Here is a 105,834-nt window from a genome sequence, read left to right on the forward strand (position 1 = left end):
CCACTATTGCCACCAGCTGTTCTTAAACCTTTGGTGTAAGAAACTGATTAGCAATCAAAACCGCCTTCACCAAACAAGGACATTCCACCAAAGAAGCAGATCACATCTTGGAACAGGCGACCTAAATACCCTGAGAGAACCTGCTTCTGTACAGAAATAACCCCCGCCCTGCAGACCGCGCACCCCTAGCCATCTCCTACCCCCCCACACACACTGGAACCCACACAGGGGTATCATCAAACAACTACAACCCATACTCGATGGGGACCCCATTCTGAAAGAAATATTTCCTGAACCCCCTCTTCTGGCCTTCAAACAACTCCCCAATCTCTCCAAGTCTCATCATCCAAAGCAAGCTCCCCACAGGGACAAAGCCCTGGCTGGGATGATTTAGCTGGGAATTGGTCCTGCTTTGAGCAGGGGGTTGGACTAGATGACCTCTTGAGGTCCCTTCCAACTCTGATATTCTATGATTCTATGATTCTATGATTCACAGACCAGGACACACCAACTCAAAGCAGCACCAGACCCTGCCAGAACAATAGATGCAAAACCTGCAGCCATATCTTCATTGCTACAATGATCAACACCCCCCACAAAACACCTTTCAAGATCCATGGGACTGTCCTGCAGATGCCCATCACAACACGTGCTGTATGTCATCCAGTGCACTAAGTGCCCAATAACCACTATGTGGGTGAAAGCAGACAATCACTGCGCTCTCGAATGAACTCACCCAGGGAAATGATCAAAGACAAAAACAACCTGTCGCCTGCGGGCGAACACTTTTCACCAAGCGATCACTCCGTATCTGACCTCTCAGTCCTCATCCTGCACAACACTTTCCAAAGACGAGCCTGGGAGCTTAAATTCATTACTCTGCTAGACACTCAAAATCACGGCCTGACCAGAGACACTGGATTTCTGGCTCATTACCACAATCTGTAACCCACTAACCCCATCTTTTTGTCCTATGACTACAGGAGTTTTAATGGACCACTTCACCTTGAATGATCCCTTAGGATATATGCTAACTATTTATGCTAAACTATCTGTTTGATCTTGCATTTAGCTGCGACACTCCGAGGACCTTTCCTAGACATGACCAAGAGCTCCGTGTGGCTTGAAAGCTTGATTCTCTCACCAACAGAAGTTGGTCCAACAAAAGATACACAGGTGCCAACTCTGTAGGTGCTCTGTGGCTGGAGCACCCATGGGGGAAAAATGGTGGGTGCTCAGCACCCACCAGCAGCCCCCCATCAGAAACTCCCCCTCACTCCCTGCACCTCCCGCCCACCACAATCAGCTGTTTCGCGGCATGCAGGAGGCTGGGAGGGAGTGGGGAGGAGCGAGGACGCGGCACCGTCAGGGGAGGGGGCGGAACAGGGTGGGAAGAGGCAGAGCAGGGTCAGGAAGAGGTGGGTGGGGTTGGGGCCTTGGGGGAAGGAGTGGAGTGGGGGCGGGGCCTGGGGCAGAGCCAGGGGTCGAGTGCCCTCCCAGCACATTGGGAAATCGGCGCCTGTGAAAAGAGATGACCTCCCCCACCTTGTCTCTCAGGTTAGCAACAGACAGCCGGAACTGGCCAAAGGTCCTTCTGGCCTAGAAGATGCTAATGGAAACAATTTGAAGAACAACTCCATCCCCACCAAACCTGGGGGAGGGGGAAATCAGCTGCCAAACTCAAAGCAGGTCCCCTGGAAACAAACAGCAGCTCCTCCCCTGTCCCTCGTCCCCCCGGGCACGGCGATGAGGCCTTGCATGAAGGGACTGAAAGCAGTTTTGCAGTGGCAAAGGCTGGGGGGGAGCAGCTGAGGTTTGTTTGCTGCAGAAGGTTAACATTAGTGCTCTCATTTTTGTGTGTGGTAGTATATTACACGCACACTCTGCCTGTCATATTTCCAAGCCAGATCAGGCTGCGTGTCTGGAAAGCATTATCCGAATGGCATTATGCATTAGACATTAATGAAGAGAACATGTGAGCTCTGCTCTCCAGCGCGGAGACTTCAAAAACGGAGCTGGGTTTGCATTAAAACCTACCTCAGTTCCCTCCTCGTTCTCCGCGGCTTGAGTGACAGGTCGGTAAATATTTGCTGAACTGGTTCATCCGGAGTTCTCTCTGGAAATGAAAATAAACCCAGGGAGAGGGACAGTGTTGGGGAGATGGGTTAGGAACATCAGAATGGCTCTCACGTCCGAGACACATACAGCCTGGTGCTTTCGATTATGGGACTGGGAATCAGGACTCCTGGGTTCGCTGTCTTGGCATGTGACCTCAGCCAAGTCACTCCGTCTCACTGTATCTGGCTTTCCCTGTCTCTATCATGGGGATAATAGCACGTCCTACCTCTCAGGAGTGCAGGGAGCTCTCAGATGGAAGCTGCTATAAAAACGCAGGGGGGTTGGTATTTAACTTGGTGTCCTACCTCTGACTTCAGCCAGGGCTTTTTTCCCCTTCCAGAATGAAGTACAAAGCCCCTCTCCATGTCCCTGCTCAAAAAGACAGCTGGACAATAATGCAACACTTCTCCCACAGGGGAGAAGAACATTTCCTTCCTGATCCCAGCTAGTTCTTAGTTTATGTCCTGAAACATGGGCCAATGGCCCTTGTAATGTTTTCCCTAAGCCAGTTACTACAGCTACTGTTCCTTATTCACATGTCAAATCCTCTTCTGAGTCTTAATAAAATATCTGCCTCATTAATGTCCTGCAGTGGTGAGTTCCACGGGTTTATTATACTGATGTGGCAGGTGTCAGTAGATGGCGCTGTTACTCAGTTTTTTCTTAGTGGGTTTTCTTCTCATAGAATCATAGAACTGGAAGGGACCTCAAGAGGTCATCTAGTCCAGTCCCGTGCACTCAAGGCAGGACTAAGTATTATCTAGACCATCCCTGACAGGGGGTTGTCTAACCTGCTCTTAAAAATCCCCAATGATGGAGATTCCACAACCTCCCTAGGCAATTTATTCCAGTGCTTAACCACCCTGACAGTTATGAAGTTTTTCCTAATGTCCAACCTAGACCTCCCTTGCTGCAGTTTAAGCCCATTGCTTCTTGTCCTATCCTCAGAGGTTAAGAAGAACAATTTTTCTCCCTCCTCCTTGTAACAACCTTTTATGTACTTGAAAACTGTTATCATGTCCCCTCTCAGTCTTCTCTTCTCCAGACTAAACAAACCCAATTTTTTTCAATCTTCCCTCATAGGTCATGTTTTCTAGACCTTTCATCATTTTTGTTGCTCTTCTCTGGACTTTCTCCAATTTTCCACATCTTTCCTGACATGTGGCGCCCAGAACTGGACACAATACTCCAGTTGAGGCCTATTCAGCGCGGAGTAGAGCGGAAGAATTACTTCTCGTGTCTTGCTTAAAACACTCCTGCCAATACATCCCAGAATGATGTTTGGGTTTTTTTGCAACGGTGTTACACTGTTGACTCATATTTAGCTTGTGATTAGCATGACCCCCAGATCCCTTTCCGCTGTACTCCTTCCTAGGCAGTCATTGCCCATTTTGTGTGTGTGCAACTGATTGTTCCTTCCTAAGTGGAGGACTTTGCATTTGTCCTTATTGAATTTCATCCTATTTACTTCAGACCATTTCTCTAGTTTGTCCAGATCATTTTGAATTTTAATCCTATCCTCCAAATGTTCTCGTGTCCTTTCCCACTATCATATGATATGGCCCTGTCTGTAGCCTGGCAAGATCTTCCACGTTGCATGGTTCCTCCAGGAGCTCGGTCAACCAACAACATCACATAATCATAGAAATACCAGGCTGGAAGGGACACTGAGAAGTTATCAAGTCCAGCCCTCTGCACTGTGGCAGGACCAAGTAAACCTGGACCAGCCCTGATAGGTGCTTGTCCAACTTGTTTTTAAAACACTTCCAATGATGGAGACACTCCACAACCTGCTTTGGAAGCCTATTCCAGAGCTTAAAAACCTTTAGAGCTAGAAAGTTTGTCCTAAATGTCCCTTGCTGCAGATTAAGCCCATTACTTCTTATCCTACCTTCAAAGGATTGGAGAATAACTGATCACCGCCCTCTTTATAACCACCCTTAATATATTAACATAACATACAAGACAACAACTTAACTCTAAGATAAAGCTACGGCACCATCTATTGGTGGAGGTGCTGTCTACACTGATCATTACCACAATGTCAGAAGGGACCATTGTGATTCTCTAGTCAGACCTCCTGTCCAACACAGGCCATAGGACTTCCCTGAATTAATCCCTGTTTGAACTGGTGTAGAAGTGGTCAAAGCCTGGACCCTGGGATGTTCAGAGAACTTTCTACGGTTTTGATTGGACTTTCTCTGCCTCGTGCTGATTGGCAGTTTGATCCAGTCCTTCCCCTCCCTCCGTCTCTTCACCGCAGCTTCACTCTCCCCCCAAAAACTGTGCTTCTAACTTGGAGTTGGCTGCCATCCCACAGTTCACTCTGCTCGTGTGTTCAACCCCATCCCCACCTGTCCTGTCTATTTAGATGGTAAATATTTATACCTTGTATGGAAGCCCCCTTCTCACCCCGATCTCCTGACACCTCTATCTCAGCAGGGCCTTCAGGAGCAGATGAGGAGAGCAGAAGTGAATGAGATCCAAGATCAGGGGGTTGCACCTTCATACCCATGAGTTACCCCAGCCCAGGTCTCGAGGGATGGAATTTGCCCTTCCTGCCAATCTGGGTCTGTGGGACAGGGAAAATTCTCACTTCATTGCTTTGTATTGTGGTGGCACTGGCTGCTCCAACCGAGATCAGGGCCTATTGTGCATGGGGCTGTATGTGCACATTGAGAGAGGCCCAAAGATCTAAATAGACTTGACAGATGCAGAGTGGGAGGGAAAATTCAGAGAGAGGAAGTGACTTGCCCAAGATCACCACCTGAGCTGGATGAGAACCCATGGGTCCTGAGTCCCAGCCCAGTGCCTGACCCACCACACCACGCTGCTTCCCCTTAAATGGGCTGGGCACCCTGTTACATTGACCACCTTTTTGACAGACATTCCTATGGTGCTCAGGCCACAATAGCCACCATGGGAAATGGAAGCTCACGGCCCTACTTGGAGTGGGTAAATACGTGTCCACGTCCCATTCAACTGGGGACCAAGAGTGCACCGCAAGCCATCGGCAGAGCCAGTAACCATCCTTCCTCCACCATTCGCAGCCCGGCAGCCACTTGTGAATCGATTGGAAACGTATCCCTCTTCGCTCAGCTGCATTGAACTGAACTAGGATTCTGACCAGCACAAGGCCTTCGGGGCAGCCAATGCCCGGGGGCAGATTAGAGACTGAAAAGACTAGCAACACAGAGACAGCACCTCATCTCTGGGGCAAAACCACCCCGCTGGCAAGAGCTCCTTACCGAGCGAAGGAGCAGATTGTGCGGCAGTGCCGGTGCGAGGTGCCGCTGGGCTACTGCTGTTTCCAGGGTAGAATTGCTGTGTTATGTTGCCGCAGAATGACTGACGTGAAGGGCTGGTGTTTCTCCACCCAGCTGGGCTCCATTCCTAGCCAGGCCCCAGACTCGCTTGGGCAAGTCACTTAAACGACATTGTGCCTCAGTTTCCCCCACCCCCGGGTAAAATGAGGATAACAAGACTGGGAGCTGTACAGTTTTCAGTATTCAGAGTGCTATATAAATTGTAAGGCTCATTTATCTCCAGACCATCTCCCTAGCTATCCGTCTGGAACCACATTCATTATTCCCATTAATTATCGTTACTGTTGCAGCAGCGTCTAAGAGCTGCACTCATGGAGCAGGACCCCCTGAGGCTCGGCGCTGTACAAACGTAACCCAGAAGCCGGGCCCTGCCCCAAAGACAATCTGCAGCGTGAGAGACGGGTCCTCATTTATCTAATCTACCCCTCATATAAGATTCCACTCACTGTAGCGTGTAGCCATGAGATACAGCTGAGATGGGCACAGAAGGATAAGTAACCATCCTGCGCTTGCCAGCCAGATCCCAGGATGGAAAAAGCAGGGTCATCATTTATCTTTCTGTGACTGCAGGCAGGTGACCCCCCTTGTACCTGCCCAGGAGCAGCTGTCCCCACACAGGTTTGGGAAGGGCCATCCTAGGGTTTTTAACTCATTGATTGCCAATTTAAATGAACAGGGCTCACCACAAGCCTGCTTGCTCAGGAACAAATGCTTGCGGAGAGCTCGTACCAACAGGTCAGCAAACTACCCTTACCTGGCGATCTGTTAAGGAAGGAGGGACCCGTGGTTCCAGCCCTAGCTTGGAGATCGAAGTTCAATTCTCTGCTCTGCCACAGATCGTTGGGCAAGTCTCTCAGGCTCAGATCCCCAAAGGAATTGATTCCCAAGGGAGTTAGGTGCCTGAAAAATCTCTGAGTGCACTCCAAGCCTCTGTACATTGCTTGACCCGCAGCCTGTTCCCTGTACTCCAGCCCCACACCCCACCACGTGGCCTTGTCACTGATCACAGGCTCATGCAGGTCACTCGAGCTGTTCCACACTCCCTTTCTCCAGCTGCTCTTCAATGCAAAAAGATCATCTCAGCCCTCAGGGCCGGCTCCAGCTTTTTTGCCGCCCCAAACGGCGAAGAAAAAGAAAAAAAAAAACCGATTGAGCTGCTGCCGAAGTGCCGCCGAAGAAGAAGAAGGGGAGTGAAGGACCCGCCGCCCAAGACCCAGACGTGCCGCCCCAATAACGGGCGGAGTGCCACCCCTTTCTATGGGCCGCCCCAGGCACCTGCCTCCTTCGCTGGTGCCAGGAACCGGCCCTGTCAGCCCTGCTCAACCAGAATCCGGGTCCAGCTGGAGTCAGAACACCCAGGCTGCTCCAGGCAATCCAGAGAGAGCCCAGAGAACCCTTAACTGACGGGTCTGTGGGGCCTGGTCCCAGTGTGGAGCAAAGATCTGCCCATGTGGATCCAACAGTTTAAGCCCCAGTTTAACCCTTCCCCTGCAGCAGCGGAAACGCGGACACATGGTCTCAATCTGTGGATCCAACTGCTTTGCCCCAGCCTCAGTAGCACTAAACTGCCCTAAAGAGGCAGCCAGGATCCCCCGCCGACGGAGGACTCCTTGGATAGCCACCTCCTTCTCCACTTTGTGTAGCGGGAGTAGAGGCTGCAGGAAGAGGCCGGACAGTGCACAGTCCTTGGCCAGCAGCACAGTGATCCGTCTGAGATTGCTGCGGTCCCATATAGACCACTGTGCGGGTTATGCCCCAAAACCCTGTAGGCGGCTCTAAATTACACCAGGCAGGCCCCAGCCAATCCAGAACTGACCGAGTACAGAGGTGGCTTCAAGTCACCTCCCCTGACCAGCTCTACTCAGCTAGCCCAAGAATTGCATCCAAGAGTTTAGTCAGGTTAAGAAGGATTAGAATTGTATTAGTCATGTCAATTTCACGCTACACGCACAGACTGACCAAAAAAACCTTCCATTGATAATAAATCAAAATGTACAGATAGGCAAAGTAAGAAAAATGCTGCTTGAAAACTTGCTAGACTCCAAATGCAGTGATTTACGACTCGTAAGCCAGGCTTGTTACAAATGGACTAGCAAAGAGAGAGTCATTGTTGATTTAAAGAGATTTACTTGGACTACTTGCACATGTGCTGTTTACTGTTACCTGAACTTGGTCCAGCTAGTAAGCTTAGGGAGGACTAATGACCCACCAGAGATTGGCAGAAAGCAGCACGTTTATTATATTGATAGCTAAGCTCAAAAGAAGGGGAGGGGGCAAACTCACCCTCGCATACTCACGCTCCCAGGACAGGCACGGCACTGGATGTCAGGATCCTTCAAGGTAAGTGTCCCACAGTGCAGTGATGGATGGGGCGATGAAGGGAAGTCTTCCTGAGGCACAATAAAATGCAACGCGGCGAATCACTGGCCAGGCGGTCCGGGCGAAGGGCCTTCATGGGAGGTCCAAGCTTGTGAGTGCACTGCCGAGCACATGGCCCCTTCCTCTTTTAAGGGCCTGCTCCTCATGGCCTGCGACTAGAGATGACTTGGCCACGTCTGGTTGGGCACACTCCACCTCGGGCAGTGTCCATGCAGTGGGTGTGTGATCGCTGCCTAATCAGAGTGCCAGACACCTTGTCTACCTGGGAGCTCTTCTGATCTTCCAGCTGTTCAACCAGCCCATTCATCCCACAAGCATTCCAGGGGGGAGCGGGAGGGGGAAAGCCACTTCACAGCTATTCGAAGAGGGTGAGGAGACAAAAAGGGGGGGAGTGTAACAGACCTTTTGAACATACAGGTTATACAGAGCATAGTCATACTTTTAGCCAGGATGAGTAAGGAATGGTGTCCCTAGCCTCTGTTTGTCAGAGATGGATGGCAGGAGAGAGATCACTTGATCATTGCCTGTTAGGTTCACTCCCTCTGGGGCACCCGGCATTGGCCACTGTTGGCAGACGGGATACTGGGATAGACGGACCTTTGATCTGACCCAGTACGGCCGTTCTTATGTTCTTATACAGAGCATACAGGTCACTGCTGCTCCTACACCATTTACCATTGGTGTTTTAACGGTTCACAAAGCTTTAACTTTTTGAATCTCAACCTCAACTCTCATTAAGTTATTGTCTCCCCTCCCCCCATTAATTTCCGGCAACTGTGAAAATGTAAATAGCTCAAAAAGGCTGAAAAACAAACCTCAATATGATCCATCAAAATGATACAAAACTAAAAATCAAATTCTGCCGAGACGAAGTTTAGCACTAGGGCGCTAACCAAGAAGTGAAACTAACAAGACCGAGACATTGAAACTGACTTTTGGCCCTGCCCTTTATGAGTCAGGCCCTTGGAAATCATGAGACTGGCTTAAAAATCATAAGATTTGGAAGATAATCAATGGGGGGGGAAGAGTCTTTTTATCTGCCCCCCAGTGCTGGAGCCTTCGAGGTTCATGTTTCCAAGCTTTTCTCTGCCCCCTGGAGAGCTAGAGACGTACTTTCTTTCTGAAAACAAAAGGGAAGGGTAAGGCAAAGTGACCCGAAGAACCGGCTGTAGCAGGAGCCGAGCGAACTGGACATTTATTACAATTCTTTTGGTTTCTTAGCAATCTCGGGCGCGATTAGCAAGGCAAAGAAGGCGAGAACTGTGTCTGAGACATTGGCTCATCGCCTTGACAGCTGCCCTCCAATGGCGCTTTCAAACATGAGGCTCCTTTTAGGCAGAACATTATCCCCTGCGCTCGCTGCGGCCGTCGCGTCACTCCTGGGCAAGGAGAAATGGAGGTGGCTAAATGCCATGAGACTGAGCTGAGCAGGGCTGAGTTATTGCTCCTTGTGTCGCTGTCACAGAGGTTTAGGCTCCGGGGCTTTGAGAGCCGGGGAGATACAAGGCCCTGCTTTGCTGTGTCTCGGCTCTGCCAGTTGCACACATGGATGTGGTGTAGCTATTAAGGCAGTTCATGTCGCAGCAAGGCTCTTTGACAATATCATGCACACTGAGTGCTGCTCGGGTGTCTTCGCTCAAGCTCACTTACTCCGCTTCAGCCTTCATGTTATTCTGAGCGATCAGCCGGAGCAGAAGGGATGGTCAGACAGGGGGAGGGAGGAAGGGAGGATTTTCCAACAGACCAGGCCTGTGCAAAGCCTGGGCACTTTTCATTTGTCCTTAGTTCGCCTTGAATGCTGGGGCTGTATGAAAGGATCAGAGCGAAACTCAGAGGAACTCCCCAAGAAATTCAGTTCCCTGAGAGCGGCCGGCCCGGCACAGCGAGGCCCCGCCACCCGGCTCCCCGGCGGCCGGCCCGGCACAGCGAGGCCCCGCCACCCGGCTCCCTGGCAGCCGGCCCGGCACAGAGAGCCCCCGCCACCCAGCCTGGGACAGCGATCCCTGCCACCCAGCTCCCCAGCCACCCAGCCCGGCACAGAGAGCCCCAGCCACCCAGCTCCCCGCCACCCAGCCCGGCACAGAGAGCCCCCGCCCCCCGGCTCCCCGGCGGCCGGCCCGGCACAGCGAGGCCCCGCCACCCGGCTCCCCGGCGGCCGGCCCGGCACAGCGAGTCTCAATAACTAGGCTGTCTAAAGAGGAAGAACAGTGTCAAGCAGTGGAGCAATGGGGCTGCTCTTGCTCTGGCCAAGAGTCCCAGCCTGCCCCTCACATCCATCCAGGTGCCCACGGTCCCCGGGTGTCGCTCCCTGATCCCCTCTCTCCACCAGGTCCCCACGATCGTCTGTCCCGGAATTCACCCTAGAGCCTTCTGTACAGGTTGCGGAAGGAAATGCCTTAGAGCAGAGGTGGGCAAACTACGGCCCGCGGGCCACATCTGGCCCCTGAGCTCCTGGCCCGGGAGGCTAGTCCCCGGCCCCTCCCCTGGTGTCCCCCCTCCCCTGCAGCCTCAGCTCGCTCTGCCGCTGGTACAAGGCTCTGGGCAGTGGGGCTGTGAGCTCCTGGGGCAGCGCAGCTGCAAAGCCCGGCCTGACCCGGTCTCTGTGCTGTGCCGTGCGTGGCTGACTCCAGCCGGGCGACGCGGCTGCCTGTCCTGGTGCGGCCGTGCCGCCAGCCACCAGTGCTCCAGGCAGCATGGTAAGGGGGCAGGGAGCAGTGGGGGTTGGATAGAGGGCAGGGGAGTTCGGGGATGGTCAGGGGCCTGGGGTGTGGATAGGGGTGGGGGCGTTCAGAGGGTGAGGAACAGGGGGGTTGAATGGGTGCGGGGGTTCGAGAGGCGGTCAGGGAGAAGGGGTGGCTGGATAGGGCAGCGGTGCGGGGGCAGTCAGGAAGGAGAGGAGGGGCTGGATGGGGTGGTGGGGGCAGTTAGGGGCAGGGCATCTGGGGCGGTCAGGGGACAGAGAGTGGGGGCGGGTGTGGATGGGGCAGAGGTCCCAGGGGCAAGAAGCAGGGGGGTCGGCTAGGGGGCAGGGGCCGGGCCACGTCTGGCTGTTTGGGGAGGCACAGCCTCCCCTAACCGACCCTCCATACAATTTCTGAAACCCGATGCGGCCCTCAGGCCAAAAAGTTTGCCTGCCCCTGCCTTAGCGGCTGGCCCTAAATACTCTGGGGTTCAAAGCCCCTCCCTGCCTGTGAGTGGACAACAGAGGATGGATCGCACAGTAATAGCCCCGTTCTGTTCATTCCCCGTGAAGCACCTGTCATTGGCCACTGTCAGAAACGGATTTTTAGTTTTTTACTCAAATGAAAAGAATAAACAAAAAACCCCAGAACATTTTGACCAAAAGGAACATTTTTTTTACAAAAACGCTCATGCTGGTTAAAAAGCCATTTTTCATTGGGAAAAAAAAAATCTTTTGACCGTGTGTAATTTATATATCCAGCAGCACCCTGGCTACGTGTGTCCAGTCTCCCTCTAGTGGACCATTCACCACAGGATAACACCCTACTATTGCCAGAAGCTAATGGAGTTACTCCCTTAGCTCAGGTGATACAAAGAGGTACATTGGTGTTAGAGATCCCGGGGGATCCCCTCTGGTGGGCATTATTATATGTATGTGTTTGTCAGGGACTCCGATAACCCCAACAATGGGCAGGGTATTGTTATGACAGGTGTCATCAGGTGGTGCTGTTACACACAATCTTCCAGATTATTTTTCTTAGCATGCAAGCAAGTTTTGACACCTGGGAAGACATGCTGTGCAGTTGTTAGTTTGGGGTATATAAATGTCTACATTGTGGCAGTTTGGGGAGAGAGGGAGCTGTGTGAGCAGAAGGAGCATTTGCTACCTGCTGTGGGCTCTGATTAGAGTAAGTTCTCGAGGCAGAGCTGTTCCTGGAGAAATAGATGTTGGGCTGAGATTCCCAGGAGAAGGGATTGGCCTGCATGCTGTTTGACCGGCTCTGTTCCAGGACTAGGGTGTGTATAAATAAAGCAAGGGACGCTTAGAACATACCCAGACTCCACCTCACTGATTTCTCCTCTGCTGGGAAGTTGAGCTGAAAGGCCCTGGACATCTGCTACTGCTCCAGCAACCCTGCTGTGAGAACAGGACACTGGCATCAGTAGAAAGGGCAACAATATAAATACCTAGACAAATGGGCCCCACCTGTTTAGCATATGCCTAGTGTAACCCTTGCTTCCAGCTGCCAAAAGCCCATTCCAAATCCTTGTCTACACTCAGAGTGGCTGCTCTGATTTCCATTTACACTAGGCTGATTTGGGTTTCATTTAAGTCGAGTGGAATCAGGTTTAAGCTAATCTGAATTGAGCTGCTTTTAACCCCAAATCAGAGCAGCCCCACAGGGCTTGCATGGGAATGAAACCGGATTGAAAACCTCCCACCTTTAAACGGTTGCAATTCCTGGTCAGGCTCCAGAGAATCCTCCCCCCGCCCTCCAAAGAGTTTGCCAGGGTGCCTTGCTTTTAAAGGGTCGATAAAGCCGGTGGGTCCTGTTTGGGGTGTAGGGATTGGGAACAGCTCTGTGCTCCCTGGAAAGGGCTGGCCTGAGAGGAATGAAGCTAAGATGCCTCCTTTCTCTTTCTGTCTCGCTCTGATTCTCTTGCTCTGTGTCTCCCCCCGCACCCCTTCCTCTCTCGCCTCTCCATTCCTTTGTTCCCGCCGAGGAGCAGGCCATGTCTGTCTCTGGCACTGTTACAGGCCTTCAGGAGTGCAGCGGCTTGAGCAATAACAAGGTGCAGGTGTAATCAATCTGCCAAGGACAAGAAAGCTTTTAGCCCTGGAAATCTCACTTGCAGACACATTAGCCGGGCTGACGGCCTCCTGGAGGTGGATTAGGTTTCAGCTCGGTCGTTTGCATTTCAGGAGCTGAGCGCTTGCCCAGTTGTAAGACTTTATTACATGGAAAATGCTTTAACCCCCATCCACGCGCTTAGGCAAGGAGGGGAGGTCTCGGGGGCTTTAAACAAGGGACAGGAGGGGGATTTTCCTGCTCGGAGAAAGTATGAATTTTCTGAATAAACCACCTTCTGCTCAGCCTCTGTAATGGTGCCAGATCCCACAGCGAGCTGGGAGAGAGCCTGTCCAGCAGGATCGTGCTGTTTCCACAGGAAAAGTTAGCCCCAGAAAGGTTCCTTGTGATGTGAGGAGAAGCCAGCTTAGAAAGTGACCGAGGGCTCTGTCCTGGGGGGAAACTGAGGCTACACAACTCCCAACAGACTGGCTTCCCCACATCTGGTCAGGGCCCCATTCAGAACATGCTGCACATAGACAGTCAGCTAGCGAGAGATCAGACAGCAGAGATGGGACTAGAACACAGGTTTTCTGCCTCAAGGCCCTTGGCCTGCTCCCAAGGGGGCACCTTGCCCTTCCTAGCTAGAGTCTTGGCCAGTGTTATCCTTGTCCTCCATCCCTTCGGTGTTGCACTAACTGCTTGTGTCTCTTCAGCCCAGGGCCTGTCTTTCAGCCCAATGGGCCCCCCATCTTGGTTGGGGCCCTCTAGGAGCGACTGTGATACAAATATCAAATAATAGCAACATGGGCTGCCTCCCATCTCAAGATCTCCCAGCCTTTATGTACCATGGCCAGTCTTTTCCATCTACTAAGACCTTGCGATAGGACAGTGGGATAGAATGGACTCCTGTGGTCACACCCTGCACACTACTGTAATAATTGTTGTACCAGGCATGTCTTGTAAGTTATCATAGAATCATAGAATATCAGGGTTGGAAGGGACCTCAGGAGGTCATCTAGTCCAACCCCCTGCTCAAAGCAGGACCAACCCCAACTAAATCATCCCAGCCAGGGCTTTGTCAAGCCTGACCTTAAAAACCTCTAAGGAAGGAGATTCCACCACTTCCCTAGGGAACCCATTCCAGTGCTTCACCACCCTCCTAGTGAAATAGTGTTTCCTAATATCCAACCAAACCTCCCCCACTGCAACTTGAGACCATTACTCCTTGTTCTGTCATCTGCTACCACTGAGAACAGTCTAGATTCATTCGTCTAGTTATCATTGGCAAACTCATAATTTGCTGGTCAGCATCATCCTGATAAAATGCGTGTGGCAACACTGCATGTAAATCAGTAAGATGTCCCTGTCTGGTGTTATTAACACATGTTCCAAACCCCACCGCCCTGCCCAAACTGAGGTCAGCAAACAGGTCCCTGCACAAAGGAACGTGTGCTCTGCTTCTTTTGCATTTAAGCAGCAAACAGAGTGGTCAAGCAGGAAGGGGAACAATGAAAGCTCAAACGTGAGAAAAGTCTGCAGGGAACATCCTTCTCCATAGACTCTTTGTCTCCTAGTGCCCAGCTGGAAATGTCTTTCAAGAGAGGGGCTGAAACTATGAAAAGGAGAGACAAAAACCCCAAGGTGTGTACGTGTGTACACACACCCACACACACACACCATCGCATTCACTGCACCTGAAGTGACAAAGCAGGAACTCATTGGACTCTAGGAGATCGCTCAGCTGCTGAGGGCATGTGGGGGGAAACGTTGCTTGAATCTGATATTGTTTGTTAAGTTCGGTATTGGTAACCGTCTTATCGTTATTTGTCTTGTAACCATTTCTGAGGTTTATGCCTCATTACGTGTATTCACTTAAAATCCATCTCGTTATAGTTAAGAAACTTGTTTTATCTAATCCAGTGTGTTTAAACTGGTGTGTCTGAATTACTATTTGAGCTAAAGAGCTGGCATATTATTCCCTGTAAGCAATGATAGATTTAAAATGTTCTGTCCTGTCCAGGAGAGGGCTGGGCAGTACAGGGCACACATTTCTGGGGGAAATCTGGGACTGGGCAGGTGCTGGGGTCACTCTGCAGTATAACCCAGGTTGCTGAGAGCCAGCGTGTAACCCCAGTGTGGCTGGCAGTTACACAGACACCCAGGTTGTGGTTTGCAGGCTGCTTGGTTGTTCCGTGTGAGGAGAGATGAATAAGACTGGGACTTTTCAGCTTGGAAAAGAGACAACTCAGGGGAGATATGATTGAGGTCTATAAAATCATGAGTGGTGTAGAGAAAGTAGATAAGGACGTGTTGTTTACTACTGCTCATAACACAAGAACTAGGGGTCACCCAATGAAATTAATAGGCAGCAGGTTTAAAACAAACAAAAGGAAGTATTTCTTCACACAGCACACAGTCAACCTGTGGAACTCCTTGCTGGAAGATGAAGTAAAGGCCAAGACCATAACAGGGTTCAAAAAAGAACTAGGTAAATTCATGGAGGATAGGACCATTAATGGCTATTAGCCAGGATGGGCAGGGATGTTGTCCCTAGCCTCTATTTGGCAGAAGCTGGGAATGGGCGACAGGGGATGGATCACTTGATGATGACCTGTTCTGTTCAATCCCTCTGGGGCACCTGGCACTGGCTACTGTCGGCAGACAGGACACTGGGCTGGATGGACCTTTGGTCTGACCCAGTCTGGCCGTTCTTATGTTATGTGAGTGGCCCAGGTGGGAGCCACGTCAGCGAGGCATGGGAAGGCAGCCAAGGCTGCAGGACAGGGCTGACACAGCTGCTCGTTTATCTGGATTATACCCTGGTGTGTCAGATGGGTCTTGGGTGCTCTGGGTGACAGGAGGTTGGGGATCTCCTGGGGAAAAGGTGACCATGTGGCAAACCCCCCACCCCGGTACTGGCCTTTCTTGTGGGATGCTCCACCTGGGATGCCAAAACCTGGACTCCCCCCTCCCCCATTAGAGGTGGGTCAGGGTTGCAGGGTGGCATGAGGAAATCTGGCTCTGATACTACCTGTGACCAAGGAGGGAGCGTGTATCCCAGCACCAGGCTTGTCACAAGCCCTGAATTCCCTCCCGGCACCCCCGATGTGTATCTCTTTCCCAGCCCTGGGACCCCTAGAAAGTATTTCCCCTTTCCCTCTGCTTGCTCATATTCCCCGCACAGCAAGCGCCAGCGAAGGCAAACGTGTCTGAAACAGCATTTATTTTGCCAGCGGAGGAGGAGAGATGGATTTCAGCCTGGGTCAGGCACCTCCTTCGAAGCAGAATGTTTAGCCTTCAAATTCTTACGGTAAGTGTTATACCCCCTGGATTCCTCAGCCTTCGGGCCTCTCTCATCCCCAGCCCCCTCCCAGCTCTGGACCCAACCAACCACAGAGTTCCTCTCCGACTGCAGTGCGCTCGCTTCTGGGGTTATTTCTTTTAAAGGGACCCTGTCAAGATAAAAACCATATAACTCAAGAACAGCTGGACGGATTTCACTCCCAATAATTGCCCCTTGGACTGAGACCAAACAGGCAAATTCCACCACAAAAGGAGAATGTGTGAGGGGGCCATAAGAGAGCAGAGACAAGAAATCTGTATAGACAGAGGCCCGAGAAACTATATTAGATTAATAGTCCATTTTCTAGCCTATGTTATTAACAGCTCTTTAGATTATTAGTAACGATTACAGTAGCTTCTAGCCCCAACCCCGACTGGATTTTCAGTGTGCTTGGTGCTGCACAGACAGAGGGGGGTGAGTCCCTGCCCCAAAGAGCTTACAACTGAAATAGACAAGAGAGGCACAGGAAACACTCTCACCCCCTTTTACAGATGAGGAACGGAGACACAGAGTTTAAGTGACTTGTCCAAGGTCCCACAGGAAGTCTGTGGCAAAGTGAGGCCTTGACCCTGGGTCTGCTGGAGCCCAGCTCAGTGCCTTAACCACAAAAGAATGAATCAATGGACAATGTTGCAATTTCTGCTGTTCGTTTTCAGTCATTCATAGATTTAAGGCTAGAAGGTTCCATTCTGATCGCCCAGCCTGACCGCCTGCATGACCCAGGCCAGAGACTCAACGAATGTGTCTTTGAGAACGAGTGCTTTGCGTTCCACTCAGCTTTCCCCGTGAAACGAATAGAGCTGCTTGGGGAAGTGTCTTATTTTCTGCAAAAAGGGTTAAAGACAAACACGTGTTTTTCATTTTTAATCCAGAACAACATGGCAGAATTTTTAAAGGTGTTTGTTAAACTCGACCTCCCCCTCCTCTCCAAAAAAAATCAAAACATGTTTCTGACCATAGAAAAACAGAAAATATTTTGGGGGTTGGGGTTCGAAAATCAAACACTTCTGGCGTTCCACGAGTGAAAAGCTTTCAGGTTTGCAAAGTTGGACGAAACCCCAGTAAATCACCCCCGAAATGAAACTGTTCGTGACGATTTCCACTGTGTCAAAAAGCCATTTGGGATCGAGAGGGTTTCGTCGACAGTTTTTGCGACTGTCTCTTGAAAAGAATGAGAAAGCCAGTCCCGTCGGCATCTGTGCCTCGTTCGAGTCGTTTTCAGCTTTCGAGGGTGAGCGTGTCCGGGGTTGGAGCGGGGGTAGGGGGCAGTCTGGCGACGGAGGGTGTCCCTTCCGTTAGCGCTGCAGATCTGAGGAGGGGGAGGAGAGTTGCAATGTTCATTGGGCTAGGTCAGAATGAAGGCATGTTGGCAGGCTCCTGTGCTGTGGGGGGTGGGGGGAGCAGTTACGTTTACTCTGTGACTAGCTACGGGAGTTCAGTCTCCGGGGGAAAGGCCAAGAAGTGGATTTCAGAAGACGAGGCATATGGATCAAGGAGGAGGAGAGTCCGGTAATTAGGGTGCTAGCCTGGCACTTGGTAGGCCTGGGTAAAATTCCCACCTCTGCCACAGACTCCCTGTGTGACCCTGGGCTTGCTGGAAGATTCTCAGCACCTTGAAGTCTTTAAACCATGACTTGAGGACTTCAGTAGCTCAGACATAGGTCAGGGGTTTGTTACAGGAGTGGGTGGGTGAGATTCTGTGGCCTGCGTTGTGCAGGAGGTCAGACTAGATGATCATAATGGTCCCTTCTGACCTTAAAGTCTATGAGTCTATGGTTCTATGACTTTGCCCCCGATCCTCAAAGGTATTGAAATCAATGGGAGTTAGGCACCTAAGTACATTTGAGGGTCTGTGCCTCAGTTCCCCGTCTGTACAATGGGGATCCTCGCACTACCCTGCCTCCCAGGGGAGATTATGAAGCTAAATCCACTAAAGATTGTGAGGTGCTCAGGGCAATGAGGGCCAGATAAGTCCCTGAGACCAATGAAGTGGTACCCCCGTGACCCTTTGTACCCGTCCAGCACTGATGCCTATTTCAGGTGGCTTCAGCTTCGGCCTAGGTCCCCCCCTTCCTCGGACACACGTGCCTCCACTTGACAGCGGGCACTTTCGGAGAGTCCACCGCGTTGTTGCCCAGTGACACCCTTCGTCTTGGAGCGACACTTGCAACTACCTGTGGACTTTAGACCGTATTCCTTCAGCTGCGAGCAGGCTGGACCCAGGAGAGTCGTGCCGGAGGCGCCGTTTGTGCAGGAAAGGCTCGGAGCGGGGGAGCGGTTCGAGTGTAGACACACTGAAAGGGCAGCGCTGAAGCTAGCAGCGCTGGGGGCAGCGTGTTGATGTCAAATTGGTCACTCGCCTGAAGAACCGGCTTAGCAATAACCTCCCAGCAGAATCATAGAAATCACAGAATCGTAGGATTGGAAGGGACCTCGAGAGGTCATCAGGTCCAGCCCCCTGCATGGAGACAGGACTAGGTATTATCTAGACCATCCCGGACACCCCTGCCCACGCCCGTTGCGTTGCGAGTGCCCAGCACTTCTGAAAATCAAGCCCTAAGCATGTCAAGTTATGGCTCCAAAACTTGAACAGGTCAGATTAGCGACACCTTTCAAAACCTGGGCCCAGGTGACGGTGTAAGAGCCACCCTCAGAACTCAGCAGTCCTGCCTCGTGGCCCTGGGCTCAGATCACATCACTTTGCCTTCGCGCGAGGAGGGAAAAACCATAACACACAATGCAGCAATGGCCGAAGTGCGAAATGCCCTTTTTGGTTCCGTTTTCACCAAACAGCTCAGCGGCGATCGGACGACCACCGTAGTGAACATCCGTGTAACCGGGGTAGGATCGGAGGCTAAAATAGGGAAAGAACAAGTTAAGAATTACGCAGACAAGTCTACACTGCTCAGGGGCCAGGCCCCACCTGTCCCTTCAGCTAATGAACCAACGAGCTTGGCGACGCTTGGTCGGCTCGGCGGCCTCCCAGAGACAGGGATCTGCCCAGCTGCCAGCGCGAGTCGCCTGCCACCCGCAGAGCGGTTCCTCACAGCTGAGTGTGTCAGGCCCCAGCCATGGGCAAGCTCTGCCTATGGGCAGCTCTCGCAAGGCATTGCAAGCTTGGCCTGCCCCTCCCGCCCCCCACTATCCCAGTCCTGGGCTCCCCGCTGCAGATGCCCCTCAATCCATCCCACAACCCTCCTGCTACAAACACTGCTGCTGTCCTGGAGCCAGGAGAGCTGCCGTCACTTCTGCCCAGGCCTCAAGCGGAAGAGGCTCAAGAACCACTTTTTCTGGGCTGTCGGGATGGGTAGGTTTTGTCTAGGGATCTACCCACTTCCCGTCTCCTCAGCACCCACAGTGGGCAGCAGGGCCAGGCAGTGGTGTGCCGTGGGGCCCCTAAAGCTCATGGGGTCTATGCACTGACGGAAAGCTACGGCCTCTCCTGTCGCCTGCAGGTTCGGAGATACAGGCCCATTCCAGAGACGCGCCGGTGATGAAAAGCCTTTTGCAATAAGGAGGAAGAAGCAGGGTGGAATTATCCTTCCTGCCTGTGCTGGGCTTGGGATCAGCGCACCAGGGGCCCTGATTTCTCAGCACAACCTTCCCCCAGAGAGTCGCGATTAAGCACACCCTCCGCTCGCTCCAAAGCCGTACTGCGGGCAAACCTCCCAGGGTTCCTCTGCTGAGCGCATGGGAGGGCTCCCATCCATTTGCCTGCCAAGAAAAATATTTACCCACGGTCAGAGCTCTCCAGGCTGTGCTACCCTTCCCAGCCCCTGCGGGGGTGTGGGTGTGTGTGTGTGGAGGGGAGATAACATTCCTACAGCTTCATTGTGAGTTTCAGCTTTGAAAAGCTCAAAACAAAAGTTTCAGAGCCACCGAGTTCCAGCTGGTTTTGTGTGGAACCCCTGCCGCACCCCAGATGAGCTTGGGACTCCCTGGATAGGTAAGAAAGATGTGCAGTGACACGGCTTTAAATAGCAAAGCACGTTTAGGGGAAGGAACATCGAATCGTAGGAATGACCTTGAGAGGTCATCTAGTCCAGGGGCTCTCAACCTTTCCAGACGACTGTCCCCCTTTCCGGAGGCTGATTTGTCTTGTGTAGCCCCAAGTTTCACCTCACTTAACAACGACTTGCTCACAAAACCAGACATAAAAATACCAAAGTGTCCCAGCCACTCTAGTACTGAAATATTGCTGACTTTCTCATTGTTACCATCTAGTTATGAAATAAATCAATTGGAATATAAATATTGTACTTACATTTCAGTGTATCGTATATAAAGGAGTATAAACAAGACATTGTATGAAATTTTACTTTGTACTGACTTCACTAGTGCTTCTGATGTAGCCTGTTGTAAAACTAGGCAAATCTCTAGATGAGTTGATGTACCTACCCCCTGGACGAGCTCTGCCTGCCCCCAGAGGTACGCGTACCTCTTGTTGAGAACCACTGATTTAGTCCAGTTCAGTCTTCTCATGGCAGGACTAAGTATTATCTAGACCATCCCTGACAAGGGTTTGTCTAAGCTGTTCTTAAAAAATCTCCAATGATGGAGATTCCACAACCTCCCCAGACAATTTATTCCAGTGCTTAACCACCCTGACAGTTAGGAAGTTTTTCCTAATGTCCAACATAAACCTCCCTTGCTGCAATTTAAGCCCATTGCTGCTGGTCTTATCCTCAGAGGTTAAGTAGAACAATTTTTCTCCCTCCTCCTTGTAACAACCTTTTCTGTACATCTTTCTGTCTATAGTCACATCATTAGAGTCCCGGAGCCCGGGGCAGAGATTTGGATGCTATGGGGAAGCTGGCTGCTTGGCAATATTTGTGGGAGTGTGTGTTGGGTGGGAGTCTGCACACCCATGCGGGCGCTTGGGTATGTTCATACACGTGAGAGGGGTGCTGCGTGTAGAGATGTGAAGGTCCGGGGAAAAAACCTGCAGACTTGTGGGGAAAAAAACTATTTTTTTCCGTGTTTTTTCCAAGGCCCCCAAAAATTGGAAATTTGGGGGGAAACTGAAAAGCAACTCCTCTGTGAACTATTTTCTCTCCAAATGAGCAATGAAAGAGGAAGAAAAGAAGGAAAAGCTTCAGCGAGGCTAGCATTTCCAAGAATACATTTGTAAGTGTTCAGTTATCCGCCTCTACCCCGATATAACGCTGTCCTCGGGAGCCAAAAAATCTTACCGCGTTATGGGTGAAACCGCGTGATATTGAACTTGCTTTGATCCGCCGGAGTGCACAGCCCCGCCCCCCCCGAGCACTGCTTTACCGCGTTATATCCGAATTCGTGTTATATCGGGTCGCGTTATTAGAGGTGTATTATACTGGTTCATGGCTTCCCTTTGCCAGAAGCTGGGAATGGGCGACCGGATGGATCACTTGATGATTCCCTGTTCTGTTCATTCCCTCTGGGGCACCTGGCATTGGCCACTGTCAGCAGACAGGAGACTGGGCTAGATGGACCTTTGGTCTGACCTGGTACGGCCGTTCTTATGTTATGCAGGAGGGCTAGTTTTGACTGCAGTTACAGCACGTACTCTCTATATGATGACAAAGCACTGTTAAAGAGTCTGGTGTTATTGCTACTCAAAAGTCTGGATATATACCTGAATTCACTGTTGGTCCTTAATAGTGTGCTCTGTTAACCACATTATTCGGACGTTGATTTTCCGCGCTTTTTCTCTAGAAACATGAGTTTCTTCTGTAGCTGCCTGAGAAAGTCCGCTCAGGTCTATTTACACCCTATTTCTGAGCCCAAAGGATATAAACATCCATGTTGTTTACAGCAATCGCGAGGCTTTCGAATTTTAACCTTTAATATTTTTTTCCTATTTGCCAGCAGGCAAAAAAGAGAAAGGCACCAAAGTACCTTAGTGTGCAGCTGCAGCCCTGTCCCTTATTATTCAAATCAACACTACAGAATGTATCCAGGTTTATTCCATAAATGTACCCCCCCGCCCCACTCCCCCCTCCTTCCTGGGTTACCGGGGAGCAGGCAACACTCACCTGTGTGTCCAGGCACCTGACGTCGTCGGCAGTGACGGAGATCCAGAGTATCCCAGTGGCGATGTTGGATAGGTGGGAATCCTCTGGCCACCCCTCTGCCGCAGTCCCTTAACTTTTATAAAGGAAATGCCTCCACCTGGCTGGGCCCTGTGCACTGGGAGGAATAAACCTGAGCTGATCTGTACTATGGGTCTAAATCAAAAGTACCAATTAGAACCAATATACAGCCCATGTCCTCTTGGCTGAGCATTCACAGACCTTGACTTAACTTAGAAAAACACGAGAGCAATGAAAATGTCACAGCCACTTTGAATCAGTAGCGGGCACTTCAATAAATGATTGCTCTCTTTAAATATATCAGAGGGATAAATACCAGGGAGGGGGAGGAATTATTTCAGCTCAGTACTAATGTGGACACCAGAACGAACGGATATAAACTGGCCGTGGGGAAGTTTAGGCTTGAAATTAGACGAAGGTTTCTGACCGTCAGAGGGGTGAAATATTGGAACAGCCTTCCGAGGGAAACGGTGGGGGCGAAGGACCTGTCTGGCTTTAAGATTGAGCTAGATAAGTTTATGGAGGGGATGGTTTGATGGGATAACGTGATTTTAGTCAAAGGAACAGTGTGCCATCGCTGGTAAATAGTATCAATGGCCAATGAAGGTCTGGCTGGAGAATCTTGCCCGCATGCTCGGGGTTTTACTGATCGCCATATTTGGGGTCGGGAAGGAATTTTCCTCCAGGGTAGATTGGCAGAGGCCCTGGAGGTTTTTCGCCTTCCTCCGCAGCACGGGGCGGGGGTCGCTAGCTGGAGGATTCTCTGCTACTTGAAGTCTCTAAACCACAGGATTTGGGGACTTCAACAGCAGAGTCAAGGGAAAGGGGTTGGGACGGCTTTGTGGCCTGCATCATGCAGGAGGTCAGACTAGATGATCATAATGGTCCCTTCTGACCTTAGAGTCTATGAGTCTATGAGTAAATCAGCCCGTAAAGGCAGTTCACAGCAGTAAATGAAACTTCACCAAGGTCCCTTTACACTGTCACCAGCGTCTCTGGAGTTACACCTGAGGACAAGGGAGCGAACAACCAGCCCCAAACAAGCCATCTCTTCCTTCGGCGAGCCACAAGCCAGCCCCACTCCTCTGGCCACCACCAGAAACAGGGCCGGCTCCAGGCACCAGCCCAGCAAGCAGGTGCTTGGGGCGGCCAAGGGGAAGGGGCGGCACGTCGGGCTCTTCGGGGCAATTTGGCGGCGGGTCCCTCGGTCCCTCTTGGAGGGAAGGACCTGCCGCCGAATTGCCGCCGAAGAAGAAAATGGCACGGTGGAGCTGCCGCCGAAGTGCCGCCGATTGCGATCGCGGCTTTTTTTTTTTTTTTTCCCGCTGCTTGGGGCGGCAAAAACCCTGGAGCCGGTCCTGACCAGAAAGCAGCTTGGTAATCATTGGTAGCCTGGCCTGCCTTTCTCTCCGCGAGTTCGGACAGACCATAGCCACGACGCAGGCTTTGTTGGGCTTCTCCCCTGGAGCTGGAGAACCAAGGGTCAGTCTAGGGTGACCAGATGTCCCGATTTTATAGGGACAGTCCCGATTTTTGGGGTTTTTTCTTATATAGGCTCCTATTACCCCCCACCCCCGTCCCAATTTTTCACACTTGCTGTCTGGTCACCCTAGGTCAGTCCTCCCCAAACCACCTCCTACTGAGCTGGGCCTCCCCCCGTTTGAACCCTTCCTCCAATCCCAACATGCCTTGCAGCTGCAGCAGGGCGGGATGGCTCCAGCCCACAGTCCCTTCCTGTCTAGTGCGGGGTTCGTACAGCCTGGCCCAGCTCTTTATAGCCGCTTTACGGGATGTAGCGCTCTCCACTGCCAGTATAACTGTATCTGTATCTGTATGGGGAGGGTGGGTGGCTGCTTTAACTAGAGCAGGATAGCGAAAGCAGCAAATCTTTTCAGAGTAGACAAGGCCAGAGGTAAACAGCAGGGCTGGCCAGGAAGCAAGAATTCTGGGGATCCCTACACTGATCACTGAGCTATTAGTCATTGTGACAATGCGGTTCTGGCGGAACCCAACTGAGAGTGCCAACTCAGGACAAATTGCTAAAACAGGGCAGTTACAGCCCAAGGCTGGGGTTTTTCCACCTCTAAGGCCAACCAAACCAGCCAGACTAAGACTTCAGTCTCATCCCACTGGCTAACCGCAAGTCTCACAAGCAATCTCCTTAGACACTCCAGTTTCCCATTATTACCACCAGTGCCACTCGTTATGGGGACAAATGGTTATGAAAACCAATACCCCAGTAAAAGAAAAAGGTTCTCCTGATCCCAAAGGACCAAGCCCCAGACCCAGGTCAATATACAAATCAGATCTTACCCACAAATCACGCTGCTGCCAATCCTTTAGAATCTAAAATCTAAAGGTTTATTCATGAAAGGAAAAGATAGAGATGAGAGTTAGGATTGGTTAAGTGGAATCAATTACATACAGTAATGGCAAAGTTCTTGGTTCAGGCTTGCAGCGGCGATGGAATAAACTGCAGGTTCAAATCAAGTCTCTGGAATACATCCCCAGCCGGGATGGGTCCTCAGTCCTTTGTTCAGAGCTTCAGTTTGTAGCAAAGTCCCTCCAGAGGTAAGAAGCAGGATTGAAAACCAGATGGAGATGAGGCATCAGCCTTATATAGTCTTTTCCAGGTGTAAGAACACCTCTTTGTTCTTACTGTGGAAAATTACAGCAAGATGGAGCCTGGAGTCACATGGGCCAGTCCCTGCATACTTTGCTGAGTTACAAGGCGTATCTGCCTTCTCTCAATGGGTCCATTGTATAGCTGATGGTCCTTAATGGGCCATCAAGCAGGCTAGGCAGAGCTAATCTCAGCTTGTCTGGGATGTCACCCAGAAGCATAGCAGAAGTTTGAAATACAGACAGTATAGAGCCAATATTCATAACTTCGACTACAAAACTGATACACACATATAGACAGCATAATCATAACCAGTAAACCATAACCTTGTCCTAGACACCCCATTTGACCCCCTTTATACAAGATTTGGGTGCCACTACAGGACCTTGGTTGCAACAATGATCTATACGGTCCCAGTTTATGTCAATAACATCACAGTCATTTTCACCTGCTGGCGCTGCTGCCCCTTGTATAAACAATTACCCATCTCCACTGGGCAAGGGAAAGAGAATCAGAGCAAGCACAGATTTGAACCTGGGTCCCCACAGTCCCTGAGCATGCCCTAGCCACCAGACTATTGGCCATTCTTCAGTAACCTGTTCTCCCTCGCTGGCGTCGACCAGAGACTTCAGCCTGGACCTGAGAAACAAAGTTTCATCCAAACCGCTGGGTTTCCACACAAAGTGCCAGTTTTGACGAATCGTTTTTTTCCAATGAAAAGACATTCTGCCGAAAAATTCCCGACCAGCCAGAGCAAACTGGGCCCAGTCTCTCCCGATTAGACTGCGAGCGCTTTGGGGCGGAGACTGTCTTTTTGTCCTGGGTTTGTACCTAGTAACTAATAATGGCCTCTAATCGTTTCCAGCGCTGCTCTGGAAACCGCCTTTATTTCTCCGCTGGCCTTTGAGACAGGGTGGCTGGAAGGGGACACTGCATCCCAGGTGAAGGCATCTGAGTGGCCTCCACACAGTGTCATTGTTATTATTCTCCTTCGCTGTAAGTGATCAGGGCCTCCGGATTTGTGTCCCGCCCCAGAGGAGCCAGGTTTCTAAGCTAAGAGTTATTCTCCCTTCAGCAGAGAATTCCCATGGAGGGAGGGGCCCAGGTGCATTTCTGCCATGCAGGATGGAAGCTCTGGCTGATTCTTGCTCTTCTCCAGCACAGATCCCCTCCCCTGAATTCCTGAGACGCTCTCCGGGCCCCTTATCGCCGCGGAATGCAAACCATTCCAAAGTCCTCCCAGGAATCAGCAGAAAGCAGCCCTTGCCCAACCACATCTCCCCACTGCTCTGATTGCAGCACTAGACTGGGAATTTCCACTAGCCGTGGCATCTTCTCCTAAAGGGCTGCACGAATCCTCCTGCATGAACTGACACGGCACCTCCCGGCCGTTCACCATACTGGCACCCCGCTGCTTACCGCCGTACTGGGCCACTTTCTCTCTGGCTTCCCCGAACCCCAGCTTCCCAGACCCCAGCGTAGGCAGCGTGCTGCTGGCCACCTTCGACGAAACACAGACACACCGACTCCACCAGGAGCTAATCCAGCCCAGGCCTCCCCCCACAGCATCGCTGGAGCCAGTCTCTTTCTCCTCCAGTCCCTGCGGTTCCATGACTCACGGTGGGATCTTAGCCAAGCCAGTGGTAGAACTGGGGTTGTCACTCGGGGCTACCAGCTCCCTGCTCCAGCCATTGCACCAGCACCACAGCCGCCCACCTTTCCCTGGGACATCTCTAAAGACCTGCCACCAGATGTTGCTCAGACCCAGAATCCAAAGCCCACTGGACAACAGAGAGTCTGCAGCGCATAAAAAAACCATGCACAAATATTCATAGGCAACATCACACAGCAGCACATGTTTAATGACGGGGCTAGAAATGGCATCACGGTTTGTTTGTTGGTTTCATCTCAGTGTCTGGTATTTTCCAAGCACTGCAAGTGCGTTACCCCGGTGTAACTAATGACCCTGTTATACCTTCCTCTGCAGCATCGTGTGTGGGGCACTGTCCGAGATGGGCTACTGGAGTAGATGGCCCGTGGGTGTGAGCCAGTCTGACAAAGCCTGCGTTGCCGGCTTGCATGAATTTATCACCAGTCTCGCGGTATTTGGTGGGTTTTTTTTTCCTTAAAGCCCCAGCTCCTGGAATCAGGAGAGTTCAATGAAAGCTGAGATTGCCCCGTAAAAGACAAAATAATTTCCTAGCCCGGCCAGTTGTGGAGCAAAGGTGGAAAACGTGATCCAAGTGCCCTGAAGGCTCAGAAACCTGAAGGTAAATAAAGAGACCCCCAAACTCTCATTTTTTAAACCTCGTGATTTTAAGCCAGTCTTCTGACTTGTGGGGTGGGGAACTGACTCATGATTTTGAGCACTTGGGGTTAGCAACGTTGCTATCCTCATTTTACAGATGGAGAAACAGGCGCACGAGGAAGCAAAGTGAGTTACCCAGGGCTACTTAGCAAGTCAGAGGCAGAGGAAGGACCAGCACTCAGGCCTCCCAGATCCAAGCGTGGTGTTCTAGGCACCAGTCCCGCTCCCCATGCAGAGCTGTGCTTGCAGGATCTGCACCAGGAAACCCAACGCCTGGGTTGAGGCCCAGCAGCCCAAGACGAATGGGAGCTTTGCTCCTGGGATTTAGGCCCTTGATGGAATTCACGCCGCCTTGAATCACAGCGGCCAGTCGCTCCATTGTGGTGCAGCGGGTGTGGTCCCCCATGTCATGTACATTCACTAGTTTCCCTTTCCCCAGAACTTCATTTTGCAGATGGAAAAGTCCCCTCTGGAACGTGCCCAGAAGGGTCTAGGAAGAAAACCGGGTGCTGCTGCCGCCTGGAGGCCACCCAGGCGAGACTGCTAGCAATTCCTGCTACTGTTCTCTGTTCTTTCCTTGTGACATAGTCCCACCCAACCCCGTATTGCCCAACAGGTGCTGTCCGCAACTGAGTGGCGGGCGGTCTGGCCCAGGGGTTAACCGGGCTTCAGTCAGAAGGCACAGCGGAGGGTCAGGGCTGGGGGCCAGAGGTCAGGAAGGAGCTGGGGGCTGGAGCAGGTGCAGGCTGACGCTGGATAGAGCAAGCGCAAGGCTAGAGATGGTGGAGGCAGCGACAGGCCCGGGCCCAGCTGCGGGCTAGAGAGCATTGAGCAGCCACTGAACTGCTGCTGCTACTGACCTTAAGTATCGACCCGCTGACTCCTTCAGCCCATCAGGCGGTGCTGTCAAGCAGACAGCTTCTCTCGGGGCCAGCTGTGCTCGTCGAGGTGCCCGGAGTCTGAAGCCCCTGACAGGCGTGTGGGCTGCAGGACATGGCGGTGTGGGTCTGGGGCAGCTGGAGCCTCCAGGCTCGTCGCCACGATCACGAACAGCCTCTTGATGATTAAACGGCACAGCCAGGTAACTGACCGTACTTGCGGTTCGATATTAAGAATGTTCAAGAGACTCAAATAACCACGATCGGTGACATCGCCGCCCCTTCCCAGGCAGTGCAGTCTCCCCGCGTCTTTCCTTCACCTGACCCAGGTGTGCTTCCCAAATGCCCCCTTAAACTAGCCACCTGGCATTTACAAAGCACCGTTCACGTCACTTTCAACGTAACTAGTCGGCTTGTGCCAGCTTTGTCTTCGGTGCCTCCCTCTCCTTTCCCATCTTTTGCCTGAATATTAACTTCCAAATGTTAAGGGCAGGAAGGGGTGCTGCGGCCAACCCAGGGGAAATCTTTATCAGCTCACGTCTTGACAGGTAAAGAGGAGCTGATCACAGAACTAAAAATGAACGGTAGCTTAGGTACAAGTGGTCATGACTTGATCCCATTTATAATGTGCAAGCAGAACAAAGTCCAGACCAGTAATATAGAGATGACTCACGTAATTATAGACCTGTTGGCCTGATGTCGATCCTGGGCAGGATAATGGAGTGACTGCTACAGGAGTTGATCAATAAAGAATTAAATGAGGGTAAGGGTATGCCTACACTACAAAATTAGGTCAAATTTATAGAAGTCAATTTTTTTAGGAAGCAATTTTATACAGTCGATTGTGTGTGTCCCCACTAAGTGCATTAAGTCAGCGGAGTGTGTCCACAGTACCGAGTCTAGCGTCGACTTTCGGAGTGCTGCATTGTGGGTAGCTATCCCACAGTTCCTGCAGTCTCTGCCGCCCATTGGAATTCTGGGTTGAGCTCCCACTGCCTGATGGGGCAAAAACATTGTTGCGGGTGGTTTGGGGTACATGTCGTCAGTAGCCCCTCCCTCCATGAGAGCAGCAGCAGACAATCGTTTCGCGCCTTTTTTCCGCGCAGACGCCATACCACGGCAAGCGTGCAGCCCGCTCAACTCAGCCGCCACTGTTGTGTCCTGGGTGCTGCTGGCAGCAGACGGTGCAGTAGGGCTGCAAACCATCGTCACAGTTCCGCTGCCACTCTGCTCTCCTGCAGACGCCATATCACAGCAAGCATGGAGCCCGCTCAGATCACCACACCAGTTATGAGCACTGTAAACACCTCGTGCATTATCCTGCAGTATAAGCAGCAACGGAACCTGCAAAAACAGGCGAGAAGGCGATGGCAGCGTGGTGACGAGAGTGATGAGGACATGGACACAGACTTCTCTCAAAGCACAGGCCCTGGCAATTTGGACATCATGGCAGTAATGGGGCAGGTTCATGCCGTGGAACGCTGATTCTGGGCCCAGGAAACAAGCACAGACTGGTGGGACCGCATAGTGTTTCATATCTGGGATGATTCCCAGTGGCTGCGAAACTTTCGCATGCGTCAGGGCACTTCCATGGAATTTTGTGACTTGCTTTCCCCTGGTCTGAAGCGCAAGAATACCAAGATGAGAGCAGCCCTCAGAGTTCACAAGCAAGTGGCAATAGCCCTCTGGAAGCTTGCAATGCCAGACAGCTAGCTGTCAGTCGGGAATCAATTTGGAGTGGGCAAATCTACTGTGGGGGGCTGCTGGGATCCAAGTAGCCAATGCAATCACTGAGCTGCTGCTACCAAATGTAGTGACTCTGGGAAATGTGCAGGTCATAGTGGATGGCTTTTCTGCAATGGGATTCCCTAACTGTGGTGGGGCAATAGATGGATCGAATATCCCTATCTTGGCACCGGAGCACCAAGGCAGCAAGTACATAAACTGAAAGGGGTACTTTTCAAAGGTGCTGCAAGCATTGGTGGATCACGAGGGACGTTTCACCAACATCAACATGGGATAGCTGGGAAAGGTACATGACACTCGCATCTTCAGGAACTCTGGTCTGTTTCAAAAGCTGCAGGAAGGAACTTTCTTCCCAGACCAGAAAATAACTGTTGGGGATGTTGAAATGTCTATAGTTATCCTTGGGGACCCAGCCTACCCCTTAATGCCATGGCTCATGAAGCCGTACACAGGCAGCCTGGACAGTAGTCAGGAGCTGTTCAACTATAGGCTGAGCAAGTGCCGAATGGTGGTGGAATGTGCCTTTGGACATTTAAAAGTGCGCTGGTGCAGTTTACTGACTCGGTTAGAGCTCAGCTAAACCAATATTTCCATCATTATTACTGCTTGCTGTGTGCTCCACAATATCTGTGAGAGTAAGGGGGAGATGTTTATGGCGGGGTGGGAGGTTGAGGTAAATCGCCTGGCTGCTGATTATGCACAGCCAGAAACCAGGGCGATTAGAAGAGCACAGCAGGGTGCACTGCACTTCAGAGAAGCTTTGAAAACCAGTTTCATGACTGGCCAGGCTACGGTGTGAAAGGTCTGTTTTTTCTCCTTGATGAAAACCTGCCCCCTTGCTTCACTCTACTTTCCTGTAAGCCAACTGCCCTCCCCTCCCCCCTTCGATCACCGCTTGCAGAGGCAATAAAGTCATTGTTGTTTCAAATTCATGCATTCTTTATTAATTAGTCACAGAAATAGGGGGATAACTGCCAAGGTAGCCCGGGACGGGTGGTGGAGTAGGGAAGCACCGGGTAGGGTGGTGGAGGAAGGGAGGAGGGAAGGAAGGCCACACTGCACTTCAAAACTTATTGAATGCCAGCCTTCTGTTGCTTGGGCAGTCCTCTAGGGTGGAGTGGTTGGGTGCTCAGAGACACTCCCCCCTGCGTTCTTGGGCGTCTGGGTGAGGAGGCTATGGAACTTGGGGAGGAGGGCGGTTGGTTACACAGAGGCTGCAGTGGTGATCTGTGATCCTGCTGCCTTTCCTGCACCTCAACCATAACCCAGAGCATATCAGTTTGATCCTCCATTAGCCTCAGCATTGCATCCTGCCTCCTCTCATCATGCTGCCGCCACCACTCCTCTTGCTCCCGCCACCTGTCATCTCATGCGTCCCTCCTGTCCTCTCATTCATTTTGTGCTTTCCTGGACTCTGACATTGTTTGCCTCCAGGCATTCTGCTGGGCTTTTTCAGTGCGGGAGGACTGCATGAGCTCAGAGAACATTTCATCGCAAGTGTGTTTTTTTCACCTTCTTATCTGTGCTAGCCTCTGGGACAGAGATGCTAGTGGTAGCGTTGAAACATTTGCAGCTGCGGGAGGAAAAAAAGGGAGAGTTGGGTTGGCCATTTAAAAGGAGGGGCTGCGGTTTTGGGTTAACATGCAGCACAAACCCAACTAACCTCCCCCACCCCAAATTCTCTGGGATGATCACTTCACTCCTCCCCCCACCGCATGGCTAACAGCAGGGATGATTTCTTTTCAGCCACAGGCACACAGCCCAGCAGGAACAGCCACCTCTGAATGTCCCCTTAATAAAATTCCCCTATTTCAACCAGGAGACCATGAATGATATCTCTCCTGAGGATAACAGAGAGAGATAAAGAATGGATGTTGCTTGACTGCATTCCAGTAGCTTTACTGGCCATGAATACATGCCAAGTCTTCAGGGAAAATTAATCATTAAACACACTTGCTTTTAAACCATGTATTATATTTACAAAGGTACATTCACCAGATGGACCTTCTCCGCCTTCAAGGAATATAGCTCCTGTCAGACTAATTTGATATTTTTTTGGATGTGATTACACGTTTGGTTGATAAAGGTAATAGTGTTCATCACAGGCACCGGCTTCCTCCTTTCCCTGGGGGGACTCAACACCCGCTCAGCCACACCCCACTCCACTGCTTCCCTCAAGCCACACCCACGCCCCGCCTCTTCCCACCCCTGTTCCACCCCAGGCCCCGCCCCACCCCTGCCTCTTGCCTCCCAGTTCCGCCCCCTCCCCCAAGTGCACCCCATCTCCACTCCTCCCCCTCCCTCCCAGTGCCTACTGCACGCCACAGAACAGCTGATCGCAGTGGACCGGAGGCACTGGTGGGGAGCAGGGAAACTGGCTGCTGGTGGGTGCTAAGCACCCGCTAAAATGGTGTTCGCATCATATACTTAGAGTTCTGTACGGTGTTTGACTTGGCACCGCCTGACATTTTGATTAAAAAACTAGACCAATATAAAGTTAACATGGCCCACATGAAGTGGATTAAAAGCTAGTCTCAGAATGTTACTGTAAATGGGGAATCGTCATTTCGTGGGTGTGCTTCCAGTGGAGTCCCTCAGGGATCACTTCTTGGCCCTTTGCTATTTAACATTTTTATCAAGGACCTGGAAAAAAAATATAAAATCATCACTGACAGACAGGACCCTCTGTTGCTTATCACTGACAGAGTTTGCAGATGACACAAAAACTGGGGGAGCGGTAAATAAATAAGAGGACCGGTCACTGATTTCGAGTGATCTGGATCGCTTGGTAAATTGGCATTTCAATATAACTAAATGTAAATGTCTACATCTGGGAACGACGACTGACGGCCTCACTTACAGGATGCGGGGCTCGAACCTGGGGAGCAGGGACTGAAAGAGCTTTGGAGGTCCTGGCAGATAATGAGCTGAACATGAGCTGACACTGTGGCCGAAAGAGCTAATGCGATCCCTGGATAGAGAAACAGGAATCTCCAACAGGAACAGAGAGGTACGTTCCCTCTATAGTTGGCACTGGTGTGACCACTGCTGGAATCCTGCATCCAGTCCTGGTGCCCACAATTCAAGAAGGACGTGGATAAATTGGAGAGAGTATTCGAAACCATCCCTTCTAGTGATAGACTCAAAGAGCTCAGTCCATTTTGCTCAACAAAAAAGAAGGTTAAGGGGTGACTTGATCCAGGGCCGGCTCTAGGCACCAGCCTAGCAAGCAGGTGCCTGGGGCGGCAAACGGGAAAGGGCGGCTTCCCGGGCGGTGTTAGAGCGGCACGCCGGCGGCAGCTCCTCCGGGGTTCCCTCTTCGCTCTTCGGCGTCGGCTTTCTTTTCCCTTCGCTGCCTGGGGCGGCAAAAAAGGTAGAGCCAGCCCTGACTTAATCACAGCCAAGCCATGTAACCCTTCTGCCAAGTGGATTCAGTGGCTGGGTTCAATATCTCGGGGCTCCTTTTCAACAGTACAACACAGAACCAGCTCGAGCTCCCACCCTGTAACCTGGGAAATTTACACACCACCCCTGGGTGCCTCTGAGAGGCAACACTTCCCCTCTCGCAAGCACAGAGCCTGAGTGTAGAAAAGAAACTTTCAATGAAAGGAGGGAAGTCAGCCGACATTACTTAGGGAAATGCCACAAGCAGGATTTATAAATATAAACTGGGAGCAGGACGCACACCCCAGAGTGCGTGGGGCAGAGCCTTCTGCCTCCGGTTCTTCAGTTCTACAACCAACTTGTTCCTTTTCTGTGCCCCTCCCTGCTCCCGCTCCACACCCCACTCACAGTGGGTGTCCTGGGTCAGTATGGACCCAGGGTTCAGAGGTGCAGCTGTGTGAGTTCCCCTCCTGCCCGGAGGAGGGAAAGAGGGAGGCACCACTTGTTCCGCCATCCGAGTACTTGCTTTGCCTTCCCCGCCCTGCTGACCAGCCGCTGTGCTGCACGCGGTCACCTCCTGTTGCCACCTGCTTCTCCACTGTGACCTCTGTGGGTCCGTTTCTTGCGGTCCCCCCAGCTCTCAGCGATTGTCAGCTCTTAGTGGGGGAACCTCTTTGCTGAAGCAGGCTGGGAGGAAAGGCCGTCCCACAACAGGTGATTTCAGCTCTAGTGAGCACTTAGCAAAACAAAAGACTCCTAATAGAGTCTTAATTAGCTCTGCCTTTGAACAGTGGGGAGGAGAAGGTTAAACGGTGCCTAGGACTCTTAGGTAGAGCCCACACCTGCTGGCAGGGGCACCTGTCCCCACCCCCTCTTACCCTTCACAGGGGTCTGGCATCCTAGCCCCCTACTCTGCAAATTCATTTCAGTTGAGGGCGGCCCCCTCCAGCAGGACCGGCTAAGTGCCGTTCTGCTCCCCTTTATTCATACAATAAGGGTAACAACATGTCGCTTCCCCAGAGTCACTTTCCCAGTTTCATCTGGTGGCTGCTGGCTTTCCTTTGGCGGTTCCGGTTATAAAGGTGCTGTCCTCGCTGAGCCGATTGTCACGCACCGTGGTGGGCTCAGGGCTGGTGGAAGCCCCCAGAACCTGGTCAGATTGTTCACAGAAGAGGCAGGTAGAAGGGGAATTCCCGGAGGTGCGGTTACTCATTCTGTCTGTGCAGTAGTCGGTTTCAAGCCACTTGATTCGCTCTCTGCACTGATGGGCGGTCCGGTGGATTCCCAACGCCGCAAGCTCCTGCAAGATTTCTTTGTACCCACAATCACTTCTTGCACTCTTACTGGAGTCAAATGTCTTGCTTGTCTCTGTTAGGATAGAGATATTCAGGCCTGTCTGCAAAGGCCTATACTTTAAGAATTTAGGTGTATTCTTATCCCTTAGCGAGTTATAGAGGTATAAAAGAGAGAATCAAAATCACTGTCTGTCTGTGTAAGGGACAGTCTGAGGCCTGGTTCTTAGGTTAAGGCCTTCGGCTAAGCAGCAGAGGCAGCCATAAACTGGGAAGCGAACGGTCACATCCTCACATCCCAAATCCGTCACGTGGAAATAAGGTGCTATTGGGCTGTTAGGAATACAATCCTGTCCTGATATTCCCATCACCTCCAGAGAAAGGGAAGAGCCTAGAAGATGTAAAAGGAAACTTAGTTTGATTGGATCCTGTCTGGCAAGAACTCACTTATCAATAGCTGGGATGCAAAATCCTCATTTCTGTATTGTTCTATTACTGTAGTCTCCACTTCCCTATTGTTTGTCTGTATAATCTCTGTCTGGTTCTGGGATTGTTTCTGTCTGCTGTATACTTAATTTTGTTGGGTGTTAACCAATTAAGGTGGTGGGATATAATTGGTTAAATAACCGTGTTACAATGTGTACAGGATTGGTTAGTTACATTTCAGTAAAATGATTGGTTAAGGTATAGCTAAGCAGAACTCAAGTTTTACTATAGAGTCTGCAGTCAATCAGGAAGTAAAGGGGGAATGGGAACAGGGAATGGGGTGGGGGAATTGGAATCATATTTTGCTAAGGGGGGGATGGGAACAGGGAATGGGAACAGGGACACAGGCAAAGCTCTGTGGTGTCAGAGCGGGGAAGGGGGACACTGAGGATGGAAACTGGAATCATGCTTGCTGGACGTTCACCCCAATAAACATCGAATTGTTTGTGCCTTTGGACTTCGGGTCTTGTTGCTCTCTGTTCATGCGAGAAGGACCAGGGAAGTGAGAGGGTGAAAGAATAAGCCCCCTAACAGTCTCGCACTCCGATTTACCAGAATTTGGCTGTGTTCCTATGGCCAGGTAGCAGTGCATTAGGATCGGGTATCTGTCTGTCCGTAGGTATAGCTGGCAAAGGAAACTGATCCGTGGATTTTCAGGTGAGCATGGAAAGGAAGAGTTAAATGCACAGCAGCTGTATTTGAACCAAGTAGGCTTGCTTCTGGACTGGTTCCTGGGAATCAAATGGCAAGTTTTGGGGTAGAAGGGCTCAGATCCACAGGCCCAGAGGACTGTGGGACATAGGAGGACTTTCTGGACACGAGCAGGCTTGAGCTGCATTCACACTGCAAAATGACAGGGCTTGGACCCAAGTCTTGATGGTCCTTGGTCCCACCAGAACTTGGGCTTGGACCCAGCCCTCCGGGTGGATCCTAGGATCCGGGTCCTGAGGGCTTGCAGACCTGATTCAGAAAGATTCATGCATAGATGCTCTGGGGGGTTAGGCTCAAATCTGAGCCCAGGTTTACAATACGGGGTAGAGACACCCGCAGGACTGCTAGACTCCCCGGCACGCGTTCTGCAAGTCCTCAGAGGCCCAGCTGGAGCAGGGAGTGGCTAGGGCAGCCCTGAGAGACCCAGCTCCAGGGGGGCTGTGGGAGCTGGCCGGCTCCTTGCCAGGGAGCTGCTAAGTGAAATTGACGTTATTCTTCTGAATCGGGACAAAAGCAAATAAGAAAATACTGGAACTTCAGGTGACCAACTCCTTGCGTTTCAGCCAGCTCTCTTCCCGAGCTGCTCAGTAGAGATTGGCATTTGGCTGCAGCCTGGCTGTAGTTTGTGGTTCAGGACTGAGAGCCCCTGGAGAATGAAGATTACGAACAGGGATCAAGTTCCGATCCAGCCGCCCTGAAATCTTGCAAGCCAATCACGCGAGACTGCAGCTCAACTGAGACCGTCCTCCCCCTCTGGCACTGGATGTTGTGCAAACCCAGCGTAAGGAACAGCCCCTGCCCCAGAAAGATCACAGTCTAAACAGACACAGAGCGGGCGGGGAACCACAGGCAGAGACAAATTAAGAGATTTATGCAAGGTCACCGAGCAGATCAAACTAACAGAACCAAAAATGGAACTTGGGTGCTCTGAATGCCAAGCCCGGGCACCGCCCACTAGACCACACTGCCATCCTAAAGTCAGGGACAGCATCGCTCCTGGCCTCTGCAGTCCTGGGACGCAGCTTCATTTAGTATTGCTTAATAAATGAATAGCCTAACTCTGGATTTTCAGCTTCTCCTTTCCACGCTGGCTCAGCACTCCTGGCCCGTGAAGTCTGCTGACTCCGATTTGATTCACACCCGACGCCAAGCAGTGGAGCTGCTCAGGACATTGTAAGTTACTTGCTACCCGTTTGGGGATTGACAAGGGGGATTTCCCAGACACGCGCCCCATTCGCACTGGATTTAGAAGTGAAGTGGAGCCATAGAGTCCAGTAGTATGTGGACTTCCTAGGGAATCCCGCAGGAGAAGTTAATGCCAATTCCCCTACTCCAGGTATGCGAAAACCCAGCCTATTGAAGCTACGCTCTGAGGGGATGGTCATTGTCTGCCCATCACCTGTTACCAAAGGCCAAGACCAAAGACCTGAGCTGTATGAAGAAACAGCTGATCTGCCCAGTCTCTCCCCTGGGTCCGGACCCAAGTCGGATGAATGGGGAAAACCCAGGTGTAGGTTTGGAAGGACTAATACCTGCTATAGCCCTAGGCTGCGTTTGGGGGTGACCTTGGGGGAGCTTTCTGGCATGCGTGTGGGTTCTTTTATCGTTTCAATATGCTTTCTCTGAGATGCTTTTCTCTTAAGAATGAATGGGCTTGCTTAGAAGCCGTTGGGTTGTGGGCGATACGCTGAGCATAAACCTCAAAGAGAAAGCAAAGCACAGGCGGCAGTCTGGCTTGCTGGGGATATCATGGCATAAGGCAGGGAGGTGTGCTGCTTTAAAATCCCCTGGCAGGAGGGAGGGAGACGCGGGGCTCCATCCAAGAGAGGTACCGGCTGGGAACCAGAAGCCGGAAGTGGGTGCCCTTGGTGAACCATGGAGGGGGAATACAGGTGCATCAAAGAGCAAGGAGAAACAACTGCCCCCGACCATGGGAGAGAGACAGCACTGTACTATGGAGTGACCTGCTACCCCCCAGGAAAGACCATAGACCCAGGGAATCAGCCCCCGCCCCTCCCACCAAAGCATCTGACCCTGTGCTGGGCATGTCATGCTCATCTCTGACAGAGCCCACCATGCCGAATCATACCATAGAGTTAGAAGGGACTGCAAGGGTCATCTAGTCTAACCCCCATGTCTAATTTGCCCTGCCAAAAAGTCTCCTTGCATTGCAGTGACTAGGTGTATATTGAGCACTCTTCCCTTAGCCCGGAGTTAGTGCTTAGTATTTTCCTGGTGCTGCAGTCATGCCGAGAGATGGGACAGCAATCCCGAAGTGATGTGCAAGGGGTTATGTATAACTGCATCTAAGTGCGTATGATGGAATCTAAGGAGAGGTACGTGGGTGTAATGCAGCCACAACAGTGTCTAGGGGCCACTGACAGAGATGAGGGATGGTCCAGTGGCTAGGGGAGATTTCCTGTGTGACCTTGGGCAAGTCACTTACCTGCTCTGTGCCTCAGTTTCCCCCCTGTACAATGGGAGGAATAGCACTGCCCTACCTCCCAGGGGGGTTGTAAGGATAAATCCACTGAAGTGCGTGGTGGTCAGACAGTGATGAGGTTCGTTAGGAAGAACAATAAATTTGGCATGTGCCACATGGCCAGTTCATACGCCACCCCTCTAGCCTGGCGGCTGGAACTGCCTCTGCTCACTCTCCTCTGGGCACAGAGAGGCCAGTCTGGAGCCATGCAAGCCCTGCTGTGGCCAAGAGGAGGTTGGGCGCCTGCCAGGGCCGTCACACTGGTACTTCCCCCAGTACCATCCCGATCCCTGCATTCAAAATATTGCTAAATGTGCAAAGGGTGAAAGGAGCAAAACAGCTGACGGCATCAGCGACTTCCCCAAACCAGAGTCATTACAAACCCACCAAGGGGAAGTGACACGCTCTCCTGGATTCTTCTCCAGCCCTGGGATTAAATCGCTCTCCTGGAGTCAGCGTGGGCAGACGCCGTCTCCTAGGTCTGGGGCTCTGGTCCTCTGGCTGGGGATTTCCTAAGGGAGCAGCTCTCTCCTGGGGACCATTCCATGAGAAGGTAACATTTCCTGCTTCTCCAGGCCATGCCTGAGACCCCTGGCTGGGGGGGGATGTAGCGACCTGAGTGGCAAAGGCAGGGGACATACCTGGGTCTCGGGGCTGGATGCCTGGATAAAGGGGGTTTAAAATGCGACGTGGCCATCTTGCACAGGTTGGATGCCGACTGCTGCCGGGGTAGATACATAGATTCCAGGACACTACGGATCCCGTCCAGAGCTGAGCGGAGGGGATGGCGCCGGCTCAGGTTTGGATCTGCTGGTGCAGAACTCAACCAAGATGTGATTTCCACCTCCCTCCCAAGCCAGACCCCGGAAACAGGCTCCCAGACCTGATCCAGAACCAAAACCCCAGGGTTGGGCTCAGACCCAGGGGTTCAAACCCAAAGGGCCCCCTCCTGCCCCACCAGGGAACGTGAGCAGATGTGGCAGTCCAGTCTGGAGCCAGAGCTAAGGAAGGGTGTCGATAAGACGTGAGATTGTGGTTTGGTGACACAGGCCTCTGGAAAGGATGCGAGGAGTGGGGCAGGCGGAGGCAGACATCTGGGAAGGGGAAGGGACCCCACCCCACGCAGACACCTGCAGGACCACAGCACACTGGTGGGACATGGGAAGGTCGGTGGGGAGCCCGCAACCCCCGCAGGGTGCGGCTCAGTGAGGATGGCGTTGGATGTAGCCAGGCGAGTGGGAAGAGTCTGGTTACCTGTTGGCTTTGTACGGGGCAGGGAGCTGCTCACCTTCACCAGACACAGGAGTAGAGCCTGGGGCAAGAGACTCAGCACCTAGGTGCCACCTTCCCTAGAGCAGAGCACATCCCCTGGCACCCTGATACCTTGGCTGCCTCTGCAGTCAGAAAGGTCTATGTCAGGGGTGGGCAAACTTTTTGGCCCGAGGGCCACATCTGGGTGAGGAAATTGCAGCAGGGCCATGAATGTAGGGCTGGGGCAGGGGGTTGGGAGGGGTGCAGGAGGGGTGTGGCGTGCAGGAGGGGGCTCAGGACAGGGGGTTGGGGTGCAGGGAGGGATGTGGGAGGGAGCTCAGGGATGGGGGTTGGGGTGCAGGGAGGGGGCTCAGAGCAGGGGTTGAGGTGCAGGAGGGGTTCGGGGTGTGGGCTCGAGCAGCCCTGGGGTGACAGTGACGCACAGCAGGGCTAAGGTGGGCTCCCTGCCAGCCCTGGCCCCACGCCGCTCCCAGAAGCAGCCGGCACCATGTCCCTGGGGCTGTGGGGGGGGATGGATGGCGCAGAGCGCTCCACGCACTGCCCTCGCCTGCGGGTACCTCCTCTGAAGCACCCATTGGCCACGGTTCCCTGTTCCTGGCCAATGAGAGCTGCAGGGGGTGGTGCCTGCAGGTGAGGGCAGCGCACGGAGACCTCTGCCCCCGTCCCATCCCCTGGGGGGCTGCAGGGATGTGGTGCTGGCCTCTTTCGGCTGCGGCGCGGGGCCAGGGCAGGCAGGGAGCCTGTCTTAGCCCCACTGCGCCATGGGGCTGGCCAACCCACGGGCCGGATCTGGCCTGCAGGTCGTAGTTTGCCCACCCTGGTCTATGTGCATCCTATGACAGACCGACAGGGCACCTTTGCCGGGACCATGGAGAGGAAGTGTCCCCAGCTGGGGAAGGAAGGAGATGGGTCCTCCCCTGTCTGACTCAATATAGGATCCTGACCAGTGGCGTAGCCAGGTTTTAAGAGCAGGGGGAGCAAACATAAAAAAGGTGCCTACCCTTGGCTCCTCCTCCGGCCGCTCCGCGCCCCCCCCCTTTGGCTGGCTCCTCCAGACCCATCTATTGCTAGGGCCCTGCACGCACCCTGACACCCCCCCATGCCAAGGGCCGGGCCAAGCTGCGGTGGGGTCCGCGTCCCTTTAAGAGCGGGGCTGGGCTGAGCTGAGCCCGCCGGGGGTGGCTCCACTCCCCGCTGCAGGCTGATGCTGGAGCCTGGGCTGAGAGCCCCGCTGGTCTCCTGCACCAGCTCTGGGCGGGGCTTTGCTGCGGCTCCCCCTGGGCCGGGCCGCCCCCTTCACCTGCACAGTAGGGGCGGGTTGCATGAGGGCAGGACCTGGTGCCATCCGCCTGACGGTTCCTGGTGGGTGCCTGGCGGGCCCTGGGAGGCACCGGGCGAGATGAGGTGTTGCGGGGGGCATCGGGCAGGGGGATGGGGCACTGGGCCCCGGGCCGAGCGCCCAACGTGCGCTCGGTCACTCACCTTCCCATCCGGGCCGAAGGGGAGGGACTCTCCGTCTCTTCCCCGACTGCGGAGGGTGCGGGGTCCCGCTGGGTCTCCGTGGCCTCGCTTGGCCTCGAGGAGGCGGCGGCTCCGTGGAGCTGGTAGTCCGGCTGGCGGGGCTGCTGAACGCCCATTCCTCCATCTCCGCCTCGCCCCAACACAGAGCACGCCAGGCGCGAACCCCATCCCAGGTTAGCCCCCTACTGGGGCCGAGGGCTGAACAGGCCCGGCAGGGCAGTGCGGGGGCTGCTGGAGGGGGAAGCTGGGGAAGGGGTGGCACGGCCTCAACCCCCTGGGGCTGCTTGCCCCGCGGAGGAGGCAGAGGGGCGCAAGCCGCAACAGGACCCCAGCCCCCTGGGAGGGGGGATCTGGGGCCAGCCTGGGGAGGCAGGAGCAGCCCCGGGGGTGCTGGGCACATGCAGGGCAGAGTCCCGGGAGAGCCCCAGCCCCACGGCGGGCAGCGCTGCAGAGGGGGAGCCCACGGCGGGCGAGGGGCAGCTGGCGGGCAGATCCCCTCTCGGCCCGGAAGCAGGAAGCTACCGGGGAGAGGGAAGCTGCCCGCCAACTGCGGAGCGCTCGGCCGCCGAGCCCTGAGCCACCGCAGGAGGAGGCCGCGGCAGCGATGTTGGGGCCGCGTGGGGCGCGATGGCCGAGGAGCCGGTCCCTTCACTCCTCTGGCTGCACCCGCTGCCCCACCCCCCAGTGGCTCCTCCGGAGTCCAGCCGTGCTGCCCCCCCACTTGCCGGCAGGACCCCAGCGGTGGCCCGGCAGGTGCCGCTTTTGAAAACTTTACTGAGGGGAAGCGGCTGCTTCCCCTGAACCCCCCTAGCTACGCTACTGATCCTGACGAAAATCAGACTCATCCTTCTGCCTCTTCCAATAAAGCCAGGTTGTCTCTTTGTTGCACCGTGGAGGGCACTGCTTGGCCAGCTGCACTGGGAGGCCGCGGCGGATGACTGGACAAGAGGGAGCTTGGTGAATTTAAAAGGCAATGAAACGGCTTTGCTGTAATCCACTGGGGAGTGTGTGTTACAGGTGCCCCCTGTGCCAATAGCTAGAGGCGATGAATGACTGCACCGTCTTAGCCTTTAGCTCGTGCTTTTTAGCTCTAGAGGTTCCGGGTTCAACGCCAGGTGCGTCAGCCAAGAGGGCATCTGTCATCCAACTTCCATATGCAAGGTCTGACTAACCTGTGGGACTCCCTGCTGCAGGGATGGGCCCTGGACAATTTTCAAATGGCCTGAGTATCTGCCATCTTTAGGAAACCAGTCTTTGGGCTACTGTAGATATGGTTTGCACCTCTCTGCTGTTCTCCCCTGGGGAGCCCATTACTTGTTCGGGAAGAGGGGAGCTGTTGCCAGAGGGTCCCAGCTCAGGGTCTAGTCTAGAGCTCATTGAGGGCATTGGGTCTTTCCAATGACTTCACTGCGCTTTGGGTCAGGTCCTCAGTGTGACCCAGGAGTCCACTGGCTAGTCATTGCCTCCTAAACCACAGAGCAGCTTGGAGACTGGCTGCTCAACCCATGACTAGGGTGACCAGACAGCAAGTGTGAAAAATCAGGACAGGGGGTGTGTGGGGGGTAATAGGAGCCTATATAAGAAAAAGACCCAAAAATTGGGACTCTACCCACGACTGGCTCAGGTGTGGGGCTGAGAACCAGCAGCACCCCCTCTCTCCTTCCCCTGCTCCTGAAGGAATGGGCTGCCTGGGAGCGGGTCAGTAGTACTCACCTCCCTGGGGGCTCCAGGGCCATAGTGATGCATCATGGCAGACGTAGTCCAGCTGGGGAACCCATCCCATAGAGGTGAATGGGGAAGGAGGCACCTGAACTACAACCCCCAGCATTTCCAAATGGATGTTTTTCAAGAGTCCAGTTTTTTAGTTTTCCCTAGACCAGGGTTCTGTTGCTGGTCTGCTGGGTGACCTCAGGCAAGTCTGTGCCTCAGTTTCCCCAGCTGTAAAATGGGAATATTGGCACTGCCCTCCTTTGTAAAGCGCCTTTAGAGCTTTGGATGAAAAGCACTATAGAAGCGCTAGGTATAAAACTAAAGAGAGGGCAGGAAGCAGAGGTCAAGGGAATTGCCCAGGGTGGCACAGAACGTTATTGGCAGAACTAGGAGTAGTGCCCAGGTCGCCTGCATCTCAGACTAATGCCCTATCCCCTGGACCACAACAGCCAGCAACACTAGAGATGGGTCAGAACCAGAACCCCGGGTCGAAACACCCCGGAACCTTGGGGATGTCCAAACCCACATCCAGATCTGAATGTCAGAAACGGCTCCTCTCACTAGATACAGGCCTGGGGTGTGTCTTAGAAACCTGATTCAGGATCCATCACTTCACCAGAGCGAACCAGCGACAACGAAACTGTGAAACCAGGGCAGGAGCGCAGGAGAAACGAAACTTAGTGGGGAAGCGTGTGTGGAAAAGTGACTCCAGGAAACAGATGGGACATTGCAGAGAGACACGGGGATGTTCACTTCCTTCTCAGCGCTGCTGGCTTGCAGCATCCAGAGTTTAGCAGTTATTTTGGGCTCTCTGGCACACCACCAACCTGTTTTAGTTCTGTAATTTGCCGGATATCTTTGGAGCCAAGTTGGGGCAAATATGTACAGCCCTAGGACCTCAGCGTGCTGTTCCCAGTGGGACGCCATGTGCTGGAGGGGATCTTCCATTGAGGCTTGCTATAGATCAGGAGAGAGTGGACCATTTTCTAGATGGGAGCCCCAGGAGAACAAGGTGATAATGGGAATGGGCTCCTCCTAACCCAAGCGCTGCAAGTTCGCACACTGGAGATAGCTGGGAAATGCAGACATTGTTGCAAAACAATTGTGAAATTTGTTGCAAAAGTGTTCATCAAAATTTCACATTTTTGGAAATTTCTGGCCGCAAAAAAAAAAAAAAAAAAATATTTAAAATCATGAAAATTTTCCAGGAAGTGTGAAAATTGGTAACATTTTTGACCAGCTGCATTTTTCAAGCACTGGGCGGAAGCGTGCGTTCTTGTCCCCTGCAAGCGGTTAGCCTGCACAACAGATAAAAGCCTTCACTGAAGATCTTGGGGTCTGTCTTTGCTGGGGTCCCAGAGTGGAGGGTATTCGATGGTAGCTGCTAAAAGGTGCCCACAGGAGGCCATTTGCCGTGTAGACTAATCTAGCTACAGGACTGATACTGCTTTCATTACCGTAGCAGCTGAACATCTCACCGCCTTTCTGTATCTATCCCCACAACACAGGAAACGGGAGGCAAAGCAGGGACTTGAACCTAGCTGTCCCATGTCAGACTAGCTCACCTAACTGCTAGAACATCCTTCTCCCGAACAACATCTGGGTTCTGCCTCAGCACAAGGGGCTGGACTAGACCTCTCTAGCAGACATGCCAAACCCATGAAAAAACGCAGAAATCGGGCTTGTTTTTGGCTTAATTGGCTTGTGAGGTGCTTGTTTTTAGCTTGTAGCCTGTTGGGCTTGTAGCATCTTTTTTTTTCCCTTTGATCAGCTCCCGGCAGGCAGAGGCAAGGGAGGGAGAGAGTCAGGGGTGCACAGCGGGCCCACCATAGTCCCAGAATGCAGGCCGGGGGGGATCTAGTCACAGAGTGTTGGGGTCCTTAGGGATTGGCTTGTTTTGAAATGGGATCAGCTTGATTTTTGGCGTATTGTGAAAGTCGGGTGCTTATTTACCGCGTGAAAGTTGGCAACTGTGCTCTCTAGGCCCCTTCCACCCCTACATTTCTATGGTTGAACCTACAAATTTAGGAGTAAAACAACAGGTGCTATTCTTCTTGCATGCACTAGGTGGTGCTCTTTTGACAGACTAACTACATACACCAGTGATACTCCGACCTCAGTGGTTCTGGAGCCAAATTAGTGATCAACGTTGCCCGAACGATAGTGTGAATTCGCTGATTCGTTTACTAGAGTGCTATTCATATTTAAACAGTATGACGGGGAAAGATTTAGTGTGTTATTCTCACAGCAAATACATTAATAACGTGCCCAAATCAATGTGTTAGTCTCTAAGGTGCCACAAGGACGCCTCGTTCTTTTTGCTGATACAGACTAACACGGCTGCCCCTCTGAAATTAATAACGTAGTGCAAGTTAATAACTTCCTGGTTGGTTAACAACTTCGATTGGTTACTAATGAAATCACACAGTGTTTTAATATCACCTGCTGCAGGAAAAACATTAAAGAGCCTCTGTCTGAGAGTCACTGATATACAGCCACCCAGCTGCTGCCTTTTATACACTGGGCTCCTACCACAGACATTTCCCCATGGCATGGTTCCTGCCTAGAAGGGTGTCAAGTATCAGGGAGTAGCCGTGTTAGTCTGTATCTACAAAAACAACAAGGAGTCTGGTGGCACCTTAAAGACTAACAGATTTATTTGGGCATAAGCTTTCGTGAGTAAAAACCTCACTTCTTCGGATGCATCAGTATGTGCAACAGGAGAGGGCCAGTAGATGAGCCCCTCACCTTCTGCCCACGCTATGGTTTCACCGAGCTTATGCTGAATGTCCATCAGATCAAAACTGACCACTGGGGAAAATTTTGCTCTGGCTTCACCAGTGTCATGGTGGAATGACTCCACTGACTCCAACGGGGCTACTCTAGATTGACACTGGATTGACACCGAGGGGTGGGTCTCTTCTCATCCACAAGGAGGCTGCTATTCAAGTCTCTCTGCGACGGAATACACTGTGACTATCATCTGTCTAAACTCAGTGTCCTTCCAAACTCTCAGGCTTCTCTGCACTCACAGAGGGGTTATGTCAGGTCGACCAAACCCCTTATCTCCACAAAGGGCCCATGGCCACTCCCCTGCACTTCAGGGCAATTTGGGGGTGGATGCTCATTTAATCAGCCTGGATCTGATCTCTACGCATGGCCAAACCAAAATCCTGGAGCTGAGCTGCAGGGAAATTTGGATCCAGATCTGGGATCCCATCTGTCGTTGCAATCTGCACCAACACTCCGGATCTGAACGCCTCCAAACAGGGGGCCCGATGTGAACGGTGGGGCTTGCGCCCAGCTCGGGGACATCCCATGACCCTCTGCTACCAAACGTCACACGACTAACTGTCTGCATTGCCCCATCAAGCCATTGTGTAGGTCTGAGCTGGGATCACCTGGCTGAATCCAAGTGCCCTTGCTCCCAGGCAGAGGACGCAGAGAGATGACACCTGGAAGAGCCAGAAATGCATTTACACTTGTACGCAGGCATGCCCAGTGCCCACGTGCTTCGCAGAAGATATTTGGGGCCCAGTCTTGCAAATTTTCCTGTTAATCTGGGAGATTTTAATCTCAGCTATGGGCTTTCTTCCTGTCCCCACAATCAGCTGTAGGTTACAACATTGTGAAGAATTTGAAGGGATGTCTTTGACTTTTTTGGGACTGGGGGGAGCTGCCAGCAGCCTTCTTATCCCCTCCCCTTCCAAAAAAATAAAAAGATCTAAATATTCCCAGTGTCTGAGTCTGTGGGGGCAGGACATGGTCCCACAGCTGGAGTCCTCAACCCAGAGACATCAGAGCTTCCAAACAAGCCAAGCAGAATGGTGGTTTTGTCTAAGGTCTCTCATTGGCCGCCCAGAACTAGTGGGTTATCCAATCAAGAGTGGATCATCTCCAACCAGCAGGTAACTGATAGATGGGGTCTCCAACCAACACTCTCTGTCGAGGTGTCTGGTTTAACAATGCTATGGAGCTGGGCTATGCTCATCCCAAGGTCCCATGTCCCCATCCCTGGGATGCCAGGTACATGCTTTCGCAGCAGCAACCACGTCATTGTACAGAATCGGGTGCAGATTCCAATAGCTGCACCAGTGTGAATCCGGAGTAAGACCAAAGCAGTCAGCAAGTAACACCAATAACCGGGGGGGTTATTCCACTGTGACACTGGTTCAGTTGAGAGCGACATTTATCCCATAGCAATCAAAAGCGGTTTTCATCTGATGGACTCTCAGCATGATCTCGGTGAGATGAGCGGGGTCCCGGCCCGATGCCTAGCGGGTGGATGACCACCAGTCCGAGCAGAGGTGCCAAGGCCTCGCTGGGCCATGGAGACGCACTCCTCTTCCACCCTGGTTTGGGTTGCAGCACGTTGGCAGGTCAACATGGAGGAAGCCTGTTCTACTGCTACTCATCCTGCCCCAAATCTTTGGTTAAACAGAGGCCTCTAGTCTGCCGGGCCTTTTGCCAGCACAGCTTCCTTTTCCAAACACTTATTATTATTAATAGAAATGGAGATATCCCATCTCCTAGAACTGGAAGAGACCTTGAAGGTCATCAAGTCCAGCCCCCCGCCTTCACTAGCAGGACCAAGTACTGATTTTGCCCCAGATCCCCAAGTGGCCCCCTCAAGGATTGAACTCACAATGCTGTGTTTAGCAGGCCAATGCTCAAACCACTGAGCTATCTCTCCCCCCTAACTAAAGACTAACCATCCTGCAAGAGCCTATTGCATGATCCTCTTTTCTCATCCACCAGGATCTCCCATAACGTTATCCAGTGGGAGCTGTCATGTCCTTCTTATTTCAGCTTATCTTCCTGGCCAGTCATGCCCAGCAAGGTACGGTGCCATGTTTAACCCTAATAATAATGATCAATTGTGTTCTGTTAGCTTCTGCCTGCATGCAGCACTCCCTCCGTTGCCTCCAGCATGGCAAAGGGTTTGTACCATTAGGAAAGGGATAGAGAATCAGACAGAAAATATCACAATGCCACTATATAAATCCATGGTACGCCTACACCTTGAATACTGCGTGCAGTTCTGGTCGTCCCATCTCAAAAAAAAAAAAAAAAAGCTGTATTAGAATTGGGAAAGGTTCAGAGAAGGGGAACAAAAATGATTAGGGGGATGGAACAGCTTCCGTATGAGGAGAGATTCAAAAGACTGGGACTGTTCAGCTTGGAAAAGAGACGAGTAAGGGGGGATGTGACTGAGGTTTATAAAATCATGACTGGTGTGGAGAAAGTAAATAAGGAAGTGTTATTTACTCCTTCTCATAACACAAGAACTAGGGGTCGCCCAATGAAATTAATAAGCAGCAGATTTCAAACAAACAAAAGGAAGTATTTCTTCGCACAACGCACAGTCAACCTGTGGAACTCCTTGCCAGGGGATATTGTGAAGCAGGGGTCAGAAAAGAATCAGATAAGTTCATGGAGGATAGGTCCATCAGTGGCTATTAGCCAAGATGGGCGGGGATGCAACCCCAATGCTCTGGGTGTCACTAGCCTCTGTTTGCCAGAACCTGGGAATGGGCAACAGGGGCTGGATCACTTGATGATTATCTATTCTGTTCATTCCCTCTGGGGCACCTGGCATTGGCCACTGTCGGAAGACAGGACACTGGGCTAAATGGACCATTAGTCTGACCCAGTCTGGTCGTTCTTATGTTCTTACCCAGAGCCTGTAGGATTCTCTCTCCTAGGTTCAGGAGCAATCTCTAACCGACCCCTGTATATTCTCCCAGGGCAGTGCACACTCCTGTTTTACACCAGTAAGAGTGGGAGTAGGATCAGACACTGAGCGTTTACTGGTCCTAAGGCACAGTACAAAAACCAATTAACCAATCCCTTGGCAGCAGGTGGCATTATTTATTTGTATTTTGGTTATGCCTCAGTCACTGAACACAGGCAGTGCATCATTATCCCCATTTTACATGCAGGTAAACTGAGGCACTAAGACAGCAGCCCGAATTTCCAGCATGGCCCCTGATTTTGGATGCCCAGCTTGAGAGCCCAATTTACAGTGGTGACATGCACCAGCTGCTCGCAATAGGACAAATTCAGCTCTGGGATGACTCCACCAACTTGAATGGAGTTACCCCAGAGATCAGATGCAATTCCCATTAAAGTCAATGAACCCAACTGGTCGACGCTTCTGAAAATCTGGGCCTAAGTGAGATGCTCAAGCCCCTTCCCCCTCTCCCCGCCTCCACCCACAGACACGGCAGATCAGTAGCCAGGCCAGAAGGGAAGAGATCTCTGCCCAGAAGCCAGGCCCCGCGGCTGGCAGAGAGGAGAGAAGCATGTTGCTGATGGAGTCAGCAGATTAGCTCTGTCCTGACTGAGGTTTCTGCTTGTGCCTTGCTCCCTCTGTCTGTTCCCCTCTGTCCAATACAGTCTTTGGCTCGTGGGGTGTCACCTACCCCCAAAGCCTGCAGAGCGTGCAGGACTCCTGCCTCCAGATACCCTGCACCTTCAGCTACCCCAGCACAGAGAACCCCGAGGGTGGCATTGTGGCCATCTGGTACAAGGATTACGAAAGCCAGCACACCGTGATTTACCACTCGGCCACTCCTAGCGAGGTCAACAGCAGGTTCCAGGGCCGGACCGAGCTGCTGGGCGACCTAGCCGGGCACAACTGCACCCTGCTGCTGAGAGGCGTGAGGAGCGAGGACAGCGGCAAGTACAACTTCAGGTTCGAGATCAACCGGGGCAACCGGTGGTCAGACCTGCGTGGGGTGATGGTGACGGTTACCGGTGAGTATGGAGACGAGCTAGCCAGAGCGTGTAAAATCACAACTACTCCACTGTGTGTCATGGGCCCTGTACTGCTGCCAGCCATGGGCAAGTCTCCTGTAGCTTGAGTGCTTGTGGAGCAGCTGAGTTCTATCCCCACTGCTGCCGAGATAGCTCAGTGGTTTGAGTACTGGCCTGCTAAACCTAGGGTGTGAGTTCAATCCTTGAGGGGGCCATTTAGGGAACTGGGGTAAAAATCTGTCTGGGGATTAGTCCTGCTTTGAGCAGGGGGTTGGACTAGATGACCTCCTGAGGTCCCTTCTAACCCTGATATTCTATGGTTCTATGAATGTCCAAGGGTACCGCGCCGTGATGGAGGAATAAACTGGAATTGCTATTATCCCATTGCAGATTCCCCAGAATATCCCTGTTCTTTCCATCCCTAGATGCCCCCACCAGCCCGGCCATTGCTGCCCCGGAAGATCTAAGGGAGGGTGTGAGAGTGAACTTCACCTGCTCCAGTCCGTACGCCTGCCCATACGAGAGCACCGCTCTGCAGTGGAGCGGCTACAATGCCCTGCTCTCGACCGTATCTGGGGCAGTGCAACTGGACACCGCTGGAGTGCTCAGCCGGCAGATCCTCGTTACCTCCTTGTCATGGCAGGACCACTCCAAAAAACTGCTCTGCGAAGTGTCTGTTGGCTCCAAGCAGGCAACTGGGGAAATCGTTCTGCGGGTGAAACGTGAGTAGTGCTGCTTTTCAAACACTGGAGCGAGGACCAGCAGCTACGGCCTCTGTTTCTGCATTGCCCAAGTCATGTCTTTCCAGCCCACAATGCTTCCAGTTCTGCCATGTGATCTCTGACACATGGCCAGATTCCAACGGACGTCTGGCTTCCCTAAATTCTCCTCTGTGATTTCCACTGAACAAAGACTTCTTCTCGCCTTGCAGCCCTATCCTGTGCTGTGGCATTGCTGGGTGCTGCTTCAGCCGCTGCCCTGTTCCACCCCAGAGGCGGCTGCATTCCTGTGGGGAGCGAATTGGGTCTTGTGTCTTATAGAGCCACACTTGGGGAAAAACCTCCTCTGGTTCATTCGATGCTGGGTGCAATTAATTGTGGATGCAAGTGAGAGGATGCAGAAGTTTGACTACCTGCATAGTTGGACATCTGCATGCTAGCAGAGCGCAGGAGTGGAAGGCAGGCTGGGGAGCCCGGTGAATATCATTTGTAAAGCTCTCTGAGAAGAGAGGGGCTGTACAAACGCAGAACTTGAGGCCCCTTAGAAACAGTCTGTGGCCTTCACCCTGGAGCAGCTGTGCCGACATTCTCAGACTCGGTGGCCTAAGACAGCACCCACCAGTTTGGTAAAAGTGGCCAGAGGTCCCAGGGGCTGGTGTTAATCCCTGGATGCCACTGCAGTTACTCCAGATGTCTCCTGAAAGCTGCATCTGGCCAACAGTTTCCTAGTTCCTCCCGGTCTCCTGGACCGACTTATCTCTGCTGTACAGACCCTCCCCTCCGACTCCCTCTTACCACTTGGGGGTGCAAATGTCAGCTACAGAAACATTTCTCATTCAGGCCAACTGCCAGCTGCCCTTCTAATATCACTTCTTCCTTCTCTACCCACCACCAACTCATTACAGCTCCCCACTTTCCTCTCAGAACGCGCCCTGTGCGCTGTGCCCAGCCCTGCCTCCCCACCCACCATCCGCCTGGCAAACAGGACTCTCCTCCCAGCCCCAATGGGGACTGTGGTGCTGAGATAGCTGGTAGCCAGACCCCCTCGCCCCGTATGTCAAAGAACTCCAGTGCTGCATGGAGCCTGCACACTCTTTTCAGCCCGAGAACTCTACCCATGATGCCCTGTTCTTCTGCTCATAGGCTAATGCCAGCAGCCACCGCCTGCCTCTGTCATTAGCTTGACCATGGGCCAAGACCTTTCCAGCGTCTACCCGTGGAGCTGTCTCCTTTCCCAAAAGCAGAGGTGCCCCAGGCTATGCCGCCCAGGGAACGTGGTTAGGAAGCAGCCCTAAGTCCTGGATCTGGCTTCCTGACCTGCAGGGAACCATCTCTAAGGATGAGAAGCTGGTTCAGGTCCTTTGGCTCACTCAGGCTTTGGTCTCTGACACTGGCAAGGGGGCTAGTTGAGGTGGGGGGTCTTTTGCCCTGTGTGGATTTGTCAGATACAGAGACTCCTAGAACCATAGGGTGAGACGGGACTGCAAGGGCATCGAGTCTAACCCCCTGCCAAGATGCAGGACTTGTGGTGCCAACGTCATTTCCAAGAGGCCACAGATAGAAGAGCTCTCAGAGGGTCATGAGCAGCATGGACCAGACTGGAGACAGTGACAGAGTGACGAACACCTCTGAGCTAACCCGACTTCCCTAAGTCAGGACCGCTGGCTTCAGTCTCAGCCAGCAATTCCTGGCTGTGGTGTTGCCCACTGGCTGCCCCCTCCATTCACTGCGTGTCCTTTCTTCCTCCGACTCCCCTGCAGATTCCCCGAAAGGCACAAAAGTGGTAATCACCCCCTCCACAAAGAACATCCGGGTGGGCGACAGCGTGTCTCTCACGTGCAGCGTGAACAGCACCTTCCCCGAGGTCACCGCGTACAAGTGGTACAAGGGCGGGACCGCCTTGGGGAGCCAACAGATTCTGACTCTCCAGAGCGTTGTTCGCGAAGATTATGGCCCGTACCACTGTGAAGCGGAAAATTCCGTCGGGACCGGGGTGGCGGAAGCAGTTGTTCTCTATGTTTTTTGTAAGTATGGAGGACGGGGCTGCAGATGAATCACCAGCTAATACCACTGTAGCACCATGGCTTCACAGGGACCCTGTGCAGCAAAGAGAACCAAAACCAGTGCTCCGTCTAGGCCAGGACGGCCACAGGTGGATGCGTCAGCAAAACAATAATGTTCCCTCCACCCTAATGCAACTGACTGACTGTCTCAGTATTTTTCATTAGAGCGGGCTGGGAATTTTTCAAGGAATGGGTTTTTTTTAAAAAATGCTGATTCATCAAAATCCAAACAGTTTGCAAAGCCGGGTCGGTTTCAAGGACTCTCACGACTCAAAAAATGATCAGAAAACTTTTTTGAAATGGTCAAACTGGCCAGTTTTGACATTTTTTGCACTGGAATGTTTCCACTTTTCAAGTCAAAATGACCTTTTGTTTAGAAATGTTAGTCAATTTTGACTAAAAAAATAGTTAAAGAAAAAAAGGTTAAAATCAAACTGAAACATGCCATTGACCCAAACCAAATCTTTTTCTCATTCACAAAAATGTGAGATTTTGACTTTTCGTCCCACTTCTGGACAGGAACATTTTTCAAGGTCTCCGATTTATTTTATAAGATGGGAAAATGGTTTCCTACTCAGCTCAATTGATCACCCTCATGTCCGAGTGCCTCGCAAGCACTACTGAATCTACCCTTTGGGATAAGGAAGCATCGCTAGCTCTGTTTTACAAATGGGGAAACCGAGGCACAGAGTGACTAAATGACTTGCCCAAACACAGCAAGTCTGCCAGGGTGGTAGAAATTGAATCAAAAATTTCCCAAGTCCTAGTGCAGTGCTTTAATCACAAACCCAGCCTTCCTCTCCCCTCGCTCTTGCATCCTGGAGAGCTGTGTGTGTGTGGGGGGGGTCCTTCTTCAACCCAGAGGGTGTCCCATTCACAGGGCCGGCTCCAGACACCAGCTTAACCAGCAGGTGCTTGGGGCGGCCAAGGGAGAGGGGCGGCACCTGCGGCAATTCGGGGGCGGCAGGTCCCTCACTCCCTCTAGGAACGAAGGACCTGCCCTGAACTGCCGCCGACGATCGCGGCTTTATTTTTTTCCCCCACAATTGCCGCCGCCAATCGCGGCTTTTTTTTTTGCTTGGGGCAGCAGAAATGCTGGAGCCGGCCCTGCCCATTCATGTCTTGAAGCTGGAGGATCAGTAGCCCTTAAAATCTGGCTTCACCCCGTCCTGGGCACAGGTTATTTGCTAGGATCATGTGAGTGTATCTCACATACTCAGTTTCCTGCCACTGCAGGGGTCTGGAGCCCCAGTGCATCTCCTTCCCCCCGATCTCTGCCCGTGGCACAAAGTAATCGAGTATCCCTTGGTCTAATTCTGGTGGATGGGCTTGCTAGGGGGTGGTTGGGTGGTGCTTAGTGCCCTCTGCTATACAGAAGGTCAGCCTGGATGATCTGGTGGTCCCGTCTAGTCTTAATCTCTAGGACTCAATCTGCTGTCATCTCCTTCAGCTGCCGTGGTCTCGGTGAGCCCTTCTGCAGAGATACAGGCAGGCGAGACGGTCACTTTGACATGCGCCGTTCCCGGCGAGGAGAACCAGGATCTCAGCTACACCTGGTACAAGAACAATGTCTGGATCAAGGAAGGCACGGTCCGCTCCCTGGTGTTTCACGAAGTCACCAGCAGCGACACCGGCTATTATTCATGCAAGGTGCAGAACGACAAAGGGAGTCAGATGTCCCAGGCCATCAGCCTGAGCGTGTTCTGTAAGTGTATCACAAAACTCACACCTACGACTGCAGGGCACCTTGATCTGAGGTTTTTAAATGATTAATAGATGGGAGGAGCTAGCAAACAGAAAAGTTTTGCCCGGGAGGTCTCCGGGGTGAAGGAGAGACGATGTGATCCTTGGGGTGAGTTTGGCTGGTAGTTTACTTGTTGCTTGAAGATTCCAGTGCAGTTTGGGGGGTTGTGTGCTGAGCCCGGGGGGGGGGGGGGGGTCAGGGCTGCTCAGGGAGAAGAGGGGTTTAAAAAGCCAGTTCTTAAGTGATCAGAGGAACTAGTGAACAGGGGAGTTTTGCAAGGGAGTTTAGAGAGGGGGTGAGAGAGGCAGATACGCCTAACAACCATTCTCTAAGCTTACCCCTCCCCCCAAAAGCAAACCACAAAATCCTGCAAGAGTAAAAAAAACCGCCAGCAGCCGTCCAGCAGAGTGGGGATGAGGGAGGATATCCAGTTTATTGCACTGAATACAGCATGTATGGTTGTGGGCAGGCTGCATACGTGTGCATTCAGTGCAAACAGCTCCTGGCCTTCTGACACCAGAGGGGCTGAACTGGGGGAGCGAAGGGAGACAGAGAGGTGCACCGAGGAGATTTTCAGGGACAGGGCAGAGTGGCCCCTCCCCCAGTTTGACAGCCTCTGAGTAATACAGCAGCGGGGGGGGGGGGGGAAAGGGGAATCACAATTTTGCAGGTTTGGGGAAAATAAATATTTAGGGAGTTTTGCCTTGAAACGTTTGTCAGTAAAAACTGGGGAAACCATCCCTGCTCCAGGCAATATCAACTGCCCCACAAATATCTGCCAGGAGGAGATCATGGGAGGTTTGATAATGGGATGCTGGTACTTGGGTAAATGTGACCGGGTTGCTCTGGAGCTCACAGCAACCACAGCTCTCTCCCCGGTCAGGTGCAACAGACAGAGATTACCTGCAGCCAGGGCCGCTGTAACCACTAGGCAAACTAGGCAGCCGCCTAGGGCGCCAAGATTTGGGGGCACCCAAAAGCGGTGCCCCAAATTATTTTTTAACACGACTGTGTATTCATTTTTGAAAGTTTATAATAAGCGATGCTCCGGGGGTTCTTCGATTCCTGGCTCATCACACCGCCAATGCTCTGTCGTTGTCTCCTTCCACCGCACAGATCCCCCTAGGGCCCTTGCAATCACCTTGTTCCAGGAGACGCAGGAAGGAAAGCTAGCTCTCATTCACTGCACCGTGGATAGCGACCCCCTGTCTGCACTGGCCCTTTACCGCAACGAGGCCCTCGTCGCCACCACCAGCTCCCATGCAGCCCCCAGCCAGAGGCTCAGCATCACAGCTTCCCGCAACTCCTTGAAACTGGAGATCCTCAACGTGCTGCCGGAGGACGACGGCCAATACCGGTGCACGGCGAGCAACGCGTATGGGAACGCGACTGCTGCTAAGCTGTTCCATGCCCAAAGTGAGTAAACGGTTTGTGATTATCACGCGGGGTAAGGGGCTGCCACCAATCGGGACTCCCAGGCCCCCGGACGGGTTTTTGGGCATGACGCCTTCTCTGAGCATCATGTTTAATAATAGTAACGTTCTTCTGCCACCTTCACAGTGGAAACCCTGGGCCATGGGGTCTCTCTCGCCTCTCCATTTGAGGAGCATTTCACAACGGTCCATTGTGCCATACCTGCACCATCCTTAGATTAAAGCCTTACAGAAAGGTCGGCTGACTGCTGGGGCACCCTCGTGTCCGGATGTGGCCTAGCAGGCTCTCCTCACCTATCCGCCCCCCGGCCAACAGCGGTGGTCTGCCTTGTCTCACGACTCCACCCAGCTCGCTTTACGTCTCTCCCCAGCTGGGGTAACAAACGTGCAATGAAACATTCCAAATCGTCCCAGGACAAGAGATTCCTCGGCCCCCTCGGGTGCTATTGCTCAACTTGTCCTTGAGGCTCCGTCTTCAGCCCCATCCTGGGCTCAACAGTCCTGACATGAAGCATGTAGGCTCCCTCCTGAGGGCTGGGAGGGGAACCCTGGTCTACTCTCCTTCCCTGCAGCCTGCTCTTAGCACAGCCTCTCTGCTGGTCCCCAGGCGTCTCCCTCGGTCCTCCTTCTTTCTCTGCTGGAACGCTGACCCCTCAGGACTGCCTCTCCCCGCCACAGGGATTAATTCTGTTCCTGCGGCTTTCTTCAGTCTGCCTTCCCCTGGCCCTTCCCAGAGAGAGGAAACACCCAACTTCCTCTAGGGACAATGTGCCTCTGGCCCCAGCTTCACTGCCCCCAGCCTCCAGGTTTCCTCCTGGCTCTGGGCCCTCTGATTCTGGCTCCAGGCCTCCCAGGCTTCTCTCATCCTTTAGCCCAAGGAAACTCTCAGCTATCTCTCATCTGGGTCTCCTCCCTTCTTCTGCCCTGTGCTCCTTCCTTTATGAGCACCCATCTCCTCCCCAGCTGGGCTGGATAACCAGTTACGCCTGACACCCCTCCAGAAATCACCCAGGGGCCTGTTACACCCAATCACAGACCTACACTCAATAAAGAAGTTATCGAGATGCTGTTTAACGTTCTGATACAGGCAGAGCTGGCTGACAAAACAGAACAAACAATTTCACTGAACATTTTGAAGTTTCAGAGTTGGTGCCAAAATTGGAACCATTTTTCATATTTTTTCATTAAATATTTTTTCAAAACATTTCAACACTTCCTTTTTTTGGCTCCCTTTTGGCTAGCCAGTGAAAGCATGTGGATAATGTCCAATGGGTCCCCCGCCCCATACCTTTTCTTTTCCTTGTTTTTCCTTTTTCCACTCAGTGACTTTTCAGATCTTCTCCCGTTTCAGACCAGTTACAGAGCGGCAAAAGGAAAAAAGAAGAGTAAAGTGTGGGGGGAGAAACAACCTCGCCAGTTTGCTCATCCAGTTAGATTCAGTGAGAGGGAGGGAATGATAAGAAAGGAGAAAACCCAAAAATCTATCGTTTCAAAATTTAAGTAATTTTTAGATTTTTGAAAACCAAAATGAAACAAAAATTTCAATGAGAACAAATTGAAAAGTTTAGTTCCAGTTAGAAATTTCTGCCTGAAAAATTCCATTGAAAATGACATTTTCCCACAACAACAACAAAAAATCCTTTTTGACAAATCCCATTTTTGCAGTGGGAAAATCTTTCGTGTAAACATTTTTGACCAGTTGTAACTATAGACAGCTCAGGGACTGAGGATTTCAATTCACTTTTCTCCAGACTTCTGGATTGTGCCTTGACGAAGCTACAGCTGATTAAGAATGCAGACGCTCGGGATCTAGCTAGGTAGAGATGAAGAGAGCATGTTGTTCCGGTGCTGAAGTTCTTGTGTTGCTGAGCTGTGATGTTTCATATGGGCCTGGTGTATCTTTACGAGGACTCTTTTCTTTTAAGCTTTCTCTGGAAGGAAACTGCTTCTTTGATTGGAGAAGCCAGGAGCCTCCCTAATAGGGCTAACCAGAAAATGTTTTTCAGGATTGTTTTTTCCATTTTGGAAATTTTGAGTTTTCACCAAAATGTTTAGACTTCTTAGCAAAATATTGAAAACCTAAAATTTTTGACAGAAAAATTTCAACTGGAAACCAAAAATATTTCAATTTGGAAATGCAGTGATGGTACTTCATGGCCAAACCACAATTCCCATGATGCACCATGGCTCCCTTCTTGTTAAGCCATCACAGGTGCATCAAGGGACTCCGTGGTGCAGTGCATCATGGCAAATGTAGTTTGACTAGGGAACCCAGCCCACAGAGAAGAGTGCGGGCAGTATGCACCTGAACTACAACTCCCATGAAGCACTGCAGCAGTATTCCCAAACTGCAGTGTTTCAGCTTTGGGCCAAAAGCCAAAAACTTTTCTGGTTTTGGGTGTTCTGGTTTCTGTGCAGAAAAAATGACTTTTTTGTCACAAAATCCTAATTCTTTTGTGGAACCTTTTGTTTTGCCCCCCAAAAAAGCAATTTTTCTATTGAAAAACAGTTTCAACAGGATTTTTTCAACCCCCCTTCCTCCTTTGGGGCAGCTATCCCAATGTGGGAGGATAGGCCAAAAGCCATCCTGCCAGTCTTATAAATGGCCTGTATTCCTCCTCTCCCTCCCTCCCCCAAACCGACCACAATAAAAAAACAGCAAACAATAAAGAACCGCAACCTAGCCCATAATACTGCGGTATAGGCAAACCCAAACAAGAGCCGGGTGCTGAATCTACACTCAGCAACTGGACTAGAGGCTTGATTTCAGTGTCCCTGGCTTCATTACATCTCCCCGTCATCACCGGACTCACACAGCCCTTAGCATATATTTGGATGGGCAACGTGGGCCAGCGTCCAGCTGGGACTAGACGGAGGTGGCTCAGGCTCACACAGCTTATGTGAGGCCCAGAGGACAAACCTTGGGTGGCAGCCCTAGCAGGCAGGCAAAAGTTTCACGACAAAGATTTCATTCCCCTGCTTTACTGTGTTTCCTTCCCTCCCTCTTTCAGCAGCGAGAGTGTTGATCAGTCCCGCCCCGGAGGTGCGCGAAGGAGACACAGTCACCCTGACGTGTGTCACCACCCGAAGTGCAGAGGAAGGGCCCAGCTATACCTGGTATAAGAACACGGCGTGGCTGAAGGAGAGCTCCGAGAACACCCTGGTCCTCCCAGCCGCGAGCAGCAGGGACGCGGGCGCTTTCCAGTGTAAGGCCCAGACAAAGAGAGGCAGCAGCACCTCTCCGGCTGTCACTCTGCGGGTGCTGTGTAAGTATGACCTCCCTTCCACAGCCCCCCAAATCAGGCCCAAAAGGGAATTCTTTGTGATTAGGGAATTGGCTAATCCTTAGATCAGCTGGGGGACATCTTGAGGGGCCACAATTCACACACTAAAGGCCAAGTTCTGCCCTCAACTGCCCCATCGTGAAACTAAAGCGATCCCTGAATCAATGGAGTGACTCCAGATTTACATGAGCCTGTCTGAGAGCAGAATCTGGCCCTGAAAGCCTTTATTAAAGTAAGATGCAAGTCAGTTAATCAGATCAATCTGGCAATACTGGCCTGGTCCTGCAACTGATGCGCCGTAGCTAGCCTCCGTGGCCAAGCAACCTTCTAGCTGAGTTCACACACTCCAGATTCCACAGCAGCGTGCTAAACTGGCGTGGTGCTGGTGGAGTTGTCATCTTGCAGGTGAGATGTAGAGTAGAACTGGTATCCTGACCATTCATGGTCAGTAAAAAGAGGCCCTGGCTGGCATTCTTCATAAGAATATTAACTCCGGTGCCAGGCCCAAATTCCACCTGCTGTAACTGCTGTTCGCCCTGCCAATCGCTTCTCCCTGTCGTTTTAGAAGGAAACCGTTGTTTTCGCTTCCTGCCCTTAACTTGAGTGTAGCGTTGCTGTGCACCGTAAAACAGCCGCTACGTTCCACCCCAGAGCTGCACGTGCATTTCAGAGGTGGATGACGTGCTCCCTTCCCATAGCTTGTGTATGAGTTTAAATTTCTCGACTCTATCGGGATCCAAGGCTCCATACAAATGCAAGATCCTTGGGCCACCTCCTGAATGGGTGTCAATCGGAGTAGCTCCACTGAAAGAAATAGAGCTCTGCAGATTGACACCAGCTGAGAGTCTGGCCCACTGTTATCATCTAAACTCCCAAAGTTCTGCCCCAGAACATACGGTCCGTCATATCAAAGTGAGGCTGGCGGCTCAGGGACCTTCAGTTGCTCCAGATTCCAATTCTGGCCAGATTCCTGTCTCGCCTTTATTGGCCCAGGCCTGTTTGAGCAAAGAAGGAGACTGGAGCATCAGCCTGGCTGCTGGTGCCATCAGAAGGACCCGTTAGAGCGCTGGGGAGGAGATGGGGTTGCGAGGGTTTCTCCTAATCTAGTAAATAATCATATGTCAAATAACATATCGGCCAACAACATTTTAACCCTGCAGTTCCACCGAGACGGCCCCAGATGAGCTCCCTGCTAGAGACGCAGAACAGGCACCTGGGCATCGTCCTGTGCACCACCGACAGCGACCCGCAGTCCGAATTAGCCCTGTACAGAGGAGATGAATTAGTAGCTTCCACCAGTGGCTCCCGCTTGTTGGCCGGCCAGAGGCTCAGGGTGACTCCATCGTACAACAGCCTGAAGGTGGAGATCCACGAGGTGGTGCTGGAGGACGAAGGGACCTACGTGTGCTTGGCTAGGAACGCCTACGGCAATGCAAGCACCTCCATGGTCTTCAGTGCAGAGAGTGAGTGCCTAGCTGGGTTCCTCTTGTCAAAGGGAACTGGCCTTTCCAACCGCGGGTGGTGGGAGAGAGACCCAGGCAGGCAGGGAGGGGGCCCGGCCCCCTTGGCGGTAAGGGACAATTCACGCTAATCCTTCTGCCGTTATAAAAAGAAAAAATCCCCCCAGCAATTCCATTGATCGCAATGGGGGTTCACTGGAGGGGCGGGTCGTGTCCCACTGACTCGTCATGGCCCTGGATTGAACCCTTAGTGAAATGGCTGTTGTGAGGGATTGAATCGTTTGGTCACCCTGAGCATCGTTTACCACTGGAATAATTTCCCAAAGGTTGGGGTGGATTCTCCATCACTGGCAAGTTTTGAATCAAGATGGGATGTTTTTCTAACAGCTCGGCTCTAGGGATTACTGTGGGGCAGGTCTCCGGCCTGGGCTATGGAGGAGATCAGACTAGATCACAGTGGTCCCTTCTGGGCTTGGAATCTATGAATCTCTGGGTGATTCACTACTGATCCCACCTTATTAACTCCTGTAGGGGTTGCCCCCATTGCTTCCTAGGATGGCATCCGAGTTAGTGGGATGGGCTCCATAAAGGGAAAAAGGAAAAGGGGAGATTCCGCAGTATCCTATGGAACCACTGAATATTAAATACACCTCTACCCCGATATAACGCGGTCCTTGGGAGCCAAAAAATCTCACCACCTTATAGGTGAGACTGCAAGACCGGCTTCCCCAGCGGTGATTTAAAGGGCCCGGTGCTCCAGCCACTGCAGGGAGCCCCGGGCCCTTTAAATCACCGGCGGGGCTCCAGCAGCAGGGCTTGGGCAGTGATTTAAAGGGTCCATTGCTCCACACGAATTTGGATATAACACGGTAAAGCAGCGAGGCTCGGGTGGCGCTTTAAAGGGTCCGGGACTCCCCGCTGCTTTACCACGTTATATCCGAATTCGTGTTCTATCGGGTCGTGTTCTATCGGGGTAGAGGTGTATCATAGATTCATAGAAACCCTGGGCTGGACGAGACCTCAAGAGGTCATCTAATCCATCATGAAGAAAGGAAACTACCTGAAATGTAAGTGTCCAATTTGGGCCTTTTGACCGAGTTTGCTACATAAAACCAAGCTTCTGTGCACGGACACACCTTACTGGATAAAGACGACAGATCACGAATGACTTTAGGCCATGCCCATTTTGCCAAGCGCTGGCCATTTGATAGAACTCGGGGAGCTGTAGGAAAATGGCTGCCAAATTAGGGCAACATAATGGCCCGTTTGTGACATTTGAAACGATTGATTGATTCGCTGCTAAAAAAAAGACAATTGTGAAATTTGCAAAATGTTTCCAAAGTCCCTCAAAGCCGGCGATACTCCAAGAGGCAACGATTCCCATCGGTGGGCCAGATTCTGCTCTCAGGAACACTAAGGTAAATCCAGAGTCACTCTGCTGAAAGCGATAGAATTATTATGCATTTACACTGGTGTAACTGAGATCAGAATCTGGCTCTGTGTCAAAATCCCCCTCTCAAAGCATCATACAACTCTGATGTACAAGGTCATCTAATGTATGCTGCTCCCAATGTACACCCCCCGGCCCCCTATACACACCGTAACCCTCACACGCACGTGCTACTGTGCATTCTCCAGGACTTTGCCTACGCCCATTTTAACTGTCTGTTACAACTACCACCACTTCTCTTGAGAGCCTGTTCCCCAGCCTAATCGAATCACAGAATCTAGTGATGGAAAAGACCCTCTTCTACACTCCTAGCCCCCAGGGGCAGGACTGCTGCCTCCAGAACATTTTCTAGAGCTCTGTAGAGTCTAATTTTAAATGTCCCACGCAACGGGGCTCCAGCCCATCTCTTGGGGACAGATTGCACTGTCAGGAAATGGATTCTAGGATACAGACTAACTCCCCCTTGGGTTAAGACCACCCCCTTGCTCCTTTGTATACCCCCATGGGCTGCCCCCTTGGTCTTCCAGCCCTAGCAGGCAGTTATGTCATGCCCCAGAATGTACCCAAAGAGACGATTCTTTCGTTGCTTTGCACTTCCCCCGTCGCTCAGTCCCTGAATCCTGTTTGTCTCTCTTCCCCCTCAGCGGCGAGGGTCATCGCCACACCGGCCTCAGAGGTGCAGGAAGGCCAGGGGGTCAACTTGACCTGCCAAGTGAGCAGCAACTCATCGGCCATGACTAACTACAGCTGGTACAGAAATGGCCAGTGGCTGTCCACGGGCCTGGCCAATTCCCTGGTGTTCCAGCAGGTGGCCAGTGCAGACGCCGGGGTTTATTACTGCAAGGCAACGAATAACGGAACAAACAGAAGCTCCACCTTGGTCTCGCTGAACGTGCTGTGTAAGTTCCAGACGCTTTGAATCTTCATGGCAGTGGCCGGTTCCCACAGGAGCAGGTGCGCATGGGCCCCAGTGGTGCAATCAGTCGGGTCCCAACCAACACACCTGACTACACTTGCAGGTGTGCGTTGTGGTTGTGTGTACATGTGAGGGTGCATTTGGCTACATGTCGCTGGATGCACGTGTGTTCATCTGGGTGCGTGGGTCCATGCAGTGTGGGTGTGTGCATGTGTGGGTACATGTGGGTGTACGTGCACCCATGTGCATGGTTTGTGTGTGTCAGGTCTCTTGCGTACATGCAGGAGCATGCGTGTGTGCCAACACGTATGTGCACATGTAACCCAGGTTTACTCAGGCTGGTGCTCTGGCCCCAGTAGTGGCCGAATCACATGAAAGCTGAGGACCCTGTTATGCCCCAAACAGGGACCTCTGTCTCTAAAAGCATGAGCTAAAATACCCAGAGCCGTTAGCTCAAGGCTGGAGCCAGCCCACCGACCTCCATGTGATCCAACCACGAGAGGGGGACCATGCGCCACCCTGAGTACGAATGGGTGACACGTGCATCTGTTCCAGAGAGAAGCTACCTGTGAAACTCTGCAATCAGATGTGACTTATTGAACACTGGCGACCAGCCCGCGTGCAGACCCTGTGCTGTCGTCTAACACGCGCAGTGCCGTCGCTTCCCCTCCCATCCTCACACAGCCGGGCTGTTTGCGTCAGGATCCAAACTGCTCACCCGGCTTTTTAAAACTCACTGTCGGTTTCTTCACATCAGTCTCAAAATCTCAGAAACTCATTCTCCTGCTTCCGGTCATTAGTACCAGCTTCCACCCTGCCCTCCACTTGGGCACTGCTGATGAGAGACTGTCTCCTCCGCTGCAGACCCTGCCAGCAAGAGTAGATGTGGGGCCAGGCTGTATTCTTTTCAAGGGTTACCATAGGAAGCTAAAACCTGAGCAGAACTGACAAGAAATAGCTTGTCTGTGTAGCCCTTCTGCCCATCTAAGTTGGCAGGAACAAGGGCCGGGTTCTGTAGCTAGGGGTTCTGTTTCAATAACGCAATGCAAAACTGGCTCGAGCCCCCACCCAGTGACCTGGGACAATTACATACCACCCCCTGGGCACCTCTAAGAGGCAATACTTCCCCTCTCGCAAGCACGGAGTCTGAGTGTAACAGAAAATGTTTAATAACGTGAGGTAAATGACATCAGCATTAAATTGGAAAAACATCACAAACAGGATTCATAACACAAACCATGAACAAAAGACCCACCCCAGCAAATTGGGCTGTGTCCTTTCCCTTTGGTTCTTGAAACCAGCAACCCAAAAATCACCCAGAGTCCCCAAAGTCCAACACCCCCAAAGTCTCTTGGGTCCAGCAACCACCCAAAGTCCCAAAAGTCCAACAACCCCCAAAGTCTCTGTCCCTGGTCAGTGCAGCCCCAGAGTAAAAGGGGGGCACGCAGAGTGTTAAGGGGCACCTTACGTGATCCGAGGCCAGCCGTCTCTCTGTGGGGTTCCGCCGCAGCCTTCACCACGAGCCAGTCCACTTCCTGCCGTCCCACAAACTGCTCTGCTCTGCAAGCTGCTCCGCTCCGCTCCAGCCATCCCTGCAAATGGCTCCGCTCACCGACCTGTGAGCCGCTCCAGCCGTCCCCGCAAACGGCTCCGCTAGCCGTTCCTTGGGCCGCTCCAACCGGCCCCGCAAGGCTCCGTGCCACTCGCTGCGCCGCCAGCCACTTAGCAATATAGCTTTAGGCTCCCCCACTAGTTAACACAGCACTCAGTGATCTCAGCTCTTAGTAACTTTAGCTCATCTGTGATTTCAGCTCATAGTAGGGGAGCCCCAGTGCTGGTGCACCATTGGCCCAAAGTGAATTCAGCTCAGCAGTCTGTAACTAGACTCCTAATGGAATCAAAGTTAGTTCTGACATCCAACAGTGGAGAGAGAAGGTGGTGCAATTGGTGCTTTGAGCCCTCAAAGGGGACCCATACCATCAGGTACAAATACCTGTTCCCCATCCTCTCTGAATTCACTGGCTTGTGGAACCCATGTCCCTTGTCTAGCAAGTGCTACTTAGGTGATGGTGAGACCCTCTGTCATAAAACAGTTTCATTGTCCTTGATTCACATAATCAGGGTAACAACACTTTATTCCTCCTGCCCCAATAACAGAGAAACTGGGGATCCCACCCCATCCAAAGTAACCACTATCAGTTGCTGTTGTCTCGTGCCAGGCAAGTGGGTGTGCCTATGCAAACCAGATCAGCCCCTGGAGTTCTTTCCCACACTCGCCATAATTCACCACCAGAGGTCAGGGTAGAGCTCATCCTGACTCTGCTTACATGTGTAATTAACCGGCTAGTGTGGGTGTGGGTGAGACCACGTGTGTATTAGAACACGCACGAGCATGTGTATTTTAGCAGGCAAGTGAGCATGTGCGTGTTAGAATGTGTGTGAGTGTGTGTATTTTAGCATGCATGGGATCATGTGCCTTCGTGTGTGAGATTCTCTCTACTGGATGGAATCAGAGCTTTTCTTCTGTGTGTCATAGCCCCAGTACAGCTCACAGCTAATGGCAATTCTCTGCTAACTCAATCAGTTGAGGAGCTGAGTTCCATCGCTGTGTCCCTGTAAGGTTTCTAGTGGCTGTGGTACGCAGCAGAGTGATGACAATGGTGAGGATCTAGGTGGCCATGGGATGGTCCAAGAGGGATAGGAGGGGTCTTTAAACAATCCTCAAGACATATAACTTGAGGACGATCTTTGCTCCCGACTCTTCAGACGCCCCCAGGAATCCCCGAATGACCTCGTTCCTGGAGGCGGAGATGGGCAGACTGGCCATCATCCGGTGTGTGGTGGACAGCAACCCCCCGGCCCAGCTGTCCCTGTATAAAGGAGATGAACTTGTGGCCTCCACCAGCTCCAGGACTGCAGCCGCCCAACGGATCGGCATCGCTGCCTCCCCGAACTCCCTGAGGGTGGAGATCCGGGACATCACGCTGGAGGACGAAGGGAACTATCGCTTCACCGCTAGCAATGCATATGGCACATCTTCTGGTCGCCTGTACTTCCGTGTGCAAAGTGAGTACGGAGGAAATGGCTAGAGGACGTGTGCAGCACTGCCCTTTGCTGGGTGCACGCAGAACTGCTCATCTGTGTGTCCTAGATCCTGTGCTGCTAGGGAGTGGTCAGATGCTACTTTGATTCTAGGGCCTCAGGAGCAGCGGGATCTGAGTTCGATCCCCGCTCTCCCCATGAAGTTCCATGGGGACAAGGACCTCCTAGGAAGCCCTGGCACTAGGCAGGGGTCCCTGCACTAGAGACAGGTGATTGACTACAGGTTTCATAGGGTCTGTCTGGGGAAATGCCTTCAAGTTTGGCTACTTCTCCGAATCTTGGACCAGGTTTCCCAGGCTACAAAACCAGCCTGGAAACAGTGTTAGAATGGAGAGTCCTAGTATGCACCCGGCTAGAAATACCACAAGATGGGGGACGGGTTGGCCCTGGTTCTTCTGTCTGTAGCTAGGAAGGGCAAAGGGTATCCAGGGAAATGACCTGTAATGAAGGGGGTGAGGAGGAACCAGAGAATATCAGGGTTGGAAGGGACCTCAGGAGGTCATCTAGTCCAACCCCCTGCTCAAAGCAGGACCAACCCCCAACTAAATCATCCCAGCCGGGGCTTTGTCAAGCCTGATCTTAAAAACCTCTAAGGAAGGAGATTCCACCACCTCCCTAGGTAACCCATTCCAGTGCTTCACCACCCTCCTAGTGAACTAGTGTTTCCTAGTATCCAACCTAGACCTCCCCCACTGCAACTTGAGACCATTGCTCCTTGTTCTGTCATCTGCTACTACTGAGAACAGTCTAGATCCATCCTCTTTGGAACCCCCTTCAGGTAGTTGAAGGCTGCTATCAAATCCCCCCTCATGCTTCTCTTCTGCAGACTAAACAATCCCAGTTCCCTCAGCCTCTCCTCATAAGTCATGTGCTCCAGCCCCCTAATCATTTTTGTTGCCCTCCGTTGGACTCTTTCTAATTTTTCCACATCCTTCTTGTAGTGTGGGGCCCAAAACTGGACACAGTACTCCAGGTGAGGCCTCACCAATGTTGAATAGAGGGGAACGATCATGTCCCTCGATCTGCCGGCAATGCCCCTACTTATACAGCCCAAAATGGCTGCATTGAGAATAGCTGAGCGTCTGAGAACTGTTAAGCAGGGGAGCTGCCCCTAGATGAATAACTCCGGGGAGCATTTGGGTGGTACTTGCCCATCACCCTAGGAGAGGAAGAGCCCTCTCTGCATTCAGGGGTACTTCAATGAGTATTTGGCCTAAGGCCTCTCTGCTGTGTTTATTGGACACCGTAGCCTTCACTTCCTGTCCTAACCTGTTATGTAGCATTGCTGCATAAACAGTTGCCATGTTCCACTGCAGAGGTGGCAGCGTAGTAATGGTGGGTGATCCTGATTGTAAAGCACCAGCAGGAGCATGTGGGGCTCTGTTATTGATGTAGCACTGAGAGGCGTGCACAGTCCCGCACAGGCAGCCAGATAAAGATCCCTGCCCCGAGAAGCTTACAAACCACGGACTAGATCTTGATGTCCTCGCTCAGCCCTTCCTCAGGCAAACTCCCGTTGACTTTGTAATGGGTGAGACCGGCATGCCGCTGCCAAGACCTGAGCCAGCATAGGGAGGGCGGTGAAGTGCCCTGGAGTGGTGTAAACTGAGGCGGGTGGGGATTCTTGAAGGAGGAGAGGAAAAGGCCTTGACGGATGGGGATGGAAATTAGGGTTAGGCCAAAATCGGAACCCCAGATCCAAAGGCTGAGTTTCAGGGAAGTTAGGATCTGGACCCAGAGTTTGCATTTCACGCCTGTCTCTGTAATGAGCCGACACACTGAATGCAACCTCTGTCCCCCTGGATTTTGTGGGAGGCCAGCTTTAGAACCACTTCCAGATGTGGAGTTCCCATCTTGGCTATAAAAGGCGGAATGAGAATTGCCCGAATATTGGATTCCGATCCAAACTTGGCATATTGGGGCCATCGAGGATGGGGCCAGAGGTAGGATTCAACTTGCTGCTGAGATCCAGGCTGTTGTTCTCTCTCTTTGCTGTGGCTTGTCTCCATCCTCTAGCCGCCAGAGTTCTCGTTACGCCCTCCACGGACGTTCAGGAAGGGGAGGATGTCTCCCTGACATGTGATGTGACAGGAAATGCTCCAGAGGGCGCCATCTACACCTGGTACAAAAACAGCCACCGGCTTCAAGAGAGCTCAGAGAGCTCCCTCGCCTTCCCACACGTAACCAGTGGGGATACTGCCTCTTACCACTGCAAAGCTCACAGCCCCGAGGGAACCAGTAGCAGCATCTCCCCAGCCGTCAACTTACACGTCTCTTGTAAGTGATATTGTTTATCCAGGTGGAGGCTGAGCCAGTTCTTGTGGAGGTCTGTGGACAGCGTCCCATTGATGTCAGTGAATATTGGAGCAGCCCGTTGCATTGCATCGCTGCTTAACTGCGCCCTGGGCTGGGTGCATTGCTTTTCTCCAGAGCATTGCCGGAGGACGGCTATTCCCAGAGCTGGTTGGAAATTTTCCAGCGGGAGATTTTCCCAGCAGGAAATGCTGATTCATCGAAAGCAAAACGTTTCGCAGAAACGCGTCATCTTGGGTGAAAATTTGTTTTGAAACCAAAAGGTGAAAAGAGCGTTTCAATTGGGTCCAATGTTCCATGGCAGCCTTCTCGGACCAGAACGTTTCGCTTTTCCATTTCGACATGACTTTTGGTTTCTGATTTTTCCCGTTTTTATTATAAAACATCACATAAAATGAAAACAAAAAGGCAAAATCAGGACGAAACGTTTCAATGTTGTCAAAACAAAATGTTTTGATTGACCTGAAATTTTATTTATTTTTTCTTCAGAATTTTGGCTAGCGGGAAATTTCAGAATTCTTTGATTTTGTTCCATTCTGGAACCAAAGACATTTCCAAAGCACGAATCTCCCCCTGAACCAAAAATGGCAGTTTCTGCACAGCTCTGCGACTGCCACAGGCCGCGGCTGGTCTAGATTCCATGAACCAGGGCCCTGCTCCAGGACAGCATATCGCTCCCAATGGCTCTAGAGAGAGGTTCTGGCACTGATCATGACAGGCCAGATGCAGGAGCCCGTATTGCTCAGTAACATTCACACTGACCTCAGCAGGACTTTGCCTGAGCAAAGAGGGAACAGGAACCGTGGAAGGGACGCAGGTTTCACACTGCCCCTTCCCAATGTTGTATCAAAGGCTTATTGAGCAGAGCAGGAGACAATACGGGCCACATATCCTTGGGAACTCTAACGGTGAAAGAGTCAGGGTACCACCCATTTCAGCCTGTATCATGGCATTTACACTGTAGAAGGCAGAGCCAAGAGGGAAAAGGTTTTCCCATCCTTCGAAAATTTTCAGGAGTTGGAAAAATTTTCCCATCCTGAATCTGGACCAAACACCAAAATCTTGACAATTTTCTGCAAACTGAAAAAACAAAACACCAAAACCAAACTTCAGGTCCAGGTCAATGGAAATATTTCATTTTGATCATTTCGAAACCATTTTGTTTTGATTTTGAACTTTTCTTTCCTTGTTAACCTTTTTAAAAGTCTTACTGGCTGACTTTTCAAAAGAAAGTCATTTTGAACGTGAAAACTGGTGTTTTTCATTTCAAATCTTCTGCAACTTTTTTGCCAAACATTATTCAAGGCTGGAGATTTGTCAAAACCGATTCTGTTTCACAAGCAGATTCATTTTCAATTAATCAACATTTTTTGACCCCAAAAAATTGCATTCAAAATTCCCAACCAACTCTAGGAACAGAAGCAAACCACAAGTATAAATTAAAAAGTATTTGGAGTGGACTCTTTAATTTAGATTTTCAAATGGGAATGGGGCAGTCTGATCAGATCCTTCTGGGTGGATCTGCCTTTCCTTCTTCTCCTTCTATTATTTATAGTGTGGTAGTGTCTGCAATGGAGAACCTACAGGATAAAAGGACTTAAGAGATGAAGGGTTGTGAGGGGAGAAGGGATTCAGCATAGACGTTTCAAGCAACTGACAGTGAATGTTGTGCTGATGAAATAGGCTGGCAGCCCAGAGACAATGCTTTGCTGATCAAAGAAGGAATCATGGCATTAAAGGCCCAAGATGATAGCAAATGAAGAGCATGTTCATTGTGTCTTAATGCGAGTGTCTCACCCCAACAGATCCACCCCGGGAGCCCGAGTTGACCTCCTTCCTGGAGACACCGGATGGGCAGCTGGGCGTTCTCCAGTGCACTGTTGATAGTGACCCACAGTCACAGTTATCTCTGTTCAGAGGAGGTGAACTTGTGGCTTCCACCACTGGCTCCCACTGGGCAGCCGGACAGCGAGTCAGCGTCTCCTCATCACACAACAGCTTGAAGGTGGAGATCCAGGCTGTGGTGATGGAGGATGAAGGAGAGTATGTGTGTTCTGCTAGTAACGCGTACGGCAACTCAACCACCTCACTGAACTTCACTGCAGAGAGTGAGTGCAACATTGCCCTCTACTGCCATGGGAATTGGATCCATCCATCCATCCCCCTACATACTGCTGTATCCAGCCAGCCAGCCACCTAGATACCTCTTATAGCTATAGATCCAGCCATACATACCCCTGTATCCAACCATCCACCTAAACATCCCCAGTATCTACCGATCCATCCACACATCCCCATACATCCCCCTATATCCATCCATCCACCTAAATACCCCCTGTATCTGTCTATCTATTCATGCATTCCCATACATATCCCTGCATCCATCCATCCATCAATCCTCTTACATACCCCTGTATCTATCTGTTCATCCTTCCCCATACTTATCCCTGTATCTCTCTCTTTCTCTAATCCTTGCATCCCCATACAGATCGCTGTATCCATCCATTCATCCCTCTACATAACCGTCATATCCATCTGTCCATCTCCATACATACCCCTTTATCTATCCATCCATCCATCCCCATAGTATATAAACATTTTCTCACATTAATCTTTCCTCCCAGCTGCAAGGGTCTGGATCTCTCCTTCGCCGGATGTCCACGAGGGGGATGCTGTTAACCTGACCTGTGCAGTTGACAGTGATGCCCCGGGGATGCCACACTACACCTGGTATAAGAACAACATATGGTTCAGCAAGGGCCCTGGCAGGTCACTTACGTTTCCCAAGGTCACCACCGCTGATGCTGGATCCTACCACTGCACAGTGAAGACCCAGGAGAGGGTTAGAAGCTCTTCCCCAGGCACTTTGAACGTCCTCTGTAAGTTCTTTGCATGGTTGAACTGTGCAAGGTTCAGAGAAAAATGCCTCTGTATTCACCAGCCCAGCCCAGTGCCCCCAGCCACTGGCACTAAAAAGGAGAGCTAGATAAGCGACCCCTCCATACATTAGTGAGGAGGGGAGGGCTGTATCCTGCTTTGGCTACTGCTGGAGACAAGACCCCAGAGTTGGTGGACCTATGGTCTGATCTGCAGGGCAAAGTCTACGTCCTTAGAGGAACCCCATTGTAGGAGCGTAGTGTAGTCCTCCCCCCATCCCCCGGTCTTTAGAAAGCAGACAGTGCTCCATGGTTTGTGCCCACTCAAACCACACATGGGAGAAAAGGCATTCAAACATTAGCAAGAGACGTGTTTGGATTGAGCCTTAAAATACTGAGCTATCCCTTGGGAACTGGGGGTTCGAAGGATCTGGGAATTGTGTCGAGTAAGGGGTGGGGTCTAGTCTGGGGGTCAGGGAAGGTTTCCTTGTCCCCATCCTGACTCCCGAGAGTGGAAATCCGCCCATGCTCCTGGGCATGTGCTCCCAGCTGGTTCCCAACCTGGCTATCAGTTTAGGAGTCAGCTGTTAGAGGACATGTCAGGTGGGTAGCTGTGGAGGGCGTGGGCAGCCGGGAGATGGGTGGGCGGAGCTCATTGGGGAGGTAAGGCAGCTGCAAAGGGTCACGTCTAGGTGTGGAAGTGGGATGGACAGTGGTTCGGACTGAGCTAGTTTCAGCTGGAAACCAGGTAAATTCAGAATTTGCCAAATCTCATCTAAAGCCAGAACCACGGCCCTCCTTGTTACCACCAGCCACAGCCTCACCTGGAACTAGATGTGGGTAAAAATACCAAGCATTTTTTACAGAAAGTCTTGAAATTTTTTCACATTTTTCAAAATTCTCCAAGAAAAATTTACAAAAAACTGAAACGGAAAAATGGTCCATTTTCAAAAACTGTTTTGAAAACCAAAAATGGATTTATTTTTATTGGAAACCATTTTTTTTTTAAACGAAAGCCAAAAAAAACATTTTACAGAAACATTTTTGGTTTCCGGTTTTTCTATGTTCATTAAAAAAAAGTTTCAATTAAAAATATTTTTCAGAGGTTCATGGATTCCAAGTCCAGAAGGGACCACTGTGACCATCCAGTCTGCTCTCCTCTATAACACACCTGGAGACCTGCCCCACAATAATCCCTAGAGCCGAACTTTTAGAAAACCAGCCAATCTTGATTTAAAAATTGCTAATGATGGAGAATCCACCATGATCCTTGTTAAGTTGTTCCAAGGGTTCATTACGCTCACCGTTAACAATGCACGCCTTATTTCAAGTCTGAATTTGTCCAGCTTCAACTTCCAGCCTTTGGATTGTGTTAGACCTTTGTCTGCTAGAGTGAAGAGCCCATTGTTAAATATTTGTTCTCCGTGTAGGCACGTATCGACTGTGATCAAATCACCTCTTAAGCTTCTCTTTGTTGAGTAAAACAAATTGATCTCCTTGAGTCTGGACTTGTTGGCTGGGTTCCCCAAAAACTCAGCCAACAAGTCCAGGGGTCCTCCTCACGCCCTTTATCCTGAGTATCAAGTGCTGAGGCAAGAAAGCAGAGCAAACATTGCTCAAAATGGCACAGGACAATGGGCATGACGTTCGAACGGAGTTCACGCGGCCTACATTCAAGCCCTGCTTATGTTTATTTCCCATGAGTATTAGGGTAAAAGAGTTCCCGGGAGAGAAGTTGCCAAAAGTGGAGAATCCACAGCTGATTCTAGAGAAATCTGATGAAAAGCGAGTTTTCAACTCCCCCCCACCCCAGAAACCTGATTCTTAGAGTCACACTCTCATCCAATCAGGGAACAGTGACACACCATGTGACACCAACGTGTCCAAGCAATACTGCTTGAATTTTTGTATTGAATACTCATCACAAACAGCTTGTGAACAAGCGACAGGCCAAGAGTCAGTCATAGAAATCCCCTGCCAAGTAATTTTGAATAATGACATAACTAGAAAAAAGAGGCAAAGTTCACTGAATAAATCATAGAATATCAGGGTTGGAAGGGACCTCTGGAGGTATCTAGTCCAACCCCCTGCTCAAAGCAGGACCAATTCCCAGACAGATTTTTGCCCTAGATCCCTAATTGGCCCCCTCAAGGATTGAACTCATAACCCTGGGTTTAGCAGGCCAATGCTCAAACCACTGAGCTATCCCCAGGAGCACCGCCAGCTTCTCTGCCGCCCTAGGTGGCAGAAGGTCCCGCCCCAAAATGCCGCCCCCGCACAGAGGCAGCGGAAGGTCCCGCCGCCAAAATACCATCGCGGCCGCTGCCCCCCAAATTGTAGTTCCCTAGGTGACCGCCTCGGTCTCCTAATGGGTTGCGCTGGCCCTGGCTATCCCTCCCCCCCCCCCCAATGAGCTGTGACAAATTGCTTGCCCAGCTCTAATAATGACTCCTTCCTGGCTCTAGTTAACAGGGTCCCAAGCTAGAAGAAGCCATTCGATTATCCAGTCCGACCACCTGTATAGCACAGGGCAGGGAATTTCACCCAGGTACCCAATAATTTGTGAGTCACTGACGTCACGTTGAAGTTCTGAAGTCAAATTAAATCCTCCTTCCTTGTAGATCCTCCCAGGAATCTCTGGGTGAAGTCCTTCCTGGAGACTCAAGATGGGAAGCTAGCCATCATCGTCTGTGCTGTTGACAGTAACCCGCAGTCAGAACTGGTCCTGCGCAGAGCTGGTGAGCTGGTTGCTTCTGGTTCCTCCCGAGGTGACGGGGCATCCGGACAGAGGTTACGCGTCTCGTCCTCTCCTAACACCTTGAAACTGGAGATCAGGAGCGTCACCTTGGAGGATGAAGGGACGTACGTGTGCTCGGCAAACAATGCGATCGGCGAGGCCAGCACCTCCGTATACTTCACCATCGAGAGTGAGTATGGAGTTCGTCACTCCCATTGCACTCCAGTGTTGCTTAGAAGGGAATTCGGGGCAGATTCTCTCCCACACTGCCCTACCCCTGCACCAGGGAGTGAAATCTTCCTGTCTATTCTGCTGGGGATTCTTCTGGCCAGGAGAGTGCTAACTAAGTGGGGAAAGAAGCCACAGAACCATCTGACCCCCGCATAGGGGGTGTGTAGAGACAGGGAAGCAGATATGGCTGAAACATGCTGTGCTCCAGCTATCCCTGGTTGGTGAATGTGGATCATTGCCAGGTGTGTAGGTTAGAGCAGCCCCCAAGCTGCTCTAACCCATGCCAGGCCTGGGGTAGAATTGGGCAGAGGATCAGAGATCTGTAACAGTCTACCAAGCTGACTCCAATGGTTAGTTATTAGTTTCAAAGAGCTGCTCCAGCTGTATCCATTCCAGCTTTGCTCTGGTTTCTTCCACAGCTGTGAGGGTTGTGATCCAAGCAGGTCCCGATGTACGTGAGGGGGACCGCATCACACTGACCTGTGAGGATACCAGTGCCCGGCCGAGCACCATTTACACCTGGTACAAGAACGCCAAATGGCTGGCGGAGGGCCCTGGCAGTTCCCTCCCGATCCGTGGTGCGGCGGGCACCGATGCTGGCTTGTATTCCTGCACGGCTCACAATGACAGGGGAAGGAGGACATCTCTGCCCACCGCCTTGCGCGTGCTCTGTAAGTTGCCTGCAGTTTAGATAACGTTACGTCCTCTCAGATGGAGCATGCAACCGAATTCCCAGTGCAGGCGACTTCAATCACAAAACCAAGTCTTGCTGGGTGCCTGCCAGGACTAACTCCAGGGACAAGCCATCATTGTTTCTCTGGGGAATGGGGGACATTTCCCTGCTGGACACAACCCAAATGGGTCAAATTCTTGAAACGTTATTTAGCTTTAAATATCTTAAGTGGAAACATGACCCACACTAGAAAGGGAAGGTTTTTGTCCCCCTCTAGTGGCTGCTCCACATCAGAGGTTAATGAGTCTGCCATGGCTGTCAGCTAATGAACGGGCTTAGTCCTTTCACTCGCGCTTTTAGCTCTGTAAATCCTCGGTTCAAATCCTGCTGTTGGCTCAGATGGGGTCAGTTATAGAAACATGCCGGGCCAAAACCTGCTTTCAGTGGTGGCAGCGTAAATCCAGAGGAACAGAGTTTCTCCAGAGCAATGCTACCCCACAGTGATTCAGGGACCAATGAGAAGTGCCTTCAAAATACCTGAGACAGAAGGAGATGGACTCGGGCAGCGTTACACTGGGGTAACGGAGATCGGCATGTGCTGCACTGAATCTGCCCTAGCGCTCTATTAACAGTGGGCACAGCCCCATGGGCTTTCCCCGCATTGCTGTCTGCCTGGGCCTCGGCCCTGGCCTGGAGGGCAAACTCCAGGAGAGACAGAGAAGCTCATTTGCTGTGGCCCATTCCACCTTCGGCCTCTCTGCTGTGACTGCCAATGGGAGGCAAACAGCGCCAGTTGTGGTGCTGCTCCCTAGCAACTCTGTTCAGGCTCCGGGTCACGTCACACAGATCGATGGATAGTCATCAAGTGCCGATGACGTCCGGTCACCACTGAGCTAGTCAGAGAGTTGACCAGGGGCCCAGTGTTATAAGCGTCACGCTAGAACCGATTGGGAATTTTGTAACAAAACGTTTTTTCATTGGAAAACACTGATTCCTCAGAGCCTAAACGCTTCATAGGAAAGGGTCAATTTCAATGAATTTCCCATTTCAAACTTTTTTGGAAAAGAGAGTCTACGTCGTCGAAGCATCCCATTTCGACATTTTCTAAATGCTTTTTGGTTCAAACCGATTTCCCATTTAGAAATTTAAGTTAACTGAAAAAAGCGACAAAGAGTCCTGTGGCACCTTATAGACTAACAGACGTATTGGAGCATAAGCTTTTGTGGGTGAATACCCACTGTGACTGATGAAGGGGGTATTCACCCACGAAAGCTTATGCTCCAATACGTCTGTTAGTCTATAAGGTGCCACAGGACTCTTTGCCGCTTTTTACAGATCCAGACTAACACGGCTCCCCCTCTGAAAGTTAACTGAAGATACAAAATATGTAAAAAATATGAATCGGTCAACATTGAAACAAAATGTATCCAAAATTATTGAGACAAAATGTTCCGATTGCGATGTTCAAAAACAAATGTCAGATTTTTGGTTTGCGAAAGTTGTTGCCATTTCGATTTTCCATCCTGATTTGGGACAGGGAGAGTTTTTTAAAATCTCAAAAATGCTCAAAGAGCAGGAAAACCATTTCCTTTCCAGAGCTACTCCATACCCCCTGCCCGTCCCCAGAGCCATCTGGCCAAACTCTGCAAGCCCCTTCCAGAAGAAAGTCACTGTCTGTTTTTTAACTCAAGTACAACGTGTTCTTGTCCCTTCAGACGCCCCAAGGAAGCCCTCACTCATCTCCTTCCTAGATGCCCAGGATGGGCACCAGGCCATCATCCAATGCACTGTCGACAGCCACCCACCGTCAGATATAGCCTTGTACCGAGGGGCTGAGCGCACGCCCATGGCTTCCACCCGGGGTTCTCGGGGCTCACCCAACCAGCGGCTGAGCATTCACGTGTCCCACAACTGCCTGAAGGTGGAGATGAAGGACGTCATGCTGGAGGACGCAGGCCAGTACGTCTGCTCAGCTAACAACACCTACGGCAGTGCTGCAGCATCCGTGCGCTTCGGTGTGGAGAGTGAGTGCAGGTGTCTTTTTAACCCTTCTGTGCTGTGCTCTCTCCCTGGAGCACCCATAGGCTATGGGGGGATTTGGATTCAGATCCCACGGGGTGGGGCCAAAGCAGGAACTGGAGTTTGTGCACCTGCAACCTCTGGGGAAACTCGGATTTAAATCTTGATCTGAGCATCACAGCAGATTTGGGTGTAGAGTTCAGTGCTAGCAGCTGGTGCTAGGCTGACAATGTTAGAGGCGAAGACTGAGATCTGCCAAGTGATCTAGGGCAGTGGTTCTCAACCAGGGGTCTGGGGCCCTCTGCGGGGGCTGCGAGCAGGTTTCAGGGGGTCCCTCCAAGCATGGCTGGTGTTAGACTAGCTGGGGCCCAGAGCAGAAAGCCGAAGCCCCAGCGCATGGGGCTGAAGTCCAGGGCCCTGAGCCCCGCCACCCGGGACTGAAGCCGAAGTCTGAGCAATGAAGCTTCATGGGGGCCCCTGTGGTGTGGGACCCCAGGCAATTGCCCTGCACTAACGCCAGCCCTGGCTTTTATACGCAGAAAAGCGGTTACTGTGGCACAGGTGGGCGGTGGAGTTTTTATAGCCTGCGGGGGGCAGCTGCAGAAAGAAAAAAGTTGAGAACCCTGATCTAGGGGATTTAGACACATAGATGCCAATAATGTCACTGAGACAAGGTGGGTGAGGTAATATCTTTATTGAAGTTGGTTCAATAAAAGATATTACATCACCCACCTTGTCTCTCTAATATCCCGGGACTGACATGGCTACAACAACATGGCATACAATAATGTCACTGGGAGATATGTGTCAAAATCCCCTAGCCTGCTTTGAAAATCACATTCCCCGAATGATATCTTTATCTGCACAAACAATGGCAGTGCAATATACCCAACACATGTGCTTCTCCATGCCCCAGCTCTGACCTGGAGGGATCACCTCTAGCAATGAGTAGATAGTTCATTTCTTTGGTCCATTCAAAGGGGGCCAACAAGGGGTCCGATCAGTGCCAATTATGGTGGTGGGTTTTGTGGAGGAGGCATCTGGATTAAGACACACCAAACAGCCATCAGAAGGGTCGAACCTTGGGCTAGTTGGAACTGGAATCCGAGATGACTAGCACTGGTTGGAAAATGGAGATTATTTTCTGTCGAAAATGTTGACAGAAATTAACATTTTTCAGTTTTGTGGACATTTTTTGCAGAATTTTTCGATGAAAAACCAAAATCTCAAAAATTGTTGAAAACCAAAAGTCGTTATTTTTAACACACACACACACACACACACACACACACAAAATCAGCAAAAATGGAAATTTTCTTGCAAAAATGTCCATTCTGTCAAAAAAAAAAAAAAAAAAAAAAAAGCCTGAAAAAGAATTCGGATGAAAATTTTTTAAGCAGCTCTGAGCAGCTAATAGCATGAAACATGGAGCTCTGCCGGTTCCCACTAGAATACACATGGCTGATTTTCCTGATCTCCTCTCCCCATCAGCTGTCAGAATCATGATTGAACCATCTCAGGAAATCCACGAAGGAGTCACAGTCAACGTGACCTGCCTGGTTGCCGATTGGCTCGGGGGCGAGACCAACTACACCTGGTATAAGAACAGCAAGTGGCTGCAGGATGGTCCCGTTAGGTCGCTCCACCTTGATAGGGTCTCCAGCGCCGACACAGGGTCATACCACTGTCGGGCAGAGGGGAGGACAGGAAGTGCCATCTCTGCCCTGGTCAGCTTGGATGTGCTCTGTGAGTGTCAAGGGGATTTGGGGGTTGATTTGTTCGCACTAAATAAAGGCAACTTGTTGTTGTTATCTGTTATTTCTAGAGAACCATAGATGTGCCCAGCGCTCTATGAGAGTAAAATTAAGACCCAGGCCCAAGGCAGAGCCCCAGATCCAACCCGCTCTGAACTAGGAGAGCATCTAGAATCAAAAATCAAGACGCAAACGTCCCCTCCCTTTAAATGAACCCAACCAAACAATGATTGAAACAACCTCTTCCTTCTCCTGCAGTCTCCCCTCCTCCTCTCTCCCCTGTCCTTTCACCCCTCACCCCTTGGATGCTAAAAGCCTGGCTAACGTGATTTCTTGGCATTTGTGTAGCGCTGTTTGCAGATTCACTTTGAAGGTAAATAATAGAGTGCGTCGAACAATTTACAAGGGGACAGTTTTCCATTGGAAAATGCTGATTTGACAACACAAACGTTTCCCCAGAACGTATCCATTTCATTGAATTTTTCAAGGGGGAAATCACTAAAATGTTTTGTTGTGATAAGATACAAATGTTTTGTTCCAATAAGGCTGAAATGCTTCATTTCCATAATATAACAGAAGAGTCAACACTACAAAGTCAAAATGAAACATTCTGAGGGTATCCGAAAGAAACTTTTGGATAAGGTTGAGAAGAAATATTCCATTATGCAAAAAATTACGAGATTTCAAAGCAGGACAAATGAAATTTTGAAATCTTGGAATTTCTCATGGGATGGAAAGTCTGTTTTGTGATCTGTTCTAGTCAATAACTGTAGACCACCACTGGCTGCTCTTAACCAGTCACCCCCTCTTTGTCAGTTGAAGAAGTCCAGCCACCTGATTTAACAGTAACATTGTCTCCTCCATGCAGATGCTCCAAGGAACCCATCAATGAACGCCTTCCTGGAGAACCGCAATGCAAGGGTGGGCCTCATCCATTGCACGGCTGATAGCAACCCACGGGCTGAATTAGCCCTGTACAGAGAGGATAAACTAGTGGCTTCCAGCCAAGGTCCACGCTCAGCAGCCAGCCAGAGGGTCAGTGTGTTTCCATCCTACAACACCTTGAGAGTGGAGATCTGGGACGTCACATCAGCGGATTCAGCAGAATACACGTGCGTGGCCAGCAATGCACTGGGCAACGTGACAATCGCCTCCTACTTCAGTGCGCAAAGTGAGTCAGGCTGCTAGGGGGCTGTGAGACAGGCAGAGCTATCAGCCATGGGTGAGGCTACCACGTCCCATCTAATCCATCCCCACAGACAACGTAGGATTGTTCCCTACAGCGTGTCCTCCATCCAGTACCGTTGTACCCAGCAGGGGGCACAGATCCTCCGAGGAGCAGATCTGAATCCATCCAGCAGGGGGCAGTGAGGCACATGGGCAAACACAGACACACATAAGAACGGCCAGACTTGGTCTGACCAATCGTCCATCCAGCCCAGTCTCCTGTCTACCGACAGTGGCCAATGCCAGTTGCCCCAGAGGGAATGAACAGAACAGGGCAATTATTGAGTGATCCATCCCCTGTTGCCCAGTCCCAGGATCTGGCAGTCAGAGGCTAAGGGGCAACCAGAGCATGGGGTTGCATCTCTGACCATCTTGGTGAATAGCCATTGATGGACTTCTCCTCCATGAATGTATCTGCAGGGCCGGTGCAACCACTAGGCAAACTAGGCGGCCGCCTAGGGTGCCTAGTGGTTGAGGGCGCCTAAAAGCCCGCTCAGGCGAGGGAGGTGGAGTGGAGGTGAGCTGGGGCGGGCTCCCCGGCCGGGGTTAGCTTCCGCGGGGGGGACTCCGCAGGTGGGGTTAGCTGCCGCGGGGGGGGGCGGGGGACAGGGTTAGCCGAGTTGGGGAGTGGCGCAAGGTGGAAGTTTCACCTAGGGTGCAAAACTTCCTTGCACCGGCCCTGTGTATCTGATGCTTTTTTGAACCCAGTTATAGTTTTGGCCTTCACAACATCCCTTGGCAAGGAGTTCCACAGGGTGACTGTGCATTGTGCGAAGAAATACTTCCTCTGATTTGTTTTAAACCTGCTGCCTATCAGCAGTGACCTCTGGTTCTTGTGTTATGAGAAGGAGTAAATAACACTTCCTTATTTACTTTCTTCAAACCAGTCATGATTTTATAGACCTCGGTCATATCCCCCCTCTTTCCCATTCTGAACAGTCCCAGCCTTTTTAATCCCTCCTCATACAGAAGCCGTTCCATACCCCTAATCATTTTTGTTGCCCTTCTCTGTATCTTTTTCAATTCTAATGTAGCTTTTTTGAGATGGAGCGACCAGAACTGCATATAGAACTGGATTTACAGAGAGGCAATATGATTTTTACTGTCTTAGTATCTGTCCCTTTCCTAATGGTTCCCAACATTCTGCTTGCATGTTTGACTGCCACTGCACATTGAGCGGATGTTTTCAGAGAACCATCCACAACTCCGAGATCTCTTGGAGATCTGATCCTACCCAGCAGGGGGCAGTGGGACACACAAGCAGGTCCATCGGGAGGTGATGGAGTACAGACAATAGCCACGACGCGATGACTGAAACAACATATTGATGACATGAAGACTCAGATGTTGCGGTAGAAGAACACAGCCTCCTGGCTTTGAGTGCTGAGTGTGTTGTCAGACCTGACAATCACAAGTCACTGGCCTTCCAGGAAGGGGGCTGGAGAGGGAGAGGCTAAATCCAGTACATCAGGGGGGCAACTTCACCTTTCCAAAACTCACTGCCTCCTGCCCCGTACCCATGTTTTGCCCCCGTTGGAGTGACTTGAGTCACAGCAGTGTCTGGGAAATCACTATGCAGACAGCTGTTTGTGGTTTTACACTGGCCGGAATAACCCTCCTCTCCTCTCTCCTCCTCAGCTCTCGCTGACCTCCGCTTGTACAAGATCCTGGCCGGGATGTTCATCGCAGTGCTGGGGGCTATTGTTCTGGCCATTGCAGTGGTCCTGTTATGGCCCAGGTAACTTGGTTCTTGATGCTTTAGTTCGCAGAAGCAGTTCAAGGGTGTCCAATTGGGCTGGCTCACAAGGGCTGGGAAGGGACGGCTTGTTTTGGGGTGGGTGATTTTTATTTATTGTTTATTTGATATTACTAAAGCCAGCCCACAAGGAGGGGTAAGTTTTGACCAGGAAAAAGCCTGAAGTGATGTTTATTTGAACAGTCCAAGAGGGAAATTGAGGCAGGTTGCCTGTAGGCCATGAGGGGGCACATGAGAGGCTGCTGGCCTGGTTACAGACTGTGAATCCTTTTGCTGCGGGGTCACTGGCCAAGCCAGTGGTGAACATGAGTTGTATGACCCACTGCTCAGCGTGTTGTGTCTCCCACTCTATGTGATCCACAGAGGATGTCAGGCTGTTACAGTCCAACCTGAAGAGCTGGTCTCTATAGCAGATGCTGTAGAGACTGCCATGGTTAGCTCTGGAAGTCCCTGGTTTGGGCCCTGATGGTGCCATTTGAGAGTTTTTGAGCACCTTGTGCACAATGCCTCGCCAGGTCTCAGGCCAGTTCCAGGTGTTGGCATCACAACTGGCCCCCTCCCTGGCAGTCTAAGGGGAGAGGCCAATGGCTGAATGGCCCTGGAGAATGGCAGCCCCTCTTGTATCGAGCGTGTGCATTCAGGAGCCGCATCTGACGGAGGGGGGCATTGGTGGCCAGACACCACAATGATGGGCACATGAGAACAACACACTGGCAAAGTGTGTGTCAGACCCCTCACTAGTGGCGGGTCCGCCACAGGAAAACAGCCTACTACCGCTAGCAGGATTGTTCCTTTAACTCAAGCAGCAGAGGTCTGCTCTTCCGCTCTGGGTTCAGATCCTGCTGATGACCCAAGCTAGGGTTTGCGATGTAGGTGGACAGACGGAACGGCGGGCCTGCCAAGTTGGGCTTTTTCTGCCCCTAAAGTGCTAACCCCCCTCGCCTCCTCCCCTGCCTAGGATAACGAAGCTAGTGAAGCCGCTAAAAGACGAAAGCGCCATGGAACTGACCGGCACAAGGGAACAATCACAGGTGCGATTCCTCAGCGTGGCTGCGTTGGTGCCGGGCTGGGGCTTGGCCCGGGGGCACCAGAGCTGGGGGTCAGGCCCCCAGCTGCTCAAAGGCATAAAAGACAGTCTGGCCAACTGGACTGAGAGGCTCTGGTTGCCTTGCTGTTGCCTACAGAGCCGGCCTCGGGTTGGATACTGGGGACATGAGTTCAGGAGAGTGGGACTGATGGGGATGGAGCGGGCAGAGGGGTTAATGCACTGGGGTGCATAAGGAGCTGAAATCCTGGGCCAGCGTTGGGATCAAACAGGATCTGGGTTGAATTTTTTCCAGCCCGCCCTGCCCTGCACATGCTGGCCTATCAAAAAGGCCTGGGCATGAAAACTGCATGCTCCCCACAGCCTCCCCCATCTCTGTCCCTCCCCCTTCAAGCCTCTGTCTCACCCTCCAGCCCCGATGAGGTATGGAGAACCTTCTCTGGGGGCCTGTCTCCCCATTTCCCCCTGCTCCGCTCACCCCTCACCTAGGAGTATAATTCTTTGTGCCTGGAGCATAGGGGAAGATGCAGTCCATGTTGGGGGTGCAGGAGTTACTTAAGGACTAGATCCTCAGCTGGTCCAACTCGACTTAGCTCCATTGGCTGCAGGGCAGCTGTGGGCATCGACTGGCCCGTTGACGTCAGTGGATCTCTGCCGATCGGCACCCGCTGGGGATCCGGCCCGCTGATGTCCATGGAGCTCTGCGGACGGGCGCCGGCTGGATGTTGATAATTTAACCCCGCTGGCTAGGAAGAATGCTGGGTGAGGGTGGGAAGTCACACTCCCATTCCCCAGGCTGGCAGAGCTGAGGACGGGTGGGTCCAGAGCCGGACGCTAGGCAGAGGGAGTGCTCGGAATAGAAGGGCGGAGCGACCCCTGCAGGAGGGTCAAAGATAGGCAGAGGGGCAGGATTTTAGCTCAGCAAGTCGATGCCACTGCCCATGGCCCCTGGTCCGCTTCTGGTACCAAAGATAACAGAGACCCATGTTTGGTGCGTGGCCAGGGATCGTGCACTTGGGAGCTTGTCCCACAGGCTGATTTGGGGCTCTGGGGTTTTTCCCAGCAAATTCCAACCAGGAGGGGTTGTGTAACTTTTCCAGGTTGACGACACCTCCTCGATCAACAGATAACCACGCCGCCTGGCAGCGCCTGGAGCAGCCTGCGTGGCAGCCGCACTGAGACTCCCCTTGCCCAGCTGGACCCGGGCAGCGAAGTTGTTCTCACCCAGTGGCACATTTTTAGTGCTCGCCATACTCGGTACGTCGCATGTGTCAAATGCGGGACCGCTGTCAATACCCGGAACTGAGCCCGGACTGTGAACAATCCCAGGCTGTCTCCCTCCACAAACCCACGCCGTCCGGAGCACCCTCATCTGTGCCCTGTGACTCCGCCAAGCCCCCACGTTTGCAATAACCTCCCGGCGTGCTGCCAAGCAGCTCATCAGTCACAAAATAAACCAAGGAGCAAAGTGTCTGTGTCACAAATGTTCAAAAGTACAACCCCTCTGGGCCTGATCTCGTGTGAGGGGAAGGCAGTGGGGGAGCTCCTCCTTGATAGCACAGATGCAGGATCAGGCCCTTAAACCTCATCATTCTCAAAGTCTATTCAACCTTACTGGGGGAGCAGCTGGGGGAGCCCTCGGTATCTAACCACTGAGGGGGTGCTACGGGTGGATCTTGGCTCTCAGGTGAGGTGTGCCCAGCAATACAGACTCAACCCTAAGGGGGTATCTAAGGGCTGCTATGGGAGATACACAGGTATGGACTAATGTAGGGTTACCATATTTCAGCGAGCAAAAAAGAGGACGGGAGAAGCCCCGCCCTAGCCCCGCCCCTGCCCCTCCCACTTCCCGCCCCCCCTGACCTCCCAACCCTCCCCCCGTTCCTTGTCCCCTGACTACCCCCTCCTGGGACCCCTGCCCCTAACTGCCCCCCAGGACTATCTAAGCCTCCCTGCCTCTTGTCCCCTGACTGCCCCAACCTTTATCCACACCCCCACCCCCAGACAGACCCCTGGGACTCCCACGCCCCATCCAACCACTCCCCACCCCCTGACAGCCCCCCCCAGAACTCCCAACCCATCTAAACCCCTCTGCTCCCTGTCCCCTGACTGCTCCGATCCCTCTCCCCACTCCTGCCCCCTGACAGCTCCCCCCCAGAACTCCCAGCCCCCTACCCCCCCGCTCCTTGTCCCCTGACTGCCCCCTCCTGGGACCCCTGCTCCTAACTTCCCTCCAGAACCCCACCCCCTACCTAAGACTCCCTGTTCCTTGTCCCCTAACTGCCCCCTCCTAAGACCCCCCCCCAACTGCCCACCAGGACCCTACCCCCTACCTGTACCCTGACTGCCCAAAACTTTCTCCACTCCCCCCAAAAAGCCCCCCCCCGTTTCTTGACTGCCCCCTCCAGAACCTCCCTGCCCCTTCTCCTGCCCCCCTTACCCTGCTGCTCAGAACAGGGTGTTGGGCTCTGTGTGAGCCGGACACGTGGCTAAGCTCCCCAGCACAACAAAACCCGGTCCCTGGCCCTGCACAACAAAACCCGGTCCCTGGCCCGGTCCGGGTTGCAGGGGAGAGCGGCCCTTGTATCAGCACAAAGTGCTCTCGCTCCCGTTTTGCTACGCTGCATGGCAGTAACCGCTCCCAGTTGCAAAAGGGGAGGGCTGCACTTTGTGCTGAGACACTTGCTCAGAATGCAGGGCGGAGCTCCTCTCCAGCTGCTCCGGAGTCCAGCCCGGGACTTTCCTGCAGCCCTCCCAGCTGCTCCGGGGGAGGGGGGAAATCCCGGACATTGTGAGTGCTTTACAAATTCCCCCCGGACGCTATTTTTAGCACAAAAAGGAGGACATGTCCGGGTAAATCCGGACGAATGGTAACCCTAACTAATGCCCTAGGTATGTGCCCTACATGTGTGCCCAGGATGGGAATTCATAGATTATAAAGCTGGGAATGGGTGACAGGGGCTGGATCACTTGATGATTCCCTGTTCTGTTCATTCCCTCTGGGGCACCTGGCATTGGCCACTGTCAGATGACAGGACACTGGGCTGGATGGACCTTTGGTCTGACCCAGGATGGCCGTTCTTATGTTCTTATAAAGCCAAAAGGGACCATTGGGGTCGTCTAGTCTGACATCCTCTATAATTCCTGAATTCATTCCTGTTTGAATAGCAGCAGATCTTTTAGAAAAAACATCCAGTCTTGATTTTAAACTTGCCAGTGATGGAAAATCTAATTACCCTCCGTGTTAAAAATGTCCCCCTTATATCTACTCTGAATATGTCTAGCTCCAACTTCCAGCCATCAGATATTGTCAGACCTTAGCCTGCTAGGGTGAAGAGGCCTCTCCTCTCAAATATTTGTTCCCTATGTAGATATTTACAAACTGGGATCCAGTCACCCCATAACCTTCTCTTTGTTAAGCTAAACAGATGGAGCTCCTGGAGTCTATCACTAAAAGCAGATTTTCCAACTGTTTGATCATGTCCAGATATTTATCCCAACACTTCTCACACTTTGGGGGATGTCTGGGTCTGGAGTTCTGTTTCGGCCCATTAGAGACACAGGAGTCAGCTGCAAAGTTTGGGTCTGGATCCAAACTTTCCCTGAAGTCGTTGTGTGTTTGGATCAGAGGATACCTGTTCAGGTCCCTCTCTAATTATAACTGCAGAGAGCTGACGGGATGGAAACCCATCCTGTCCCAAGGAGAGCTAGGGCTACCCTCCAGGTACAGAACAGGGGCTTCAGAGGTCATTCCCCAGCTTCACCCATAGCAAGGCCAGGACTCCTGTGACCCATGGGATAGAATGCCAAAAATCCAGAACGTTTCCATGATCTGGAAAAAATGGTAACCTGTGAGGAGGCAAAATTTGCAGATGGTACAAAGTTCCTCAGTGCAAAGCAGACTGGGAGGAGTTACAAATCGATCTCACAAAACTGGGTGACTGGGCAACAAAATGGCAGATGAAATTCAGTCTTGATAAATGCAAAGTAACGCACATTGGAAAACAGCATCCCAACTATACATACAAATGATGGGGTCTAAATTAGCTGTTACCACTCAAGAAAGAGATCTTGTGGAGAGTTCTCTGAAAACATCCACTCAATGTGCAGCGGCGTCAAAAAAGCGACCAGAATGTTAGAAACCATTAAGAAAGGGACAGATAATAAGACAGAAAATATCAAATTGCCTCTATATCAATCCATGGTACACCCACACCTTGAATACTGCGTGCAGATGTGGTCGCCCCATCCCAAAAATGATCTATTAGAATTGCAAAAGGTGCAGAGAAGGGCAATAAAAATGATGAGGAGATGGAACAGCTTCCATAGGAGGCGAGATGAAAGAGACAAGGACTGTTCAGCTTAGAAAAGAGACGACGAAGCTGGGACTGGCCAACAGGGGCTGGATCACTTGATGATTCCCTGTTCTGTTCATTCCCTCTGGGGCACCTGGAACTGGCCGCTGTCGGAAGACAGGACACTGGGCTAGATGGACCTTTGCTCTGACCCCGTCTGGCCATCCTCTGTTTGTCCTGCAGTGTCTTTCAAGCGACTGCCACCCCTAGGAGGCAGCCGCAAGACACCCCCAGTGGAGACACCTCCTGGGCCATTTGTGATCTTCCCAGACCCTGCCCTGGGGATACACCCCCCCTCCACCCCCAAGAGAACACTAAGGTCCAAGGCCTGTTCTGTACTATAGGGTCTGTCCGTGAATTGGCCAGGGTGACACCTGGTGGTGAAGTTAGGGAAATGCATGCTGCAGACACAGCTTCTCTGGGTGCTGCATGTTGCTTAAGGAAAAGATGAGGACGAGCAGGCGCTGGCCTCACTGAAGAGGCTCCGGCTCCTGAGTGAGGGGAGTTGCCTAGCGGAGGATTCCTCTTAGGGTCCTACAGCTCAGTCCGCTGGGCCCCATGGGGCTGGGAGCAGGCAGAGCCCTGAGCGTGGGGGGGCAGGGGAAGCAGCTTGTTTCTCAGAGTTGACTTCAGTGGAGGTTCTCAGCCTCTGGTCCTCCCCTCATCTCCTTATCCCACCCTTCTCTTCCCACCCCATCATTTGCAATTCGAGGCCCCCAAAAAACATCAAGTCAGGGCCTCCTGGTGCTGGGTGTCGCACATAGAATCATAGAATCATAGAATATCAGAGTTGGAAGGGACCTCAAGAGGTCATCTAGTCCAACCCCCTGCTCAAAGCAGGACCAATTCCCAACTAAATCATCCCAGCCAGGGCTTTGTCAAGCCGGGCCTTAAAAACCTCCAAGGAAGGAGACTCCACCACCTCCCTAGGTAACGCATTCCAGTGTTTCACCACCCTCCTAGTGAAATAGTTTTTCCTGATATCCAACCTGGACCTCCCCCACTGCAGCTTGAGACCATTGCTCCTTGTTCTGTCATCTGCCACCATTGAGAACAGCTGAGCTCCATCCTCTTTGGAACCCCCTTCAGGTAGTTGAAGGCTGCTATCAAATCCCCCCTCATTCTTCTCTTCTGGAGACTAAACAATCCCAGTTCTCTCAGCCTCTCCTCATAAGTCATGTGCTCCAGACCCCTAATCATTTTTGTTGCCCTCCGCTGGACTCTTTCCAATTTTTCCACATCCTTCTTGTAGTGTGGGGCCCAAAACTGGACACAGTACTCCAGATGAGGCCTCACCAATGTCGAATAAAGGGGAACGATCACGTCCCTCGATCTGCTGGCAATGCCCCTACTTATACAGCCCAAAATGCCGTTAGCCTTCTTGGCAACAAGAGCACACTGTTGACTCATATCCAGCTTCTCGTCCACTGTGACCCCTAGGTCCTTTTCTGCAGAACTGCTACCTAGCCATTCGGTCCCTAGTCTGTAGCAGTGCATGGGATTCTTCCGTCCTAAGTGCAGGACTCTGCACTTGTCCTTGTTGAACCTCATCAGGTTTTTTTCGGCCCAATCTTCACAGACATAGTGAAGGCCAGCCCGTCCCCCCCAGAGAGATGACAGTCTAAGCAGCCGTGAGAGAAAGCACACGGCAGCGCCTGGGGAACTGAGGCACAGAGTGTGACTTGCCTGCTTCTACACACAGCGTCTGCGGAGGAGCTAGGACTTGACCCCACACCTCTGAGATCCTGGTCTACTGCCTTAACCACTCACTCCCTGCCCATCAGCTCCCCTCTAGTTGTGCAACCAACCCTCCGGTCTGATTCCTTTCTCTGCAGCCCCATCGACAATCCAATTCACCACAGGGCCTGGTATCAGAACTGCAGTGTCTGCTCTGATTCCAGCTGCCTGGTGCTCCACTCCGCCCTCTCCGTGTGACACTGCTGGCCTGGGATTGACCAGTCTGTGATAAAACCAAAGAAAGACCTGCCTCCTGCAGAGAGATTCAACTCCACAGCTGGGCAGGCTGTTCCCATCTGCATCAGAGGGGGGGGTCAGCCACAATCTGCAGAGAGGGCAGGGGCAGATCGGAGAGGCGGGGTGGGCAAGTGACGCAGAAGATTCCTTAAGGCGAACAAGCAGCACTAATAGTTCATACGCTCAAGGGCACATCTACCCTACAAAATTAAGTCCAACAAATGTATGTCGGCGTACAACCGCCACAGTGGTTCCCTCGCTTGTGCGTGCCTCCACATTGCTCCTTGGGTTGGCGGCGCGCATCCTCCGGTTGTACTGTCAGTGCGGGGCACTGCGGGAAGGCTCCTGAAAGCCAGCAACAGTCGACATAAGCAACGCAGGGTCCACACTGACCCTGCATCGACCTAACGACAGCAACCTTGCCCCTGCCCAGCTGGGGAATGGAGATGTTAAGTCAGTGTAGCTGTTGTGTCAGCGGGAGTGAAATTGAAGTGTAGACACTTCCTTGGTTAGTCAAGTATCAGAGGGGTAGCCGTGTTAGTCTGAGTCTGTAAAAAGCAACAGAGGGTCCTGTGGCACCTTTGAGACTAACAGAAGTATTGGGAGCATAAGCTTTCGTGGGTAAGAACCTCACTTCTTCAGATACAAGTAATGGAAATCTCCAGAGGCAGGTATAAATCAGTATGGAGATAACGAGGTTAGTTCAATCAGGGAGGGTGAGGTGCTCTGCTAGCAGTTGAGGTGTGAACACCAAGGGAGGAGAAACTGCTTCTGTAGTTGGCTAGCCATTCACAGTCTTTGTTTAATCCTGATCTGATGGTGTCAAATTTGCAAATGAACTGGAGCTCAGCAGTTTCTCTTTGGAGTCTAGTCAAAAACCTGTAGGAGAACACTTCAACCTCCCTGGCCACACAATAGCAGATGTAAAGGTAGCCATCTTACAGGACCCTCTGTTGCTTTTTCCTTGGTTAGGTTGACATGGGCTGCCTTGCGTCGACCTAACTCTGCAGCATAGACCAGGCCCAATTCATGTGCCTCCTTGGTGGGGACTTAGCTAGCAAGGAGACAGGCACAGGAGAGGCACCTTTCCCCAAGAAAGCCAGTCCCACTCTTGACTTCCTTCTCCAAGAATTTGATCCTCCAAGCTCCCTATCCTGGCTCCATCCACCACCACCACAGGCAGCAACTCCACTTCCAGTCCCTTCCCCACGTCGTCTGAGCCCCCCTCGGTGTGTCCTCGCTTGTGCGGCCGGTGCTGGAGGCCATAGGGTGGCATCCTCACTTCTATTTTTAGCAAGGTCGCTAGAGTACAGCTAGTGGACGGGAGCCGCAAATCCCACCCGCATGGCAGTGTAGACGCACCTGCCACCTGTGTGGGATTCTGGCCCCTCAGCCAGCTCCCAGAGCAGCTCTTCATTGTGTGACCCCTTCCAAAGTGGGCCTCCTTCCGGAAACACAACGCTCTCTGCTCGCCAGCTAGGTAGGGGAGGCGGCGGGCCCCGGTGGGCAGAAGTCAGGAGACCTGGGCTTCATTCCTGGCTCTGCCACTGAGCTACTGTGTGACCTTGAGCAAGTCACTTCCCCCATCCGTACTTCTGTTCCTTTCTCATACTTTGTCTGTCTCTACTGTGAGCTCCTGCGGGGGGTGGGGGGGGGAACGACTGTCTCTCATTAGGGGTATATACAGCACCTAGCCCATGGAGCCTGATCTCAGCTAGGGGCTTTAAGTGCTGCCTCCTCTCTGCTGCTGATCTCATTGCTTATACTCCCAGGCTCCCAGTCTTGCAAATACAGATCATCAGGCTCCCAAGGGTAATGCTCAGGAAAGGCCTGGAGTCCTCAGAGCAGGGGCAGCTGTGGGATAAGCTCCCCCCCAACAGCCTGCCTGCATGCGGAGAGGGCTGCCCATTGCCTATGCCCGCTCCAGCCCTTGGCGGCTCTGTCGAGCGGTGCCGGTTGCTCCTGGCTGCAGCGTGCGTTCCTGGCTGCAGAGACCTATTGAATTCATCTTGCACCGGACCACTGAAGAGCCATCAGACGGTAACTTCCTTTGGCTGCAACAGGCCTCTGGCCAAATCCTGAGCTCCTCACTTGGCAATTATACGTTCCTGATTCACGCTGAGCTGCCGTGGAAGTCAAGGGGTGCTTGTATCTGGAGGGACTGGATGCCGTAAGGACCTTGGGCCACTGGGCTGCATTGCCTAGTGGTAAGAGTCACCCCTCCCCCGAACCATTTCCATTCACTCCCCACACACATGCTCCTGATGAGTGGTTGCTGCAGTAGACCCCTGTTCACTGCAGCTGAGATTCCCTCTCTTCATGTCGTGCAGGTCGCTAACGAGCCATCAAATGGCAACGGTTCTGGTTCCCTACCAGCCATGGTCAGCATGGAGCCAGTCATCTCCAGGGCAGGGACTGCATTCCCCCGTGGTCAGTCTCTCGAGTCAGCCACACTGCTCCCCCAAAACGGCATCACCTTTCATCGTTTACAGCATAAAAGGAGATTCTCAATGAGTCCATCTATCCCCATAGACACCCATCTATCTAATCTATTTGAGTGGGCCACCAGGGCTGCTGTCATTAAGATTTAGACCAGCTTTCTGGTCTTCTAAGTGCTCTCAGACCCCCAGAGTTACTTGGATCTAGCCGTCATTGGCATGAACAATAGGTGGCGCTGTGAGGCTGCGTCATTACAAAACAAACTTCATTTCCCCAATACTAATTCCTCACACCTTCTTGTCAACTGTCTGCAATGGGCCACACTCTTACCACCTCAAACGTTATTTTTCCTCCCTGCGTATCCTGCTGCTAATTGATTTCTCTCGTTAGACCCACCTAACACTTGGTAAAGCAACCCACATCCTTTCATGTATTTATACCTGCTCCTGTATCGTTTCACTTCATACATCTGATGAAGTGGGTTCTAGCCCACGAAAGCTTATGCCCAAATAAATTTGTTAGTCTCTAAGGTGCCACAAAGACTCCTCGTTTTTTTTGCTGATACAGACTAACACGGCTACCACTGAAATCTGAGCCGGAAGGAATTCACCCCTGGGGTTGAATTTGCACAGCACCGTGTGGGAGAAAGGGGCTGTATTTTATGTAAGGACGTTGGGATCTTTTCTAAACCAGATTGAAATTTCTCCGTGGGTTTGTTTTGCTCGCATGGGCCTTACAGCATGTCTTGATCTAGATGGCTGATATTTTCTCCTACTTATTTACTGTCCTGAAATAATGTACCATGACTTATCCTGCTGGGAGGGATGTTTTAAAGGAAGAGTTTGTTAATCTCTCTGTGTTATGCAGAAGCTCCGATTACATGATCATACTGCTCCCTTCTGTCTTTATAATCTATTTTATTTCTAATGCACTTTGATACTCAAGACACTAATTCACACAAAGAGGCTCTTTTCTTGGAGACTAACAGCCACTCACATTTCTCTGTCCCAGAAATTCCCAGACGATGCTGCATGGCTGGGATTCGAGCAAAAATATAGACCTGCCCTTGGTTAACACTGGTTCAGCATCTTGACCCATAAATGGGATCAGACCTGCAAACCCATCTGACGTGCAAGGGTTAAAGTGATCCCGGTTTTTGCTAAGGGGAAGAATTTCCCTCCGCGTCTGTGAAAAATGGTCACTTACCGCTGGCTGGTGTGTTAAAGGAGGCATCCACCCCTAGCCTCATGGGAGAGGATCTTCCATGGTAGTGACTATCCGTATTCCTGGCATGCCATGGGCACGGACTCCTTCACAAAGGTGAAGGTCCCCAGCCGGAGAACGTGAGCATGGCATGCCACATCACTGCAGAGCACCAGGGAGATCAGAGAAGGGAGACAACTACAACTGGCGTCTCACAACCTTAGGCACCGAGAACCTACCTTAGTTACTTTGCTAAGTAACTAATCAAGTCACTTATTACAAGTGCCCAAGTGTGGATTTAATAGTCTAGCTTGTGGTAATGAGTGGTGAAAAGTCACAATTGAAAGAGCATTATGCCGCTTGTTCACTTTTCACACTCACGGCCCTGGCCTGCCATGGGTTCACCATGAACAGTCAGGCTTTGCTTCCCAGAGTGCCCTGGGTTAGCTCCATGCTTGGGTTGCCCCCACACTGCAGGGGAAGGGTCCACCAGGAGCAAAACCCTTCTTGGTGACCCGAAAACACAAGACAGATTACAAAAAAGGGCACTGCTGTCATAGGCCTTGGCTACACTTACCCGCTAGTTCGGCGGCTGGCAACCGAACTTCTGGGTTCGACTTATCGCGTCTAGTCTGGACGCGATAAGTTGAACCCGGAAGTGCTCGCCGTTGACTGCGGTACTCCAGCTCGGCGAGAGGAGTACCGCGGAGTCGACGGGGGAGCCTGCCTGCCGAGTGTGGACCAAGGTAAGTTCGAACTAAGGTACTTCGAACTTCAGCTACGTTATTCACGTAGCTGAAGTTCCGTACCTTAGTTCGAATTAGGGGGTTAGTGTAGACCTGGCCATACAGAGTCCGTTTTGCAACTGGTGGGTCACCAGGGGGATCACAAAAGGCAATGGGGGGCAGCGTGAGGTGTTGGGAAAATGTTATTGCAACACGAAGCAAAGAAAATCTCGCTCCCCCACTTCCCAACCCATCAAGGTCATGTGTTCTCGGTCAGCTTCTCGAAAACCACACCGATCAGTTTTATGGGCTTAGCACTGTGATCGTCAATAGATTTCCACCCCCCGCCCAGCCTCTTACTTTTATAGTAAATGTAAGGGGGTCATGAAAATGCTTGACTTCGAATAAGGGGTTGCCACCCTCAGATGGCCGAGAGACACCGACACAGAGGATAACAGCCTCCTACTGCTTTCTAGTGGGGTTACTCCTATAGCGCAGGTGGGTGCTGTCTCTCCTGTGGTGCTAAAGGTTTCGGGTTCAAGCCTCCTGAAATTCTGTGTTGGGGCTTGTTATGCTTATTCATGTGACTTCAAGAAGTACACGCCTTGAAATACTACACACCATGCCTAAGCCTGGTGCCATCGCTCCATTGACTCTGGCACCCACTGCTGACAGCCCCCTCAAGCCAGCAGTGGTTTGCCCCTTCTCACAACTCAACCTTCTGGCCAGGTGGCTTATAGTCCCCATCCTTGCCTGGGTAGCCAAGGCTGCAACAAACAAAGTCTAATGGCCTTATGCCAGGTCCTTGCCCCCACCCTGGACTCAATAATCCTTGGCCTCCATGTATCGGGAGGGGGCTCTTACATCCCTTTCTCTGGTGACAAGAGGGGGACCCAGGCCCTCCAGCCAGGGATGCAGCTAAGGTCTGCATGCTCAGACTCACTGCCGCTTCCCTGGGCCACCTTCATCTGCTTCCCAGCACACCTCTTTCCTGGGCTTTGTCCCTGGAGGTCCCTTGAGCCATTTCCCACCTTTCTTCCTCCCTCTGCTCTCTAGACTCTTCTCCCAGCTGTTGATGGTTCCCCAATTCACCACAGCAGAGGCGGTATCTACTCTGTCTCTGAGCCCCTCAGGGGCTGTGGCAGGATGGATTCTTCCCCATCCCAGGCCCCACTGACGACTGGGCGGGCCGAGTGACTTTGGGAGAGACATAGCTCTCTGAAGGAAAATGCCAAGGGCTCTCCTGCAGTCCTCATGCAGCAGGATGGAGACTCCTTCTGGGGCTCTGTATTAGGGGGCACAGGTGTTACCCTGCCACTGGTGCCAGGTGGGCTTTGGCTAGCTTCTCGCACTGCGTCCAAGGCTGCCCCCTTGAAAGCAGTGCCGTGACTCTGGGTATATGCTGGTGTAGCTGAGAGCAGAACCTGGCAGAGAAGGGACAGGACTGGGCCATAACGACTCCAAAAGGAATTCTTTCTTGAGGTGGTTGAACCTGATCTTAAAAACCTCTAAGGAAGGAGATTCCACCACCTCCCCAGGTAACCCATTCCAGTGCTTCACCACCCTCCCAGTGAAAAAGTTTTTCCTAATATCCAACCTAAACCTCCCCCACTGCAACTTGAGACCATTACTCCTTGTTCTGTCATCTGCCACCACTGAGAACAGTCGAGCTCCATCCTCTTTGGAACCTCCCTTGAGGTAGTTGAAAGCAGCTATCAAATCCCGCCTCACTCTTCTCTTCTGGAGACTAAACAATCCCAGTTCCCTCAGCCTCTCCTCATAAGTCATGTGCTCCAGCCCCCTAATCATTTTTGTTGCCCTCCGCTGGACTCTTTCCAATTTTTCCACATCCTTCTTGTAGTGTGGGGCCCAAAATTGGACACAGTACTCCAGATGAGGCCTCACCAATGTCAAATAGAGGGGAATGATCACATTCCTCGATCTGCTGGCAATGCTCCTACTTATACAGCCCAAAATGCCATTAGCCTTCTTGGCAACCAGGGCACACTGCTGACTTAATGTCACCGCAAGGGGTCTCCCTATGTCCTGGTCCATGGGAGGCATTGCGGACTACCCTACTAGCGCTGTGTGGCTGCACAACCCCCGGAACTGGTGTATGTGTGTGTGTCACCTGGCTACCTGCACCGCCGGCTGACCCATCCTTCTTTGGAGGGGGTGGGCCAGAGCCAGACCAAAGCCGAGCTGCATCTCCACGGCAACTCCGGTGCAATCAGACATGATGGCATTAGAATACCGTTTACCGTGCTGCATTCAATCAGTTCCCAAACATACCACTTAGTGTCAGGCCAGCCTAGAAATCCGGGCCCGCGTGTTTGGGCGAGATGGCAGCAATCTCTGTCAGGAAGTGTCACGCTGCACAATGGAGACACTGAACATAATTCCACAGCTCTGTCACATGCAAATCGGGTGCTGCCACCCAGACACTCCTATCACTGGCATCCGGGACCCTGTTTTTCCCCCTCCACCGACTGCTCCATTGTCATGCAAAGCGCTGCCTAATGCCACGTTGTCCCCAGAGCTGTTGGCAACTCGCCATCCTGCTCTGCAGAGGAAGAACGGGTTCTGGGGCTTGGGGCCTGCGTCTTCAGTCCCCCTCCCCATGGCTCTGCGGAGCCCAGGGTCCCCTGGCTCAAACCAGGTGGCCCAAGGATAAACCAGGATCGCAAGGAAAAGGAAAAGGGACTTGGGAAAAGATCAGTGACGGGCCTCAGTCCTCGGCCTATGTAAATCAATGAAGCAGAAGCAGGGAAGGGATAAAACCCGCCTAGCAAGAAGGAACTGTATCTTTGTGCTGCTTGGAGCAAGAATTACGCAAATGATCCCCAGTGCTTATGCTGGGTTACCCTACAGGGCATAAAGACTTTGCTTATCATTGAAGCTTCTATGACTTTTTGAAATGTAAGACTGGAACTTGTGTGTGTGTGTCTGTTTACCTGTTTTAACCGTGTAAATAACTCTCTCCTTTCCTGTTTAATAAATCTGTATATATTTTATTGTAGGATTGACTACAAGCGTCGTCTCTGGTGTGAGGTCGAAGTTGCAACTGAGCTGGGTTAAATGACTGGTCCTTTGGGACTGGGAGTTGTGAGGGACCATCCGTCACACAGACAGGCTCACCTGGTAGTGAGACAGATCGGAGAACCCCAGGGGCCTGGCTGGGGCTCCGTGGTTAGGCTGTGAGGATACCCAAGGCGTTTACACTTGATGCTCGGTGGCTGAAATCAAAGTCCAGAACTCACAGCCCATGCGGGGTGTGTGCCCTGCTTCCTAACAGCCTCGCCGGAGCTGGTCCTCACGCTCTCGAGTCACTGCAGACAGCTTGACGTGCAGCGCTGAGCATAAGAGAGGAGACTAGACAGATCCTGGCTCGTCTGCAGGATGAGTGGGGCTCTGCCTGCTCTTGTACATACCTCAGGACGGGAGAAGAGCGATGGTGGCCCAACAACAAATGGGGAGAAACATGGGCGGCGGGGGAAGTTTACCCAGGGAGAGGCTAGTGCCCTGTCCCACCGCTTCTGCCTGCGGCCCACCCCACACTCCACCCCCGCTCTGCCCCAAGCTCCACTCCTACCCCTCCCCCACTTGGCCCTCTCCCCACTCCCCCCTACTGCCCTGCAGCTTCCCATGGTCCCTCCTCTCCTTCACCCTGCTCCCCCCCCCCGAGGCCCCCGTCGATCTGTGTCCCTCCTCTCCACCCATGGAGCAGGGAGGGGGGTGAGAAGGGACGCTGAGAGCAGGGGGGGGTCTCTTGGAGGAGGGGGGGATGCAGCGAGCAGCAGGGACCTCAGGAGAGGGGGGCTGGAGTGGAGGAACTCCCCAGGCAGTGGGGACCTTGTGGAAGGGGCAAAGCAAGAAGGGGAGGAGGTGAAGAACAAGTGCAGCCACCACGGCCCAGGCATCCGGCCAGCGGCGGCTGCACCGGGGGAGGCTTAGCCTCTCCTAGCCTATTATACCCGCTGCCTACGGGGAGAAACCGGCCAGGAATAAACTGAGGCTGGAGAGGAGAAGAAGGTTTCTGACCATCAGAGGAGGGAGGTTCTGGATCAGCCTCGCAATAGGTCCAGGGGGCGGGGAAACAACTGAACTCGTTTGAAGACAGAGCGTGCTAAGTTTATGAACAGGATGATACGACGGGGAAGGCTGTGTTAGCAGAGACTGGACTTAATGGCCCAGGCATTCCCTTCCAGCCCTAGATCCTAACTACTGCGTGTAGACAAGGCCTCGGACAGACAAAGAGAAACAGAGGCACAAGGTCGGCCCGAAGGTCACTGACAGCGACAGGAACAGAACCTTTGTCTCCTCACAACTACTTTTGAGCCTCAACTCCTAGATCGCACCTGGAAAGCAAACCTGTGACTGCGTCTGCATGGACTAGCTGCAACGGTCTTTATTTCTCAGCTTGTCTTCGCTCTCTCCTTTTCCTTTCAGGCTGGAGCAAAGCGTCTTACACCAAATCCTTCTCTAACCCGGTTTAAAGGCAATGGGAGTAGCTCACATTAGGTCAGAAGGTAAACTGGAGGCCAGGGATTTACCATCTGGCCAAGTAGCTTCTAAAAAAGCACCAGGCCTTCCTCAGCACATCAATCCATTGGAGTATTCAATTTGACTCACTGTTTATACTAATCCCTGGGATATTTGAAATGCACATTGTGTTGGAGGCATTGTTTTGGGCTGCTCCTGACCATTTCATAAAGCACACGGGTTTGATGTCACAGGGCTGCTGCTAAGAGCTGACCTAGGCTTGCTACATTATGTTATTAATCCTTGTTATTGCTAGAATTGGGTTTTGCCTTATGTGGTGCCTTTCATCCTAGGCTAGCATCTCAATATGCCTTGCAATGATCTCTCACGTAATACATCAATTAAAGCTCACAACCCTCCCCCCTCCACCCCCGGCGGTAGATAAGTGTTATCCCCATTTTATTTTATTTAGTATTTCAATTGAAACAAATACAATAAATTAAAAAGCCCCAATCCAAGGGACTAGGAGCCCCAACACATAATTAATGCTACAACACAACCCCAGCGACATTCAGACAGGAATAATCATCTGAACACGAGCTCCTCATGCAGCACTGTGGCCAAAAGAGCGAATGCAATCCTGGGATGCACAAACAGGGGACTCGCAAATAGAGCGGGGAGGGGATTTTCCCTCTGTATCGGCACTGGTGCAAGCACTGCTGGAATCCTGGGTCCAGTTCTGGTGCCCACAATTGAAGGAGGATGTGGATAAATTGCAGAGGGTTCAGAGAAGAGCCATGAGAATGATGAAAGGATCAGAAAACCTGCCTTGTAGCAAGAGACTCAAGGAGCTCGATCGATACTAGACCAGGGTTCCACGTAAGAAGGGTTGCTTTGCCTTGATCTGGACCAGCGGATTCATTTGGTATGCCAGGACAGGGCTGTATCTTTGTCTCTTACCCCACATCCCCAGGAATGGGTGTGCGTATGTGTGTGAGGAATGGTGCAAGAGAACATTCACTTTGTATTACTGCTATAGCTGTATGTGGGTCTGAGCTTTGGTGTCTTAATTAATTGTGCTAATAAAATGGCGTTACCCTCAGAGAGTGTCTTCACGGTGCACACTGGGATTCCCAGCTAGACATTACATTTAATAACCTCATTCTGTTGTGCCTGATTCTGGGATTAGAACCCTACAATCCCCCAGCTCTTTCAATCAGAATTAATTGGGAATCACTAATAATCAATAACCCTGAAAGAATCCGGCAATACTTTATTGCCGTGTTGTTAACAGGAGCTGGGCTGTTCATGCTCATTTGTTATTGGAATGATGCCTGGTGTAAAATATTCATGAAAAAACAGGCCAATATTAATATGCCAGTATCATAAAGCCCATTCCCGTGGTTTCACATTATGTATTTCCTAGAACAACAGAGCTCAGAACCAGAATAGAATTAGGAGATCCCCATACAATCCCTGCCAGGCAGTGCAGGACTGCCTGGGAGACACTGCCTAGCATTTGCCCAGTCTGCTTTTAAATAGCCCAAACGGTGGGATTACCATCTCTTCCCTTCAGGAAACTGGTGGCCAGCTAAATTCATCCCATTGGCAGGACACTTCTCCTGAGCTTCAGCCTACGACTATCTTACTTCTATGCCACCACCCCTAGAGACACCCTCCTTGGGTCACAGGAACTCTTCCCTGTCCCTCCAGAGAGCTCACATCGTTGTAGGATGTTGGCGTGGCCCACACACACCCCCATGCCTGTAGCCAGGCATTTTCAATCTTGCCTCCTCAGTCCGTGATCATTACGATTGCAATACAAAGACAGAGTGGGCAGAAGTCCTACTGGACCTGGACTCCACAGTGCCAGGTGCTGTACAACCACAGAACAGAGACAGGCCCTGCCCCAAGGTGCTTACAAGCTACATAAATCTTAGTCTGGATGTAGGGGTCCCGGTGCAATCCCAGCACGGCTGTTCAGAAAGGGTTTATTTCCCCCCCGAGCTGACTATTACCCCTGCGAGTGGCTAGTCGTATTGCGGGAACGGTTGTTCTTGCCTCTGGCAAGTACCTGCCTTCCTGCCAGCTCCTCAAGGTGACCATCGCATCCATTCTCTTGGTTTCCCACGGTGGCCTCTGGATGGTTTTTCCTTTTCTGGTTAGTTAGGCCAGATGGACCAGAGAATCAGATGCCTTAGAGTAGAGTGCTAATCCAGTTCCCACCTGTAGATGGCAGCGGTGGAGCTAAAATGTGCAGTTAAGGACCTTAGACCAGAAAAATCTTATAAAAGCCACAGCAATTCGTCTAGCTTCTCGCCAGTCCCTCTGGAGCAGCCCAGTGCCTTCCCCATTCCCCCAATCCCTCCACTGCTTCTCAGAGTCCTTGGGCCCTGTGTGCTCTGACTCCCACCCCAAATACAAACAAAGCAGAGGGTAAGACCATCAGAACGGCCAGCCTGGGTCAGACCAATGGCCCATTTAACCCAGTAGCCTGTCTGTGCTTCAGACGGAATTAACAGAACAGGGCAATTGGTGAGCAATCCATGTTTGTCCACTCCCAGGTTCTGGCAGTAGGTTTAGGGACACCCAGAGCATGGGGCTGCGTCCCTGACCATCTTGGCTAATAGCCATCGATGGACCTATCCTCCATGAACTTATCTAATTCTTTTTTAAACCCAGTTATACTTTTGGCCTTCACAACATCCCCTGGCAGCGAGTTCCACAGGTTGACTGTGCATTGTGTAAGGTAGTACTTCCTTTTGTTTGTTTTAAACCTGCTGCCTGTTAATATGATTGGGTGGCGCCTGGTTCTTGTGATATGTGAAAGGATAAATAACACTTCCTTATTTACTTTCTCCACATCAGTCATAAATTTATAGCCCTCTATTGTATCCCCCCCTTAGTCGTCTCTTTTCCAAGCTGAGAAGTCTCAGTCCTTTTAATCTCTCCTCATACAGAAGCTGTTCCATCCCCCTAATCATTTTTGTTGCCCTTCTTTGTACTTTTTCAACTTATAATATATCTTTTTTGAGATGAGGTTACCAGAACTGCACACAGTATTCAAGTGAGAGCATACACTGGATTTATATTAAGACATTTTCTGTTTTATTTTCTAGCTTTTTCCTAATGTCTCCTAACATTGCTAGCTTGTTTGACTGCCACTGCACATTGAGCGGATGTTTTCAGAGAACTAACCACAACTCCAAGATCTATTCTTGAGTGGCAACAGCTAGTTTAGACCCCCTCATTTTGTATGCATAGCTGGGATTATGTTTTTCCAATCTGCATTACTTGGCAGATGAAATTCACTGTTCATAAATGAAATTTTCTTGCCCCAAGACCCAGTTTTGCAAGATCCCTTTGTAACTCTTCGCAGTCAGGTTTGGATTTAACTTTCTGCCACATTTGCAGCCTGACTATTAACCCCTTTTTCCAGATCATTTACATGTTGAACACCATGGGTCTAACAAAGATCCTTGGGGGACCCTGCCATTTACCTCTCCCCATTATGGAAACTGACCATTTACTCCTCTTTGTTTTCTATCTTTAACCAGCTACCAATTCATAAGAGAACCTTTCCTCTTATCCCATGACTCCTTACTTTGCTTAAGAGCCTTTGGTGAGGGACCTTGTCAAAGGCTTTCTGAGGGAGGGATAGCTCAGTGGTTTGAGCATTGGCCTGCTAAACCCAGGGTTGTGAGTTCAATCCTTGAGGGGGCCACTTGGGGATCTGGGGCAAAATCAGTACTTGGTCCTGCTAGTGAAGGCAGGGGGCTGGACTTGATGACCTTTCAAGGTCCCTTCCAGTTCTAGGAGATGGGATATCTCCATTAAATTAAAGTCCCAGTACGCTATATCCACTGGATCACTCATCCACATGCTTGTTGACCCCCTCAAAGAATTCTAATAGATTGGTGATGCGTGATTTCCCTTTACAAAAGTTGACTCCTCCCCAGCATACCATGTTCATCTAGGTCTTATAATTTTGTTCATTAGTACTAGGCAAATTGGCTGAAACTATAGTGAAGTTAGGCTCACTGGCCTGTAATTCCCAGGATCACCTCTGGAGCCTTTTTTCATAGAAGATCAGGGTTGGAAGGGACCTCAGGAGGTATCTAGTCCAACCCCCTGCTCAAAGCAGGACCAATTTTTTAAAGATCAGCATCACATTAGTGGCCCTCCAGTCATCTGGTCCAGAGGCTGATTTAAAGTATGGGTTACATACCAGGGTTAGTAGTTCTGTGGGTTCATATGCAAGTTCCTTCAGAACTCTTGGGTGATACCGTCTGGTCCCGGTGACTCCTTACTGTTTAATTTACCAATTTGCTCCGAAACCTCCTCTAGTGACACCTCAATCTGGGACAGTTCCTCAGATTTGCCTCCTCAAAAGAATAGCTCAGGTTTGGGGCTCTCCCTCACACCCTCTGCGGTGAAGACAGCTGCAAAGGATTTGTTTAGCTTCTCCACCACAGCCTTGTGTTCCTTGAGTGCTCCTTTAGCACCTCCGTTGGCCAGCAGCCCGACTGATTGTTTGGCAGATTTACATCTCTCCGGATGGAAGAGAGCTGTGGTTAAGACGCTCAGCGGGGACTTAAACCATTGGAGTTCAGTCCCCTGCTCTGCCCAGTTTGGCCGGGGGAAGCTGGCCTCTCTGTGTGCAGTTCCTCGGCTGTAAAGTGAGGTGAATAATTCATCCTGTGTCTGTCTGGTCTATTTTGACGGTCAGCGCGCTGGGGCCGGGACTGTCTCTCACTGAGTGCTCGTAAGGCACCCAGCACAACGGAACCGTGATCTCAGGCAGGGCCTCCAGACTCAGTAGCAATACTATCATCACAGCACAGCTGACAAACTGGGATAACCCTTCCTGCTGCCCTCCCAGCTCGGGCTGTGCTAAGAACGGAAGCTCTTGTGACCAAGGCTTGAGTTAAAGGTCTGGGCTGTGCCCTGACCCACCCTGGATTTGTCACTTCATCTCTCTGGGCCTCGTCCGTCCGACGGGGAAGATAATCCTGGCCTGCCTAACATGGCAACAGGGATAATTCATTTAGAGACCGGTCAGCACTTGGCTGGAAGACCCAGGGATGTCAGGCAGGTTCATTGGTATGTGATGCCTTTCTCTCTGGGTCCATGGAGAACCCCAGTTTCACACACACACCTCCCACAGCACCAGCTGGGACTGTCAGGATCTGGCCACTTCTCCCACGACACTCACCCTCCAGATCTCCCCTAGGAAGAGCAGGTGGAGGGGGAGGTAGGTATGATTGAGCCCTGTCCCACAGTCCCTGCATGTCTCCTTAGACTGTCTGCTCCTATGGGCAGGAATGTCTTCCCAAGCGTGTAGCCCCCCAGCTCAACGGGGCGGCTGGGTGCTGTTCCAACCCCCTGCCTGGTTACTATTATAGTAGCAATGGCCCAGGCTGGCTCCAGGGAGCGCTGTGCTGCTGGAGTCACGGCCTTTCAGGTGAAGCCACATTCCTGAGTGTCTTGGGTCCTTAAAGGTCCCACCGCCCTCTTTGTAGGTGTCATGCTGTTACTGCATTACAGTGGGGGTAATTACATCCTGCTCCTGACGTCTCCCTTGCCGGTGCAACTGAATATGGAATTCTTCCTCCCTTTCTGCCTTGAACGGTGTGAAACCTCTCCCGAGTGTTGCTGTGTGGTGCACTTCGATGGCTGCTCACTATGACCTGCCCATGGATGGGCTGCAGTCTTAAGGTTAACCCCGTCCCCCAAAGCAAAGACTGGAGCCATAGATTACAGGGCCAGAAGGACCCCAACGATGATCTAGAGAGGCCTCCCGCCTAGTGCAGGCCAGAGAACACAAGTGGTGGGTATAATAGACCTCCCCAGTGCAGCTGCTGCCAGCCTCCTGGGCTGTGGTGGGGCCACCTGCGCTCCGCCTCTTCTCGCAATGGGGCTGGAACAATGTGTATAGGGGGCTGCTGAGTTATTGTATCAAACTGTAACCCATCTGTGATGGAAACTGCTTCCAGCCAGGGGGGTGCTGCAGCCCCCCCTGCACCCCTAATTCCAGCACCCCTGTGTTCCCCGCCCCTTCTCAGAAGCCCCCGCCACCCACCGCTGCCTGGCTGAGTCCCTCCTCTTCTCCACTCCACTCTCCCTCTCCAGAGGCCCCCCTACCCACCATGTCCCTCTTCCCCTCCACCACCACCCCGCCCCCGTGAGCCCTCCACCATTACCATGTCCCTGCAGGTGGTGGGGGAGCTCCTGAGGGAGGGGTGGGTGGAAGTGAGGATCGTGGGGAGGGGGCTGATTGGGATCAGAGGCGGAGCAGGGGTGGAGTGGCAGGGCTGCAGGCAGAAGAGATGGGACAGGGAGCTAGCCTCCCCCAGGGGAAGCTGCAGCCACAAACCATGCCAGAGAACTTCTGTGAATTCATCCCTGTTCGATGAAGAGCAGATTTTAGGAAAACAGCCCATCTCAATTTAAAAACAGCCCGTGGTGGAAAATCCACACCCCTTACTAATTGTTCCCATACTCAATTCCCCTCCCTGTTAACAGTTTACCTTCATTTCCAGTCAGAATTTGTCTCGCTTCAACTTCCAGCCATTGGATCTGTGACAGGTTGGATCACAGAAACCCCCTCGGGAGCTGCCACCTAATGTACCAAGACTACCCCTGCTCCTGTTTTCCCTGTCAGCTCAGGGCCCCAGCACCCTGTCTTGCTGAGCCAGACACACCCGTCTGCTTCAACACAGACCCAGGGTCTGAATTACCTGCCCCAAAGCTGCAGGTTTACCTGAAAACAGCTCACAGAAGTGTGCTTGTCTTTAGCACTCAGATGCCCAACTCCCAATGGGGTCTAAACCCAGATAAATCCGTTTTACCCTGTATAAAGCTTATGTAGGGCAAACTCATAAATTGTTCGCCCTCTATAACACTGAGAGAGATATGCACAGTTGTTTGCCCCCCCGGTATTAATACATACTCTGAGTTAATTAATAAATAAAAAGTGATTTTATTAAATACAGAAAGTAGGATTTAAGTGGTCCCAAGTAGTGACAGAACAAAGTAAGTCACCAAGCAAAATAAAATAAAATGCGCAAATCTATGTCTAATCAAACTGAATACAGATAATCTCACCCTCAGAGATGCTTCAGTAAGTTTTTCTCAGACTGGACACCTTCCAGGCCTGGGCACAATTCTTTACCCTGGTACAGCTCTTGTTGCAGCTCAGGTGGTAGCTAGGGGATTCTTCATGATGGCTCCTCTCCCTCTCTTCTACCCCTTTATATATCTTTCGCATAAGGCGGGAACCCTTTGTCCCTCTGGGCTTCCTCCTCCCCTCCCCCCCACTGGAAAAGCACCAGGTTAAAGATGGATTCCAGTTCAGGTGACATGATCACATGTCACTGCAAGACTTCATTACCCACTTGCCAGCACACACATATACAGGAAGACTCACAGGTAAACACAGGCATCTGCAGACAATGGCCCTGGTTAATGGGAGTCATCAAAATTCCAAACCACCATTAATGGCCCACACTTTGCATAATTACAATAGGCCCTCAGAGTTATATTTCATAATTCTAGTTTTAGATACAAGAGTGGTACATTTATACAAATAGGATAATCACACTCAGTAGATTATAAGCTTTGTAATGATACCTTACAAGAGACCTTTTGCATGAAGCATATCCCAGTTACATTATATTCACTTATGGTTTTATAAAACCATATAGACTGCACAACATCACAGGATCACATTAGACCTTCCTCTGCTAGACTGAAAAGCCCATTGTTGATTTCTGTTCCCCAAGTAGGTACTTATGGGCTAGGATCAAGTCACCCCTGAACTTTCTCTTTGTTCAGCTGAATGGATGGAGTTCCTGGAGTCTATTACAAAGCAGGTTTTCCAACCCTTTAATCATTCTCACGGCTCTTCTGTGACCCCTCTCCAATTTTGTCAACCAAAAGCAAAGCCTGCACAAAAGTCCTAATATAAATTCATACATTCACATGCCTCTGCTACAAATGACTGAAGCAAACAGCAGAACAATGACTAATGGTTATTTTCTTTCACCATTGGGGAAAGATACAAATTAGCCGGCATCCCTTTATGTTTCACCTCTTCACCAACACAACCCATTAAGAATCATCGCTTCAGACTGATGCTTTTTCCCTGGCCTCAGAGAGGTAATTGCAGGAGAATGCTCCGCAGACAACACTGATTGACATAACTAATAAATTCTCCCTCTGCTAGCCTTTCCCTGCTGCCCTCAAGATGTCACAGTGGTGCTATCACAACCCACTGCATTGGGGCGGGGGGGGGCGCAATGGGATTTGAACCCAGGAATTTCAGTGGTACAGTTCAGACTTCTGCTACTGGAGCTAGAGTCATAACTGCAGCAGCTGGTAGCACTAGTAGGCTATTATCCTCTAATGGACTAGACACAGTGAGTTACAATAGCAAGGTCATAGCATAGAATTTAGAACAGGGGTTCTCAAACTGGGGGTCAGAAACCCTCAGGGGGTTGCAAGGTTATTACAGGGGGGGATCATGAGCTGTCAGCCTCCACCCCAAACCCCGCTTTGCATCCAGAATTTATAATGGTGTTAAATATACAAAAAAGTGTTTTTAATGTATAAGGGAGGGTTGCACTTAGAGACTTGCTATTTGAAAGGGGTCACCAGTACAAAAGTCTGAGAACCACTGACTTAGAACCA

The 105,834-nt window shown here is 51.6% G+C and overlaps 1 protein-coding gene across 6 annotated transcripts; it reads left to right on the forward strand.

Annotated features, from left to right (window-relative positions):
- The first annotated feature begins 15,791 nt into the window (after window positions 1–15,791).
- Window positions 15,792–83,434, forward strand: SIGLEC1 (sialic acid binding Ig like lectin 1). Of its 6 annotated transcripts, none has more exons than XM_054030804.1 (22): window positions 15,792–15,887; window positions 47,163–47,244; window positions 48,804–49,163; window positions 49,589–49,885; window positions 51,643–51,906; window positions 53,396–53,650; window positions 54,806–55,105; window positions 58,134–58,388; window positions 59,567–59,869; window positions 61,961–62,215; window positions 64,999–65,298; window positions 67,351–67,611; window positions 69,453–69,755; window positions 70,272–70,526; window positions 73,145–73,450; window positions 73,911–74,162; window positions 75,880–76,188; window positions 77,675–77,929; window positions 78,806–79,108; window positions 80,803–80,902; window positions 81,879–81,951; window positions 83,066–83,434. In XM_054030804.1, exons 2-22 carry the CDS (start codon window positions 47,196–47,198, stop codon window positions 83,093–83,095), a joined length of 5,085 nt encoding a protein of 1,694 aa, XP_053886779.1. In that variant the 5' UTR covers window positions 15,792–15,887; window positions 47,163–47,195; the 3' UTR covers window positions 83,096–83,434. The 6 variants fall into 6 exon arrangements, with proteins under 6 accessions (XP_053886779.1, XP_053886777.1, XP_053886778.1 ...); XM_054030802.1 differs by lacking the exon at window positions 15,792–15,887 and adding an exon at window positions 19,745–19,866; XM_054030803.1 differs by lacking the exon at window positions 15,792–15,887 and adding an exon at window positions 36,271–36,592.
- Window positions 83,435–105,834: the final 22,400 nt, after the last annotated feature.

Source organism: Malaclemys terrapin, chromosome 5 (assembly GCF_027887155.1).
Source record: "Malaclemys terrapin pileata isolate rMalTer1 chromosome 5, rMalTer1.hap1, whole genome shotgun sequence".
Taxonomy (NCBI): Eukaryota; Metazoa; Chordata; order Testudines; family Emydidae; genus Malaclemys; species Malaclemys terrapin.

What these genes read in the sequence shown, in the direction of transcription:
- SIGLEC1 (XM_054030804.1), top strand. Translation starts at nt 47,196, where the DNA reads ATGTCCTTCTTATTTCAGCTTATCTTCCTGGCCAGTCATGCCCAGCAA. An exon ending in CCTGTACTTCCGTGTGCAAA is followed by an intron (nt 65,299 to 67,350) that starts GTGAGTACGGAG and finishes TCCATCCTCTAG; the next exon opens with CCGCCAGAGTTCTCGTTACG. An exon ending in ACTGAACTTCACTGCAGAGA is followed by an intron (nt 69,756 to 70,271) that starts GTGAGTGCAACA and finishes CTTTCCTCCCAG; the next exon opens with CTGCAAGGGTCTGGATCTCT.